Source organism: Erinaceus europaeus, chromosome 19 (genome assembly GCF_950295315.1).
Source record: "Erinaceus europaeus chromosome 19, mEriEur2.1, whole genome shotgun sequence".
NCBI lineage: Eukaryota > Metazoa > Chordata > Mammalia > Eulipotyphla > Erinaceidae > Erinaceus > Erinaceus europaeus.
Window position 1 is genome coordinate 4717030 of NC_080180.1, and position 142426 is coordinate 4859455.

Consider the following 142426-nt stretch of genomic DNA (forward strand, 5'->3'; position numbering starts at 1 on the left):
TATGCCAAGTTGGTAAGGAAAAATAACACCGTTGAATGGACCATAGTCAGCACATGTGCTGAAGTCAACAGAATGGTCCCGAGGTTATCTCACAGGAAAATCAACAAGTCAGAATATATTTATTGCCGCACTTGGAGGATTTCTGTAATAATTTCATTATGCCCACCCTCACGCAGTACAAGGCCTTTTCCATTAGTGAAAGAAGCAACAGAAGGTCACAGCTTCCCTGCAACTTTATCCACTAATTAGAGAGGCCCTTTACTGAAGGTGAGGCTGAACTTAATTGGGCCATTACTGACTCCCACTACGAAATGAAAACCAGACAATTCCATTCTTGTTGGTTTTCCTGTGAGTGAGAGAGATCATCAAGGGCTATTCCTAAAGTAGAAAAAAAAAAAAAAAAAAAGACGGATGAGTTTACAAAAGTGAGAGTCCAATGCCAGGGATTCTTTGCAAACCTGACTGGAATTTGGAGAGTCCTAATCCGCGCTGTCCTAGATACCTAGTTTTGTAGTTATGAACCATGGTTACTGGTAAACTCACAATTCTTTCCTTCAGTAAAGATATTGATAGTCTTTAAGTCAACAATGTCTCAGGAACTATTCAGTAAGGCACACTCAGAACAGATCTCTAGGCACATGTCACACAGGGTAATCACATCATTGATACCCATTTCAACGTGACTCTGTACCTGTCTATTCATCCACACAAGGACTCCTGCATCCAGCTCAGACCACTGCAAGAACCACCTGCTTGTACAGGAAAGTCTAGTGTTACCCACCCATTTCATTTTTATCCAGCACAATGGCAATGCACCAGCATGTGCACCAGCATAAGGAATTTGAGGACTTCAAAGCTCAATATTATTCAGGTTCCTTTTAAGACAATCACATTTTTGCAGCCCAGGAGGTAAAACCGTGTATAAAGCATTGGACTTTCCAGCACGGAGTCTTGAATTCGATTCCTAGGGTATTATTGTTAATCCTACCAGTTAAAACCCTCGAAACAGTTGCTAAGGAAGTTCCTACCTTTCCAGCCACTTCCATTTTTCTCCGCCCCTTTCCTAACCATGTATGGTATTGTCAAGCCGCTTCCATTTCTGTGTTGTCTCTTCCGTGTCCCGACCTGACCTGGAGGAGGGTGGGCGTGCAGACCGAGAGGCTGATGCCGGCCATTGCAGTTGGCGCCACGTGGCTTAACTAGGTGTGCTACCGCCCAACTCTGGGGCACTTGGATGAATAAAGATTTGTATTGCTTTGCTGCCACGAGCTTAGTTCCTGGGTCATCTCTCCCTCTCGTGACGCTAGCCCGACATAAGTGCATGTGGCGCAAAGCACAAGGACCTGCTTAAGGATCACAGTTAGAGCACCTGACTCCTCGCCTGCAGGGGAGTCGCTTCACAGGCGGTGAAGCAGGTCTGCAGGTGTCTGTCTTTTTCTTCCCCTCTCTGTCTTCCCCTCCTCTCTCCATTTGTCTCTGTCCTATCCAACAACAACAACAATAATAACTACAACAATAAAAACAACAAGGGCAACAAACGGGAATAAATAAATAAGTAAATGAAAAATTTAAAAAAAGAAATTACTCTAGTTTAAGTTGTGTCTTTGGAACTGAAATTGAACCCACATATTAATCTCTTTGGCCTGTCAGATCAAAGTCTATACATACACAGTGTTCAAATGTTTCCTCCAGGCTCTACTGCTATTCATTTGCTGCAAAAGGAGCTTGTGTAACAAAATCAGGCTAATAAAAAGATTGAAGGGTGGGGGGAGGTGCCTCAGTAACCCAGTTGTCTCAGGATAGAGCTGAATGGCCCTGCCTTAGTCTACAAAAGAAAGAATTGATGGTTCTCTGTCTTCGCGCCAGGAACCGTGTTCTCCTGGCAGAAATGAGCATCTGAGAGCCTGGGAGGACTGAGGCAGCCCACCTGTCTTTTCTGTTTGCAGGATCATTCAGCTAAGCTGGGCCAGTCTTGTCAATGCTGATGAATGCTGCCTAAGAGACAACGAGCTCCCGGCTTGAGGTGGGCTTTTAACGGAAAGGTTTTATGCAAGGTGGAATACGTCTCCTTGATGCATGAGAGGGCCCAGCTCACTAACGCAGACTGAGAGACCAGGAGTCCACGAGTAATTTGTTCAGATGAAATAATGCTGATTAGTCTCGCCAGTATTCACCTGCTCCGTTGTTTGACACTGATCAGATGATGTCATCTGTCCCTTTCTTGTTTACAGGGATTTCTTAAAGAGGCAAATCAAACACACTGCCTCTGTCTGGTCAGGAGTAATGAGAACACTGCCTGGTCTTAATTATATCACAGGCAGGAGTGCAAAGCTGGAGGAGGGCAGAGACCAAGAAGAAAGGTCCCCGGATTCAGAAGCCTGCATCCTCAGCATCAAGACGACTAGACTCAGAAACAATTAACAGAAGAGTCGTCCAGAACGCTGGAGGTAGCTGCTATTCTCTCTTCGAGAACAAAATGATGTCTAAGCAGTGGAGTATTAGTTACTTAGTCCTTACTGCATTTCAAAGCCTCGGGGTGGCTCACATGTGCGTGATGATGACGTGTATTCCTTCCTTACCCAGGGACAATTTCCAGAGTAGATGCACAATGTCACTCGCAGGAGCTGTTGGGCAGTAGCCAGCTCCCCCTGCTTAACGCTGTGCTCTATTTACATAATCACTGTTTTACCTGAGACCCGCCCTGCCTGCAGGACACTGGTTAAATCCCACTGGTTTGCACTCTCTTTTCACTCCGCCCCCTCTCCTAGTCACACCCTGTTTTCCACCTTTTAATCCCCATTGGTCTGCATTATCTTTTCCCTCCACCCTCTCTATGTCACATCCTGTTTTCCACCCTACTATTTCCTTCTTGGCAAGTATAAATACAGATTCTTTTCTGATTAAACACATTGGATTACCTTCTGGCTCAAGAGTCCCAGAGTCTCTCTCCTGCGATGCTAGCCCGGCATGAGTTCCTGATCCCTCTCCCGTGAAGCAGCCTAGATTGGCTCCAGTCGAGTTCCCTCCAACTCAGAGAGCACATTCTCGCGAAGAAGCCCCCTCAGGCTCTCCGGCAAGGGGCATCAAGGTTCTAGGAGCCCTCTTTCTGCACAAAAAGAGGTGAACATCTCGGCTGGGTTTAGAGCGCTTCTCTGCTAGAGAATGAACTGGTGCACCTTGGTGTTCTTGGCACCCTGTCACTACTTTAAGATGACCACAGACTTCAAACCAAATGCACCATCCTCATTCATTGTCGATGACTGTTACTCAGCTCAGTCAGTGTTCATTTCAACCAGCCACTTTGAGACGGTATTTAGTGAAGGGAACCTCGTGTGTGTGTGTGTGTGTGTGTGTGTGTGTGTGTGTGTGTGTGTGTGTGTGTGATTTAGGATAGATACAGAAAAAAATTGAGAAGGATGAGGGAGATAGAGAAATTGGAAGACAGACATCTGTAGCCCTACTTCACCTCTTATGAGGCTTCTCCCTGCAGCTGGGGACCAGGGACTTGAACCCAGGCTCTTGTGAACTGTAATGTGTGCACTTATTAATATATAGTTCTACAGGACTAAAGGTGCTTTCCATCTTATCTTGCCTTCCTGAAAGGTTCCAAGAGATCTTTCTGGAAAGTGATGCCGTGTTGAGGAGCCAGACTGTTGTTTGTGGGGCAGCAGTTCTGTCATGGAACCCGGCTTGGGGGCTGCCTTCCTGTGGGCATGGCAGGAGCCAGAGCTGGGCAGCTGCCCTGAGACCAAGTCCAGGTCGGGGGAGCCTGTGGGAGCCGCACAGGCGCCAGGAAGCTTTCCCTGAAGGCGTCACTCTTCTGCCCTCTGCTGACAAAGCTGAGCAGCCCCCCTCTGGGAGGAGAAAGAAAACACCTGGAGGAACTGCAGCATTTCCAGGAGCAGCCGAGAAGGGAGGCTTCCTGGCTGAGAGGCTGGGAGCAGTGCATGTTCCAAGGTGACGCCTGGCACTGGACATGCCATCTGCATCGTCTGTCTCCATTGCAAGGACAGAGCATTCTGCCCCACCACCGTGGGTGAACTGAAGAAATTCCCACTGTCATCTACAGAACCAAACAGGAAAAAGCAAAAGTACAGAAGCAAACACAGTCAGACCCTGAGAGCTGTGGTATCTGGCAGGTGGGAGGGTAGGGATACAGTTTTGGAGGTGGGTGTGGTTTGGAATTATACCCTGTAATCTTTTTTTTAATACTTTAAATTTTTTTTAAATTATTACATTTTTACCAGAGCACTGTTCAACTCTGGTTTATGGTGGTGCAGGGGATTGAACCTAGGACTTTGGGGCCTCAGGCATGAGAGTCTCTTTGAATAACTATTATGCTATCTACTCCCTTATACCCTGTAATCTTACAATCTTGTAGCCCACTATTAGTCAAATAAAAAAAAGGGGGGGGGAATAATGTTTTCCAAGAAAAAAAAAATCAAGAGAATGTGGAAAACTGAACAATGTTACACATGTACAGACTACTATATTTTACTGTTGACTGTAAACCATTAATCCCCCAATAAAGAAATTTTTAAAAAGCAAGAGAGACGAGAGTCGGGCGGTGGCGCAGTGGGTGAAGCGCACATGGCGCAGAGCGCAAGGACCGGCGTGAGGATCCCGGTTCGAACCCCCCAGCTCCCCACCTGCAGGGGAGTCGCTTCACAGGCGGTGAAGCAGGTCTGCAGGTGTCTGTCTTTCTCTCCTCCTCTCTGTCTTCCCCTCCTCTCTCCATTTCTCTCTGTCCTGTCCAACAACGATGACATCAGTGACAACCACAATAATAACTCAACAATTTTAAAAAAGGGGGCAACAAAAGGAAATAAATATTAATAAAATTTTTTTTTTTAAAAAGCAAAAGAGAGAGAGAGAGAGGGAGGAGGAGAGGGAGGGAGGGAGGGAGAACCGCATGCTAACTATTCTCAGGACTGCCATAGGCCTTAGGGGTTGAAGCCCCTGCTGCTGACTCACCATATCTGAGGTGAATGTCATTCAATCTCACCTCCTCTCTGGCGCTTTGTCTGTACAACTCAAATGACAGCACTTAACTACTGTGAAGATCAAATGAGTTAACACTAACACTTTTCCACTAGCCCCTTTCTGAAAACCAAATTTCTGCAGCAAAACCTGGAGCCCATTTGCTGGTGTTTTATAATTTTTTTTCCCTCCGAGGATATTGCTGGGGCTCAGTGCCTGCACTATGAATCCACTGCTCCTGGAGGCCATTTCCCCTTTTTGTTGCTCTTGTTGTTTACTGTTGTTGTTGCTGTTGTTATGTCATTGTTGGATAGGACAGAGAAAAATCGAGAGAGGAGGGGAAGACAGAGAGGGGGAGAGAAAGACAGACACCTGCAGACCTGCTTCACCGCCTGTGAGGAGACCCCCCTGAAGGTGGGGAGCTGGGGGTTCAAACTGGGATCCCTACAATGGTCCTTGCACCAAGTGCGCTTAACCCACAGTGTTATTGTTCGGCCCCCAAGGTGTTTTGGGTTTTTTTAAATGTGGATGTGTAACTCTTCCACCAGGGCCCAGGAGGCAGACTAGGGCTGGAGCATGGGATCTGTAAACTCTGGACACATCTGATTCTCTGCAATGTAAATGCTAGAACTGAATGGTTCTCTGTACTCTGTTTCCCTTAAAAACAAAATAAAGTAACGGGTGGGTAAGGCAGCATAATGGTTATGCAAAAAGACTTGTGCGCCTGAGGCTTTGAGGTCCCAGGCTTAATTACCTACACCATCACAGTTTTCAGTGCTGACTGAAAAAACAAAGAAACAAAAAAATGTGGAAAATCTTTTGTGTGTTTGTCAGAATACTACTCTTCAAGGTGCTTTAAATCATTGAAAGAATCTTTTCTTGGTAGAGGAAGGAAATGTAAGGGAGAGGAAAAAAAAGTTACCTTTCCGGGAGGGGAGATAACAATCTTTTTTTAAAACATGTATTATTATAATTTTTTTTTTTACTTAATGGATAGAGACATCCAGAAATTGAGAGGAAGGGGAAGATAGAGAGGAAAAGCTTCACCATTTGATAAGGGGCTTGAACCCAGGTCCTTGTACATTGTAACATATACACTCAACCGGGTGCACTAGTATGCAGGCCCAGGGGAGTTAACAATCTTTATGTAAAAGTTTTTCACACCTGAACCTTCAAGATCCCAGGTTCAAACCCCCTGCACCACCATAAGGCAGAGCTGAGCAGTGCTTAGGTAAAGTAATAAATAATGAAAAATGACCATTAAAAAACCACTAGCCTGAGGGTGAGGGAGATAGCATAATGATTATGCAAAGAGACTCTCATGCCTGAGGCTTCAAAGTCTCAGGTTCAATCCTTCCCATAAACTAGAGTTGAGCAGTGATCTGGTAGAAACAAAAGCAAAAACAAGCAAAACTAAGCTAACACAATACACAACTCCTCTCTTTCTCTCTAAAGTGGGGCCTCATGCACACGTGATCTCACCCCCACCCTTTCATTGATTCTATTTAGAGAGAGACAGGGAGAGACAACAGAGCTCCCCCCAGTCCTGGGGAGTACTATGTGTTTGGCAGGGCTGGGAACTGCGCTGCTCACGTCTCCTCCCGGTATCCATGAGCTATCTCAAAGCCCCAGAAACTCCTTAGACTGCAACCAGACAGAGCATCTTTCTATACATGATGGACCCAGCCCATAAGAAGCCAAGTGTTGACAGCCCCTGCTATGCTCTGCCTAGGCTCAAGAACAGGGCCCCATAGAGGCCAGGGAGCTCTTATTCCAGCAGGACAGGGGCCTGGGGATCCCCGTGAATGCCCCTCCCTGGTTTCCAACATCAAGGTTTCTGCAGGATCCCCAACACCACCACCACCACGTTGCAATACTGCTCTGGCCCTGGCATACTTTGAGCTGTACAGGTCTGGAGCGGTTGAACAGAATTTCCCCAACCACTTGAAGGTGTAAGAGTGAGAGGCTCTCTCTTCTTAAAATTGGGGAATTTCACAGGGGGTAAGCAGCTAAGCCTTGAGACCACCCTGCCCCAGAAGGTGGCCTTCATGAACCTTGTCCTCAGCTTCACCCACTCCCTATTCTGGGGTCTCCTAGAAGCGTAGAATGATGAATGAGTTATGGTCTCACTTTTTTTTTTTTAACTTGAACAGTTTCAGTTTTAATAATTGAAGCGAAGATAGAATATCAGGTGGAATTTAACATCTTTAGCGTCTCATTTTGTGACGTGCTAAGCACCTTAACAATGCAAAGCAGTCACAACGCTATTTTTTTTTTATTTAAGTGTAAATCAAAGTTTTAATGGAGACTTTTTTGTTTTTAGTAATTTAATATTGGGTTCACAAAATGACAAGATCCACATCGTTCCCAGCACCAGACTTCTGTGTCTGGAAACTGTAGTTCTCCCAATGTCACTGATATGGGTTGTCTATTATTTCTATATCTATCTATCTATCTTCTTTGCCCATTTTAATTAGTGGTCCTGTCTTCTCTTCCTAAGTCACAACTACCCTGAATGTCTTTCTTTTTTTTAATTTTTTTTTATTTAAGAAAGGATTAATTAACAAAATCATAGGGTAGGAGGGGTACAACTCCACACAATTCCCACCGCCCAATCTCCATATCCCACCCCTCCCCTGATAGCTTTCCCATTCTCTATCCCTCTGGGAGCATGGACCCAGGGTCATTGAGGGTTGCAGAAGGTAGAAGGTCTAGCTTCTGTAATTGCTTCCTCGCTGAACATGGGCGTTGACTGGTCGGTCCATACTCCCAGTCTGCCTCTCTCTTTCCCTAGTAGGATGGGTCTCTGGGGAAGCTGAGCTCCAGGACACATTGCTGGGGTCTTCAATCCAGGGAAGCCTGGCCAGCATCCTGATGACACCTGGAACCTGGTGACTGAAAAGAGAGTTAACATACAAAGCCAAACAAATTGTTGAGCAATCATGGACCCAAAGCTTGGAAAAGTGGAGAGGAAGTATTAGGGAGGTACTCACTGCAAACTCTAGTATACTTCTGCTTTCTTACTTTGGTGCCATACTCCAAACTCAGTCAATTTCTGCTTTGCGTTTCTACTTCTTCTTTTTTTTTTTTTTTACATGCATAACATTCCCCAGATTCCCATTTAGCAATACAACCCCCACTATTTCATTCATCATTTTTCATGGACCTGTATTCTCCCCACCCACCCACCCACCCCAGAGTCTTTTACTTTGGTGTAATACTCCAATTCCATTTCAGGTTCGACTTGTGTTTTCTTTTCTAATCTTGTTTTTCAACTTCGGCCTGAGAGTGAGATCATCCCGTATTCATCCTTCTGTTTCTGACTTATTTCACTCAACATGATTTTTTCAAGGTCCATCCAAGATCGGCTGAAAACGGTGAAGTCACCATTTTTTACAGCTGAGTAGTATTCCATTGTGTATATAGACCACAACTTGCTCAGCCACTCATCTGTTGTTGGACACCTGGGTTGCTTCCAGGTTTTGGCTATTACAAATTGTGCCGCCAAGAACATATGTGTACACAGATCTTTCTGGATGGATGTGTTGGGTTCCTTAGGATATATCCCCAGGAGGGGAATTGCAGGGTCACAGGGTAGGTCCATTTCTAGCCTTCTGAGAGTTCTCCAGACTGTTCTCCCTGAATGTCTTTCTACTACTACTAGTCACAACTACTTCTGAATGTCTTTCCTTTTTTTCCCTCTTGTCTCTCCTGGCCCTGATGGAATTGGGTTTCAGAGCCCTCTAGTCATTGTCCCCTAAGATTTCTCCCCCTCTGGGCCCCACTTGTAAGAAATCAACAATCTAGGGTTCATGAAAGGGGCCATCCATGGCTGCCAGTTCTCAGCAACATCGCCCCGCCAGATATTCGTCGGGATGCGGCATCATCTAAGTTCATTTCCCACGTCTGCGCTCGACCGGACCTGCCAATATACGCGGATATCTTCGCCCACCCTGTCCAACGCTTGACGTCTCGTCACCCAATCTGGTCCCCTACGCCTACACTGAACTTCTCTGCTCCAGACTCTTGGAAACAGAGCTGGCAGTCAGCTGAGGTCAAGAACAAACACCTCATCACAGACCCCTGCGAGCGTCAACCCGGCTTTGACCTGGCACGTTATGATCGGGCCCTCCTCAATCGCTATGGAACAGGCCATGGCCGGTGCGCCGCTATGTTCCATCGCTGGGGAGCCAGAGACGACCCGAACTGCCCCTGCGGCTCCAGACAGACTATGACCCACATAGTCAACGACTGCCACCTCTCCAGATTCAAAGGAGGTCTCGAAACTTGACATCAGGCTCAACCTGACGCTGTTGACTGGCTGCGGAAGAAGGGCAAACGCTAGAAGAAGAAGCGGCCCGGGACAGGATCCCGGCGCAGTCGGGCGCGGAAACCAGATGCGGGCGCCTTGTGGGCAATGCCGGCGCGGGCGGGCGGGCGGGCGGAGACCGGGAAGAAGGGCCTCCACCACACTTGGTCAGAAGCCACTGCAGGGAGGGACTGGAAGGGAGCGAGTCCGACCAGGCTCCGGACAGCCCTCGACCCCGCGGCTGGACGTGGCGGTGGCGGCCGCACTCCGAGCGCGCTCTGCAGCCACCCCGCCGCCCCTGCAGCCCCGCGCCGGGACACTTCCTGCTGCCGCCGGAAGTGAAGCCGGCCGGACCCGCGCACCCACCCGGCAGGCCTTGCCGAGGCCACGCGGCCTCCCACGGACCTCCTGACGCGGCCTGCGAGCCCCGACTCCGGCCGTAGCTCTCCTCGCTTTAGCTCACATGCAGAGGCTGCGACTCCGAGCCCCGAGCCAGCGGCTTCGTTCTGGAACCATGTTCGCGCGGAACTGCGTGTGGCCCCGCCGCTCGTGATGGCCGGAACCGGTGCTCCAGAGAGCACTTCCGGCGGAGCAGCATGGCGGCCGCCGGCGGAGACTCACGTGTGCGCGCGGGGAAGAAGCTGAAAGGCGCACAGAAGAAGCAGCGGTCGCGGAAGAAGGCTGCCAGCCCCGACACGGCAGAACCGGAAGGTCCGGGCCGCCGGGGGGACGGGGAGGCCGCGCAGGACTGGGGGCCAGGCGGGCAGTGATCAGCCTTTCTCCCGGCCCCTCTTCCCTCCCTCCCGCTCTCCCTTTCCCCCCTTCCCAGGCCTCTGCTCATCCCCGGGTTATGGCAGGGTTAGGGCTTGAACCTGGGACCCTGACGCCTCAGCAGCTTCTTCTCTCTTTCTTTCTAATCCTTCATTCCTTTTTCTTGATTTTATTTTATTCATATGTTTGATCCTTTAACTTGGTGCTGGATAGAGGCAGAGAAATTGGGAGGGGAGAGGGAGGGAGACAGACACCCGTAGCCCTGCTTCACCACTTGTAAAGCTCCCAGTCCCCCCCCCCATCCCCCGCAGGTGGGGGACCAGGGACTTGAACCCAGGCCCTTGTGCACTGTAACATGCGTGCCCAACCAGGTGCGCCGCCGGCTGGACCTGGTGTGTCCCTGCCTGTCATTGGCTCCGGTCCTCATGGCCGGCCCCTGCTCCTCGTCTCTGACCACAGCCTCCACTCCGGTGCCCTTTGGTGTAAGACACGAAGATGGGTACCCCCACCTGCTTGCTGCCTTGCCTGCCTTCACTGCCCCTCATCTCTGATCCAGGGCCATGTCTTTTGTCACTAAGGCTGGTCCCTGACCCCTGTGTCTCATGTCTGTCTCTGTACCGTTCCCTGCCTCCCACTCTCCACTTCCAGCTTCCTACTTTGCTTTATCTGTCTGTTTATTCCAGCATTTCCTAAACCATCTTACCTGCATTTGCTGTGTGTGTCATCTCTCAGTAGAGGAGAGTTGGCAGTGTGAAATGCTGTTGTTTAGCTTTGCAGGCATTCACCCTGTGGCCAGGTTGGGTCAGCACTGCAGGGAAGGAGGGCGGCCTGGGCGGAGCAGGGGGTTGGAGCGGCTGCAGGAGCCATAGACAAGTGGCTGGGCCGACCTCACAGCAGCTGCAGCCTGTGCACCGGCTCCGTGTGCGGGAATTCTGCGGGAGGTGTCGGTGTTGAGTGCTGAGCGTCGACCAGGAGCTGGCGGAGATGCTGCATTGACTCAGACTTTGAAATCATCTTAATGTTTCGATCCACGCTTACTAGAAGTCTCTTCACGAGGCTGTAGAGACATCATTATGGTTCCTGTAAAGGACTTTGATTCCTGAGGCTTAGGGATCTCAGGTTCAATCCCAGCACCATCAAAATCCAGTCCTGAGCAGTGCCGTCGCTTTTTCTCTGTGTATTTCTGCCATTAAACTTAAATATGTATATTTAATTTGATATACTGAATATATATACTATTAAAATATATATTAAATACAAATATACACTGTTAGGGATTTATACACACACGTCATATATTCTTCAAGTAGGATAAGGACACGGCTAGGATAAGTGCATGTGAACACCTCTGCTGTGGTGCTCACTCACCCTGTCACCATCAGAAATAGGGCTGGAGGTGAGATGCTGCACTTGTTTCTGACTTTTTTTTTTTTTTTTTTTTTTTTACCAGAAAACTGCTCAGTTCTGGCTTGGTGGTGTGGGGGATTGAACCTGGGACCTTGGATATGAGAGTCTGTTTGCATAACCATTATACTATCTACCCTCGGCCCCCTGCATTTGTTTCTGTTGCCTGGATTTTTGGTGCTGAAGGCACTGCAGCCTCGCCTGCCACCACAGTTGAGCCAGTGCTTCTGAGGCGACGGCAGGAGGGTGGGGAACCCCCATCGCTGCAGCTCCGGGAGCTGAGAACATTCCTTCCTGCAGCACAGAGGCCGGGTGGAGAGTAGTTAACTGGGTGAAGGGCCCTGGACTTCTGGCCCAGCTTATGGTATTAAATTTTAATCTCTTTCTACTCAGGTGTGATGGAAGACTCCAGATCAAAAAAGGACCTCTTTTCTGACGACGAAGCAATAGAAGCTGACCACGAAGATGAGGTTGGACCCAGCGACAGCGACAATGATGCTGAATCTACTCCTGGAACCAATGCGGGCTGGGCAGATGCCATGGCTAAAATCCTAAACAAAAAGATCCCCAAAAGCAAACCCACGATCTTGGTCAAGAACAAAGAGCTGGAAAAAGAAAAAGAGAAGTTACAGCAAGAAAGACTAGAGAAGAGAAAACAGGTGTGTCCTCCCTGCCCCCCTCTTTTTAAGACTGGACTGTTTGTCTAGTCCTTGTCTGTGCTACAGTGTTCCTTGCAGTGTGTCCTCAGACATTCCCATTCTTAACTTGCTTTTTGTGGGGGGGTGGGTGACCAAGGTTGGCTTCAGACACCCAAGTCTAAAGCTCCCCTTGGAGCATGATCGCTATATGAACATCTAGACAAAGCTGTAGTAAAAGGATCTCCAAGGAAATCAGTGCTTTTCCCAAATCAAGTAGTTACACATGTGGAGGCGACTCCCAGATTTCATCTTAGCTGTCCACGTGATAACTTTATTAAGTTCTGCAAGAATGGGATTATACTTGTTACTTTTTCACTAAAACCCCACATTATAATATGAGTCTTTGTTATTGCCAGGGGTAGATTATGTTCCTGAAACCAGCTATTTCTCTTGTTAGGTAAACTGGAATTACTATGCCTTTGGTTAAACTGTTCAAGGTGGAAAACAGTAGTATAATCTGGTAACTAAAAGTTAAAAGTTGGACTCCAGGTTGCTGTTTTACATTAAATAAACCACAGCAAGGTTTCTGTGTCCCTTTGACTTGATAAAGTATTTCTCTTCCTGAAGTATTTTGTTACTGAGGTGGGGGAGTATCATTTTTAAATGAAAGAAAAACAACTTTCCACAACTGTACTAACTTCCAAGAGCTGCTTTGTGGGGAATAGTGATAGAACAGTAGATGTGAAATTGCCTGCGTTTCCTTTTAAGTTCATCATCCTCCTACCTTTTTTTTTAAATCTGTGTTTTCTTTGTCTTTGATACTGGTTACTCTGCAAAAGGCTGAATGAAGATGGGACTTTGCAGACATTACTTTTAGAAACAAAATGTACTTTGATCTTCATCAGCTATGCCTACTGTCCTTGAAGGTACTTTTTTTTTGTCTCTAAATCTGATAGGTTTTCACCTGAAAAAATGGAATCTATTTATTATCTGGCAGAAGTTAGAGGCTGAATAAAAGCCCTAATCTTTCTTCCTCTTGTGTCAACATCCCAGTGAGGGCGAGAACAGCGTGTGAAGCTGCGGCCCAGAGAGCTGGCTGTCCGGGACAGAGCAGCCGCAGGCTGCTCCCCGTGGGCATAGGAGCGAGGCCGTGCGGGCGTGCATGGCTTCTGACTGCCGACTGCCGTGCAGTGTCTGTTTCTAGAGTATGAAATTGTGCCTCAGGGTTTGGGAGTTAGGCATGCCAACTACCCCTGTAGGTAATTACGGCTCTGCTTTTAAATTTAACAGTAGGGGATTTTTTTTAATTATTATCTTTTTCCATTATAACCTGATAATGAACCTCTTGACAGTTAAGCTGAGTTCTTTGATTTGGTAAAGAGCCTAGTCTTTTTTTTTTTTTTTCATTTAATTTTTTTTTGTTTTTATTCACTTTTGTTGCCCTTTTTTTTTTTTTTTTACTGTTGTAGTCATTATTGTTGTTATTGATGCCGCTGTTGGATAGGACAGAGAGAACTGAGAGAGGAAGGGAAGACGGGGAGAGAAAGACAGACACCTGCAGACCTGCTTCACTGCATGCGAAGTGACTCCCCTGCAGGTGGGGAGCAGGGGGCTCGAACCGGGATCGTTATGCTGGTCCCTGCACTTTGCGCCACCTGCGCTTAACCCGCTGCACTACCGCCCAACTCCCAGAGCCTAGTCCTTTAGAAAGCAATCGGCGCACTCTTTACTAAGAGCAGGGACATGATTTTACTGTGATGAGATGTTTTCATTAATAGAAAATGAGTGATAGATGAAGGGGGGAAGGAAGCAGTAAGAGGACACTTATTTTTCTTATTTCTTATTATTTTTTCACTCCAGTGGTTTTGAAGCCTAGCAGTTCCTTAGGGCACTGACCGATCGTGTTCAGTGTATCTGCCACTTGATGAAATGCTGCCCTTTGCAAGGGCCCTGGAGAGGCAGTGTGTCAAACTGGAGGCCTGAGACCAAGATTCTGGTCTCAGCCAAGCCCTTCTAAGTGAGATAACACTGTCTGTGGGACTTGCCTGTCTCCTGGTGCCCCTTCCCCCTCTGCCTTTTAGCAGAGAGCAGACTTGCTCTCGTTTGTGATTGGTCCATGGCAAAGGGAGAAGTGAATTTCATACAGTGATTTGCATGAGAGGAAAAAGTCCCAGTAGAAATAGGTTGCATCTGTAATGATAACTTTTCTTCTTGTTGTCATTTTTCCCCCCGAAAAGGGGGGCGGGCCGGGGGGGGGCAGGGAGAGATGCACCACAGCACCAAGTCTTCAGTGTGGTGGGGGCCGGACTCAAACGTGGCAGGCAGCGCGCTACCCAAGTGAGCTATGCCCCCGGCCCCCGCTGCACTTTCAAGACAGATACAAGTTCCTGATTCTGGCCACCGAGGAAGCCAGTTTCTGAGAAGAAAGAGCAGCCGTGTTTGTGGTTACCAGAAGGGGCGGCTTGGAGGCTGCCCAGGCTCCCTTGGGCATGTGGGCTCCCTCTCCTTCCTCGTCCGCTCTGGGAAGGTGCTGGCAGCCCTCCAGACCCCACCTGGGGGCCCTCACAGCTGACCACAGGCTCCCCGAGCAGAACCCCTGAGCGGTGGGTTTTATGACATGACTAAGCCGGAGTGATTTATTACCTTGCTCCTTTCACTGAGTATCATATCAAAGTCTGTTGCTCTTTCAAACATGCCTAATACTCTCTCACATAACAATATTTATAACACAGCTTGATAAGAAGCGGGAATGGGAAATGATGTGCAGAGTCAAACCAGATGTCGTCAAAGACAAAGAGACAGAGAGGAACCTTCAGAGAATCGCAACAAGGTAAGTCGCTGCCTCTGCCCCGTGAACCGTGAGTATGGGGAAGGCAGCTGTGCGGCCTCTGCTCCTGGCTGACTGGTTCGGAAGCGCTGTCTTTTCAGGCAGAGCCCAGTGGCTTCTATCTAGACCTGCCTCTCGAGAGCTGAGCTCAGCCGAGTCTCCTGAGACGAGCCTGTGCTGTGCCGAAGGCGGGTTTGGGTGTGGACCCCTTTGGCTCCATCCTTTTTAAGGTGGTCCGGCCCCCCTGCTGCGGCTCTCTGGTGCCGGCCACCCAAACGTGCAGACCAGGTCTCTGTGTCTGCATCCAGGCTTCCCTCTCGCCCTGCGTTTTTACTGGTCAGCTCTCGGGTGGGTCTGGGGAATGAACCCAGGATCTCGTGTGTGTGTGTGTGTGTGTGTGTGTGTGTGTGTGTGTGTGTGGCCACTGCCTCAGCCCAGCTTCCTTCCATTTTGTACTTTAAGAGAGAGAGAGAGAGCCCACAGCCCAGCTCCACTACCTGTGTTCCCTCCCGGTGCTACCCTTCCCCCCGGGATTAAACCCAGGGCTGGCGAGGAGGGTGCTCAACCTGCCTAGGACCCTGCTGGCCCCCAGCCCTGTGAGTCTCGGGATTAGTAGGAGCCGATGACAGCTGGGTGGTCTTTGCTCACTTCCTGTAGAAGTTTCCGTCTCTGAGACCGGTGGTGTGTGTGTTGTGTGCTGTGTGGTAGGAATGTATAGTAGGAGATGGGGGAAGTCAGAGAAGACTTCTCAGAGGAAGCAGCTTTCAGTCTGCTATCGAAAGAGCAGCAGCACCTCCTCTGAGTGGAGTTTCTGGTAAGTTCCCAGTTGTCTGGGGTTCTGTTCAGAAACCCCGGGGTGGTGCACAGTGAGCTGTGGTGACAGGGTGACAGAGCCCGACCGCCAGGTTCAGATCCCGGCACTGAGCCCCGCAGGTGTGTCCTGAGCCTCCTGGCTGACTGTGTCTGCTAATCTAGCTGTAAGAGCAGGACACCAGTGCACCTGCTGTGTGGGACTTCTGAGAACCGGGTGACCGAGTTCATCGAAAGGGCTCTGGCAGGTTCAGAGCTGGCGTCGGAGGGCGAGCGCCTCCTTGTGTATTATGTGGAGCATCCTGCTGTGAAGGGCCTGGAGTTGCTCCCTCACTGCAGATTAAGACGCTGGCCTGTGCAAGTGAGAGCTGAGGGGCTTCTGTCCTCCAGGGCCCGGGGGCCCCCCACGCTCGCCTGTGTGCAGGCTGGTGTAGGGGGAGAGGAGCCTGGTGCTCGGGAGTCTGTCTCTCTTCTGGGGAATGATCACGAGCCTGCCCTTTGTCTGGGGGAGACGTCACCTCATCCCTCAGGGCTGCGGCTACAGACAGCCTGAGAAACAGCCCAGGTGGAGAGCGGTGGGGCCTTCTGCTCTTAAAAACCCCGTCACCCCATCAGGGACGTGCAGGGTGCTCAGGCCCCTGGGAGGACCCCCCAGAGGAGTTCAGCGAGAGCGTGGCTTGTGTGCGGAGTTCTAGAGGTGGGACAGGTGTTGATGGCCCAGGCCAGCACCGGCCAGTAGAAAGAGATGGTGATGTCAGTCAGAATTCTCTCGGAGACATATAGAAGCCAGTCAGGAAAAAGTGGCAAAACTAGTTCCAGTGATATACCCAAACTATTATATCCGTCTGTAATCTGTATAAAACTCTAAAAATAAAAAGATTCCTTTAACTTTATGACAGAGACCGAGACCAGAATGCCATATAGCACTGAGCCGAGGCCTCTGAAGCCTCAGGCATGCAGGTCCGGTACCCTCACCCCGATCTGCCTCCCTCGCCCTCTGACAGTTACGGAGAGGACACTGCGGTGCCCTTAGTCATTGTCTGATTGCATGTGGAAGCCCAGTGTTTGTGCACAGACCTGATTCTAAGTTCCACAGAAGTTGACTCGGGAAGACCCAGAGCTGTGACCTGTGAGGGGCTGCCACCTGGAGCACAGGACTGGCCAGTGTGAGGGCCCAGCCTGGCTGCTCGGCACCACATTAGCCAGAGCCATGCTGTGAGCAAACAAAATAATCAAAGGTGATGACAGGACGAGCAAAACTAAGTATCTATATTGTTCCTGGAAAATTCACAACAGGTTTTCAAAAAGAAAAAGCACGCCATGTTATAATACAGTATATAAGTAAATAACAAAATATATGTACCCGCTTTGCTGCTAGTGCCCAGTGAGTGCCTGCCTTTTTTGTAAGCTGTGGAAATGTAACACTCTGACCCTCAGGGTTCGTCTCCTGGCGCAGCTGTAATCCCACTGCACTGTCCCGGTCATTTTCTGTTCCACAGGGGTGTGGTGCAGTTATTTAATGCTGTTCAGAAGCATCAGAAGAACGTTGATGAGAAGGTAAAGGAAGCTGGAGGCTCTGGCAGGAAGCGGGCTAAGTTGATGTCATCTGTTTCCAAGAAAGATTTCATCAGTGTTCTGAGAGGGATGGATGGAAACACAAAAGAGAAGAGCTCCGCTGGGAAGAACCTGCAGGCGAAGCAGGTAAGGCTCGTGGGCCGATCGGTGCATCCAGCCTTGAGCCCTTCAGCTAAAGGGTTTGGGTGAGGTGTGTGTGTGTGTGTCTGGGGGTGTTTGTGTGTGTGCACTCGCGCGCGCGCAGTTTCAGATTTCATTCTGATTTGCATGTGCTCATGAACCGATGCCCACATTTGAGTCCTTGAGTTTCATGACGACTCAGGATCCTCAGGAGGGAAACTGCCAGTTAATAATGTCTTCCCTTTGCTGTCAGAGCTCAGAAACCAATAGATCGAAGTAGGTTTTCGTGGTAGGGAAGCTCGGAACTGCCCTCTCAGAAACGTCCTGCCCTTTCTAATGTTTGAGGAATAAAAGCCTGTGTGAGGGGTAGAGCTTCGGCCTGAGACTTTTGCCCCAGAGGCCATTGTGCTGTTGGGTAACTGCTGAAACAAGGGAAGCCAGAGCTCTGAATATAGGGTGGAAGCCTCCCCCGGCACCGAGACAGCCCTGGCGGCACTTGGCTTACACTGTCCATGAATGATCTCTGACAGAAACACTGCTTTCTCTAGCCCTCATGTGAGCCAAGAACCCCAAGAGATTCCTTTCTAGATGTACTAGGTAGACAGTTGTGAAATGTGTTCAAGTCTCAGAAGGGCTGCTTTTCATAAATTCAAGCAAAGTCCCTAATTGTATCTGATGACTTGGGTTTCTGTTGGCAACCAGAAATACTTCAATCAGAGTCTCTCGTGAGCTTTCTGTTTGTGTTTTGGGGAAACGATTGAGACCCTGGCAAGAAGCACATTGAAGAATTTCATGCTTGCCTAAGGTTGAGATATTTTTTAAGTTCCTTGATTAAGTTGCCATTTAACCTCATTTTGACAAATGTTTTCTAAGCTATTTAACTTTGTCTCTCTTTTGAATATCAAAGGACCCGGACTATGTATTTATAAAAACAGCAATGCTGTTTTCAGGTGTTTGTGAGAAGTAATTGTAAACGCGTGGTAAACGCGTGCACGCTACGTTTCAGGATGCATGTTTTAGTCATAAAACCTAGCAGGCCAAGTTGTCGTTGGGGAGATGTTGCTTTCCAGGTTCAGAAGACTCCAGCAGTGTTGAGTGAAAAGGCATGGAAAAGGAATGACTTCTTCTGGGTTGGTTTTGGAAGAACATTTAATAGAAGCATTTGTCTTTGCTTTGGAATTCTTTCTGTTTAAACTCTGTTTTTTATAGACAGAGACACACACAGAGAGAGGTAACAACACTGATGCTTGCTTGCTTCAGTGCTATAGTGGGGACTGGGCTCAAGCCTGGCTTGTGTACATGACAGAGCAGCACAGTACAGTTCTGCAAGCGCGTGGAGCTGCTTCTCTTGTGAATTAGGAGAATCCACAGAGGTTCTTGAGTTTTCATGAGAGCAAGATTGGACCAGAGCATCACTGTAGCAGCATATGTGCTGCTGGCAAGCAAGCCTCCTGTGCAGCCTCCCAGACCATGCAGGTGCCTGCGTGCCCTAGTCTTTCTTTCCTGTCCTTCAGTCTCCTGTTCCATTTAGGTTAGAGTAACTTTTGAGTATGCGTTCTAGAGGTACCTTTAGCATAGTTTGGTATTTATCAGGATACTTTCTTCGCCTCTGGTCTTCCTTACTTGGATAATAGAATAGTGTCTCCATTAGAAGTTTTTTTTTTTAATCTTTACTAATTTTATTGTATGCTATTATTACTTCTGGTAAAGTACTTGGGAACAGATGTTAGAAAACTTCTTAGACAGAAAAGGGGCGTTGCCTTTTTAAAACATCTCTTAGAAGTATTCTAAAAGATGTCGTACTCTTCAGTCACAGCTGAGTCGCCGATCCCTGCCTTTTCTTCCTTAGAGCAGGACCTGAGTACTACCAAGTAAAACAAACAGGCTCTTGATAGATTCGGTCCAGGCAAAAGAACTGTTAAAGTAGCGCGAATCAGAAAGCCTTCAGCAGAACTTAGGAGTAAGTATTTTTCATCATTTTCATTAAAAAAATAAATACATAAAGCTATTTCTTCAGTTACATTATTATACACACTGGTTTTTTAAATTTTTTTTATGTCTAGGCATTTGTATAGAGGACGTACATTTTAATAAAAGTTGCACATATTGCAAAGCCTGTATGGAGAATTAAGTGGCTTAATAAGCTCGCTCTCCACTATCTTCTCCTCTATAATATTTGTTCCCTTCTCTGTTCACTATCGTGTCACAGTGATCTAAAAATGAGCTAACCTGTGCTAGGGATTTAGTTTATTTTATCTTTATATATTTGTCAGATGGGACTGTGAAAAAGCAACCGCCCCTCCTCCCACTTTTTTAAGCAAAACTATTAGAAGTGCTAAGACCACTTTTTCAAATAAAAAGAATGATACTTAGCAAAAAGGAAAAAAAAATGCAAATGGTTGAGAAAGTGTTGAATGCCAGGTTAAGTGGACATTTAGGGCTAATCAGTGCACCAAATATTGGCTTATTGAAAAAGTCAAGATGCATTTTTCAAAGAAAAATTTTCCAACAGCCAGTTTTGTATGGAAAAAGAAGAGTTGCCGTCTGCCAAGATATTTTTCATAAGTGTCCCAGATAGTATCGGTGTTGTTCGTGCAGTTAGAGAATCTTCAAGTTGGGTGAGTTCTGATGCAAGGAGGTTCATACTTGACTGTCACAGGCGTTCTTTAGAGTAATATAAGAAGCCTATCTTTGGGAGTCGGGCTGTGGCTCAGCAGGTTAAGCGCAGGTGACGCAAAGCACAAGGACTGGCAGAAGGATCCCAGTTCGAGCCCCCGGCTCCCCACCTGCAGGGGAGTCGCTTCACAGGCGGTGAAGCAGGTCTGCAGGTGTCTATCTTTCTCTCCCCCTCTCTGTCTTCCCCTCCTCTCTCCATTTCTCTCTGTCCTATCCAACAACAACGATATCAATAACTATAACAATAAAACAAGGGCAACAAAAGGAAATAAATAAATAGTTTTTAAAAATCAAAAAAAAGAAGCTTATCTTTGATCTCATGAGACTGTTTGGACATTAATTCATTGCAAAATCAACAGTTGGTAATAGTAAAATAAAAAATGCCGTGAAACATGCTTAGTGAGGGCCCTAGTCCACCTGTTGGACTCACCTGGTGATACTTTGCAGTTAAAGATGCTTTGAGTAAAAATTCTTTGGGCTGGCTTTTTTTTTTTTTTTTCTCCCTTTACAATGAAAACTCAAATAACAAGAGGAAGCACCAATGAGCCATATTTCAGTTGCAGTGTTTGGCTTCTGGCTAAAGAACGTGAAAGAAAGTCATACGTGAGAACATACTCAGCACTGTTGAAATGAAAGTATATTGAAGCAAAACTCTTGGAAAAGATTTAAAGGAAGTTAAATAAGCATCAGAGACTGAGTGGTGAATAGACATTCGCTGGTGAGAACGGTGGTCAGAGGTATCCAGCAGATTTCACGTGCACTTCTGGGGCTGTTGCTGCTGCGGTGCATGTGAGGGTGGGGGTGCCTGCCAGCTCTCTGCTCGCTCCAGCTCCTTAGAATTTTCCTCTCCCATAGAGGTTGGAGTCGTGGGTGTTTGCTGATGGATGGAGAGACTGGGTTGGGATGAGGCTTGAAGTCATTTGTGTGGAAATTGGAGCTTTATACCAAGGCATTTGGTGAGCCGGCTGTGAGTTTTCACCAGGTGAAGGGTCTTTGTCAGATTTGGGTATTGAAGGAACATGAGGTCTAGGAAAGCCACAGAAACGTTTATTTGGTGTAAGAAAGGTTTCCATTAGGAACATTTGAAGCCATAACCTTAAAGGAATCGTACCTACCCCCTTTTCAGAAAACATACCTGAGTGATCCACCCCCCCCACACACACACACCCAATATATTGAATAACCAAGCTTTAGCGACATGGATGGAGGCACTGGTGTTTCCTTCCCTTAGACTTCAGTCATAATTATCCTTTCGGCCCTTTTCTTGAGCAGTTAACTAAAATTGAGTCCAAATACCCTCCGTGTTAAGTGTCTGCTGCCCCAGAGGGGAACTCTGGACAAACAGGCGACATTTTCAGCCCAGGTCTCCGAGGAGATGAAGCAAGCGCCAGCCGCGGGGAAGCCTTGACTCTGACACCTGCCATCTTGAGCTACAGGCTCTCCGCCCGCGAGGTTTGCATTTATTTGGAATAGTCAGCATATCAGTGTCAGCTTTGGCTGTAATGAAACCACAGTCATAATTTGGTAGAAAGAGAAAGTGGCTCGCCAGTCACTGCCGGAAAGTAATTTCCTTCGTGATCACAGGGAAGCCCATCTCGGGAAAAATCCCCTAGGGAAAACGGCTGCTGGAAGGAACTAGGTTGTTTTATCATCATCATCATTTTCCCTCCTGGTTTTATGATATAGGTGCTTCAGACAGCAGGCGGGGAGAGTTTAGGGCTGTTTCTGATGCCTGTCTCAAGCCCCAGCCTCACAGCTCAGCGCTCCTGGGAGGTGGACTCCGCCGAGGCCAGAGCTGTGGCTCCCCTCTGCTCTCGGGCTCACTGAGTTCCTGCTCCCAGAGGAGGCCCCCAGCCCGCTGGTCTCCAGTGAGCCTGGGTGGGCGGGGTGAGAGGCTGCCACAGCCTTTCTGTCACATAAAGCCGCTCTGGCCGGAATGTGCGGAATCCGAAGTTTGTAAATAACTCCGCTTAATGTTTGTTTACTGCAGATGCCTAAATAGATTAGAGTTTAGACAAGAGAGAGGCTCGGCCATGCCGCTGACTGGGATCCCTCTCAAGCCACGTTCTCAGCGAGCTGCTGCCTTGAAGGTGCTGTCTGGCTTCACTGCGGTCGTGGTGGGGTGAACTTAGGTTTGGTGTCGAGGTGCACGGAGCTTTTTGTCACGGGGATAAATAAAAGGCTGAGAGCCAGTCATGGAGCCGCTCCAGAAATGTCTAGGTAACAGTCAAATCAGATGTCATCCATCTGTCCCTGCCTGAAGAAGTGTCTTCACTGTGTGAAGTCGCCTATGTGCTGCCCTGTCTGAGGGATGCAGTAGGAGGGCCCAGGCTTTAAAAGAAGAGAGAAAAAACCACACTCAGAAAACTGAGTTTGTTTCATAGCTTTGTACCCGTAAGGCATTTTAAAAAGCCAACAGTACTTTCCGGTTACAAGTCATTACAACCGAGTTGTAGGTGGCGGAGACTGTTGATGGGGTGGGGTGTGTGGTGTGTCCACAAGGGGGCTGAGCACGGGCCTGGGCACAAGACACCAGCCCTGCCCTGCCCTGCCCAGGCCTCCTTGCCCACACTGCCTCAGGCTTCTTGCCTGTTTGAGATCATCACAACAGTAATAAGCAGCCACCTCACAGAGGACCTAGACACGTGCCCACTCTCTCCTACCCCTCTGAACTAGTCAGACCACACCCAAGATTGTCCTTAGCAAGGGGAGTGTTGTTTCAAAGTGGGTATTGCCATTACTGGTTTGGGTGTTACCTTGTCTCTGGCCATACCACCCGCATGTGCCCGGTCTCACCCCAGTGTCCCTGTCCTGAACATCACGGCGTGCGCATGAAGCTTCCTCCCTGCAGCGGGCAGCAGGGACTGGAGCCCTGGTCCTTGGCGTGTGCTGGTGATGTGTGCGCTCTACCAGATATGCCACTGCCTGGCCCCTGCTCCTTTATTTTTACCAGAGCACTGCTCAGCTCCGGCTTATGGTGGTGCTGGGAACTGAACCTGGGGCCTTAAAAGACGCAGGCATGAAAGCCTTCGTGTAATCAACCTGCTGTCTTCCCAGCCTTCATCGTGTTTTTTTTTTTTTTTTCTTTAATCTCTTATTATCTTTATTTATTCATTGGACAGGGACAGCCAGAAATCAAGAGGGAAGAGGCAATAGAGAGGGAGAAAGACACCTGCAACACTGCTTTACCACTTGCAAAGCTTTCCATCTGGGGAGGACTGGTGGCTTGAACCCGGGTCCCTGCACACTGGAACATGTGCGCTCAACCAGGTGCACCACCACCCAGCTCCCTTCATCATGTTTTTTTAACTTGGTGCCTCTGTCCCCTTTTCTGTAAACGACATACTAGGACTTAATGCCAATTAGGATTGCCATTAAGTCTTTCTCCCAGAACTACTCTGCTAATTTATTTGTTCGGGACTCTGAATTCTTAGTTATATACAAGATAATATAGCAGATAAAAAAACGAGGGTATGATTTGAGTGTTAACTGGTAGATTATATTCTAAAATGCTCAAGTTCTTGATTGAATGCAAAGAACATTTACCGAGAGGGTCCCTTTTGGCTATTGTTTATCTTTTTAGGTAGTTTTAGTCAGCTTTAAATTACTGACAGTTTTTTTTTTTTGAAGATAATTCCTTAGACTCTGACAATAGCAACAGAGGTTGGCAAAGTATAGAACTTAGACTCTATTTATTTATTTATTTATTTAAAGAAAGGATTAATTAACAAAACCATAGGGTAGGAGGGGTACAACTCCACACAATTCCCACCGCCCAATCTCCATATCCAACCCCCTCCCCAGTAGCTTTCCCATTCTCTATCCCTCTGGGAGCATGGACCCAGGGTCATTGAGGGTTGCAGAAGGTAGAAGGTCTGGCTTCTGTAATTGCTTCCCCGCTGAACGTGGGCGTTGACTGGTCGGTCCATACTCCCAGTCTGCCTCTCTCTTTCCCTAGTAGGGTGGGTCTCTGGGGAAGCGGAGCTCCAGGACACATTGCTGGGGTCTTCAATCCAGGGAAGTCTGGCCGGCATCCTGATGACACCTGGAACCTGGTGACTGAAAAGAGAGTTAACATACGAAGCCAAACAAATTGTTGAGCAATCATGGACCCAAAGCTTGCAAAAGTGGAGAGGAAGTGTTAGGGAGGTACTCACTGCAAACTCTAGTGTACTTCTGCTTTCTTACTTTGGTGCCATACTCCAAAGAATACAGGTCCATGAAAAATGGGGAGAATACAGGTCCATGAAAAATGATGAATGAAATAGTGGGGGTTGTATTGTTAAATGGGAATCTGGGGAATGTTAGGCATGTAAAAAAAAAAGAAGTAGAAACGCAAAGCAGAAATTGACTGAGTTTGGAGTATTGACAGTTCTTAAGAAAATATGAACAGTGGGGGAATCAGCATTGTGTGAATGTCCCTGACAAATTCAGTTCTCTGGTACTGAATGTACACAGATAGGAATGGAATAGAAGCCACCAAACAGAGCCACTTTGGGCAAGGACATATGTGCTGAGGACATAATACATGCAAGGTAGTAAAGACAAAGTGAAACAGAAAGACCACATACAAACACAGATAAAGAAGTGAAAGTATGTTTTCAAGAATAGTTCAGGCCTGAATTCTTAGAAGGCTAGGCAAAATCAGATTTTTCTGTTCTTTTTTTATATTTATTTTTCCTTTTGTTGCTCTCATTTTTCATTGTTGTAGTTATTATTATTGATGTCTTCACTGTTGGATAAGACAGAGAGAAATGGAGAGAGGAAGGGAAGACATAGAGGGGGAGAGAAGGATAGACACCGGCAGACCTGCTTTACTGCCTGTGAAGCGACTCCCCTGCAGGAGGGAAGCCGGGGGCTCGAACCGGGATCCTTAACACCGGTCCTTGTGCTTCGCGCCACCTGCGCTTAACCCGCTGCGCTACTCCCTGTAGAATCAGATTTTCTTACTATATATCTGGACTGTAATTTATAGTGACATGACTTCTTCCCTGGGAAATCTTATCTAGCACGTTCCTAGTCTTCTCCGCTCTCACACATTTCCCATCTGTATCTGGAAGCTGTACAAATAACTAACAACTGTAAAACCTGAAGTGAGTTTGTTGCTTGGAATCTCCTGCCTCATGCAGTACAGCAGTGAAAATGCACTCCAACAGCTTGCTGGAGGGATAAAGGAGGCAAAAGTTGGTCAGGGTAATTGGTAATTATCTGAGAAGCATTCTTTGAGAATCAGAGAGGCTGGACTTGATACATTGATAGATGGTCCATATTACCTTGAGTCTGGAGCATTTGGGGAACGCTTAGGATTAGACTGGGAATTTTTTGGTTTTATGTTAGTGGCGTATTATCTTGCATGGCCAGAAAATCATTGGTGCCCTCACCCAGACTGTAAGGGTTTTTGGTTCTGTTGCACTTGAGTTCATCTCTGCCGAGATCCGTGTTCTCTATGAAAGGATTTCTCCTATAGTCTTCGCCTGATAATACGCAGCACTTGCAGACACACTTTAATCAGTTTCAGAAAGGTGGCCAATCTCAACCGTAAATAGCAAACTAAAAGATTGGAAAAACAAAGTTTTCTAGATGAAGATAGCCAGAGTTAAGAACCTTTTAAAATTTAGGTGAAGCTGAATTAAAATGAAAGGGAATCAACTTGGTGAAAGCCAGGGACTCAACTGTTGTTCATTAGCAAACGTAGATGAAATCACCGTGGATTTATTTATTATTTATTTACTTATTTTATTTGGCTTTACTTTTCTCCCTCTGAGACTGGCATTTGGTTACGCTCTTTGATTATTTGGTGTTAATCTATTGAAGAATTCCAAACCTCTGTTTTCAGTTTCCTCTTCAGTGGCTGCCAGTGTGTCTGTTTGAATCCGGAAATGGAGGCTGATTGACCTCTTTTAGAGTTGATGTTCTCTTGGACATTGGCATGACCTGCTTCTGTATGACCTTAATCGAAGATCTGCATAGAGCTGGGCCGCTGAGGGTGGGGCGCTGTGGTTTCTCATAGGGTTTGCATCTGATCCGTTGGGGGAGTGGTGGGGCGCTGTGGTTTCTCACAGGGTTTGCATCTGATCCATTGGGGGAGTGGAGGGTGCTGTGGTTTCTCACAGGGTTTGCATCTGATCCGTTGGGGCAGGGGAGGGCGCTGTGGTTTCTCACAGGGTTTGCATCTGATCCGTTGGGGGAGGGGAGGGCGCTGTGGTTTCTCATAGGGTTTGCATCTGATCCGTTGGGGCAGGGGAGGGCGCTGTGGTTTCTCACAGGGTCTGCATCTGATCCGTTGGGGGAGGGTGCTGCATTGCAGCAGCCCTGGCAGGCAGGCATGCAGGCAGGCAGGCAGGCTTCAAAAGCTACTCAGTTTTGACCTACCCAGTCTGTCCTTTTCTGTGAAAATGATTTACAGGCTGCAACAGGTGTCCTATGGTGCATTCTTAAAGTTTTAGATCTGTGTAGTATTAGGAAAGAAGTTAGGCATTGGAATCAAGTGGATCCAGGTTTGAGTAATGCCTCAATCAGATATGAATTCTGAATGTGAGTTGCTTTATTTTATTTTACTTTATTGAGCCTTGCTTTCCTTGTATAAAATGAGTATGAATGCTACCTGGCCAGGAATCTTAAGAATACCTGTAAACTGGGGGCTAGGTGGTGGCACACCTGGTTAAGCGCATGTGTTAGAGTGCACAAGGACCCGGGTTCAAGCCCCCGGTCCCCACCTGCAGGGGAGAAGCTTCACAAGTGGTGAAGCTCTCTCCCTTTCTGTCACCCTCTTCCCTCAATTTCTGGCTGTCTCTATCTAATAAATAAATAAATAAATAAATATAATTAAAAATTTTTTAAAAAAAGAATTCCTGTAAACCAGGCAATCTTTGGTGAAGTGTCTGGCACTTAGTGTTTCCATCATTCCAGAATCTCCCGTCACCTTCACGCTGGAGGTTCCCATCTGTTGTCCTGGGCCCCGTCTTCTTCGTCCTGTGTTTTTCTTTCCTGTGGGCACCGTTTTGTGGAGCGTCCTATTAAGTGGAGACTCAGCCCAGTCGCCATGGCGCGCGCGCGCGCGCCCACACACACACACACACACACACACACACACTCGTTTCACTCCCATTGGCACATCTCTGCTGACACGGATTTTCACTTGTTAGTTTGTGGCTTTGTTTTTGGCTACCTGGTAGCAATTTCTTCGGCATTTTGAAAGTATTCATGTATTGCTTTCTTTTTTTAATTAAAATATTTATTTTAGTGGAAGAGAGACAGACAGACAGACCATGCTCAGCAGTGGCTTATGGTGGTGCTGGGGATTGAACCTGAGGCCTCAGACTCAGGCTTTTGGGTTCAAACCGTCATGCTGTCTCCCCAGCCCAGCTCTCTCACATCTAGGGTTGTTAGAATCGAAATCTGTTGTCTGCATGCTTGTGACATGACTATTTTCTTTCTGGAAGAAAGAATCATGCAGAATAGTCCTTCAGACCTCACTATTCTGACAGTTTACAGTGCTGTCCTGGATGTAACCCTTGTTTCTTATTTATGTTTTGTACATTTAAGAGGAATCTTTTAATTTGGAGATTTGTATCACTTTGGGGCAACTTTTCTTCAGTGACATTTCCTCTCCTCCACTTTTGTGCTTTTCTGTCTGTACCCCTATTTGAATGTTAATCTGGTGGGTGGGGGAGGGGAATGGAGTGCTCTGTGTGGCAGGATGGGCAGTGTCTTATGGTCAGTCTCTAACAAGCACAGGTGCGTTTTGTTGTCTTTATGCTGTTTAAAAAAGAGATATACGTATATATTTCTGTGCATATTTGACGTCCCGAGTCTGCTGAAATCTTTGCACAGGCCTGTGAATAGCCTTTGGCACAAGCCCGCAGACACAGGAGTGAGCCAATAGGGCGTGATCTTACTTGTGGAATGACTGCTTCAGGATTTTTTTTTTCCTTTAACCAAAAAAAAAAAAATGGCTTTGATAGAATTAGATCAATAATTTTTGTAACCCAGCATTTTCTCTTAAAAGACATTGTCTCTCAGATAGTGAGTAGCTGCTGTAGATATCGCTCCTTGTGCGTCTAGAGAGGTTTTTCCAGCTTCATGTTTCCCCACACCGGTGTCGGAAGCCACGGGCTGCTTGCTGTGCCTGACAGGAGCTTTATTCAGTTGTGTATCCCTCCCTCCCTCTCCAGATCTTAGACCATGCTTGACCCACAGGTCTCCGTGTCTGCAGAATGAAGGGAAAATCAGAGCTTAAGGTCCTGCCTGCGTTGTGCTACTCCGTGCATGCCACAAGGTGGCGGTGGTGTACCGCGAGAGGAGAGGCAGGCTGGCCGGCTTGGACTCTCACTTGGTTCTGCTCAAATTCTAGGAGTAAACAAAATGCCTCCCTCTTATGTTTACTGGCCGCCCCAGTTATTTACAGGCATGTGCTTGGTCCTTTGATTACATAGCCGGGACAGGCAGTGAGAGCATAGCGTACTCAAAGAACATTAGGCTCCAGTTTTTGTCGAAATGTCCATCTGTACAAGCACAGCGTAGTGCCAGGTCACTTTTCTTTCCTCTCGCTTCTGGTACCTTCAATTCCTTTGCTAGACTTCCATTTATGTGAACATAACTGGTCAAAGAAGTTTCCGGCAGATTATCACTGGACATTCCATAATACCCTGGGTCTGTTTTGATTGTCGGATTTAAACTGAGACCAAACCCTAAGTTTTACAGTAGTGTCCCCACCACCACCACCACAAGGGTGAGACATGTACTTCTAATCTTTATGGAATTAAAATCTGTTTCCATATGGTTCCTTTGCATATTTGAGCCTGTGTAATTTGTCTGTAAATAAAGTCAGTCTCTAACTTACCAATGTAACTGTATTCTTGGCATGAAATTAAATACTGACGAGGTTTGGGACTTGCCCTTTTTTATGTGCTTGTGATTGGACTGGCATGTGAGTGCACGTCTCTGTCATTTCCCCAGGGTGACGTGAAGTCAGCCGAAGGCCCGGGATGGACAATCCTGCGAGATGACTTCATGCTGGGCGCCTCCATGAAGGACTGGGACAAGGAGAGCGAGGGCCATGACAGCGACCCAGCGCACTAGTCTCTCGCTCCTGGATGGAGGGGTCCACCTTCCCACTCAGAGAGCTGGAAATCAAAAGGACGCCTCTCACAAGAAAGACAGACGGTTTCTCAGCGTGGGCTTTATACAGACTTTTTTTTTTTCTTTTAATTTTATTTTGTTTTCAAATTCCCTTGGCCATAAATTTTGTGATAACTGCATCTCTAGCTGGTGTGTGATTCTAAGCACTCCTCAGAACATTTGTAAGAAGCAAAGTGAGATGGCGCGTTGCCAGGCCATTACAGGTTGGCGTGCTGGGCACGCACAGTGCTGTTTTGTCTCAGTATCACCTATGCTTCTGGAAATCCAATACCAATTCATAATGAAAATGAACGTGAAGTTAATATTTTTCAGCCCTTCCACTTACGTTGGGAGGGGTTGGGGGCTGGGGGAGGCCAGGCGTTGGAGATTGTTTTGGTGAACTATTGAGGAGACTTGTGTAGTCAAAGTCCCTGATGTTGGATGATAGATTGGATATCCTGGCAAACAGGATTTTTTAAAAAAAAAATCGAGTGTTTCCTTCCTTTACTTGCCAGTGTATGTATTGGGATGTCAGGGAAGTCATGATGCGTTTTTGCATAGACAATCCATCATGACTTTTCCAAAAACCCAATTAGAATAACAGCTAGATGTATTTCAGGTGTTAGGTTATTTTTGTATGACAGATTTATTGACATGGAAACTCTTGTGTTTAACTTATGCCAGGAGGTATGATCTTATATAAAACATACTGGGGGTGGGGGCTAAAGCATATTTGACATGTTTCTGTCTTTCGCCTGCTCCTCCCCCTTGCATATTTAAGTTAAATTCTTTTATCTGCCGCCTGGCCCATGAAACGATGGAACATCCTGGAAAGCGACGGACTGTTTTGCATCTGAATACTGCATTGATTCCTTTACTGCTGTTAAAGAGTAATTTTTTAGTATATAACTGTAAACAAAAAGAGAGTGGAGGAAGTAGTGGAATACTCCTCCAAAATTAAAAAAGAGAAGAGAAAGTAGTTGAGAACTGTCCCAGCATTTCTGTGAAACTGGGCCTATAGTCTCTCGTTCGTAGGGGAATTATCAAAGGTGATGGCTGCTTTTCTCTGTCTTTCCATAGCGAGAATGATTCCCTCTTCCTTTTTACTTGTGCACAACCGAGTCTATATGGATGGAAGGATAACTCTCCCAACACAGAACTAAGGAGATAAGTGAAACATTTCAAACCCATTTGATTGTTAAAAGTGTCACCTATCGACAAATCAGCTGCCGCGCCCGGCTACACAGTAAAGGCGGTAAAGTCACCAGCCCAGAAAAGCTGCAGGTGCCGTTTTGCTTTCATCTCAGTGTTTGTATCTTCTTGCCATTTTATCCATGTAACATAAATGTGAATACATATTTCTCAGTACTAATTCACTAAGTATCCCAGTATAACCAGCCACAGATAAATATTTTAATAGAACTTCACACACAGATCATTTTGAAAACATACATCGGCAGCGTCTAAAAATTTCCTTCCTGGAATTAAAGGTTATCATTATTCTTCTTATTATTATTGCTGTGAAACCTTCTGAATTATACTAGAGAACTAGAGCTTTGTAAAAGCACTTTCAAATAATATATCTGGGCGATAGATACTGGCAAATGACTTCTAAAATGTTTTGAGACATACACTGTATCATTTTTGTTTTAGTTTAGAAAAACTGAGAGAGACTTTTCAAACTGAAAGAGACCATCCTCAGATTTTCTTCTTTCAGAACTCATCCCAAAATAAAGTCCTAATAAAGAGAATTCCCAAGGTTGAGCTGCGAACTGGAGTAGGAGCCAGTTCTCTTGCTGAGGCGCTAAAGAACCAGGTCTGAGGGGTGGATGCCTGTGAAAGCCTGAGCCTTCCTCATGTAGGTGGGGACCTGGGACTTGAACCCGGGTCCTTTCGCACTGTGGTGTGTGCCCTCAACCAGGTGCACCACCACCCAACCCTTTAAGTGAGATACTTCTAGCAGCAATTGAGCACCCAGTCCAGAAACTGCAATATTTTTTGAGTGGTAATATCCGTTATGATGAAATAATACAATTTAATTTCCATAGAGACCGAGAAATTGAAGCTCCTGTTTTTAAAATCTCCACGTTTCTGTATGATTCAAATAGTGTGACGACTTGTGTTTACAATGGTGATGTGAAACAGATTGGTTAGCTATCAGAATCATAAAACATTTATCCAAGTAAAGCCTGTGGAAGAACACTACAGTGGAATCTGAGCTGTATATCAATAGGCCTCCCAGAGTAATGAAAATTGCCTTGCCTCGAGCAGCAAGCACAGTAATTCGTTGTCCTCTACCATCATGTTAACTCTGCTTTTTTTTATTGGGCAACAGTTTTCATTTGAAGGATGCAGAATTCATTCTGCTCTTTGTTGAATTCATCTGCCCAGACCAATAAGACCGATACTTGTCCCTGCTTGGAATTTCAGTGATAGGTAGGGTCACTTTAGCCCTGCAGATATTATGAGTATGAAGACCATTTGAGGTGAATTGGCAATATGAGCACATTTTGGAAGCAGGAGAGAGTACAACTGACTTCATGCCTACAAAAAGCTCTCTCATTCCTTCCCCAAGAAAACAGGAGTCTGAACTTAGGCCAGCTGGATGGATGAGTCTTACTGACTTGCAGCAAAGGTAGGCTCGGTGGATCTTTTCACTAGGTCAGCTTTTCTGAAACTTCATTTATTATTAATGTAAAGGATCTGTGAGCAGATTTGGAAGTAGAAAGGGAGGGACTTGAGGTTGGTGATAAAGCATTGAGAAGAGTTTGATGTTCGCCAAATGCTGAGGCATTGAATCTGTTGAATTGGTTTGGATTTTAGAGATCGAAAGTGTCATGGTCCAGGAGGTGGCACAGTAGATAAAGCGTTAGACTCTCAAGCATGAGGTCCCGAGTTCAGTCCCCAGCAGCCCTTATATCAGAGTGATGTCTGGTTCTCTCTCCCTATCTTTTAAAAAGAGAGAGAGATTCAAAGTATCCTCTAACAATTCTTCAGTATTCTTAGATTATCTGAAGAGTACTCCCTTAGCTAATGAAATAACAGGGATATTTATCATCTGATCCACTAATTGTAACTTCAGGGAGTTACAGTTTAGGGCTTTTTATCTGGATGTGTGAAAGTCCTTCAGTTCTCACAGGAAGGAGGGGAGGGGGAAGAGGAGGTGTGGGGTGTAGAGGGCGTCTTTCTCACATTGCTGGTCTTTGACACCCTCCAGTTGGCCTTCTCAATTCAAGAGCAGAACATGTTGAGCTTTCAAGTAAATGCTTACAGGCTTCTGTCTACACAGGTAAGCAAGCATCCACCTTAGAAGAGTGAATATGATTCCTTATAATTTGAGTCAGTACTGTTGCCTGAGATTTTCTTTAAAAAAAAAAACTTTTAAAATTATCTTTATTTATTGAATAGAGACAGCCAGAAATCAAGGGGGAAAGGGGTGATAAAGAGGGAGAGAGAGAGACGCCTGCAGCACTGCTTCACCACTTGCAAAGCTTTCCCCTGCAGGTGGAGACTAGGGACTCGAACCTGGGTCCTTGAGCACTGTAACGTGTGCTCAACCAGGTGTGCCACCACCTGGCTCCCACGCATGAGATTTTCTGTGCTTATGAGGATAATTTATACCTCCACCCAGTACTAGCAGAGATGGCTCTTGAAGCTTTTGATGGCTGGTAGTACACTGACTGTGTGTGTTCATGATTTAATAGTAACTCAACAGGATTATAAGAAAGTGGGGATATAATTCTGCACCACTCCTACCACCAAAATTCAGTGTCTCTCCCCACCTCTACAACGTACCCACCAGAAGTTTTAACTTTGTCGTAAGATTAGAGAACCGCGCATGGCTGACGGTGGCAGAGCCAGCTGTGAAGAGGGTGATGTCACAGAGCATGTACTTAGCCCAGCACAGCACAAGTAAAATTCACAAACAGAAGTCTATCTTGGACTTCTCCCGTGATGTCTACAAATGCAGTCTAGCCACACACAAATGCTGGTGTGATTGCATTGAGTAAATTACTGATGACTTCTTTCACTCTGCCCCTCACAAGGTGTGTTAGGCCCTCTATATAGTTCTTCCCGGAGGTCAAATACTATCCTCAAATGTTAAGCCACCGATCGTGACAGAAACACTTGGTTCTTCAGGTTTATCACCTGCGGCTTTTAGAATTCACAGAGCAAAAGTGAAGCCTCACTGCTGAACTGGAGAACAGCTTGTGCTGCTTCGAGGAGAACGGAGGGAGCGCTGTCAGCAGCCGGGAACGCGGAGCTCGGGGCTTCCTGTGCTCGGGGACCCGGAGAAGGCCCTTCAGGACCTTTCAGTCGCAGCAATTGTCCAGCAGTGTCAGTCTGTCCCCCACACAGTGGACGTCCTGCCAGAGCAAATGCAGGTTTCAGACTTGGGGTGGAGAGCAGGGGAACCCAGAAGACAGAACACATTGAAGATTATTAGCACGGCCAGTTGAAAATGATGAGGTGTTAACCACATTTGTGTAAATAACGGTCTCTCTAGCCCCTGAGGCATCATCCTGCATCCTGAGTGCAGCGGGTTCAGAAACATCAAAGCCGGAACAGCAGATTTAACAGGGTGGGGACCAACTGGCCTGGGAGTGGAGAGACAGCTGGGGGCTGTGTCCTTTTGCCTACTACATAGCCTTGCAGCTGCTAGGCAGTTCCCTTGCAGAGCCTGGCCTCAGCCTTAGGTGTAAACGTATCCCTCACAGCCACGCTGAAAACACCAGGCAGGCCAGCGGGCACTGCCGGGGCCCAGAAACGTGTTCCGACCAGACAGCATCAGAGCTGTCTACATGGCGGAAACTCAGGGACCTCTTAGCTAAGTGTAGCGTAAGAAAAACCGTCTCGAGAGCCATAAGCACTTCTCTTCAACCAGCAGGGTTACCTGGATCGCATGCCTCACAACTGCCACCTTTCGGGCCGAGTGAGATCCCACCACGTCCCTTACTAGTTTGTGGGCTTTTATTTACATGGAACAGCTCAAGGAGCATCTGTCATTGCCAGATGACAGGTGACGCTTTGGAATCAGTGGACTTGCGGCCTGAGTCTGAACTAGTCGCTGTGTGCGCTCGTACCAAACCTGTAACTTCGGAGACTCACTTGTAAGTCAGGCGTCGTCCGCATAAGGCTCCATGTCTTGTCTGCAGTGTTGTAGCACAGTTCTCTGCTTGTGTGCTGTAGGCCTCGGGAACTGGCCTCTACTTGCAACTGGAGGATGAGGTGCTGTGTGTCTTGGTCCGTCATTCCTCTCTGATCTGATTGCAGCTGGCTGTCTTCCGGTCACGTTTCCCCTACAAATGTCAGACACCTAACAGATGCTATATACTTACTGAGACCCAGTAATCCTACTGCCCTCAGAATCAGAAAAGGCCCTCTTCACAAAACCGTGCTTTGCGAATAATAGGATGGCTTTGTATTTTAAGGGTGAGGCATTTTAGCCGACCTCCAAGTTCAGTGGTAGGACATTAGATTAAACTGGTTCTTCGACCCGCTGCCTTTTAGAGCACCAGCCGTGTCTGAAGGTGGATGAAAAAACACATCGACAATCATGCCGTTAAGTGGACTCGTAAGGTGGGAAACATGGATTATAAAAGCAATCATTGGTAGGATAATGTCAGTAAGTAATTGGATGAAAATAAGGATAGAATTCTTGAGCTGGGAAGATAGCATCATGATCATAGAAGACCTTCATGCCTGAAGCCCCTTAGGTCCCTGGTCCAACCCCGAACACCACCACAAGCCAGAGTTGAGTCATTAAAAGAAAATTAAGAAAATAGAATTCTTTTAAAAAATATTGTAAGGTTTTTTTTTTCTTTCTTTTTTTTTTTTAATCAACTTGAAACTAGACATCTCACACTGAGTAAATCGACCCTGGCATTAATGAGATGGTAAAGCAGACTGTTTGGGGCTATGTGACTGTTCCAGCACCCAGATTCAGTACTGAATAATAAAGCTTCAGGGCTGACAGAGAAGTGGTTGACTGGACAAATTCCCTGTTTGCTAACATCCAATTTTTTCCTTTAAGAGTTTGAACATTTAACTTGGACAAAATATTTTGACTCCTTTTCATGAATTACCAGTGTTTGTCTGTCCCTCTCAGAAAATGAAAATGCATTTTTAAAATGAGCCTTGTTTTCCTGGTTTAAGAAATAACTGCCATTCTGCTTCAAAGAAACATCTTGGTTTGGTGGATCCATTGATTCAAGCCAGTTGGAACCAAGCAAGTCATAACGGGAAACCTTTTCACAGTGTTGATTACAGGCAGGATACTATTTAAGGACTTTATAAGACCCCAGCCCACAGTCCTCTTCAAAACCCTGTGATGTGGTTGTCCTCAGGATATAAATATAATAGTTCAAATAACTTGTCCAAGGACACAGAGCTGCTAGGCACTAAAGTAATCCCTTATAGCTTAGATGATCGCAGTATCTCATAGGAATTGAATTCCACTCAGGACAAATACATGGGCATGTTCTTGCTTTTAGTCTCATTTTCCTGTGAGACAAACCAGTGGAAACTAAAGCAGACAGTGCAGGTCAGAGTCTATCTTCCCCTCCCCCCCCACGCACATCATTTTGATAACCGACATCAGTTTCTTACACAGTATGCCACTGGAGAATTCATTATAGGGCTTACAGTTTTTTAAAAAAGATTTTATTTGTTTATTTATTAATGAGAAACATAGGAGAGAGAAAGAGCCAGACATCACTCTGGTACATGTGCTGCCGGGGATTGAATTCAGGACCTCATGCTTGAGAGTCCGATGCTTTATCCACTGTTCCACTTCCCGGACTCCGGTCTTAAATGTTCTAATTGTCTGGATGCTGTTGCATCTCGGGAACTAGGAGCATAACTGTGTCTGTCAGGCATGACTAAGATACCATATGGGGCCCATAACTGCTGTTTGTTACTTAGTGCCACTAGGTTACTTTTAAGAGTAGATACTGACTTTTTTTTTTCTATTTGCAATTCACATTTTACTTGTTAAGAAGAAGATAGGCTCAGTTTTACCTTTACTGCAGGGTATTTAGGAAATACCTGGCAATTTGAAAGTTTTATAATTAAGCTAGTCCTATTGTCAATGATCTTTTCTTTAAAAATGCATGTTTTCCAGTGTGTAGAATTGTCTTTCTGTGCAGTAATTTTACTCTGTCATGTTTTTCCTTCAGAAAAACAAAACAAAACAAAAAAACCAGTGGAAAACATCCTTGAGGGTCAGGTGGTGGCACACCTGGTTGAGCTCCCATGTTACAGTGCACAAGGATCCAGGTTCAAGCCCCTGGTCCCCACCTGCAGGGAGAAAGCTTTGCGAGCAGTGAAGCAGTGCTGCAGGTGTCTGCCTCTCTCCCTCTCTGTCTCTTCCTACCCTCTCAGTTTCTGTCTCTAGCCAATAAATAAAGATAAATATATATATGAAAATATCCTTGAGTTGAAACTGTGAAATACATTGCAGCTTAGAAAATATTTGAGGGAGTCGGGCTGTAGCGCAGCGGGTTAAGCACAGGTGGCACAAAGCACAAGGACCGGCATAAGGATCCCGGTTCGAGCCCCTGGCTCCCCACCTGCAGGGGAGTCGCTTCACAGGCGGTGAAGCAGGTCTGCAGGTGTCTGTCTTTCTCTCCCCCTCTCTGTCTTCCCCTCCTCTCTCCATTTCTCTCTATCCTATCCAACAATGACAACAACAATAATAATGACAACAATAAAACAACAAAGGCAACAAAAGGGAATAAATAAAATAAATATTTTTTTAAAAAAAATATTTGATAGCACAAGATGGTACTGTGTCTTACGACGAGAGCTTCAGAGAAAACCTAGCATGTTTCTCCAAATAGGAAGTTGAGAAACATGCAGCTTCTCTCCGCTAGGTGGCATGGTTTACATTATCTTAGAAATAACTGATAAACTTTTTCCCACAGCCAGCAGAGTTTGGCTTCTGAACAAATCAGTCCTATAGCAGCACTGATTAAACTTCATTGTTACAACTGTTAAAATAACCTGACTGACCTTGTCTTCTTTCTTAATGATGTTAATTAACATTGAAAGATAAAGGCCTCTGAAAAGAAATAACAACCCCCCCCCCCCAAAAAAAAAAGCCTTATCTCTTAATTACCAGGCAGTTCAAATCATTTTGTGTTGTCATAGCAACACCCAGCTCTGGATTTACTTATTTGGCTTATAGTACATAGCTTGCCATTCGATAGGAACTGCAATGGTACCATCTTTGTACTTAGAAGGACATATAAACTATAACTGCTGTGATCTAAAGAGTGACCGGATATTGTAGGAATCTTGATAACAAACACTTTTTAAATATATTTTAATTTATATAATATTAGAGGCAGAGAAGTGAGAGGGGAGAGGAGATAGAGAGGGATAGAGACAGAGAAACCAGCAGCCCTGCTTCACTTGTGAAGCTTTCCCCCTGCAGATGGGGACCAGGGGCCTGAACCCAGGTCCTTGCACACTGTAACGTGTGTGCTTAGCCAGGTGCGCCACCGCCTAGCCCCAATAGCAAAGATTTTCAAGTGACTAGAAAGCAGACTTGTCAGCTAGATGGCTGGTGATGTGAAGCATTAACTGCTCATTAAAGGAGTAATATCAGTTGTGAGGAAGCAGTTTTGGTGGCTTATAAACACAGAAGCAGATAAGACGGAGATGGGGGTGGGGGCAAGTTTCATTCTTCCTTTTCAGATTCATTACTATTGATGTTCCAGAAATACAAGGTAATTTGGCACTACGCGGACCACCGGAATTGCTGGCAAGTCTCCTGTCATCTTCACTGTCTTCTTCCAAATTGGAGATTAGCTTTCACAGCGCTCAAAAGAATCTTGCCCACGTTACATCCTGGAGTCTTCAGTTTTGGGATGGTGAACATTAATATAAATTACAAAGTAAGAATTTTGAAATAATAACTGATAGCAGTTATTCTATATTAGATACTGTCTAATATACTTTTCTATATTAGCGTACTATCTAAATGAGCTACTCTCACCAGCTCTAAAGTGACGATGAGGGTCTGTAGCTTAGACAGAGAAAAACTAGTTTTTTTTTTTTTTTTAATTTACAAAATTGGCCATCAGTGTTTTCTTAGTGATTCAGATTTTCAAATGGCATTTATATGGTAACCCTTAGTTAAAAGACTTCATCTTGCCAAGAGTGGAAAGCAACATTAGTAAAAGTGCATGGTCACTAATCTCCAGTCATACAGGTGACAACAACCCATTTAGCTTTGTTATTAAATGTCAGGGCCGGGTGGTGGCGCACCTGGTTGAGCACACGTCACAGTGTACAAAGACCTGGGTTCAAGCCCCTGGTTCCCGCCTGCAGGGGGAAAGTTATGCGAGTGATGAAATAGTGCTGTAGGTGTCTCTCCTCTATCTCCACATGTCCTCTCAATTTCTGGCTGTCTCTGTGCAATAAATAAGGATAACTTAAAAATTAATAAATGTTAATTAACAGAAACTTTGACTTTGAAAAATGCTTACTAGATGTATATGATTGGTTCCTAAATACTTATGAGGTTTCCATGCCAGTGAATGCCACCTCCAGGTTTTCTGTTTATGGCCATTTACAACTCCCCACTTGTTTCCTCTGATAAATCGCAGGGTAGTTGGGGGATACTTGAGATGGAAATGGAAATGGGTAACATGGCTAGTGAGAAATCACACTGAGTTTTGCCCAGTCTATATATGAAGCCCACTAAAAGGATGATACTCACTTAGAAAGTCTTTGTCTCAAAAGGAACAATGATATTCAGGTAGGGCAGGAGGGGAGGGAACATAGCATAATGGTTCTACAAAGAGACTCTCATTCCTGGGGCTCCAAAGTCCCAGGTTCAATCCCCCCCCCCCCCCACACACACACACATATACCACCATAAGCCAGGTCAAGCTGTGAACTGGTAAAAAAGAAAAAGGAAAATTACTGGAATTGGCATATCACACCAAAGTAAAAGACTGGGGTGGGTGGGGGGAGAATACAGGTCCAAAAAGGATTCAGAGGACCTAGTGGGGGGTGTATTGTTATGTGGAAAACTGGGAAATGTGATGCATGTGCCAACCATTGTATTTACTGTCGAATGTAAAGCATTAATTCCCCAATAAAGAAAGACAAGGAAAAATTATACTCCATGCTGTCACGTCCGTTTAAAATAGAGACCACACCCCTGTTTTTCTCTGTCACTTGTCTCAGCTCCTCTTGATCGTCACCTTTAATTTTGCCATGTTAATGCCCCTGCCTTGCTGCCTGCAAGCTCTTGGCTAGCCTTCTTGCTTTGTGAAGTGTGTTTGCACCGCTGGGGTAGTGACGTAGAGGTGGGAGCGTGACGTCAAACACTGCTCTAAAAGCCAAGGAGAACGCCCCTGTGGCTGTCTCTTTATCGCCAGCACTTCACTGAACACACAGCCCAATTTTACCGTATCACAACTGTCCCCATATGTCACTTATTTATATCAGTCCCTAAGTGCTATTTCTATCAGTCACTCCATACTATTTTAGTGGATGGATTTCCCCGGGGGCAAGAGGGCAGAGGCTGCAGCTGATTTCAGCAGATGCCGGCTGGGACAAAGCCCAGACCCCAGAAAGACTCTCTTCTCTCAAGAACTCACGGTGCTGAAGATGAAGATACCAGAGCCCCAAGGCCACAAGCAAGTCCTTCAGCCAACCATAATCCCAGGGGCTCTTGAAGGTGCCCGTGTTCCCAGTGTCCTACAAAGTAGCAGGAGTTAATCTCTTAAGCCTCTCAGCCCTCTGATAGGTTCTGCTTCCTCTGGTGCCCCCACTCTAGAGTTTATCCCTTTGTCTTGGACCACTTCTGGCCTCTTGTGTCTTCCTCCCTCCTTCCATTCTACCCTCCCTTATCGCATTTCTTCTTAAGCTGTAGATACAAAATGGGCCTGACATTTGAACTGTGTTTCCTGGGGAAGATTGCCAGGCTGTCCGTTTCCATTTAACCACTCTAAGAGCAGAAACCTGTTGTTGGCATGTGAACAGCATCCAGGGACCTTGGAGAAATTATCTCGGATCAGACATTGCTTCTGAGTTGAGCTAACAAAGACAAACTTAGAACGACTAAAAATACCTGGTATATTTCCATGCTAATGAGTGATTTCTCATTCATCAAATGCCACAATTTAAAATGTACTTGGTGACCATAACCCCATGCATGTTTATCCCTGCCTCCTGGTTTGGAGTGCTGAGGATCAAGACAAATGCAGTAGCTCTCCCATCAGAGTTAGGGGATACTAACCCATCAGCTCTTGCCTGTGAACCTTACAAAGGAAGTTCCAGGTCAGGCATGAATAGCTGGTTGGATGTCATGCATTTGTCTAGCCTCTTGGAAGAATTCCACATTAATCGATAGACCCATTTAGTGAGTAGAGGCTAGACTACCTCTCTGACATGGAAATCTAACAATTGCATTTTAGGGTGTCAGTACGAGATCTTAATACTGACTTTGTACTTACCTGGACATTTAGCCATGTCGCATTCTACTAACCATAAGTTTTTTCTTGTCTTTCCTACAGTTCCTGGAGGCCAAGTACCACTCCGTTTAAAAATCCCTTAATTAACAGCTACCCACAGAAAGTACTAGAAGGTACCACTATGAAGCAAAGTCTCACTCACTGTGTTTCCATTTTTCCCCCCACTGTAGCTACTCTTAAAAAAAAAAAAAGTGTGAGGGGGTCAGGTGGTAGTGCATTGGGTTAAATGTACATGGCACAAGGCTCAAGGACTGGTGAAAGGATCTCAGTTCAAGCCCCCGGCTTCCCACCTGCAGGGGGGCCGCTTCACAGGTGGTGAAGCAGGTCTGCAGATGTTTATCTTTCTCTCCTCTCTGTCTTCCCCTTGTCTCTCAATTTCTCTCTTTGCCCTATCCAACAACAGCAGCAATGTCAACAACAACAATAAGGGCAACAAAATGGAAAAAAATTGGTCTCCAGGAGCAGTGGGTCCATAGTGTAGGCACTGAGCCCCAGCGATAACCCTGCAGGGAAAAAGAAAACAAAATGAAGTGTGAAGCCAGATGTGTTTTATTATGCACTCCCTTACAGAAGGGAGATGTGAGAGTAAGATAACAGCTCACATCATTAAAGAGCAGCTACTGAGAGCCAGGCTGGGGAGTGCAATTGAATCCTCACGTGATGTCATCGGGGCTACGTGCGATCCCCGTTCTATAGAGGAAGAAACCGCATCTTATGAACCTCGCCAGGATCACAAAGCCAGAACACCACAGAAATGTAAACCCAAGACATTGGACCCCTGCAACTTCAGCTGTTAGAGGCTCTGGCCTCCTCAAGATGGCTTATGTAGGTGAAATACCCTTGGCCCGGGCATACACCGTGTGAGCCCCAGCACATTCTAAGGTCTCAGCAAGCTCCATGAATGTTTTACTCTGTGAATGTAGAGACTAAGCGATCCCACAAGTTTATCTGTAGCAGAAAGGTGGTCACGAGGAGAAAGTCTCAAGTCTTAGGCCAAGGCTGTTCTCCTGTACCTCAGCCTCACACATGCAGAGCCCATCTCACTCCTGGGCTTTGGGGGCAAATAAAGGTGCCCTTTTAGGGGTAGGTCAGGGGCATTCAACAGGCAGGGTGCACAGCAAACTTAAGTATCAAGGGAGGTGATGGTTAGGCTACTTGGCTCACACCGTTTTCCTAGAAGCCAGGGCCGTGCACTTCCGCTGCCCTGGCCAGTGCTCTTCTGGTCTGTATTAGGAAGGTAGACAGGCCCTATTGGAGGGGGCTGGACCTGTGCCCTGAGCCTAGTGTGGGGACTGCTAACCTAGGTCTCAGCTGTGTTCCAGTGGGTGCCTTTGCTCTGCCCTGGGTTACAGCTCCTGCCCTGTGTTCTAGAATTCCCCCCCCACAAGTACACACACACACACACACACACACACACACACACACACACACACATTTGCGTCTAGCTGGGCTCCTGCTCTCAGAAACTTCTAGCCTCATAGTGGCTCTTCCTGGGTGCATTTTGCTCCGGCTCCTGGAACCATGACTGGTTATCTAACTCCTTTCAAGTTGCTTCAGTTCGAAATGGGCCTCCAGGAAAAGAAACTGCTGCTACTGATTCATCTGTGATCTCAAGAATTATTCAGAGAGGCTGGAACAGTTCCTTTATCCTAGAGTTTCCCAGTGAAAGGCATTCAGTACACGCCGGGTTAAAGAGCTGAGTTGTCAGCAAGATTCTCACAGTTTTAATTCAATGTAGGGCTGGAGAATCCTCAGCGTGGCCACAGATGCCTTCACCACATGCTTCCTGCTGCTTGAGTTTATTCATTCTGGGACCAGCGAGTCTTAGAGTGTGGTGTGGATGGGGACGGGCACAGTGGGTTGGACCTCAGAATCCAGCTCTGTCACAGGCACAACCACAGAACAGAGATCATCACAATGCTGCCCACTTTGTAGGGCTGTCTGGAAGGTGAGCCGACCCCTCCTGCGCGTCAATCTGTCTTCGGTGGTGGTAGCCATCGTCACCATCACCATTTTACTACTGACACAAGCCCCCATGCACATAGAAGGTGTCGGTCAGAAACCTCCCAAGGACATCTCTGTAGTGAATGGAACAGGAACTAGGGAATAATGCAGAGGCTGTGAGTTGGGGGAAAACATGACTGTTTAAATCCCCCATCTAGTCAGTAAGGCCCATCAGAAGGGATGGACATGTTGACTGAGTAAAGGTAAAGAAGCAAAAAGTAAAAGGACAGTGGCAAGACTTTTCCTTGTAATCACTGAATTTGGACCAGGCTGAAACGGGACAACGTGAGGTTAGGTGTACGCTAACCTGTGGACATTAAGCATTCCTGGGTCTAAAAGGCTTTGGGAAGCATGAGGCTTGGTGGTCAAGGAAGTGAAAGCCCCCCAAACAAGTGAGCGCCAGCAGCCTGGAAGGTGGCTCAGCGGGTAGGTGGAAAGAATCTGAACCAAATGCCCCTGGATTCCATCCCTGTCTCTCGTGCCAGGGGCAGTGTGCTGCCCTCCCATGCAATAAACGCTTTAAAGAGAAATAAATAAAAACAAGTGAAGATGCCCTCTGGCTCTTTCGCACAGTCCAGCAAGCGCTCCTGTCTTCCTTGGAGGGGTGGAGGAGCAGCCTGCAGAGGGCAGGGAGGTAAGTAAGCTCTGGGGAGAGGGGCAGGCGTAGCCCAGGCTGTCCCGGGCTGGCAGTCTTGGGTCCCTGGGTGTGCCTGGGGCCCCGCATCGGAGGGGGCACCGGAGGGAGCACTGGAGGGGGCCCCGCTCTCCGTCGCGGGCGGCCCGGCCGGGGCGCTCGTGGGCCCGCCGGGAGCGGGACCTGGGAGAGCGGCCCGTGCACGTCACGGCGCGGCGGGCTGCCACGTGGTTCCGAGCGAGCTTATAAGCCCGTCCGCCGCGGCCGCGGTGCTATCTGCTGGCTGCGCGGGGCCGGCGCGGCGGGAGCAGCCGGGCGGGCGGGCGGGCGGGCGGAGCGCGGAGCCGGGCGGGAGAGCGCGCCCTAGCGGGCCGGCGGGGGCCACTCCGGGGCCGGGCGAGCGGGCGAGGGAGCGAGCGAGGGAACGAGAGAGGGAGAGAGCGAGAGTTGGAGAGAGAGAGAAAGTTGGAGAGAGAGAGAAGGAGAGAGTTGGAGAGAGAGAAAGTTGGAGAGAGAGAAAGTTGGAGAGAGAGAAAGTTGGAGAGAGAGAAAGTTGGAGAGAGAGAGGAGAGTTGGAGAGAGAGAGAGAGAGTTGGAGAGAGAGAGAGAGAGAGAGAGAGAGAGGATAGAGAGGGCGCCGCCTCCAGCGCCCAGGCCGCCGGCGAGCGAGCGAGCGAGCGCGGGCAGGTGGCCCAGAGCCTCGCGGAGCCGCCGCGGGCGCGGGGCGCGTCCTGGAGGCCGGTCGCTAGGCCCCGCGGGGCCGGGCCGGGCAGGGCCGGGAGAGGCGCCCTCTGCAGCCTGGCCGCTCCCACGTGCGCCTGCCCGCCCGCCCGCCCGCAGGGTGCACCACGCCCCGCACCCGCACCCGTACCCGCACCCGCACCCTGCACCGGGGAGCCCCGCCGGCTGGGCAGAGGCGGGCGCGCCACATGCGCTCCGCTAGGGGATCTCGAACGACTCTCCCCTGTTTGCAAAAGCGCCGCACCCGCATCGCCAGGAAGCAACACCACCTACCTTGACCCGCCCTTTGTGCACTGCCGTGGGCGTCTTGTTCTTTTTATTATTATTTTTTCTTGGGGGGGTGTCTTACTTTAATTTTCATTTTTGCACTTTTTTTTGTTCCTCTTTTTTTTTTTTTCGTGTATGCTTTTGCACACTTTTCTCGCCCTCCTCCCCGCGCGCGGCCGCCCGAGGATGCGGGGGGCGCGCGTGCTGGGCGCCGCGCTGGGGCTGCTGCTGCTGCACCTGGGCGCCGTGGCGCTTGCCCTGTCGACCTGCAGCACCCTGGACATGGACCAGTTCACGCGCAAGCGGATCGAGGCCATCCGCGGGCAGATCCTGAGCAAACTGAAGCTCACCAGCCCCCCGGAGGACTTTCCGGAGCCTGAGGACGTGCCCCCCGAGGTCATCGCCATCTACAACAGCACCCGGGACCTGCTGCAGGAGCGGGCTGGCCGCCGAGCCGCCGCCTGCGAGCGGGAGCGCAGCGACGAGGAGTACTACGCCAAGGAGGTGTACAAGGTGGACACGTCCTTCCTGTCCTCCGAGAGTAAGTGAATCCTCCCTTCCTCGGGGCCCCCCCAACACACACACACACACACACACACACACACACACACACACACACACACACACACACACACACACACACACACACACACACACACACACACACACACACCTGGGGTTCTTCTCTATCGGCCCCGGAAACCTTGCCTGGCCCAGCCTGAATCTGCCCTCCGCTGACCCGGGCTAGTTTGCTTGCTTTGCTCTGGTTGGCTTGGAATTTACCCAGCTGGTGCAAGAAGGGTTAAAAAAAAATCACTCCAAACTCCGGAGCTGATGGGCTGCCTGAGCTCTCTCTAGTGAATCACCCCCCCCACACACACACACACCCCAAAAAGTCAGCATCATCACACATGAAACCCTATCTGCTTGTTACACCCCTTGGAAAATACTGTCCCCAGATCCTTGGGCTCTGGAATCTGTTGCTAGGTGTTTACACTGACCTCCTCCCCCAAAGTGAGACCCTGTCAGCAGGCAGTCTTTTGGGGTTCACCTGGGTGGCAGGACTGGCAGCTTTGGCCCCTGAAGACTTTGCTTCTGTTTTTTGTTTGTTTATTTTTACAGAATTTATCCAAACCTGCTTTCCTTAGATTCCCCCTGTGACCAGTGCCACCATCTCTCTTCCTCCCTCCCTCCCTCCCTCCCTCCCTCCCTCCCTCCCTCCGGCTCTCTGCCCTTTTCTTGGGATTCCTGCAATTACTTCCATGGATTGCTGAACTTCAGGCAGAAAAGGGGACGGGGAGAGCTTCTTTCTTTCTTCCCCCCGCCTTCAAACTGGCTTCTCTGAGGGCTGTGTCCTCATACCAGCTGGCACACAGTAGCCAGAACGGAGTGATTTATCGTGCAGTGCCTTGGGGGAAGGGAGTGGGGCTTGTGCTGAGAATTTTCTCCAGGGCTGAAAGAAAGAGAGCGAGAAGGAGAGAAAGGGGCTTGCATGGATACCTGAGAGGGTTAAATACCGAGGAGGAGGAGGAGGAGGAGGAGGAGAGGAAAAAATAAAAAACGAAGCACTTCAACCTCTGCGTAGTCCAAATCCCCAGTCGTAAACTTTTCATTGGCCGCTGGTGTCTCTCCTCCCCTTCCCAAGCCCTCTATACTGGCTGGCTGTCTTCACACAGTCTCTGTCTGTGTCTCCTCTAAATAGATAATCTGGCCATCTGGGTAATTTTATCCCAGGGGTTCTAATTGCAGGGTGGTGCTTTTCTCTTTTAATATTTATTTTTAGTTTGACAAGTTTGGAGCTGTGGGGCATGCCAAGTCTTGTACCCACCGGTGTCAGGATCTCCAGCCCCCGTTTTCAGGGCCACCTTCCTCGGGGCTACCCTGTCCCCTCCTGCTCTCTCACAGGCTGACCCACTGCAGGGAATCTGGCAGGGCAGGAGGATGGTACTGTCTTGGGACTCTTCTCACAGCACTGGAGAGAAAGATGTTCTGTCCTGGTTTATTCTGCCTTGGAAAGGGAAGCCTAAGAGAAAGTTGCCCTGAACCTAGTCTCAAACCTTCCAGACTGGGGTAGGGGGGTGAGTCCCTTTGCTTTTGCAAGCAGGGTCTGGTGTCTGTTGAGACAGGAGTGGGTGTTCTATTGTACAGAGCCTAGCACAGGTCACCCAAGAAAGTGCCAGCTCTTTGTTCTTCCAGGCTAAGCACTGACAGCCGGCCGGGTCCCTTCCCTCCATCCCTTCTCTCTACCAGGAACGTTCTCATGCTCTGTGTTTCAGAAGCCAACCTCTCTGCACAGTGTACAGATGCTCTTCTCTCTAGCCCCCAGCCTCCCCAAAGGGATCCCAGCATCTTCCCAAGCCCAGCATCCCCAGCATCTAGAAGACAGATTGCTCTCCAAGTGCAGATGGAGGGGCGGGCGGAAAGCCTCTCTGAGCAGAGCAGAGTCCCTGCCACCGGGCAGGGGCTGGGAATCATTTGAGAGAAAGTAGGTTAACTGATTTTCCAGCACTTATGCTGGAATACAGTGAGTCCTTACCAGAACAAAAGAAAAAAAAAAAAAAAAAAAAGGAGGGAGAGGGATGAAACGAAGAAAGTACTCTACCACACTCTTAAAGAACAGATTGAAAGTACAGCTTTCACAGCCGTGCTCTCCTTTTATGACTTTTTCCGCTTTCGAGTTGGCAGGCTCTCTCTCTGGCATGAGCCTGGGGAGGGGTGTGCCTGTTGTTTCTTGCCATGAATGTGGTGAGGGTCAGAAGCCCCTGAGATGAAGGCCTGGGAAAGAGCCCTGGTTCTTTTTTGTCTTCCCTTTCAAACACCAGCTTATTATTGTTCGGGGAATAGCTTCAGCTCAAATATTACAAATATGCCCTAATTATACTCATTGCGCTATATATTATTACAGACTGCTGATAGCTCTTTGCAGGGCATGTTATACAGTTCAGGCTAAATATTTTTAGCAGTGTGGAGATATCAAAGTAAAAATATAAGATATTGTATATGCCTTCAGGCCTATTTTGTCTTAAATATTATCCTTGGCCAAGGGTGCTGCATAAATTTAGTAAATATGAATAGAACTGGCCAGATGCCAAGCTCTAAGGATGAATTCTAGTCCAGAAGGTATTTATGGAATAGAAGTGATACTGTGTCAACATTTAAAGAAGGGGTCTGATTAGTTTTGAATCTATTCATATTGATCTTTTCAGAGGCTGTTAGCTAAAGGCTCAAAGGGGAGTTATGCTAAAGTTTACTAAAGGTTTCCCAGTAGCTATTAATGGACTGCTAGCCTTTTTGACAATGCATGGGGAGCTCAGAACCCAGCTGCCGGGGAAACATGGTACAGGGTGTTTTAGGAGTGTAGAGGGATTCAGATTAAGTAGGGTAAGAAAACAAGTGATGAATGATTCTAGCCAGTAGAGGTCTGGAAGACAGGAAGTCGCTCCCACCTCCATTTCTTTGCTCTCCCTTTTTTATTGTAAGAAGTTGTAAACTGTGGTTTTCTGTGGAGATCCCATCCCACCCCGCCCCACCCTCAGGGAATATTTGGCACTGTCTGCAGAGAGGGTTTTGCTTGTTTGACCGGAAGTAGAGGAGAGCTGCTGGCACACAGTGGGTGGAGCTCAAGGCTGCTACCAGCTAGTTTAGAAGAACCAGGACAGCCTCCCCCCACCTCAGCACCCACTCAACCTCCCACCCACAAATGCATCCACGAATCACACAGCCCCAAATGTCAGCAATGTCTTCCTTGAGAAGCCCAGCTCACTCTGGTATTTACTCGAGAGTAACTGAATTCTGCTAGGAATACCATTAAAAACGGCAACAACAACAATTATGGACCAGGTGGTAACGCACCTGGCTAAGCGCACACATAACAGTGAGTAAGGACCTGGGTTCAAGCCCCCGATCCCCACCTTCAGGGGGGAAAACTTCACAAGTGGTGAAGCAGGGCTGCAGGTATCATTTTGTCTCTTTCCTTCTCTATCTCCCCCTCCTCTCTCAATTTCTCTGTCTCTATCTAATAATAATAATAATTATTATTATTATAATAAATTTAAAAATAGCTGTGTCCCCTTCCATGCATCATGTACCCTAAGGTTCAATCCCCTGCACCACCATAAGCCATACTCTGGTAAAAAACAAATAAACTTAAAAAAAAAAACTTAAATAAAACAAAGAAATACGCACGTTAGCTATTTTGCTAGTCTACACACGTTTATGCATTTTATCAAACAGAGTTTTTATATCCAGGGGCCAGGTGGTGGCACACCTGGTTAAGCATACACATTACAGTGCACAAGGACTGGGGTTCAAGCCCCTGGTCCTCACCTGCAGGGGGAAAGCTTCATGAGTGGTGAAGCAGGGCTGCAGATGTCTCTCTCCCTCACTATCTCCTTCTCTGCTCTCACTTTCTCTCTGTCTCTATCCAATAGTAAGTTTTAAAAAGAAAAGCATAAATAATAAAAGCAAGCAGAAAACACATAACTTGTCCACTAATTATACAAGCAGAGAGAGGAGCAGAACATCATTCTGGTACTCATGACGCCGGGCATCATTCCTTCAGGCAAGGAGCCGACATTGACACACACTGGATTAAGCTCACATTTAATCCATTGCTCCACCTCCCAGGCTGCAAATAGAGCCATTTAAAAGGCAGTCCCCTGAAAATAAAAGCCCCTTTCCTATCCAAAGGACATGGAGCTGAGGTCATTCAAAACTGCTTTGTAGGCACAGAGTGTGGCTACACCTTCTGTGCCTTTTGTCAGCCTAGCAGCCCTGTACTGGGGACCTCAGGTCTCAGCATTCATTTAGCCCAAGTGATGAAATGGCTCCAGGAGGCAGCCGTGTGACATGAGGCAGAAGTGGGGGGCGGGGGGAGGTAATCTTGGATTTTTCTATATAAGACAAAGCAGCAGTCCACAAAAAGTGGAGTCTCCATGTGAGACCACTGAAGAAAATAAATACTCCTGCTGATTTATTCCATCATGTTGAATCTAGTAAACTAAAAATGTCCAGCCTGAACAATCATAGTGAAGTCTTTGTCACCGACACACATGTGAATATTGAACACCTGCGGCCAAGCTGTCTCTACTTACAGCCCCCTGGAACATTCCAGTCAAAACCCTGGAGCGCAGAAGGAATACTAGTAACTCTTCAGGGGAAGTTGGCTTCTTGCTCTTTTGTACACGGCTGTGTCCATCTGAATACACGCTTGCTAGGTTATTGGCCAAGTGCCCAAGGAAGAAAAATATTAGTGGTTGCTGGTGCATGGGGCTGTTTTTGCTCTGTGCTTGGGGATTTTATTTTGTAGGATAGTCAGTGTGTGTGTGTGTGGGGGGGGGGGATGGTTTGGGGGGGGAGAGATATCACAGTTAAGCATCCTTGACTTCCACAATAATTGAGCTCTTAATTCACAACAGACCAAATTCAGTCCCCCCCCCCTTTTTTTTTCTTTTGGTTGCATCATTGCTTGTCCCCACTCTAGTGTCTCACTGTGGTTCCATTTAACATAGGCCACATTCTCTTGCAGGACCTCCTCTTTATACTTTTCTTTTCAAAGACTAGGAGAAACTCTCCAAGAAGTGCACTGTTTATAACTGAAGCGGTTGGACAGACTTCGTTGCCAAGTGAGGCCAGCTTGCTTGAAGCCTGGCAGAGGCCTTCCTGTCCCTGGAAGCTGGGCTGGCGGGAGGGTGTGTGTGTGTGTGAGTGTGTCAGTGCAGATGAGGACCTCTTGACTTCTGGTGGGACACCATCCACTTACCCCTCCATCTGCACAGCGACCCCTAGAGTTCCTTGGAAGGAGTTGCAGTGTGTAATTAAGCCTTGTCTGGGGTTGAGCTGCTGATGTAACCCCATCCCAAATATCTTTCCTAGGAAGATATGAAAGAATGACAGATCATTTTTCCTAGAGGAAACTGAAATGTAAAAATAAAAAAAAAAAAAAAAAAGAGGCCCAATGACTCACTGTGGACCGCACATCCAATCTGGGTTAGAACCAGCGAGGTCACTTCCTCCTCAGCTTCTGCCCAGAAATTACAACACTTCAGGCTGCATTTTTAGGAGATTAGAGAAAATTAAGACAGCACATGCCCTGGGCTCAGGGAGAGGTGTGCAGGCCCAGCCCTGTGAGTGGGGCCCTTCCCTGCCCACTGACCCTCCAGGTCAGCCCTTTCCTGCCCACCACTGTCCGCCCTCAGCCCTCACTGGTGAGTAGGAAGGTGAACTGAGAGCCCAGAACCTGCCTGGGAACTGTCTCTCGGCAGCATTTCGGTCCTGGTGGGTCCTGGATCCTGACTATGTCTTGCATCTGTAGCATGGGCTCTTCCTTTAAACCACCCTTGGCTGGAGGGTGGATTCCAACTGCAGATTCCCAGAGCTTGATAAAAGGGCCTCTGGCCCAGATTAGCAAATGTCCCCAATGCCATTTTGAAATCTGGTGGCCTGCTGCTGTTTTCTTCCTAGGCTTCCCGAAACAAAGATGATTTCTGATGGGGGCATCCCAGGTTCTCCAGGAGTTTCTGTTGACTGTCCTCCCAGGGATTCTGGCTGGGTCCGTGTAGGGTGCAGCGCTGGCTGGCTGCTTCCACATTCACTCGGGGAGAAGTTTGCTTCGTGACATAGCCTCAGGCTTTCCCCTCTTCCTCCTCCTCCCCTTTCTCCTTTTAAATTATTTTTATTATCTTTATTTATTTATTGGATAGAGACAGTCAAAAATTGAGAGGGAAGGGAGAGAGACAGAGAGACACCTGCAGCCCTGCTTCATCACTCACAAAGCTTTTCCTCTGCAGTTGGGGACCCGGGGCTTGAACCTGGGTCCTTGTGCATTGTCACAGGTACGCCACCACCTGGCCCCTCTTCTAACTCTTCTTTTTGTGGTAATTCAAAAGCTTAGCTTTAATTTTTCTGTATCTTTTTTTTCTTTATTGTGGGGATTAATGGTTTACTGTGGACAGTAAAATACGGTAGTTGGTCCACGTGTAACATTTCTCAATTTTCCACATGACACTCTAACCCCCCAACTAGGTCCTCCTCCACCATCATGTTTCAGGACCTGGACACTCCCCCCATACCCCAGAGTCCTTGACTTTGGTGCAATACACCAAACTCCAGTCCAAGTTCTGCTTTGTGTTTCCCTTCCTGTTCTTATTTTTCAGCTTCTATTTGTGAGTGAGATCATCCCATATTTATCCTTTTGTTTCTGACTTATCTCACCTCACATGATTCCTTCAAGCTCACTCAAGCTATCTGCTTCCTCCCCTCAACTTCCTTCTCTCTCTCTCTTTCTTCTTGTAAAGACTTATTTATTCATTTATTTTATTAATGAGAGAGAGAGAACACATATATACCAGAGCATCACTCTGGCATAGACTATGCTGAGAATTGAACTTGGGAACCTCGTGCTGAGAGGCCAGCGCTTTACCCACTGGGCCACCTTCTGGGTTGCCCTTTTGTCTCTTTTCTAAGCAGAGAGCTGCAGGTGCTTGCTGAGAGTCCCCATGTCCACCACCTTGCATGCCGGGCGGCTCTGCTGCCCTTGACTCTGCACTGAGGCCCCTGCTCTTGAGGCCCTGCCCACAGGGTCTGAGCCCTCTTTGTTCAGTGCTCTTTTGAAATGCCTGTGCTTGGAGAGGGTGGCTGGCTGCCCCTCGTGCACTGGTCTAGGTGTCCTCTCTTGGAGTGGTGAAGAAGGGCTTGCAATGACTAGCGACTTAGAAGCTCCTGGCTTTGCTGCCAGCACTCTGTGGCCCGAGCTGCAGGGCGACACCATGCTTGTTGGCTCCCAGACACCACTGGCTTTAGTAGAGGCCCCTGATGTCCCATGTGCCGCTGAGAAGCAGAGATCCCTGCCCGTAGCAGATGCTGGTGACGTAAGAGCTGTCCAAGAGGGATATTTGAGAGAGGTTGCATTGTGATTGAAAAGGGTGCTCTGGGAAGTGGGGTGCCTGGCGGCCTCTTCCACCTGACTCACCCACCTAAGTGCCACTGTGTATATTGATTTGCCTTCTTGTTGTTGTGCACGAGCTGCGGAGAAGAGAGAGAGGGGGTCCGGAGCGAAGAGGAAACACAAATCTTTATTTGCGCTGGCACCTCAGAGTTGGGTGCTAGAGAGGCAGGTTGGGCCACGTGGAGGTAGCGAAAATGGCCGCCTCACGCAGTAAACTTTCCTGCTTCTGAACACCGGAGTGAAGCGCTGGCAAGAGAGCGAGGTGCAGAAGAAGAAGGGCTTTTATAGGAGTAGATTTTGCGAGAATGGGAAGGGGGAGGAGTAACCATAGCACTCCAGGATAGGATAATAATTCTCATGAGAATGGGAGGGGGGAGGAATAAACAAAGCACTCCAAATATCGCGGGGATATAGACAATGCCCTGAGGGCACAACATGGCTGAACAGGCACTCCGAGAATGTCCCAACTCTCGCGGGAACTAGCAGTAGCCTGAGGGGACAACATGGCAGATGTGACTGCATTGGCACAATTTCCCAGCATCTCCCCCTTTCCTTTTATCTAATGCCCAGGGCAACAGTGTGTAAAGTCTATGAACTACTCAGGGTCAGTCTATGAAAAACCAGCAACGTGAAGGGAAGGAAGCTGCTGTAAAATTGTCTAAAGTGTCCAAAGGGTATGCCAGCAAGTCCGATAGAAGTCTCAGTCCAAAGTAGGCGACTAGGGGGAGAAATGGCAGGGGATGAAATGCTGCATGAGGAAGGTCAGCCTCTGGAATTCTGCTTTTCTGTAGATTGTGAGCTGGAACCGCCAAAACGTGACAGGCAAAGCAGAAGCAGGAAAGGCAGACAGACAGTAAAAAAGTTCTGTCCTTGGAGTCTGTGAATCAGGTTCTTCAGATCATGTCAGATGACATCTAGGGTTTCGGGGGGGGGTGTCACTGAAGTCGTGCCATCTAGTGGGTGATGTCAGGGTGTGCAGTGGTCCAGATGGTTTTTTCCAGGATTCCTGTGGAAGAAACACAAACAATCTGCTTCTCGTGGTTAGCAGGGCATCTGATTTGAATGCTTTATAGAAAAAGAGGTTTGGTGCCTTAGCCAACTGAGTATTGGGGGATGTATCTTTCCTATTCATTTATTATTATATATTCATGGGGAAAAAGAACTTATCTTTTAACAAAGACTCTAAGGTGTAGGGAAGCGGGAACTATCTTATTCCTCTGTTTTTTTTTTTTTTGGTATCTTGCCTTTTGTTGCCCTAGTTGTTTTATTGTTGTAATTATATTGTTGTTATTGCTGATATTGTGGTTGTTGGATAGAACAGAGAGAAATGGAGAGAGGAGGGGAAGACAGGGGGAGAGAAAGACACCTGTAGACCTGCTTCACCACCTGTGAAGTGATTCCCTTGCAGGTGAGGAGCCGGGGGCTCAATCTGGGATCCTCAAGCCAGTTCTTGCACTTAGCGCCACCTGTGCTAAACCTGCTGCGCCACCGTCCGATTCCCAGGAACTATCTTTTAACATAAACTCTATGGCCATGCCAATAGCAACCTTGAGGGCACATGTGGCTCCCCACATGTCCCCCTGTCTTATTTCATGTTTTGATGTTTGGCGGGCTTTGTTTTGTGGCAGGGTGGACTGTGCCTGTCTTAGGTTGGGGATCAGCCTTCCGTCTTACCCGTCATTGGAACACCTGGTCATTTTTGCCCATTAGTACCAGGTGGCCTGTGTTAGGTTGACTGGATAGCGCTAGTTTCCTCTTACCCATCATTGGCTAGCCAGCCCTCTACATGGTGGATGTTCTGATGGAGGGGGGAAAATCCTCCACAGCAACTGAATATTCTGCCATGTCCAGCCTATGATAGTGAGTTTGTATAGGTTGCATCTTTATGGCATCAATCTGTTGCCGCAAAAAGGCCATGAGCTTGTTAAGAATTATAGGACCGTGGTCTGGGAGGTGTTGCAGTGGATAAGGCGTTAGACTCTCAAGCGTGAGGTCTCAAGTTCAATCCCTGGCAGCACATGTACTAGAAAGATACCTGGTTCTTTCTCTTTCCTCCTCTCTTTCTCATTAATAAATAAATTAAAATGTTGAAAAAAAAAAGAATTATAGGACCTATTGTGAGCAGAAGAAGTAAAACAAGCTAGGGTCCCACAACTAAGGGTAGACAGGTAAGGAAGGGGGGATGTATCCATTGGTATGAAGAGGTGGGATCATATCTTAAGTCTAAGGGAAGAGGTCAGTGGATGTGATGTCCAGGGGAACAGCCATTTGTCTTTGGGGGTAGTAAAGGATGTCCATGGCATGGGTGATGTTATAAAGGGAAATATCTTTAAATTGTTGGCTGACAAAGGCAGGCCTATGGTGGCAAGACAAGATACACCAGTTAAGTGTACAAGAATATGTGAATGTTGTTAATTCACATAGGTTGGATATGGAGGAACTTCTTACAGTTTAATACCTTACCATGTGAACAGATGATTCCTCATATGAAGGCTTGATAGCTGTAATCACTTACTTGTGAAAAAAAATAAAACTTGTAACAAGTTAGAGGTTTACTATAATTGACTTTGGACTATAAACAGACTCAGGTTACTTAGAGAGTTAACACATGTTAGTGACAATGGTTTTAACATTTAGAGTACTCTGAGCAGATGGGTCATACAAAAATTTTTGGTCATTTAACACACTCACTCACAAAACACCACTGGCCAGTCATAACATAAGACATTCAGGGGACGGGGTAGGAGAGAGGGCTCTGTGAGCCAACTTTTGTAGGTTCTGCCATGTCATATTATGGATCCTGGGATGTATCCTGCAGCTAGTCCTCTTGTATTTCTTGTTCTTGAGGGATAACAGTGCCATCATGAGGGTATTATCGTACATGGCGGGCAGGAACCCAGACAGGTTTAGAGTAATTATGTGGGAAAATGCATGCAAAACCTCTTCCCATGGTCAATAGAGTGTCAGAACCTTTCCAAATTTTATCAAGTGGGTCTTTCCATTTGACCTTAATAGATGGGAGAGTAGATGGTGTTTGTCAGTGAAGAATAATAGGAGGTAAGTCCGAGTTATTGTAAATATAAAGAGATTTAACGTATTTAAGGCTTTTGCTAGCTGGATACTGGGGGGGTAAATTCCTCCTTTATCTTTATTTAATTGAGCCTTAAGGGTTTGATGGGCCCTCTCGACAATGCCTTGTCCCTGTGGATTATAGGGAATACCTGTGGTATGAGTGATGTTCCAGAGGGAACAAAAATCTTTAAATTGTTTGCTGGTGAACACATGTCCATTGTCAGTTTTCAGTTGAAGAGGTAAGCCCATCACAGCAAAACAGGAGAGCATATGGCTTATAAGATTTTTAGAGCTTTCTCCTGTCTGAGCTGTTGCCCACATAAATTTAGAAAAGGTATCAATTGAGACAAACACATATTTTTGTTTGCCAAAGTTTGGTATGTGGGTGACATCAATTTGCCAAATAGCATTAGCTTTTAAACCTCGGGGGTTAACATCAAGAGTCTGAATAGCAGGTGTTTTTATGAGACTTGCACAGGAAGAGCATGTAGCTAGGATATGTTTTAACTGTGGTAAAGGAACATCAGGAAATCGAGCTTGAAGGCCTTTAAGATTAACATGGGTTAGAGAATGGAAATCAGCAGGATCAGAGACTAGGAGAGCTCCTGTGGAGGCAAGGCGGTCAGCTGCAGCATTCCCTTCGGACAGGGAACCAGGAAGAGGGCTGTGGGAACGAAGGTGCTGAATATGTAGTGGTTGGGTTCGAGAAGAGAGCATAGAGGCGATTTGAATCAAGAGAGGGGAAAGTGGGTTGTCATCAATTTTCACATAAGAACGAGCAAGCTATGGAAGTAAGTTAACAGTATACACACTGTCATAAAAAAGGTTGAAGGATTCTGGTACAGCTTTTAATGCAAGGAAAACAGCATAAAGTTCTTTGTACTGAGGGGAATTCTCAGGAAGCTCAGTAAAGAGAGGTTTAGGGGGTTGTTTGTCCAGGTAATATATAAGGGCAGCAGCTCCCTTTTTTCCACCATCAGTGAAGACTGTAGGAGCAGAAGGAATGGGATCTCGAGAGAAAAGTTTAGGTACTAGTAGAGGCAAAAGAGGTAAAGAAGCTATCAATTTATTAGAAGGAAAATGGTTATCTATTTGTCCTGGAAACCCCACGAAGCTTATGGAAAAGCGGGAATGATGGCGTATAAGCTACTCTGTATCTGTGAGAGAAAAGGGCAGAATGATTAAATCCGGTTCTTTCACTAAGACCTGCACAGACCTATTTCTTCCTTGGCGAACCATGAATGCTAATGCGTCTATCTCAGTGAGGAGTCTTGGAGCTCTGCCTACTGGTGTGTGAAGCCACTGGAGAACCCCATGGTTCTGCCACAATGCCCCTACTACTGTGGGGGTGGAGTTAAAGATTAGAAGGTTTACCAGAGAGGAGGGGGAGAATCGAACAAGGTGCATGTCCTGGAGGGCCTGGTTAACCCTTTCCAGTGCCGAGGAAGCCTCGGGAGTTAACCTACGTTTTGAAGAGGGCTGTTTGTTTCCTTTTAACAGGTCAAACAGTGGTTGGAGGATGCTTGTAGGCAGATAAAGATACTGCCTAAGCCAATTTAAATTTCCAAGAAAACTTTGTAAAGAAGCAAGAGTGAGGTTAGAAGGAAAAGTAACACTAGGTTTTAAGGGATGAATTTGCTTTAGAGAAATCTCTGAACCTAAAAAAAATATTGCAGGAATTAGCTGTATCTTCTCAGGAGCCACATTAAGGCCGCTTTTCTTTAATGCAGTAATGAGAAAATCACGTAAGGCATAGAGATCTGTATCTGATTTTCCCCATATTAATACGTCATCCATGTAATGAAAAAACATTAAGGCCCTTATGGATATATGGAAAAAGGGCAGATTTAACAGCCTCTTGACAAATTGTATGACTATTGGCCATGCCCTGGGGCGGCACCACCCATTCAAATCTGTCAGCAGGGATGGCGTTATTAATAGAAGGAACAGAGAAGGCAAAATGTTTACAATCTTGCGGATGCAAGGGAATAGAGAAAAAACAATCTTGTATATCAATAGCTATGATTGGAATTCCTGTGGGAATTGCAGAAGCAAGCAGCAAACCCCTTTGGGGGGAGCCCAGACCTGCATGGTTTTATTTACCACACGGAGATCTTGAAGGAGGCGCCATTTTCCCGAGCGCTTTTTAATCACAAAGACAGGAGTATTCCATGGGCTTCAAGAATGACGAATGTGTCCCAAGGACAACTGCTCTCAGACGAGCTCTTCTAAAATTTCTAGTTTATCCCTAGGTAAAGGCCACTGTTCCACCCAGACAGGCTCATTAGAATGCCAGCTTAAGTGGGGTGTTTGGCTACGAACAGTGGCATTTAGTATTGGGGGTGCTGATTAGATCTGGTCTCGCGGGAGCGGGTGTTACGCTCTGCAGAGGCATCTGTGAATATCCTAACATCAAGACATTCTAGAAGATCCCTGCCCAATAGGTTGGTGCTAATATCAGCTACCAATGGGTGGAAGTGTCCAGTAGAACCTTCCGGATCTTCCCACATGAGCAAATCTCGTGTGAGAAAGGATTGGGTCACCCCTCCAACGCCATGTATATGAGGTCCCGGGAGGAGTTCCCAATTTTGGGGAACCTCTGCTTGCCTTAAAATCGTCTTTTCTGCCCCTGTGTCAATCAAAAATTTAAAAGGAATATTGTCAATCTTTACTGTCATAGTAGGCTGACCGCGTTCTAAAACAGGGGTGGTCCACAAAATCTCAGGCCCCGAATTTGTACCATTCATGGGCGTGCCATATTTATGAAATTTGGACCAACAATCTCTCTTCCAGTGAAACCCTTTACGGCATTTGGGACACACCGTATGTGGCTTCTGGCTCCCTAACTGAAAGCAGGGTTGCCCTGACTGGAGGCAGGGTTGCCCTGACAGGAGGCGTGATAGCTCTAACTGGAGGCGGGGTTGCCCTGACTGGAGGCGTGGTCACAGCTTATCAGGACATTGGTTATGCCAATGTCCTTGGCGACCGCACTGAAAGCAGGCCCTGTTTTGATTACATGGGGTAACTGCATAAACCTGTGTCATAGTGCATGCCCCATAATTGCCTGATGTAAGTTCCTGTGTCGCTAAAATCCAATTATCTGGGTGTAGGTGTTTAAGACTGAGACATGCCTAACAGAATTGTGGTATCATGCCATCCCAGACAATAGAACGCAGGAGGAAAGAGAGGATTTCAGGACTATAAACCTTTCTCTCTAAGGTTTGCCTCACCCTTGAGATGAAATTTGTTAAGGTTTCATCAGTGTTTTGGTGAAGAGAGTTAATAGGGACTGTGGAATCTACATTGGTTGGGGTCACCCTTTCCCATGCTTGTGTTGCGCAGATGCATACCTGTTCAAAATAACCAGTTGGAAACTTAGCTTCTGCCTGCTGAGTTTCAGATTCAAATGCTCCTGCTCCAAACAAAGCATCAAAATTTCATTCTACCTGTTTATTACTATTTTACTGAGATTGTCTAGAGCATTCATCACAGAAGCATGCCTTCCATTGTAGGTAGAGGGGGTCTTCTTCTCACCGAGGGTTTCCTGGTTCTGGGAACAGGACTGAGATCTGAGATGTGTAGGCCTCCGTAGCCCTTTAATAAAGTGGTCTTGAGAATTGAGGCTTCTTGAGGGAGAAGGGTGTTGGATTTTATCTAAGAAATTGGAATTCTGGGCAGGGGTAGATACCACAGTGGTTATACAAAGAGACTCTCATGCCTGAGGCTCCAAAAAGTTGCAGGTTCAATCCCCCACACCATCATTAAGAGAGGAAGAAGAGATAGAGAGGGGGAGAGAGACAGAGAAACACCTGCATCCCTGCTTCACCACCTTGTTTGAAGAACAAGGACTGGCTCAAGGATCCCAGTTTGAGCCCCTAGTGCCCCACCTGCAGGGTTTCACTTCAGAAGCAGTGAAGCAGGTCTGCAGGTGTCTCTTTCTCTCCCCCTCTGTCTTTCTCTCCTCTCTCGATTTCTCTCTGTCCTATCCACAATAACAGCAATGACGACAACAACAACAAGCGCAACAAAATGGGAAAAATTACCTCCAGGAGCAGTGCAGGCACTAAGTCCCAGCAATAACACTGAAGGAAAAAAAAAAAAAAGAAAGAAAGAAAGGAAAGGAAAGGAAAGGAAAGAAAAGAATGAAGAAGAAATTTGGAATTCTTAGCCAAGCAGCCTGAATTCTCAGGGCCTCTTTCGAGGAGGGCATGTCACTTTAGACCCCAAGGAGCAGGGCGGGGCTGGGGAGGTGCACACAGTTGCACACAGCTCTGATTGGCTACAATAGCAAAGTCCATTTCCCTTCTGAGAATAGGACCGGACCTCCAGGAGGTGGATGATGGGGTTCAAAACATCAGGGAAGCTCTCGGGAGAGGACAGTGACCATCAGGGAAGATGTGCCTGATGTCACAGTGTCTTCCCATCACCGTGTTGAAGGACCAGGGCCAGCCTTGGGGCTGCACACTTCCTGTCCTGTCTCGCAGATGCTGATGACATTGATGGTGACGGTAGGAGGAGGAAAGCTGACCTTTCTATCTCTGGGCCAAGTGTGTTTTCTTTCTTTCTTTTTTAAATATTTATTTATTTATTCATTCCCTTTTGTTGCTCTTGTTTTATTGTTGTAGTTATTATTGTTATTGATGCCATCGTTGTTGGATAGGACAGAGAGAAATGGAGAGAGGAGGGGAAGACAGAGAGGGGAGAGAAAGACAGACACCTGCAGACCTGCTTCACCGCCTGTGAAGTGACTCCCCTGCAGGTGGGGAGCCGGGGGCTTGAACCAGGGTCCTTATGCTTTGCACCACCTGTGCTTAACCCGCTGTGCTACTACCTGACTCCCCCCAAGTGTGTTTTAAATATTTCACAGAGCTGGACTGTGGCACATGTTACCTACCATGTGCAAGGACCTGGGTGCAAGCCCCCACTCGCCACCTGCGGGGGGGGCGCCTCTCAAGAGGTGAAGCAGTGCTGCAGGTGTCTCTTTTCCTCTCCCCTTGCCTCTCAATTACTTAAAAATTTTAAAAATTCTATCTGCTTATTTTTATTATTAGATAAAGACAAAGAGAAATTAAGAGCAGAGGAGGAGATAGAGAGGGAAAGAAACAGAGATACTGGCAGACCTGCTTCATCACTTGTGGAGTCTCTCTGCTGCAGGTGGAGACCAGGGGCTTGAACTTGGGTCCTCGCACTGTAACCTGTGCACATAACCAGGTGCACCACCACCTGGCCCCCTTCAGTTTAACACACACACATATATATTACTGGGGGGCAGTTAATAGTCTATGGTAAATACAGTTGTTGACACGTGTGTAAAATTTCTCAGTTTGCTGCAAAACGTTCTCACCCCTGGCTAGGTCCTCCTCCACTGTCATGAACCGTCACTTGCAATTCCCCTCACCCCTCCGATTTCTTTATTTTGATGCAATACGCCTAACCTAGTCCAAGTTCTGCTTTGTTTCATTTTTTTTGTTGTTGTTCTTATTTCTCAACTTCTGTTCATGAGTGAGATCATCACACATTCATCTTTCTCTTTCTGGTTGTTCTTACTTCATTTGATTCCTTCAAGCTCCATCCAAGAGGAGGTGAAGAAGATGAATTCACCATTTTTAATAGCTGAGTCATATTCCATTGTGTATATGTACCACAGCTTTCTCATCCACTCATCTGTTGTTGGGCATGTGGGTTGCTTCCAGGTTTTGGCTATTACAAATTGTGCTGCTATGAACATAGGTGCACACAGATCTTTTTGGATGGGTGTGTTTGGTTCCTTAGGCTCTCTCCCCAGGAGAGGAATTACAGGATCATAGGGCAGGTCCACTTCTAGCCTTCTGAGAGTTAGTTCCCCAGACTGCTCTCCACAGGAGTTAGACCAATTGACCTTCCCACCAGCAGTGCAGGAAGATTCCTTTGCCCCCACAACCTCTTCAGCATCTGCTGTTATTATTCCCCCTCAAGATTTGTGTCTGTCTGTGTAAAAACTAACCCCACAAGTCTGTTTTCCTGCCCTTCTCACAGGCACCTCAGCTGGTGCCAGCCAGTGGCCCCGGAGGGCAGCTCCAGCCATTTCAGTCAGTTGCAGGCAAGGCTTCCGGTGATCACCGAGAACAGAGAGCAGACAGTTTCCTGCCCTCTTGCAAAATGACGCAGAGCACCCACACGAGAGGGCTGCCTCCCCACTGCAGGCAGGACTGCACCTGTGTCTCTGCATCCCTCTGCCGCTCCAGTCCACCTCTGGACCTTTTGTTCTCACCCCTAGCGCATTCAGCACTTAGCTCTGTCCTTGGCTGATGTGAAACTTGTGATTCAGCCAGTCTCTTGGCAACATCGAAAGGCAACATCTTCACAAAAGCTTTGATCAGTCTGACCTTAAAAGGGGGAACTACGGGGGCTGGGTGGTGGCGCAGCGGGTTAGGCACACGTGGAGCCAACCGAGCGCAAGGACCGGCATAAGGATCCTGGTTCGAGCACCTGTCTCCGCACCTGCAGGGGGGTCGCTTCACAAGCGGTGAAGCAGGTCTGCAGGTGTCTATCTTTCTCTCCCCCTCTCTGTCTTCCCTTCCTCTCTCCATTTTTCTCTGTCCTATCCAACAACAGTAACTACAAACAACAACAGTGATAAACGACAAGGGCAACAAAAGAGGAAAACAAATTTAAAAAATAGAAAAAAATTTTTAAAAGGGGGTTTACATCTGATCTCTTTCAGAGGAGAGACCTACTGGGCAGGCAGCACGGTAGCTTGCCGAGAGCAGAGGGTTTGGAACAAGTCAGCCAAAAAGGAGAATAACAGGAGTCGGGTGGTGGCACAGCGGATTAAGCGCACGTAGTGCAAAGTGCAAGGACCGGCCCAAGGATCCCGGTTTGAGCCCCCAGCTCCCCACCTGGAGGGAAGTCGCTTCACAAGCGGTGAAGCAGGTCTGCAGGTGTCTGTCTTTCTCTCCCCCTCTGTCTTCCCCTCCTCTCTCCATTTCTCTCTGTCCTATCCAACAACAATGACATCAATAACCACAACAATGTTAAACAACAAGGGCAACAAAAGGGAAAATAAAAAATTAATTAATTAATTTTTAAAAAGTGAGAATAACTGAAAGGGGGCTGTACTGGAGACCCTGAGAGGGTGAGACACCCTGAGCTGGGGCAGCTGCTCTGGAGTCTTGATAAGGCCAGGCTATGGCACACCTGGTAGAGCCCACACATCATAGAGTGCAAGGACCTGGGTTCAAGCCCCTGGCTCCCACCTTGGGGAAGCTTCCCAAGTGGTGAAGCAGGGCTGCAGCTGTCTCTCTGCCTCTCTCCCTTTCTATCTCATCTCTTCCCCCTCTCAATTTTTCTCTGCCTCTGTCCAGACCCAACGCAGTGACCCACTTCTTCTTCTAGTGTTTGCCCTTCTTCCGTAGCCAGTTAACAGCGTCAGGTTGAGCCTGATGTAAAGTTTCGAGACCTCCTTTGAATCTGGAGAGGTGGCAGTCGTTGACTGTCAGAAGCCATCACCATCCAGAAAGGGCTGTGTGCAGGCTCTGCTGTCATCTGGTCCACTGCCCGGTGCCACTCCCCATCCCCCCACCCCCACATGGTAGAAGGAGTTTGCGTGTCACGATCGCTGGGGATCCTCTGAGCTGAAATCTCCTGTGGTTCTTTGCTGGAGGGTGGGGGGAGCTAGATGATAGTTGTGACCCTCTCGGGGCAGATGCTGTGTGTCTATGTGGCTGGGCTGGGTGCAGCCCGAGCGGAAGTTCAGTTGAGAATCGGCGATGACAGTGAATTCAGCTCGAGAGGTTGCCACAGCCAGCCTGGATTTATCTCGGCAGGCGCTTCCACACACAGAAAGCTCCTGCTTACACACAACAGATAAGCCTTAGGCAGGGAGAATCACCCCCTGGTCTCCTTGACTGGACTATTTTCTAAGAGGTCTTTGCTAATGTGTATGTCGCGGAAGTCTATACTAGCGGTTCTCAAAAAAACCCTTTTAAAAATTTTTTTGTTTATTCATTTACTAGACAGAAATATAGAGAAACTGAGATGGTAGGGGGAGAGCGAGAGAGACATCTGCAGCCCGACTTCACCGCTCTTGAAGCTTTCCCCCTGCAGATGGGGACCAGGGGCTTGAACCTGGGTCTTTTGCATTTGCTGACATGTGGGCTCAACTAGCTGTGCCACCGCCGGGCCCTGGTTCTCAGATTTTGTCTTGCTCATTGTGTAGCCAGGCTCCTGAAGCTTTGCCCTCTAGTCTCTGTCAAGAGTATTTCTCAGCAGTGCTTGGCAGGGAGGAGGGGAGGAGGTGCTTCTTGACAGGCTAGCAGGTGATTCTCAGACAGTACTCAGAAACCTAGACTCTGGGGTGGGGGTGAGCCTCATCCCGGGCAAAGGCAATCCCTCACCACTCTGGTAGCTAAAGTCACAGACTCTGTTAGCTCCAAGTTACTTCTAGGACGCTGCCTTGTGAACTCAAACCTCTCATTATCACTTGGGGATTAACCCAGTACTTTTTTTTTTTTTTGCCTCCAAGGTTATTGCTGGGGCTCAGTGCCTGCACCATGAATCCACTGCTCCTGGAGACTCCCCCCCCTTTTTTGTTGCCCTTGTTGTTTTATGGTTGTGGTTATTGTTGTCATTGTTGGATAGGACAGAGAGAAATGGAGAGAGGAGGGGAAGACAGAGAAGGGGAGAGAAAGATAGACACCTGCAGACCTGCTTCACCGCCTGTGAAGCGACTCCCCTGCAGGGGGGGAGCCGGGGCTCGAACCGGGATCCTTACTCTGGCCCTTGCACTTTGCACCACCTGTGCTTAACCCACTGTGCTACCGCCTGAATCCCTGCTTTTTAAATTTTTTTTATTTGTTTTAACTACGAGCTGTTTCTCTTGGTCGTAGCAGTCATTCTTGGAATCACTTATATCTTCTTTCCAGTTCGCTGTCTGAACTTCTGAGGAGCAGGGTCAACACTAGCACACCTCCTGCCCCTGTTTAAAGACCAACCAACCAACCAACCAGCCACGGGCCAGAGAAATATCTCATGTAGACCACACACTGTTTTGCCATATGTGCCCCGCCTACCCAGGTTCCAGACCCACTCCCAACACATCGAAGGAAGCTCCCGTGCTATGATTTCTCTCTCTAAAAACACGCAACGAAATAACAACAACAGCAACAATGAAACTATTTTAAGAAAAGAAAAAGAAAAAAAATCAAATTTAATTAAAATTTTTTGTATGTATTTATTTTCCCTTTTGTTGCCCTTGTTTTTTATTGTTGTTGTAGTTATTATTGTTGTTATTTATGTCGTTATTGGATAGGACAGAGAGAAATGGAGAGAGGAGGGGAAGACAGAGAGGGAGAGAGAAAGACAGACACCTGCAGACCTGCTTCACTGCCTATAAAGCTACTCTCCTGCAGGTAGATCCAGGTGGGGATCCAGGGGCTCAAACAGGGATCCTTGATCTTTGTGCCACATGCGCTTAACCCACTGCGCTACTGCCCCACTCCCCAAATTTAATTTTTAAAAAACATCTTATATTTATTTATTGGATAGAGAGAACCAAAGATGAAGAGGGTAGGGAGAGATAGATAGCGGGGGGAGAGAGAGACACCTGCAGACCTGCAGACCTGCTTCACGGCTTGTGAGGCAACCCCACCCCCACCCCGCAGGTGGAGAGTCAGAGTCTTGAACCGGGATCCTTACGCAGGTCCTTGCACTTCGTCATGTGTGCTTAACCTGCTGTGCTACCGCCCGGCCCCCAGGACTTTAATTTTAAAATTGCGTCTTCACAGCTGAGTGATAGGAGACCCAGGGTGTGTTCTTATCGACTTGTCTGGGAATTGCAAATGCCACTCCCGGGTTACTTGCCTCACCCGAACCCAGGGCAGCTTCCAGAGTGCTGAGTGCCCTGTAGTAGAATGGTCCTTCTGAGCCCCACTGGCCTGGAGAAGGGGCTCTCTCCCTGTAAGTGGAGTTCCATCCTGCCCACCCCCCATGCCCACTCCCTCCCTCAAGACACACAGGGCCATGGTTTAGAGGCAGAGGGACTCACCACACAGCCTGTCTGCCTATCTCTGAGTCTTTGAGATTGCTATTGAAGGAGACCAGATAGCAGGAGGAGCTTTTGTGAGCCCTGCTAAGCTTATGACAAGCCGTGTGGGCCCAGGGCTCTCTTGGCTTTTGCTTTCCCTGTGAGAGAGTGGGGACACTCCTCAGATAAACAGCATGGCTGCTGCTTCCTGGCAAAAACTTGTGAGCAGAGACTGCGGGGAGCCACATGGGGCAGCAGTGTGACAGCAGAGAAACTGGGGCCTTCAGGCCACATAGGCATTGCTGCTTCTGATGTGTGTGAGTGACGGGCGGCTGGAAGTGGTGGCCTCCACTCAGCTGTGGACTTCCTTCCTGGGCCCTTGTGCGTGGGGCTGGGTGCTGGAGGCCACAAGTTACAGGGTTTTGAACAGGCCTTTAGCACCCAGTTTCTTTTGTGATTTTAAAATGCATTTCTATTTTTTTCTTATTTATTTTTTTATTAGTAGTTTAATATTGATTCACAAAATTATAAGATAATAGGGGTATAATTCCACACTGCTCCCACCACCAGAATTCTGTGTCCCATTCCCTCCATTGGAAGCTGCAGGGAGTTGGGCGGTAGCACAGTGGGTTAAGCGCAGGTGGTGCAAAGTGCAAGGACTGGCTTAAGAATCCTGGTTCTAGCCCCCGGCTCCCCACCTGCAGGGGAGTCGATTCACAGGTGGTGAAGCAGGTCTGCAGGTGTCTGTCTTTCTCTCCCCTTCTCTGTCTTCCCCTCCTCTCTCCATTTCTCTCTGTCCTATCCAATAACAATGATGTCAACAATAATTACAACAATAAAACAAGGGCAACAAAAAAGGGACGCTGCAGTGGTTCTCTCAAGGTCATGGATATTGGCTGACTTTATAAATGTCTATCTTTTTTTTTTTTTTGCTTATTTTTTTCTATGGTCCTGTCTTCTCTTTCCAAATCACACCTACACCTATTATTACTTCCCAGTGACCTTCCTTTTATCCTCTATTTTTTCTCAGATAAGAAAAACATAGCCTAGAGTCTTCTGGTGTTTTCCAGATTCGCCTCCCTTTCAGTGATGATATAAGAACAAGATTCCTGGTGACCAGTGCTTCAGGTCCTAGTGGAATTGGGGTTCACAGTCCCCTGGTCATCTTCCCCTATATGTTATCACTCTGGGAATTTGGACCAAAGTTCTTTTTGGAGTGCAGAAGGAGGAAGGTCTGGCTTCTATAGTTGCTTCTCTGCTGGACATGGACGTTGGCAGGTGGATCCGTTCCCCTAGACTGTTTCTGTCTTTCCCTAGTGGGGCAGGGCTCTGGAGAGGTGAAGTTCCAGGACACATTGGTGAGGTCATCTGCCCAGGGAAGTCAGGATGGCATCATGGTAGCATCTGCAACTTGGTAGCAGAAAGGTGGTAAGATATAAAGCAGGACAAAATGGAAAATGTGTTTCTATTGACTTAACATTGGCTTCTAGGGCTTTCTAAATCTGGTTTCATATAAGCTATGTCTGTATATACACCTCACCATATCTGTCACGGGAGCTCCAGAGCCCCCACACCAGACAGCAGCCCTCTGCCAGTGACCCCACACCCTCTCCCCATCACTCCAGTGCCATTCCAGTTTCAGGAGAGCCCAGGAGGCAGCGACTACAGTCTCTCTGTAAATTCTCTTGGTTTAGTCATTTATAATCCACACCTGCTGGCGGCTTTCTCCTGTGGCTGTGTGTCATTTCTTGGTGGCGCTGTTGACAGGGTGTTAGGCTAGGCTCAGGGTGCTGGCACACTGCAAGAGGTTCTGAGACATCTAGCTACCACCTGTCACACGTATAGATGTGCCATTTCTTTCCTTGGGACTTTCATTTTATTGCATTGCCACCAGGGTTATCTCTGGGGCTCTATATCAGCACTACAAGTCCACCCCTCCTAGAGGCCATTTCCCCTTCCTTCCTTCCTTCCTGCCTGCCTGCCTGCCTGCCTTTTCTCTTTTATTTGATAGTACAGAGAGAAATTGGAAAGGGAAGGTGTGATAGAGAAGGAAAGAGAAAGAGAGACATCTTTGAGCTTGGTAGAGTATGAGCTCAACTGGGTGCACCACCTCTGCCCCCCTCCTTGTGACCTTTTAAGACCCTCTTTTAAGACCCCTTTTAAGATCTTTTAAGACCTGCTCTCCTAAAAACTTTCAAATAGGCTCTGTGATATTCATTTCTTCTTTTTCAAAATGAGGGATAAAAGGCACAAATCTGGCAAAAAAAAAAAAAAAGGAAGGAAGGAAAGAAAAAAAGAAAGAAAGAAAGAAAAGGGACACAAGGAGGAGTTGATGAGGCCTTTGTCTTTTGTCAGAGAAACTGGCAGTCGGGTCTGAAGGGTGGATGTGCTCTGACGAGTGGTAGATTAGTGTCTTTAGAAAAGATGTGTGTGTGTGTGTGTGTGTGTGTGTGTGTGTGTGTGTGTGGGTGTGTGTATGTCGGGCAGTAGCGCAGCGGGTTAAGCACACATGGCACAAAGCGCAAGGATCCTGGTTCGAGCCTCCGGCTCCCCCACCTGCAGGGGAGTCGCTTCACAGGCGGTGAAGCAGGTCTGCAGGTGTCTGTCTTTCTCTCCCCCTCTGTCTTCCCCTCCTCTCTCCATTTCTTTCTATCCTATCCAACAACGACAATAACAATAATAACTATAATAACAAAACAACAAGGGCAACAAAAGGGAATAAATAAATATAAAAAAAATTAAAAAAAAAAGATCTGGGGACTAGAGAGACAACAGAATGGTTATGCAGACTCTCATGGCTGAAACTCTGAGGTCCCAGGTTCAGTTCCTACACCACCATAAGCCAAAGCTGGTCAGAGCTTTGTCAACAACAACAACGACGATGACAATGATGAAAATAATAAAAATAATATTAATAGAAGGGAACCAGAGACAAAAATTATCTGGATCAGGCAGTCATCTTCCAGATAGATTGGGGTGTCTCATGTCTGCTATCACTGCATCCCTGGCCCACCTTTCCTCCATCAGTCTCTTAGTACTTGCCCCTCCTTTCAATGTTCTAAAGAGCCTTCAGAATGTAACTGTCATCAGATTCCTCTTACGGAAGCAGAAAGGGTCTTGTCCAAAGACCTGTGGGTCAGTTCCCAACCAGGGGTAGCGACCTCGCTGGACACAAGCAAGACAGCCTTGACCCCCCCAGTCTCCTTCCAGTCAGGGGAGAGCTGAGCATGTTCTCTGCTGGGAGGAGACGGTGGCCGGTGAATTAGTCTTACTTGCTGTTTCCTTCAAGAAAGTGAAGCCCGCACTTTTTGGCTGCGGTAACTATTAGGAAAGAGACACGGGACCGATTCCATTGAGCTCTGGCCTTAAAAACAATTTTTAAAAAAATTATCTTCATTTATTTATTTTTGGATAGAGACAGCCAGAAATCAAGAAGGAAGGGGGTGACAGAGAAGGAGAGAGACACTGGCAGCCCTGCTTCACCACTTGCAAAACCTTCCCCCTGCAGGTGGGGACCGGGGGCTCAAACCCGGGTCCTTGTGCATTGTAACACGTGTGCTCAGCCAGGTGCGCCACCACCCGCCCCACCCCTTTTACAGGTGTATTTATATTCATGAAAGAGAAAGCAGAGCACCTCTTGGCCTTGGCATGGGGCAGTGGCGGGCATCACATCTGGTACCTCTGGGGCCCCAGGCTTGCAAGGCCAGTGCTGAGCCCAAGCTTTGAAATCTCAGCCTGGCAGCCCTTCCCATGATGCACCTGCATTGCTGACCATTCAGGAGAGAGAGAGAGTCACTGTGTGGGTGACCAGGCCAGCAGCTGGCCTGAGGAAGCTGGAGGGCCAGGCCCTCACATAGGAAGCAGACCTGTCTGCTTGCTGGGGGGCTGCCCTTTCCCCCCCACTCACCTCTCATGGAGACACAGGTGCTCGCCTGACCTCCTCAGCACCTGCTGAAGGGAAGCGGGCCTCCGGTGGCTGGCTGTTGTTAGTCAAGGGGTACTGAGGGATCTAGAACCTTCTGGGTAGTGCCTAACCTCTGACCCTGAGAAGCAGGGACCTTCCATTTCTGGGCGGGTGGATTGGGGGAGGGGTGATGAGAAGGTTCCCTGACCCCCTCTTCTCTTTGAATCTGTGTATAGCTCTATGCAGACCTTTATTTATTTATTTTTAATTTTTTTTCCCCTTCTGCCAAATAGCTAATGACTGTGCTTTTTAAAACTCCTAGCTGTCTGCCCAGTTGTTACAACACCCTCTGGCTCAGTGAGCAGCTTCTGCTCCAGAAAGACCCAGGTGCTCTGTGGGTACCTTGGTGAGTACACCTGCGCTTTCTACCTCCTCTGTAGTGCTAGCTCCTGTCCCTTTCGGCCTTTCCTCTCGGGGGGGCTCCTCTCAGTCCCAGGCACAAGAGAATTCGGGAAGGCAGCCTTGCAGCTGCCCAGCCAGAGGCCCGGGCTTCCTGGCCAGAGCCTGTGTGAGAACATGGGCAGTAGCTCTGTGCTCACTGGCTGACTTGCTTGCAGCAGAGGAATAACTAAGAGAATTGCGGGTGGGTGAGGTATCTCCCCCGGAGCTGGGGTTCTAGAAGAGATGTATGTTCAGGGCTGCCCCGGGGAACCAGAAATGGTCCTATCATGACCCCTCACCTCCACCCCCCCACGCTCTGGAGGCTTCTCTCTGGAGGATAGAATGACACAGCCTCACAGCTTAAGGGTCGTCTGGCCGTGACTTATTTTCCTGGTGTTTCTCTTCCTGGCCTCACGGTACCTGCTCAGGAATGGCTGGAGGAGGCTCCCTCTCCCTGAGGCTGACGTCTGTGACCTTTCTGTTGCTGTCTTGGGGCTGCAGGGGGAAATGGGTTGTCGTGGTTTGGGCCTGCCCCCGTCTGGACCTGAGCCCGTGCTGGTTTGAGGCCCTGCAGAGCCGGCGCCCTGGGCTAGGCTGGGGCGGGGCGGGCAGACCAGAACCAGAGTCTTGCTCCTTTCTGACCCAGAACAGTGATCAACTCAACCTCCTTTTATTCCCCTGCATTTTATTTATTCACTCTATTTGAAAATATCTTTATCGGGGGATTAATGGTCTACAGTCCACAGTAAAACACAATAGTTTGTACATGCAGAACATTTCCCGGTTTTCCACATAACAATTCAACTCCCACTAGGTCCTCCTCTGCCTGTGTTCCAGGACCTGAACCCCCCCCCCCCCCCGAATCTTTTTTACTTTGGTGCAGTACAAATCTATTCACTTTTTTCTGTTTCATTTTTTAAAAATATATTATTAGTGATCTAACATGATTTACAAAACTGCAAGATAACAGAGGTATAGTTTTTTTTATAACTCTCTATTTTTATATTTTTGCCCTTTTTTTTTTCCCTATGACCTTGTCTTTCCTTCCTTTCTAAGTCACACCTACACCTATTATTACTTCCGAATGTCCTTGCTTTTTTCTTCTCTCTCTGGGACCTAATGGAACTAGGGCTCAGAGCCCTCTGGGCATCTTCCCCTGACATTTCTCCCCCTATGGGAGTCTGGACCAGGATTCTTTTTGGGGAGCAGAAGGTGGGGGTTGTGGGCTTCTGTTACTGCTTCTCTGATGGACATGGGCGTTGGCAGGAATTTGACCACTTTCTATGGAGCAGCCAAAGCAAAGAACGAGACTTGGCTACCCTCAAACTCAGGAACTGGGTAGCTGGAGAAACCACTCACACAGCAGTGCCTGTACCTTGCCAGGGATCAGCCCGGGATTTGAGCCCCAGCACCAACTGGGAGGAACTGTGGCGCCAGAGGAATCTCCTCGAGCTACTGCTCTATCTTGCACTGGCACTCTCCTTCTTGTCCCACCTCTCTCTCTCTCTTCTTGTTCCTCCTCTTCTCTCTCTCTCTCTCTCCCTCTCTCTCTCTCTTCTTGTTCCTCCTCTTCTCTCTCTCTCTCCCTCCCTCTCTCTCTTCTTGTTTCTCCTCTTCTCTCTCTCTCTCTCTCCCTCTCTCTCTTTCTCTCTCTCTCTCTCTCTCCTTGTTGCACCTCTCTCTCTCTCCTTGTTCCACCTCTCTTTCTCTCTCTCCTTGTTCCACCTCTCTCTCTCCTCATTCCATCCCTCTCTCCTCATTCCATCTCTCTCTCTCTCCTTCTCATTCCATCTCTCTCTCTCCTCATTCCATCCCTCTCTCCTCGTTCCATCTCTCTCTCTCCTTCTCATTCCATCTCTCTCTCTCCTTCTTATTCCATCTCTCTCTCTCCTTCTTGTTCCATCCCTCTCTCTCCTTCTTGTTCCATCCCTCTCTCTCTCCCTCTCAATGAACAAGTGGGTTGGGACAGTGAAATCACACATGCCTGAGGTACTGGCTCTGCAAAGAAAAAAAGAAAGAGAGATAAAGGAAGAAAGAAAGAGAGAAAGGGAGAAAGAGAGGAATGAAGAAGGAAAGAGTGAAAGAAAGGGAGAAAGGAAGAAAGAGAAAGGGAGAAAGAGAGAAAGAGAAAGGAGAAAGAAAGAGAAAGAGAGAATGAAAGAGAGGAAGAAAGAAAGAGAAAGGAAGAAAGAAAGAGAGAAAGAGAAAGGAGAAAGAGAGGAAGAAAGAAAGGAAGGAAGGAAGAAAGGAAAAGAGAAAAAGAAAGAGAAAGAGAGAGAGAAAGTAAGGTAGATGACAGGGATGTGCCTGGTGGTGTCATGGTTGTGGGGATGCCATGTGTTTGCACTGCCCTGGAGGGCACGGCCTGGCACACACCCTGACTGCCAGGGGCCCTGCAGCCTGTGGGCACGGCTGCCATGCTGGTAAGTGCCCTGAATGCTGACTGACTCTAAGTGTGGGCGTGGCCTCTGCAGGATGGACAATGACCTTAGGGTCCTAGTGGAAGCCGCGTTCCAGGTGCTAGCCTGCTCTGCAGTTGACGATACTAACTGCTTAGGAATCAGCCTGTTTGGGCTGGGGAGACAGCACAGTGGTTCTGCAGAGAGACTCTCATGCTTGAGGCTCGGAGGTCTCAGGTTCAGTCCTCTGCATCACCATCAGCCAGAGCCGAGCAGGGCTCTGGAAACGAAAGGAAAGGAAATGAGAGGAAAAAAAGGACAATTTGTGGGGGAGGAAGGGGGAGAGAAAAGGACTCAGTAGATCGCTTTTTTCTTTTCTCTTTTTTTTAAATTTTCTGCCACAGTGTCTTCACCAGGGCTTTGCACCTGCATTATTCTATAACTCCCTGCTGGAAACAGAGAGGAAGGGAGAAAGAGAAGAAACACCACAGTAGCACTCCACTTGTGAAGAAGCTTCCCCTTTGCGTGGTGGTGCTGGGCCTCCAATCCCCATCCTCACGCACATGTCAAGTTATGTACTCTACTGGGTGGGCTATCTCAGGAATCAGGATAGTTTTCTTGTTTGTTTGTTTGTTTGTTTGTTTACAGTGACCTAATCTGGGGCTTCTTCAGAAGGGACGGATTCTATGGAAAATACCCATTCTCATGAGTAAAGGCTCAGAGTGGCTCCCAGCATCCCCTCTGTGAGTGAGGCTTTATTCACCTTCACAACTGTAAACCGAGGAGCTCAGGGTCTGTCTGCTTCCTCCTTCTGTTCAGCTGCTTCTGGCAAAGAGGAGGGAAGCGTTTGCGGACATACCCTGGGCCCCTGGGACCTGAGACATGACACCCCGAGTCTCTGAGCGGCCTGGGTCAGGGGAAAGAGCCCCCTCCCTCCTCCAGGGAGCTATGACTCCGAGAAATAAAGACTTTGTCTTCCATTATGGGGTTAGGGGGTTAGCATCTGCCCTCCACACTCCCCAGCAACCTCCCGGCCCCCGTGCTTCTGTCTCTCATTGGAAAGAGCGGGGGCTCCTCTCAAACTTCCCATCTCCCGCTCTTCTGTAATTGCTACCAGCATCAGTGCCGAGACCTTGGAAACCCACCCACTCCTCTGTGCTCAGGGGAGGTTGGGGTGTTCCTGAGGGCCTTCCGGGGGAGATCCCCGTCTCCTGGCCTCTTGCAGCTGCCAGGCCTGTGAGAAAACTCCTCGGACATGTCAGACCTTCCGGGCGAGACAGCTGAGCAGTGGAGCCCTGTCTTTTTTAGTCTCGTCTTAGAAGCAGGGGTTGGGTGAGATGCCGTTGGGGTGGGAAGGGGCACGTTGGACTTCCCTCATGAGGCAAGTCTGAACATTCCTTCAGTGCAGGCCAGCCTGCCAGGCCCTTGTCCCCTTGGGTGACCTCTCATCCTCTGTCCTGGGTTGTCATACCCCATGACAACTCTGGGGCCTCCTGGTGGTGGGCCTTGTTCCCACAGCCCCAGTGGCAGCTGTGTCATTTCCCTCCTTGTAAATTCATGCTCGGGGTTGGACGGTGGCACACCGGGTTAAGCGCACATAGTATGAAGTGCAAGAACCCTCCCGGAAGGATCCCAACTCGAGCCCCTGGCTCCCCACCTGTGGGGGGGGGGTGTCGCTTCACAAGTGGCGAAGCAGGTTTGCAGGTGGCTCTCTTTCTTTCTCCCTCTCTCTGTCTTCCCCTCTCCTCTCTCAATTTCTCTCTGTCCTATCCAATAAAAATGGAAAAAAATAAATAAAAGGCTGCCAGGAGCAGTGAATTTGTAGTGCAAGCACCAAGCCCTAGCAATAACTCCAGAGGCAAAATAATAATTAATAATAATAATATAAATTCATGCTCCACCCTGGTTTCTCAAATATGGTGAAGACAAACTGAGGGGGCCTGGGAAATAAACCACGTGGGTAGTGTGCTGCTTCACCACGTGTACAGCTTGGGTTTGAGCCTCCCCCCATCAAAGGAAGCTTCAGTGCCAACGGTCACTTTCTCTCTGTCTCTCTTTATCTGTTAAAAAAGACAAAGTGAGCTTTCTGGGAGGCTTTGCTAAGACAAAAGAGTGCAGTTCTTCTGAAGAATACTGCTCATGAAGCTCCCCCCCACACACAGGTAGGGACCTGGGACTTGAACCCGGGTCCTTGCACATTGTAACATGTACGCTCTGCTGGGTGCACTACTACCCAGTCCCCCAGTGGAAAGGGAACAGCATGACTGACTCGCCTGTGAGGACGTCTGTGCTGATGGCGAGCTCTGGGGTCCTCCTTGTGTTTACAGGTGGAAGAGGCTGAGGTGTCTCTCCCTCTCTGATTTCTATCTCTCCCCCTCTCCCTCAAATAGCAGGGGGAAAAAAAACTCAGCCAAAGGAGGTTGCTTAGCTGTTATATGAGGCCTCAGGTTATTCCATGATGCTGCAAAACATTAACTAATAAAGTAAAATTTAAAAAATAGTGGCTGGTGGGGGTTGGGAGATAGTGTGCCCTGTATAGACTTGGTCTTGCATAAGGAAGGATCTGGTTACGGCTTGGGCTAGGGCTCGGGCTAGGGCTACGGCTAGGGCTACGGCTAGGGCTAGGGTTAGGGCTAGGGTTAGGGCTACGGCTAGGGTTAGGGCTAGGGTTAAGGTTAGGGCTAGGGCTAGGGCTAGGGCTAGGGCTAGGGTTAGGGCTAGGACTAGGGTTAGGGCTAGGGTTAAGGTTAGGGCTAGGGTTAGTGCTAAGGTTAGGGCTAGGGCTAGGGTTAGGGCTAGAGCTAGGGCTAGGGATAGGGCTACGGCTAGGTCTAGGGTTAGGGCTAGAGCTAGGGCTAGGGCTAGGGCTTCGGCTAGGTATAGGCCTTGGGCTCGGGCTCGGGCTCGGTCTCGGTGTCGGGCTATGAGTTCTGTAAAATCTTGGCCTATGTCTAATATCAGGGCTAGGGATAGTGCTTGGTCTTCTGCTAGTTCTAGACCTTGGGGCTATTGTCTATCTAGCACAATGGTTTTGGCTTTGCCTATGGTTCTGACTAGTGCTATGGTTCCGGGCTGGTATAGTTTACGGATCGGGCCTGGCCTTGGATTTGTGCTAGGTTTTTGATTTGGGCTAGTTTTATTGCTAGGACTTTGTTTTGGACAGGGGCTAGGTTTAGTTCTTGGAATAAGGCTGGGTTAGTGGACGGGCTTGGGCTGGCCTTGGCATTTGGGTAGGCCTAGCACTTGCAGTAGGGCTTGGCCTATGGCTATGGTTAGGGCAAGGGCTTGGCCCTGTGCTTGGTCTAGGGTTGGGATGGGGCTTGGGCCAGAGAGAGAGAGACGACCTGCAGAACTGATTCACAGGTGGGGACTCGGTATTTGAACCCTGGTCCTTGCACACTGTAATGTGCACTCTTCCAGGTGTTTCACCACCGGGCCCCTGCATTTGGATCTCTTTGCTTGACCATTATGCTACTTCCTCTACCCTTTTAAAACGTTTTATTTTTCTTTTTTTTTTCCCCAGAGGACAGAACAGCTCTGGTTAAGTTGGGGCCTGGGCTCGAACCTGGAACATTTGGTGTCTCTCACAAGAAAGCCTCTTTGCATAACCATTAAGCTATCTCTCCATCCCAAAACACATCTTGAAAGAAAAGGCACAGGGCTAAGGAGAGAACACAGCAGAATCCCATGCCTGAGGCTCTGAAGGTAGAAGGTTCAGTCTCTCACTCTCGCTCTCTCTTTCGTGAGAGGGATAAATAGAAATGTCTGTTCATAAATGAGTAAGCTGTAAGCACACACCTTTGCGGTTCCCTAATCTCCCTGCTGGGCAGCGGGTGGGAGCCCCCGGGTCAGGCCCCTGGATGCACTGTGACTGGGCTCCCTCATCTAGAGTCCTCCGCACACCTGGCCTTCCTCAGAGCACATGCTGACCCTTTTGCCTCCTGCTCTCAGGTCAGCGGTGGGAAAGAGCCAGGCGGGAGAAAAGCTAGCATTGTCCTGCACGTGGCTGGCCATGGGGCTGTGAATTGCCCTGCTGTGTGGGAGATACAGCGGGGAGCCTCACTGAATGTGAACTCTGTGTGGACGATGTCTGGCTCAGCTGGTTTTGGAGCCTCCGCCAGAGGCCTGGTGGGGTGTGTTTTACTAATCTTTGGCTGCGTTGGCTGTGGACGGCACGGGGTGCTGCTCAATCTGTGGTCCACTCTGCCCGTGATCCCTGCCCACTGCCCTCTTGAGGGGGGCTGCCTGTGGGCACTGTCCACTCCAGTGCTGTGTTAGGGACGACACAAACTGTTTTTCAGAAAAGCCACCCAGAACAGCTCACCTTCTGGAATAGGCCAGGTGTGTGGGAGGCACACCAGGACCCCAGCTCTTGAAGCACAGGGGTCTTTTACCTAGACCGATGGCTCCCAGGCAGAGGAGCTCAAGCTCACCATCTCCCAGAGTCAACTGAGGGCCATCTAGCATCAACTGCAGGGCAGCTCACCTGGGAAGGCCTCTGCTCAGCTGTGCATGTGATCCAGGTTCGAGTCCGGCCTGGCCCACTTCCTGTGCTGAAGTGAAGTGCTGTTCTCTCTCTCTCTCTCTTTTCTTTTATTTTCTTTTTCTTTTTTATTTAAGAAAGGATTAATTAACAAAACCATAGGGTAGAAGGGGTACAACTCCACACAATTCCCACCACCCAGTCTCCATATCCCACCCGCTCCCCTGATAGCTTTCCCATTCTCTATCCCTCTGGGAGCATGGACCCAGGGTCATTGTGGGTTGCAGAAGGTGGAAGGTCTGGCTGCTGTAATTGCTTCCCCGCTGAACATGGGCGTTGACTGGTCGGTCCATACTCCCAGTCTGCCTCTCTCTTTCCCTAGTGGGGTGGGTCTCTGGGGAAGCGGAGCTCCAGGACATATTGGTGGGGTCTTCAGTTCAGGGAAGCCTGGCCGGCATCCTGATGACATCTGGAACCTGGTGACTGAAAAGAGAGTTAACATAAGAAGCCAAACAAATTGTTGAGCAATCATGGACCCAAAGCTTGGAATAGTGGAGAGGAAGTGTTAGGGGGGTACTCACTGCAAACTCTAGTGTGCTTCTGCTTTCAGGTATATATTTTGCAGTAGTTTACAGATACATGTGAACATATGCTCTCTCTCACAGAAACTGGTGTATATCTAGGTTTTGGGACTTTGTTAGAAAGTGAACCACCTGAGATGGAATTAGAGTATACTATGAAAGGAAAGGTCTCACCCGAGTAATGAAGCTGAAGGGTTGTCATTCCACACATGAAGTCTTTGGACACAGTCTGAAGTGAAGCATGTTGAGGTGGCAATTGTTGTGTTGGTTAGGTTGTGATTGGCAGATGCAATATTATTTGATATGGATTGGTAGAGGCATACAGGAAAGTGGGTCCATCTGTCTCTCTTTTCTATTTGAAAAAGTTAGCCCAGGGGTTGGGCGGTAGCTCAGTGGGTTAAGCACACTTGGCGCAAAGTGCAAGGACTGGCATAAGGATCCCGGTTCGAGCCCCCGCCTCCCCACTTGCAGAGAGGCTGCTTCACAGGCAGTGAAGCAGGTCTGCAGGTGTCTATCTTTCTCTCCCACTCTCTGTCTTCCCCTCCTCTCTCAATTTGTCTCTGTCCTATCCAACAACAGTGACATCAATAAGAATAATAGTAACCACAATAGCGATAAAACAACAAGGGCAACAAAAGGGAATATATATATATATATATATATATATGTCAGGAAAAAAAAGTTAACCCATTACAGCAAAGCCCCAGAAAAGATCAACATTAAAAAAAAGAAACCTACATATACTTATCCTAGGGTTCATCTCCAGAAATTCAGACTCAGTTGGGCTGGGCTGAGACCAACACCTTTAGTTCCAGAAGCTTCCCAGCTGCTGCTGCTGGTGGTGGTGGTGGTGGTGGTGGTGGTGGTGGTGGTGGTGGTGGTGGTGGTGGTGGTGGTGGTGGTGGTGGTGGTGGTGTGTGTGTGTGTGTGTGTGTGTGTGTGTGTGTGTGTGTGTGCGCGCGCACAGCAAAGCTTGGACACCTGTTGAGGTGGGGGCAGGGCAGGGGCCTTGCTGAGCTTCTGTTGAAACCCTTGCGTTCTCTCTCACTCCTCCCCCCACCCACCCCCATCATAAAAGGGGCAGATTTCAGTACGGAGAACTAGGCAGATATTTGAGTGAGAGTGTTGGCAGGTGAAGAGGATGGATTCTGTCCTGCATAATATTAAAAAGAGCAGTGAGGATAAGACCCATCAGCTATTGAATAATGGTTATTGGATACTGCCACCAGGCCATCAGCTATTGAATAATGGCTATTGATACTGCTACCAGGCCATCAGCTATTGAATAATGGCTATTGATACTGCCACCAGGCCATCAGCTATTGAATAATGGCTATTGATACTGCCACCAGGCCACCAGCTATTGAATAATGGCTATTGATACTGCCACCAGGCCATTAGATATTGAATAATGGCTATTGGATACTGCCACCAGGCCCCGGGGTGACTCCACGTTGCCCCTGGCAGAGAGGCCCTGCTGCTGCTCTCCTGGTTAGAGCTCAGGATGCCCCTTGGTGGCCCCCCAGCTTGTGAGTGGCAGAGTAGAGTTAGACCTGGGTTTGTGTGACTCCTCTAAGGTCAGAGATACACTGGGCTGTAAGACTTTGAGTGAAGAATCAACACAGAAGGGGACCAGGTACTGGTGCCCCCGGCTAAGTACACACACAGATTACCAAGCACGGGAACCCAGGTTCCAGCCCCCTCCCCCCTCTGCTCCCCACCTGCAGGGGGTCTGCTTTATGAGCCCTAAAGCAGGTCTGCAGGTATCTATCTTTCTCCCCCCTCTTTTTGGCAGTAAATATATATATATATATATATTTATTTATTTATTTATTTTTATTAGTGATTTAATATTGATTTACAAAATTACATGTCAACAGGGGTATAATTCTACACCATCCCCACCGCCAGAGTTCTGAATCCCCAACCTCTCTACTGGAAGCTACAGCAGTTCTCTCAAGGTTGCAGACAGGGGTCATGCTACACATAACCCTGTTACTTCATCCAAATGTCCCTCTTTCTTTCCTTCTCTCTCTCCAGCTCCTGATGGAGTTGGAGTTCAGAGTCCTCTGTTCATCTTCCTCCTATCAGTACTCCCTCACTGGAAGTATGGATTGAAAAAATTTGTGAGTGCGGAAGGTGGAAGTTCCGGCTTCTGTAATTGCTTCTCTGCTGGACATGGCATTGACAGGTGGATTCACACCCCCGGCCTGTTTCTATCTTTCCTCAGTGGGGCAGGGCTCTGGGGAGGTGGGGTTCCAGGACACATTGGTGAGGTCGTCTGCTCAGAGAAGTCAGGATGGAATCATGGTAGTGTCTGGAACTTGGTGGCCGAAAGACAGCAAGATATAAAGTGGGGCAAAATGAACAGGAACCAAAACGTAGGGACAGAGCAGATGAGATTACGGATCTGAGGGTGGGAGGAAGCTAGGAAGTCCATGCTAGGCATGTTCCTAGGGGCCCATGACTATTGTAGTTTTGCTTGAATTTGATAGTTACTACAGAGTTGGACAGAAATGTAGTCTGACATGATAGAGACAATGTAGTCTGACAGGATAGAGAGAAACTGAGAGAGGATGGGGAGACAGAGAGAACTCTCTCAGTTTCTCTCTATCCTATCTAATAAAAATTAGAAAGAATCAACACAGGAGAGTCCACTGAAGTGTGAATCAGATGTATCTCTATTGATGAGGTTCTCATTCCTGAAAAAGGACAAAAAGATGAGCAATTTTGGGTCTCTCTCTCTCTCTCTCTTTGCATTTAAATCCAGCGTTTCTCCCCAAAGTGCTTGCAGGCAGCTCAGCTCTGGGCTTGAGTGCTAGGCAGTGGCTGTGGATCAGGGCTCTGAGCTTTGCTCAGCTCTGGTCTCTGGCTGAGGAAGAGAAGTGATCCGTTTCTTCTCGAGTGAGTTCCTGAGCGGCGTGGTACATCCTGAGCTAGTCTCATCCTTTCAGCGTGTGTTCTAAAGTCCTGGTGGGTTTTTGTCCTGTTCCCCTGGATAGGACAGCTTATGTGCTTTTTTTTTTTTTTTCTCTCTTTGCAGACTAGTATATCTGAGTACTTACTTAGACCCCTGCATTAATCCTTTAATGTCTGTTAAAAGATCTGAATGGGACTAGCCCAGCGCTCTAGAAACTCCACAGTCTGGCAGCTTCCCGCCTCATCCCAGTGAAAATGCAACAGGTTGAGCCCCCAGTGACTATCTGCCAGAGGAAGGAGAGAGTGAATGCTGCAGGGGGCCTCCAGGGAGGAAACAGAGCTCTGCGTTTTGCTCCAGAGGTCAGCAGGCACATTTCTGGTTTGCCATAGGTTCATGAGGTCTCTTGGCTGACTTCAGAATTGCCTGGGGGCAAGGGGGCATTTTTGCATCCACTTAGCATCCTTAAAAAAAAAAAGAATCTTAACATCACCTGCGTCTGACTAGATCTGTTAGTCTGGAAGAAAAGATACTGAATTCTTTGCATTTTTTTTTTTTTTTACTCTTGTCAGTAGCAGTTTTCAAATTATAAGGGAGTGGGAGAGTCCAGGGATCCGAGGCCCAGATGGAACGGGAGAGAGAGCAGAATGAGAGGGCAGAGCAGAGCAGAGCCGACCATGGCTGCACCCTGGCCAGGCTTTGGGGACACCTGGACTAGACCCCTCTCATGCAGCTGTCACCGGACCTATAAAAGGGGCAGACAGGCCTTGTGCCGGGGTCCTGAGCCAAACAACATGAGTATTTTTAGGACTCGTCTTATTTCAGTCTCACTTCTTGCTCAAAACTTGAACACTACAGGCTGTGCCCAAATGGCTTTGAAACTGTGCTTCAAAAAAAAAAAAAAAGCCTTCACTCGGGCTTTTTCTTCTTTTCTTTTTTTTTCTCCCTCTCTCTTTTATTGCTAAAAATTCAACAGACTGAATGGAAGAAATTCAAGCCTACCCCTGGAGGGACCCTGTTTAGTCATCCGTCTAGACAGAGGAGGTCCTATAATGGGCCTCGGGCCTCTGTGTTTCTCTGGCTTTGTTGTAGCAGATGGCGGTCCCTTCCTTTAAACCAGGCATGATGGCAGCCTCGAGTGTTTGGTCCCTGCCCTCGGCTGCTCAGCCAGGAGAGTGACCCACACTCACACGGGAGCCCATGATGCGTCTCCAGTGTGACTCTGCCCAGGACACAGTGGAAGCAGATGCAGGCTTTGCGTGCTTATGACCTGGGAGAATCCTTGCTCTGGTGCTGGGAGTCCCAGCTCTTTCTCTGCACCTCCTCCTCATTTCTCTAAATGCGCTAGCTCTGTCTGTCTGTCTGTCTGTCTACTATTATTAGGTTTAGTTAGTTTTTTTTTTTAATAAGATATGTCTTTTTAAGATTTTTATTTATTTATTAATGAGAAAGAGGAGAGAGAGAACGAACTGAACATCACTCTGGTACATGTGCTGCTGGGGATTAAACTCAGGACTTCATGCTTGGGAGTCCAGTGCTTTATCCACTGTGCCATCTCCGGGACCATAGGTTTCAGTGTGTGTTTTTTTAAATATTTATTTATTTATTCCCTTTTTGTTGCCCTTGTTGTTTTATTGTTGTAGTTGTTACTGATGTTGTTATTGATGTCATTGTTGTTGGATAGGACAGAGAGAAATGGAGAGAGGAGGGGAAGACAGAGAGGGGGAGAGAGAGACAGACACCTACAGACCTGCTTCACCACCTGTGAAGCGACTCCCCTGCAGGTGGGGAGCCGGGGCCTCGAACTGGGATCCTTACACCGGTCCTTGCGCTTTTGCGCCACCCACACTTAACCCGCTGTGCTACTGCCAAGTTTCAGTTTTTTAATTCACTTTTTTAAGTGAATTAAATTTGTTTATCTTGGGGGCCAGGCGGTAGCACAGTGGGTTAAGCACACATGGTGTGAAGCATAAGGACCGGCGTAAGGATCCCCGTTCGAGCCCCCGGCTCCCCACCTGCAGGGGAGTCGCTTCACAGGCGGTGAAGCAGGTCTGCAGGTGTCTGTCTTTCTCTCCCCCTCTCTGTCTTCCCCTCCTCTCTTGACTTTTCTCTGTCCTATCCAACAACAACAACAGTAACAACAGCAAAGAAAGACTGCTATTCTGTGGACTATATTTAAAAAAACTAATTGTTGATCTTTTTTTATTTTTGAGAAAGAGAAGCAGAGTTCAAAGCACTGCTCAGCCCTGCACATGGTATCAATGAGTGTCGAGCCTGAGCTCCTTGGGCACCCAACCCCTGTGCTCTCCTCAGTCCCAAAAGAGTCTGCTTTTTTGTTTGTTTGTTTTCCCATTCTTTCTCTTTTATTTGATAAGGCATACAGAAATGGAGACATATAGGGAGAAAGACAGTGAGAGACACCTGCTGCACTGCTTCACCACTTGTGAAGTCTGCCCCCTGCAGGTGACATGGCGCATAAAGATGCCTGCCTTGCACCCTTGAACATGGGCTGCTCACCTGTGCATTCAGTGATTTGGCTATTGCAGAGTAGTGGTTTTTCTACGAGGAAAAAAACCATTGGAGATATGTGTAAGCTTCGGGGGAAACAAGACAAGAAAGGCCAAATATTTTGTTTGGTTTTGTTGGCTTAGTACATGACACAGGAACCCTCAGAACTTGCCCACACTGGCTCTGAGTGTCACCACGGACTTCTGCAGCCAAAGGACGCAGCACACTTACCTGCTTCTTCATTGAAACCTCCCTGGATTGACCCTGAAAACAGTCATGTGAAATCTTACTGTTGATTGGGTTATAATTAAGATATGAAATCAATTTTTAATTTTTTTTTCAAAAAATACCACAAAGATATCACTGTATATTTATTCCTTTGTACTATTTATTTATTTGTATATGTTTCTTTTTTATTCCTTTACTGGGGGATTAATGTTTTACAGTCCACAGTAAATATAATAGTTTGTACATACATAACATTTCTCAGTTCTCCACATAACAATACAACCCCCATCCTGTTCCAGGACCTGAACACTCCCCCCACCACTCACCCTTTGTACTAGTTATTTTTAAATGGTTTTAAGTTGTCCGTTTATTCTTACTTGCTGGAATGTTTATTATTGGAGTCTGTATGCCCCACCGTAGTGTTGGATCAGAAACTGCATGCATGTTTAATTTTATTAGAGTAGATTACTTTCTGACATGACCACATTAATCAATAATCCCATCCATCATATATGAAAAGTTTTTTCTCTAATTCCTCAGTCATGAATTTCATAAATCCTGCTGACTTCTGTTATAAGTTATATTTCATAGTTTATTCTATTTACATTTCCCTGGCTTAAAAGGTTGAGCATAAAGTTACTTTTTCTTTTGCAGCCAGGGCATTTTTTAAAATTTTAACTAAAAACTTAGCTAATGTGGTGCTGGCATATGGAGCCAAGACCTCACCCAGACAAGAGAGAGAATGAGAGAGAGGTGGAGAGAGAGAGAAGAGAGAGAGAAGAGAGAGAAAGGGAAAACAACAGCAATCTACCATCCATAGAGCTTCCCCTGTGCATTTGTAGTGCTCCCATGTGGTGCCAGGGATCAAACCCAGGGCCCAGTAAGGCATGTGGTCTATTCTAGCAGCTACCTCCCAGCCTCTTATATTAGTTTTGGGTGTAAGAAAATTAAGTTTGAGTTCAGTATCATAAACATGTGCTGGGCTCTGATTTTAGGTGGGTGAGAGTTTGAGCTGGGCAGGACTGGCCTCCGGTGTGGTGGATGGGCAGTGCAGGTGCCAGATGCCACTGTTTCCCGGTCCCGCCATTGGAGTCAGCATGGGCCCTCCACCATGCTGTTTCTCATCTCCCAGCCTACTGGGAGAACCCACGGGCCCGTGACCCAGGGCAGGATCAATGCTGAGTTGGCTCTTGTTGTTTTCCTGTCACAAGTCCGCAGCGTGTTTGTGGAGACAGACTTCTTGAGGCAGCAAGCAGAGGCACGGACAGTTTCTGGGTGATGGGGTCAAGTCCAATGAGCCCCGAGGCTAGGGTGCTGGTTTAGGATACCAGCTTTAAGAAAAAATATCCCTCTTTTAGTCACAGAGCCGTATTACATGGAGTATCGAGCCATAAGATCTTCTTCCACTTGTCTGTGGATGGGCGTGTAGGCTGCGTCCACTCCTTGGCTATTGAGAATAATGCAGCTGTGAACATAGGGGTGCAGGTGTCCCCAAGAATCAGCGTTTGCTTGTCCTCTGGGTCTGTGTCTAGGAGAGCTACTGCTGGGTCGTCAGGCAATTCTACTTTTGTCTACTAAGGGCTCTCTAGACTTGTTGAAGGTTGGGGCTGCCTCCTTTGGGACCAAAGGGATGGTGCAGGAGGTGATGCTGTGGAGCGAACTGGGTGTAGAGCTGAAAGACAGTACCGGGAGTTTTATTCATAAGTAGAGTGCAGATGATTAGATCATGCAAACTGGCAAACATAAAACAAACATAAAAAGCAACCCAGCTGTCTCCTAGACTTTCTGAGAACCATGGTGGCTGGGGGCGGGGGCAGTGGTGGGTTCTGGGGGTGGTGGGGTCTCCAGATCTTTGGCAGTGGGTGCACGTGGAACTCTACCCCCGAGATTCTCTGATTTGGGACACTTACCAAAACACGTATACAAAAATTAAAAATCACAAGGAAGGATCCCTCACACCCAGAGAGCAAGAGGGGTACTTGACCCAGTAACTCACTGGACAGCTTGCTGCTTTGAGGGCATGTCTGGTGCTGTTCTCTCTCTCTCTCTCTCTCTCTGTCTCTCCCTCTCTCCCTCTCTTCCCATTCTTTTTCCTTCTTCTCTCTCTCCTTTCCTTTTTCCTTCCCTCCCTCCCTTCTCTCTCTCTCTCTTTCCATTGTTTTTGCTGTCACTGCTGTTGTTGGATAGGACAGAGAGAAATAAGGGGAGAACAGAGAGGGGGAGAGAAAGACAGACACCAGCAGACCTGCTTCACCTCTTGTGAAGTGACCCCCTTGCAGGTGGGAAGCCGAACTGGGATCCTTATGCCGGTCCTTGTGCTTCGCACCACATGCGCTTAACCCACTGTGCCACCGCCCGACTCCCTTCCTCCCTCTGTCTCTATCCCTACCTAAAATAAAATACAGTCAAGGAACTGGACTGCCGTCTCTCAGGCCAATGCAGTGGGGCAGAGGCAGGTGAGGCCTCTTGTCTCTCTCGCGTCAAGTGGAGTGAAGAGCCATGAAGTCCACTGACTCTGCGCTGGGCCCCAGCACTTCCAGTGGCTTTGGATGCGGCCAGTCTGAGTCAGGTCTCTTTCAAGACAGCTGCAGCCAGAGACACAAAGAACAGAAAATCCCAGTGAGATGTGGTTAACCACAGGGCATCCCTGGCCTCCAGCCCCACCCTGCCCTGCCCGATTCACCCCTGGGTGCTCCTGCCTCTCCCGCAGGGTCTGGAAGGTCCTCACTAGCTACTGGGTGCGGTGGGACAGGGGCGGGCCTTTCCCCGGGCTGCCCCAGCTCTGCACCCGGCTCTCTGCCATGGCCTTTGGGAGAAGCTCCTTCAGAGGCTTGCAGGAAGCTGTCTCCAGGGGTGTGGACAGAGGATGCAGGGGCTTCCTCCAGCCTCTGACCCAGCAGGGACTGAAGACTGCCAGGCTTGGGGACCCCAAGAGGGCTGGGGACAGCCGGACAGAGGAGGAGGGACAGCAGAGGACAGGAAGGCCCACCAGATGGGGTCCCCCGCTTGATGAGTGGACACGCTGGGGCCATTCCCCATCTTTCTGCCACTCAAGTTGGAAGGGTGTCAGTTGGTGGCTTCCTCTGTGGCCTTTGAAATATGTCACCCGTGAGGGAGGTGGGGGAGATGGCTTCTGTCACCTCTGCAGATGCAGAGGGGGACGGAGGGAGGGAGGAGGGGCTCCTCAGTCCACAGCTCTGCCTTTCCATGGCTTCCCCACCCCCACCCAGGCTGCAGCTCCCCTCTCCTGGCTTTCCCCAGCTCTGCCACTTGGGTGAAGATTTATTTTGTTCTGTTTTTGCCACCAGGCTTGGTTATTGCTGGGGCTTGGTGTCAGCCCTACAAACCCACTGCTTCTAGTGCCAAATAAGTAGTGACTTATTTGACAGGAAAGAGAGAAATTGAGAAGAGAAGGGGAGACAGAGAGGGAGGGAGGGTGGGAGGGAGAGAGAGAGAGAGAGAGAGAGAGAGAAGGAGAGAGAGAGACCTGCAGTATCTGCCTCAGCATTTATGAAGCTTCCCCCCTGCAGGTGGGGGAACAAAGGCTCAAACCTAGGCCCTAGACACTGCAGAGGGCTCTTCCCTCAGGTGCCCTGGCTGAGAGTCCAGCCTGCACTTGTCTCAGAAGAGGTTGATGTGGAAGGCTTATCTGACCCCCACATTCCTCCAGCTAATGCTGACAGGTGGCTCTGAGGAAGCCCCGGTGCATTTAACTGCTGAGACAGAGGAACCAGCACCCTGATGCGGTACTGGGGGTCCCCTCCCAGTGACTCCTCTTAAGATGGCTTAAGCACCGCAGGGTGCTCTTATCTGTGGGTTCTGGGCTTTGCTGTGGTGGGGAGTGATGTGAATTCAGAAGAAAGCAGACTTGCTTCTTCCCCCAGGCTGCCGATGGGTCGCTCAGTCCTTCCATCTGCAAGTGGGGAGGCAGAGCTTGGCTGGGCTGTGATTTCACAGACTGAATTCCAAAAAGTGACTCCATCAACCTGATATCTCCCAGCAGCAGTGGTGGGGAGGGTGGAGAAGGGGCCGGGACCACAAAAGGTGGGGTGGGGGTGAGGAGCTAGGCTCTGGGGAAAGGAGCTGTCGCCCCAGGATCTGGGCTGGCATTGGGCTGTGCCTTGCAAGGCTTTCAGAGAAGGCTGGCACTGCTTGTAAGGGCTCTCTCTGCTGGCTTTGTTTATCTCATTATCACTTTTAATTGCAACTGGGGCTTCCCACCTGTGTGATTCCACTGCTTCCTTTGGAGTGGTCTCCCCTTTCAGTCTCAAATAGAAAGCAACAGAGTGGGGCTGGGATTTTGTGCACCTGTTACCATGTGCAGGGACCCTGGTTTGAGACCCCACTTACCACCTACAAGGAAGATACTTCACAGGTGGTGAAGCAGGTCTGCAGGTGTCTTTCCTTATCTCTCTCTCTCTCTCTCTCTATATATATATATATATATATATATATATCCTCCCCTCTCAATTTCTCTCTATCCTATCAAGTAAAATGGAAAGAAAGAAAGGAAGGAAAAAAATGGCTTATGGGAACAGTGTATTCATAATGCTGGCAATGGGCCCCAGTGATAACCCTGGTGCCAACGGGGAAAAGAGAGAGAGAGAGAGAGACAGGGAGATGGGGAGACAGCATAATGGTTATACAAAAAAGGCTTTCATTCCTGAGTCACCAAAATACCAGGTTAAATCCCCAGCACCACCATAAGCCTGGACTGAGCAGTACTCTTATCTTTGTCTTTCTCTCTAAAATAATAAAAATTAAAATGTATTTTTAAAAAGAAAGAAAGTGACAGAGAGAGACACCACCATAGATAAAGCTTCCCCAGGCGCTGTGTGTGGGACTCCCAACTTGAATTCTGCCCAGTGAGCCATCACCCTCTCCCTCCCTCCAGTGACTCTCACTGAAGAATTTCTGAGGGGGCTGGGCGGTAGCGAAGTGGGTTAAGTGCACATGGCGCAAAGCGCTAGGACCGGCACAAGGACTCTGGTTCGAGCCCCCGGCTTCCCGCCTGCAGGGGAGTCACTTCACAGGCGGTGAAGCAGGTCTGCAGGTGTCTGTCTTTTTCTCCTCCTCTCTGTCTTCCCCTCCTCTCTCCATTTCTTTCTGTCCTATCCAACAACAATGGTAGCAATAACAACAATAACAATAACAACAACAAGGGCAACAAAAATGGGAAAAAATGGCCTCCAGGAGTAATGGATTGATAATGCAGGCACTGAGCACCCCCCTCCCTCTCTCTCTCTCTCTCCCTCTCTCTTTCTCTTTCTCCCTCTCCCTCTCTCTTCCTCTCTCTCTCTTCCTCTCCCTCCCTCTCTCTCTCCCTCTCTCTTTCTCTTTCTCCCTCTCCCTCTCTCTTCCTCTCTCTCTCTTTCTCCCTCTCTGTTCCTCTCCCTCTCTCTCTCCCTCTCTCTTTCTCCCTCTCTCCCTCTCTCTTCCTCTCTCTCTCTCTCTCTCTCTCTCTTTCTCTCTCTCACCTTGAGGCCACATCCCAGCAGTCCCAGGGAAGGGCCAGCCTACCATGGTCCCCCAGAGCTGCCTGCAGAAGTCACTTTTTCCTCCTGCTCCCCTGGGTCACTGTCACTGCCGGGCATCTGTGCCTCAGAGCAGCTTCTGCCCTTGGCTCTGGAACTGGCTGTTCAGTGATGAGGTGGGTGGAGAGGTGGGGGGCAGTTGGTCTCCCAGGCCAGAGGCCACTGGAAGGACAGTGGGCATGTCCCTGGGGCTTCACACATGCTGTAACCTCACTGTCTGCATAGACAGAGACACGGAGATGGAGAGAGGGAGAGATGGCACAGTACCAAAGCTGCCACAGTGTCCTGGCTTGTCCCATGTGCAGGCCCTGCCCCTGAGCCAGGAGCCCCACTGTGCCAGCTCCCTGGAGGGCCTGCCACGCACCTAGCTCAGCACTGGCCCAACACCACATGGAGAGGGTCCCGGGACCTTTCCACACAGCCGTGGGCCCCTGAGCTTGGCTTCCTCTGCAGATTCAGGGCACCCTGTGAAGTGGGAAGGGAGAGTACTCAGAGGCCAGTGCTTCAGAGAAAAAGCACAGGGCTCAGACCTGGGAAGCTCACTCTCTGCACATCTGGTGAAAGCAACCCTCCTCCCCACACACAACCCAGCTTCTAGGGTCTCCATTCAGCAGCTTCTAGAGCAAAGGGCTCACATGCGCTCTGTGGAGCTGGAAGTGGTTAGTTAATCTCCGTCCATCCGCTGCTCCTGTAACCAGAGGCACACACTTCTTTCTCCCTGTTTGGAAATGGAATTGTGCTGTAGATCCCTTTCCATCAACTGCGAGTCCCGTTCCCTCCACCCCTCCTTGCCCCTTGGCAGTGGCTTCCTGATTGTCACGTCCATCCGCCCTGCTCTTTGCAGATGCCATCCCGCCCACGTTCTACAGACCCTACTTCAGGATCGTGCGTTTTGACGTTTCGGCAATGGAGAAGAACGCTTCCAACCTGGTGAAGGCCGAGTTCAGAGTCTTCCGCCTCCAGAACTCCAGAGCCAAGGTTTCTGAGCAGCGGATCGAGCTGTACCAGGTATCTCACCTGCTGCGGTGAGCTGCTGGGACCCTCATGCTCAGGAGGAGGCAGTTGAACTTGCCTCTGCCATGAGCTGCTGGGAACCGCTCCCGTGCGTCCGCAGACTCCTTATTGTTTTTCTCAGGCAACTTGAATATCTTTATCATCTCCTTAAGTATAGTTGGTGGGTAGCTGTGTCAAAGATGAGGATGGTGGTTGTGGTGATATTGGTGGTGGTGGTGGTGATGATGGTGGTAGTGATGGCAGTGTTGGCATTGATGGTGATAATAGAGGTGGTGATGATGTTGGTTATCATGGTGGTGGTGGTGATGGTGGTGATGATGGTGATGTTGATGGTTGTGGTGATATTGGTGGTGGTGATGATGTTAATGGTTGTGGTGATGGTGGTATTGATGGTGGTGATGATAGAGGTAGTGATGTTGGTGATGGTGGTGGTGATGGTGATGACTGATGATTGATGGCAATAGTACAGGGATTTTAGGTGGCTGAACACCACTCTTTAGAGCAGGACTTCAGCTCTTTGGAGAACTCTGATTTTCACAAGAAGGAGCCTCTGGTTTCTAGCTGCTATCTGGTCACCGTAGTACTTGGCACACAGTTGGCAGTTTGCATTATGGAGGAGGGGGAATGACGTCCTCATCCAGCTTCTCAGGGGGTGAAGTTGCTTATTAGGGCTTTCCAGAGCAGTGGTTTAAGCTGGGGAAGAGAGAGGGTGGTGGGAGAGAGAGAGGGGGGGGGAACTCATGTATGGGTATGCATACACAAGTGGAGATGTGCAGGCCAACTCTCATGTGTCTTCTCCAAGTGTGAGAGTCCCAGAGGGGCTCCAAGAAGGAGCACCTATGGTCCCCCTCATGGGGATTCTGATTCTCTCTGGAGACAGGGCAGCTGTCCTCCAGACAGATGAGGTTCACAGAGTTTCTCAGGCGATGCCCTGGTGATGATTCTCATTTAGGAATCACTCAGCTAGTTAAGACATAACCCAAGCTTTTGGGGTCATCTGGCCTATGAAATATCTTGACAGGCTCCTAGGGTGGGGACACCAGGTCGTAAAGACCTCGCTAGCATTTTGGTGGGCTCGGCCTTAGTTCTGTGGGGCAGGGCCTCTGCTCATCCTGCCTGCCAGGGTAGGAAGGTCTCTGGAGCATCGGTGGAAGTCATATTTCACTGGGCAGAGGGCATGGACCTCACTTCTCTCCTGCCTCTGCAGAGCAGTCTGATAGAGCTGTGGCAGGGTCTGAGAAGACACGGCTTGCTGTCCTGGCTGTCTCAGGCTTCTGTTATATAAATAGCTCGAAGCAGCCTATGCCACTGGGAATGGCACAGTGATAGAATTCTGGGCTGATAAGCAGGACGGCCTGAGACTGACCATCAGCATCTCGTGTGCCAGAATGATGCTCTTGTTCACTCTTACAAGGGTGGGACTGAGTTGATAAATAGCATTATTTCCAGGCCTGGCTTCAGGAACACCAGCACTGCGGGGATAGGAGAAGGGAAGGCCCTCTGACAAAGACAAAGAGAAATAGGAAGGGGAAATGGGACATTCCCCAAACAGGGCTGGGTGTCACTGTGCTTTTATTTATTTATTTATTCATTTATTTCCTTTTGTTGCCCTTGTTGTTTTTATTGTTGTAGTTATTGTTGTTGTTATTGATGTCATCATTGTTGGATAGGACAGAGAGAAATGGAGAGAGGAGGGGAAGACAGAGAGGGGGAGAGAAAGAGAGACACTGCCTGTGAAGCGACTCCCCTGCAGGTGGGGAGCTGGGGGCTTGAACCCGGGATCCTTATGCCGGTCCTTGTGCTTTGCGCCACCTGCGCTTAACCCGCTGTGCCACTGCCTGACTCCCCATCACTGTGCTTTTATAGCCCCGTGTGGGTAGCGTCCCTCACTGGGACAGTTCTGAGGCTGTGCTGTCCAACCCACACTGTCACTGCTGCTCTCCTCACATGAGGAAACTCGCCTGCATCTTTCTTTGATGAGATTGGTCCTTTACTTAGGATGAAAATAATGCCTGATGTTGGGGGTTGGAAAAGGAGACAATAAGGAAGGAGAATCTTCTCTCAGATGAATGTCAGGGGCAGGGAGAGGAATGGCTGCCCGGCCACTTCCATGGCACTGTTTAGGGTGTGTGCATGGGTGTGTGTGTGTAATCGCAGCAAAAGACCTTATTCCTTAGTATCTTATTTTGTTTATTGTGGACCGGTATGTGTGCAGTCAACTCACCATTCCTGGTTTACTTTTACATCCAGAGAGAGAGACAGACAGAGAAAGAGAGAGACAGAGAGAACACAGCATTGGGGCTTTCCCCCCTGGAGCCACTCCACCCCTCACACAGTGCCTGGGCTCAAACCTGGCAAGTCAGGCACCCTAACCCTAGCTGGCTAGTTTTCTCTCCAGCCCTCCACATGCGATTTTAAACTCAAAAATTCTGGCTGAGCACCAGAAGTTCAAGGTGGATGGAAAAAAGTTGCTTCTGAAGGGAATCTAGCACTACGAGATGGAGGTGTGGCTCCTAATCTCAAATCTACTCACAAGTATGCCTGCAAATGCTTGAGTGCACACACACACACACACACACACACACACTCACACATTCATACACACACACACTCACACACACACACACACACACTCACACATTCATACACACACACACTCACACACACACACACACACACTCACACACACACACACTCACACTCACACACACACACACTCACACACACACTCATACACACACTCACACACACACACTCACACACATACTCATACACACACTCACACACACACACTCACACACACACTCACACACATACTCACACACATTCACACACACACACACACTCACACATACACACACACATACACTCACACACACACTCACACATACACACTCACACGCACACAAACTCACACATACATACTCACACACACACACAAACTCACACACGCACACACACACACTCACACACACACTCACACATTCATACACACACACACTCACACACTCACACACACACTCACACATTCATACACACACACACTCACACACACACACACTCACACATTCATACACACACACACTCACACACACACACACTCACACACACACTCACACATTCATACACACACACACACTCACACACACACACACTCACACACACACTCACACATTCATAAACACACACACTCACACACACACTCACACATTCATAAACACACACACACACACACACACTCACACACACACTCACACATTCATACACACACACACTCACACACACACACACTCACACACACACACTCACACACACACACTCACACACACTCATACACACACTCACACACACACACTCACACACACACTCACACACATACTCACACACATTCACACACACACTCACACACACACTCACACATACACACACACATACACTCACACACACACTCACACATACACACTCACACGCACACAAACTCACACATACATACTCACACACACACAAACTCACACACGCACACACACACTCACACACACACTCACACATTCATACACACACATACTCACACACACACACACACACACTCACACACACACACACACACACTCACACATTCATACACACACACACACACACATTCATACACACACACTCACACACACACACACACACACTCACACACACACACTCACACACACACTCACACATTCATACACACACACACTCACACACACACACACTCACACACACACTCACACATTCATACACACACACTCACACACACACACACACACACACACTCACACATTCATAAACACACACACTCACACACACACTCACACACACACTCACACATTCATACACACACACACTCACACACACACACACACACACACACACACTCACACACACACTCACACATTCATACACACACACACACACACACTCACACACCTTTCATGTCTCCATTGCCCAAGGCTAGACAAGACAGAGGAGGTCAGCCAAGAATGTGCTCAGCCCTGGGGTGGCAGTGGGGCCCTAAAGCCACAGCCAGAGCATGTCAGCACAAGGCTGTTCAGAGCTCGGGTTTTCTCAGACCCGAATGGAATGGCTTGCTGGCCTGGGAGAACTCATATCCTTATCATTTACCATGGGTCCTGAGGTGACCCTTGGAGCATGTACAGGACCCCCGGACAAGTGGTGTAGACATGCTGGGTTCAGATAACCCTTTCATCTCATGCAGCAGAAGATAATGACTCTGAGCTTTGCTTTCTTTCTTCTTGTTTTTTTTTTTTTTTTAACTTTTAAAAAAGATAGATTTAATAATGATCAACAAGACTATAGGATAAGAGGGAGTTCCACACAATTCCCACCACCAGAGTTCTGCATCCCCTCCTCTCCTTTGGAAGCTTCCCTATTCTTTATCCCTCTGGGAGCATGGACCCAGGGTCATTATGGGGAGCAGAAGGTGGGAATTCTGGCTTCTGTAATTGCTTCTCCACCGGACATGGCATTGGCAGGTCAGTTCATGCTCCCAGCCTGTTTCTGTCTTTCCCTAGTGGGGCAGGGGTTGAGGGGAGTGGGGTTCCAGGGCATATCTGTGAGGTCGTCTGTCCAGTGAAGTCAGGTTGGCATCATGGTAGCCTCTGCAACTTGGTGGAACTCCTGAGAGAGACTGAGAGGGCCAGAGCACTGCTCTAGTTTATGAGAGTGCCTGGAATTGAACTTGGACTCCTATGGCCTTAGGGCTTAGTGTTTCCACTGGCTATTGCTATCTTGTCAGCCTGTCAGAAGCCTTATTTATAAATAATTTTAAGACACAGCAGTCCGTACTTCCTGCTTTGATTTTCCTGAGGTTCTTATCCCCCACTCCGTTCTCAGTAAAAGCCATCGCTTCAGTAACAACTTCACCTGGACGAAAATGGCTCCCAAGATGAGCCTTAGAACCTATTACTTTCCGATACCAACAGAGATCAGGATTTTTTTTTTTGGGGGGGATGGGAGTCAGAGTTTGGGGGGGAGGTGGTGCAGGGCACTTTTGTGCTAGACATTTCCCCAGAGTCTTAAACACACACACACACACACACACACACACACACACACACACACACACACACAATCGGGGCCGGGTGATGACACACCTGGTTGAGCACACATGTTACGATGCACAAGGACCCAGGTTCAAGCCCCCAGTCCCCACCTGTAGGGGAAAGCTTTTGCAAGTGGTGAAGCAGGGCTGCAGGTATCTCTCCCTCTCTGTCTCCCCCTACCCTCTTGATTTCTAGCTGTATTGATGCAATAAATAAAAAATAATAATAATAAAATACACCATTAGGAATTTTGTCAATGGAGACAGATCTGGACTTTGGAAAGGCAATGGTGGTGAAATGTGACAGAGCTGATTTCCTTCTGTGACAGTAGTTTTTGAAGAGCCAGCTCTGAAATCAAGCCCCTCTCTGTCTCTAGTGCTCCTCCCACCTGTCTAGTCCTCCTTCCTCCCTCTGGCCTCCTGGGGTCACCCCAGGGCCACCTGGCTGTTCCTCTCTACCTCCGGAGCGGCTGCTGGAACCATAAGTGACCCAGTGAGGATGCAGGTTGGACCAGTCTCCTGCATTGGCCTCTTGCCTCTCTCAAAGAATGCCAGCATCCGTTCTGTCTGGGGAGGCTGTCCCTGGCCTGCTCCCCACCAGCTCCCAGCACTGGGGTGCTCTCCCAGTAGAGGATTCCCTATTCTGACTTGAGACTCCACCATCTCTGCTCTGTCCCCTCACAGTCCTGTGGACACTGTCCACTCCTCCCCGTGACCAGGCTCTCTTCATCCTCGAAGGCTGGCCTAGCCTCCCAGATCCCTCTTCCTGGTGCTTCCTGCCTCTATTTTTCTCTGTCTGGTTCTCTTCTTGCTCAGCTCTCTCATTTTTTTCTCTCTCTTTAAGATTTACTCCATGGGAGAGAGAGAGGGGGGGGGGGCAGAGCAGTGCTTTTAGTCTTGGCATGTGCCGAAGCTGGGGATTGAACCTGGGGCCTGGTGTGTGTGACTCCTGTGTGCTCCACTGCTGAGCCTGCTGCCACCCAGGCTTCCTTCCTCCCTGCCCCTCATGGTTTGCTGTGCCAGTCTTCTGCTCCATTCTGATCTGTATGTGTTTTCTTTTTAAATCAATTTTGTTTTTATTTATTATTGGACAGAGACAGAGAGAAATTGAGAAAGGAGGGGGAGATAGAGAGAGAGAAAAAGAGATAGACACCTGCAGCCCTGCTTCACCATTTGTGAAGTTTTCACCTCGCAGGTGGGCACCAGGGGTTTGAACCTGGGTCCTTGCACACTGTAATGTGTGTGCTTAACCAGGTGCACCACTGCCTCATGCCTGGCCCTGTGTATGTGTTTTCTTGCCTTCCCTCTGGAGATAAATTTTTGGGACAATATCTGGTGTTGAGGCAATGCTCCTCACATCTCTGAGTGAATCTGAGGAAAATTCCAAAGTGGGATTTAAATATGCAAGGGCTGAATTGGACCGAAGTGTCTGACATAAGCAGATGGCTCTTTTGAGGAGCATTATTTATGTGGGTTTGGAAATCCTGCTGTTTGTTTCACGAGTATGTTTACATGAAGAGAGAAACACACAGGTGTACACACACACACACACACACACACACACAAACACACGTGTTGTTGTTCATTCAGCTCCAGTGTCCATTAGGTGAGTCGTAGCCCTGTGGTAGTGAAGTCACATAGAGCCTGACAACTAACTCACCAGGTGGGGTGTCTGCCTGACTATGCACACAGTCCAGATGGGAACCCCGGCCCTACGTGGGGGTGCCAGGGCACTGGAGGGCACCCCGGAGCTGTAGCCTTTCTCTTTCTCTCTCTGCGTAAAAATGACTAAGGAGCAACACAGTCGTGTATGTGAAAGGCCCTGGCTCCTCAGAAAAATCCTATGTAATATGTTACAGAAACTGACACTTAGGGGGCTGGGCAGTGGTGTAGTGCGTTAAGCGCACATAGTACGAAGCACAAGGACCCTCGCAAGGATCCCAGTTTGAGTCCTGGCTCGCCACCTGTGGGGGTGGGTGGACGCTTCACAAACGATGAAGCAGGTCTGCAGGTGTCTGTCTTTCTCTCTCCCTCTCTATCTTCCCCATCTCTCTCAATGTCTCTCTGTCCTATCCAATAAAATAGAAAAATGCCCACAGGAGCTGTGGATCCATAGTGCCAGCCCCGAGCCCCAGCAATAATCCTAGAGGCAAAATAGACAAATAAATAAATAGAAATAAAAAGAAACTGATACTTAGGCTGACCCATAAACTTCATGTGTCTGGAAAGAAAGAAGGAAGGAAGCAAGAAAGGGATAAAGGAAGGAAGGAAGGAAGGAAGGAAGGAAGGAAGGAAGGAAGGAAGAGGGGAGGAAAGAAGAGGAACTGGCCCATTCCTTTCTCCAGCCTGTGCTTCTTGGGTTCATGATGTCAGCTGAATTGGACGGGGCTGGGGTAGGGGACACAGGAGTGGCCCACATTGTGGAAAGTAAGGCAAAGACACAGCTGCATGTCCCCCACAGGCATGTTTCCCTGTGGGTGTGTGTCAGGCCCAGTCAGTGGACCTGGGGTGAGGGTCAGGTGAGCTGAAGAAGCAGTGGTAGGGGGCAGATGGGCTCAGGACAGGGTCATCTCAGCTTCTGACCTAGTTTCCCTGTGACTCCTGGAGCTGAGGGGGAAGGCACACCAACCTTCCGCCATCTCAGCTGAGACTTCAGTCCAGCTGGGTCATCCCTGAGGAGGGGGGTTCTGTAGGATGACCATGAAAGACAACCCTTCGTAAAACCCCAGTCTCTGGGGCTTTCCATCCACACAGAAAATGCGCCCCTCCCCGAACCCGAGCCCTTGAGCTTTGTCTGAAGAGAAAGAGCAAAGCAGTGATGGAAACAATGGGGAATTGTCAGATGTTTTCATCAGCCACAGAAGAATGTGTGTGTGTGTGTGTGTGTGTGTGTGTGTGTGTATGTGTGTGTGTGTGTGTGTTTAAGGCCTGGCTGGTGGCATTCCCTTGGAGGTCACGCAAGCTCCCTGCTTGCCTGGCTTCGTCCTAACTGCTCCTGGGCACATGCCACTCAGAGACCACTCAGCATGTGCCACTGGTGTTAGAGAGGGGTGCTAGTGCAGTGACTGAGGTCCAGACAGACTGCGTGTGTCCATGCATCTGTCTTTGGAAGCTGCCGTGTGTTCCATGGGAATCAACTCTGCGGACTCTCGAGGCTTCTGCAGCAAATGTGACTTCAGGTCTGCAAAGGAGCCATGGAGGTGTTGGCAGTGGACGTGGGGCAAGGTGGGGGTACTATGGGGGTCTGGAAGTCACCCCGAAAGGCCTTGCTGGAACCCCGTCCAGCGAGCCATAGCAGGGGCTCAGTGGCACAGGCAGGGTGTGACGTCTGCATGCTCCCATTCTTCTCTGCTTTCACAGATTTCTGCGGGGTGCTGCATGGAGAGCCTGTACAGTGAGACAGAAAGCCTGGCAGGCCCCCAATGGGCTGCAGGCTTGGTCTGTGCAGCCTTCTCCTGGCATCAGGGTGTGAAGTCATGGCTTACAGGGAGATTGGTACTCTGTGACTAGGAGGGATGGCTTATCTGCTGGACAGCACATCCCAAGAGAGACTCTAAATGGTGACAAAGCCAAGTTCAGACAGGCAGTTCTCAGTGACCAGAGGTCTGCAGATACCAGAGCAGCGTCTCTCAGACAGGTCTCTGTACCCACAGCCTAGACATCACATGGATGAATGTGGATTCTTGGACCCCAACATTATTCCTATGAAGCCAGGGATTCAGAGACAGGACCAAACTCTCCAGATGTTTGTCATGCAGGCTGGAATTCAAGCCACTGGCTACAAGAGCCAAAATTCCTCCCTCTTCCCCCCTTTCTCTCACTCTCTGTCTCTCTATCCCATGCCATTCCAGAAAGGATCTGGGGTGGAAAACCTGACCTCACAGTTTGTGTAAGAAGAAAAGAGTTTTTGTTTTGTTTTACCAAAAGTTTACTGTAAGTCAGTGGTCCTTGCCAAAAGTAAATAGTTGCATTAAAAATAGTGACCAGAACAAAGGCAACACTAGCTGCTCCCCTCACACTTGGCAGAGTCCGAGTATTCTCCATAATCTGCTAAACCGTGTCTGGAATTTGGTGAGAAACTGACTTTGAGAATGAGCTTGACGAAGACAAGGGGGCACGGTCCTGAAAGAGGCAGCCGAGAAGGAACTACTTGCTGGGATTGTGGTCTGACATCCAGAAAAAAGGGAACTTGGGGACCAGGTGGCGGTGCTCCAGATTAAGTGCACAGAGTACTAAGCGCAAGGACCAGCTCAAGGATCCAGGTTCAATCCTCTGGCTCCCCACCTGCAGGGGGGATGCTTCACAAGCAATAAGCAGGTCTTTAAGTGTCTTTTTCTCTCTCCCTCTCTATCTCTCCCTCCTCTCTCAATTTCTCTCTGTCCTAGCCAATAAAATGGAACAAAAATGGCTACCGGGAGCAGTGGGCTCGCAGTGCCAGCGCTGAGCCCCAGTGATAAGCCCGGAGCTACAGAGAGAGGGGAGGCGGGGATAGGGAATTTCACATTTTCCAGATAAAGTACAGCACTGTACCAGATAAAGTACAGTCCTCTCTACTGGCACTGGGAGGTGCTGGGGCATGGGGGTGTGGGGGAAAAATTTCCCTACTGGTGTCTTCAGGCCTGTCAGTCTTCACCTGTAGCAGGTAGATAGAGAGGGCCACAAGGCCCCCCCTTACTGGGTTTTAGAGAAAGACTGAAAAAGGTCCCATCATCGAAAAATGCAAAACTGAATACACATGCAATGGCACTGCTGCCTACTGAGGTAAGCTGATGGGGATCTGAAATCCGAGATCAAGAAGAACTCGCACCCTTTTTCCAAAAAGTGAATGAGTTGTCTCAAAAAGTAGTGAGCTCCCTGTCCACGGCCGTTCTTCAAAGACAGAGATGTCAGGGATTGAGTTGTCATGGGAAGACTTAGGTTCTCGCCTCATGCAAGTGTTTTTGACCTTAAAGTCCAGGACTCAAGGCCAGGCTGAACTAAGGAGGGTGGTGCTTACAACCTCCGGAATGGCTGTGCACAGGTAGTCGCGAGGAGGGGAGATCTGGACCAGCCGGACCCCCCTTCTGGGGCTGAGCGGGAGGGAGAGTGTCGGCGACTTGAGAAAAGAAAATACACCAAGTCTGGAGTTCTGTCAAGGCAGTGACTCGCTTTATTGAGGAAAAGGCCATTCTTAATAGGCAGGAGGTGGAGGCAGGGATGGAAAGGTAGGGTGAGATGACGTCAGAGGGGGTGTGAGGTGGCGTCACCATCGGTGGGGGGCCTATGCTCTTTACGCATCATCAGCTGGAGGGCAGAGGTGAATTCAGGCATGGCCTACAGGAAATGTTGTGTCACTCTGAGGAAGTTAGTGACCGTCAGCGAAATTCGAGCCAGGCTTACGGAGTGTCAGCTGGGCCTAGATCAGGACCAAGCAGGCCCCAACACTTAACGTTTGCGAGTCACTGCGAACATTAAAAGCAGGCGGCCATGGGAGTAGCGCATGTGCTGCTAACACTCAAGACAGTAAGAATAAGATGGCCAACTGACCCACAGCAGGTCTTTTTGGCAGCCATGGGGTCAGATCCCTTTTCATCAGCAGCATGGTGGGGTTGGCCCTTGGTTCCCCTAGCTCTCTGTTTATGTCAGAATAAGACAACTGATACAGACTTCTCAGCGCTTTCTTACTTGTTAATCTGCAGTGTCTCAGAGGGGACTTGGTGTCCAGGTTGACTCTTGAGATGGCTTAACAGCATTATCCATGTAGGGGGTAAAACATGCCCTGGCCTACTTTTTACATCTTGACTTTCAATTTTGCTCCCAAACTGTTGGAGAACCCCAGTGATCTCTGCCTCTCTGTACTCTCTCCACTGGCTGTTTTCCAGTGACAGGGATGAATGCACCCTTTTGTGGAGGGTGATTTTGCAATTCGGTGAAGAGCCTTGAGCTTTGCCAGTGCTGATCTGTGGGTATATTGCTCGTCTTGTAGATACTGTGTGTGTGTGTGTGTGTGTGTGTGTGTGTATACTGTGAGGAGAATAGCAAGGAAACATCACTGTCGGTGATAGCTGAAGCAGGCTCAGCCTAATCTTATTTCAGCGTCTTACACGTTCTCTTTTGCAACTCACTCGGAAATTGTTGTTGTTGGTTATCTAAAGAATTCAGTTTAGGGAAGAGCTCTTTTGTATTTCTTATATTTTAGCTTCATGTGTGTGTATGCGTGTGCATGTATGCATGCAGTTTACACACGAAAGTCCTTATAGGAGGCTAAGAATGTTCATCTGCCTGAGGCTCTGCCTGGTGTCCATTGGCGTTTAATGCTTTGCTTTTCCAGAGCGTCATCGACGACTTCCAGTTTTCAGTTTCCCTTCTTCTTCTTCTTCTTCTAGCGTTTGCCCTTCTTCCGTAGCCAGTCAACAGCGTCAGGTTGAGCCTGATGTCAAGTTTCGAGACCTCCTTTGAATCTGGAGAGGTGGCAGTCGTTGACTATGTGGGTCACAGTCTGTCTGGAGCCGCAGGGGCAGTTCGGGTCGTCTCTGGCTCCCCAGCGATGGAACATAGCGGCGCACCGGCCATGGCCTGTTCCATAGCGATTGAGGAGGGCCCAATCATAACGTGCCAGGTCAAAGCCGGGTTGACGCTTGCAGGGGTCTGTGATGAGGTGTTTGTTCTTGACCTCAGCTGACTGCCAACTCTGTTTCCAAGAGACTGGAACAGAGAAGTTCAGTTTCCCTGAAGCCTCAGGACAGCTGCTGAGCCAACTAGATGCAGGCTTCTGGGTCTTTTTTTTTTTTTTTTTTGGTCATATTATGCCTTTTGTTATTGATTTCACAACTGTCATTCTCATATCGAAAATGAGAAAAAAAACAGTGGTAGAGTCTACACAGTAGAACATCTGCCTTTCATCCATATTTAGGCTTACACTTTAGTGACATTATTGGCTAGCTGCCACCCCTGTCCGGTTCCAGAATGCTTTCATCACCTGTTTCTGTTAAGTCACAATTAAATTAATTAATTAATTAATTATTTTACTAGAGCACTGGTCAGCTCTGGCTGGTGGTGGTGCAGGGGATTGAACCTGGCACTTCAGAGCCTCAGGCACAAGAGTGTGCATAACCATTATACTATTTACCCCCTCCCAAATCTTGACTTCTCTCTATTTCCCCTCTACCCCTGGAAATCTCTATTCTACTTCCTGCAAAACTGCTTTTACTGGGTACCTCCTGAAAGTGGGTTGGTTATGATATTTGCCCTTTAAAAAATGTTATCTTTACTGATTTATTGGATAGAGATAGAAATTGAGAGAAAGGGGGATAGAAAGAGAGAGGGACAGAGAAGTACCTGAAGCCCTGCTTCACCATTTGTGAAGCTTTCCCCCTGCAGGTGGGGATGTGGGGCTTGAAGCCAGGTCCTTGCACATTGTCACATGTACGCTTAACTAGGTGCACCACCACCTGGTCCCCAATACTTGCCTATTTGAATCTGGCTTCTTTCACCCAGCATAACATCTTCACCATTCACCCAGAATAACGTCTTCACTCTTCACCCAGCTTGCAGTGTGTGTCAGAATTTTATTCTTGGCCAATGCTGGGCTGTAGATATATGCTTCCTTTTGTCTCTGTGTGTATCTGTTTGTGCTATTTTACATTCTTTTACTTCGGGCTCTTTTTGATAAATTCTTCTATGAGCATTGGGTTTCTGCTTTCAGATCTCTGAGGGTATTTACCTAAGGTGGGACTTCAGGGCCATGTCATAATTCTAAATGGACCTTGTTGAAGCAGCACCTGTTTTCCAAAACAACAATTAACTTTTCTGAAATAATCTGTCTTGTAAAGATTTTCTAAGGCATTGGACTTGGTCTTTACAGAAGCAGCAGCTCTCTCTCTGGTCCTGTATTTCATCAGTTTTTAAAATTTTTGTTTATTATTGGATAGAGCCAAAGAGAAATTGAGAGGGATGGGGAGATAGAGAAAGAGAGAGTCCAGAGATATTTATTTATTATTGGATAGAGCCAAAGAGAGATTGAGAGGGAGGGAGAGATAGAGAAAGAGAGAGTCCAGACATGCCTGCAGCCCTATATCTCCACTCGTGAAGCTTTCCCCCTGCAGATGGGGACCAGAGGCTTGAACCTGGGTCCTTGCACACTGTGATCTGTGTGCTTAACCAGGGGCACCACCACCTGGCCCCTTTCATCAATTTCTACACCACTTGTAAGGTTGTAATGTTAAATCTATCATAAACAGGGTTAGAAACATATATAACTGAGATTTGCCAGCCATACATTTCAGCTGGTCAGTCCAGCTATGCTTAGAACATACTAGAAAATATTGTACAGCCAATGGTGTTTGCAAAGTAGTGGGACGGCTTCGTGTGTGTGTGTGTGTGTGTGTGTGTGTGTGTGTGTGTTTCAAAACAGATGGAGAATGTTGGCTTAATCTGGCCAGTTAAATGGAGCATAGCTAAGAGAGCTTTTTTACTCAGCTAAATTATCGTTGCCATAATAAGATATGTAAAAGAATTTTGAAGCGACTGCGGCCCTAGAAAAAACAGTAACAGCTGCATCTCCATGATAGTACACTCGCTGTTGGCAGATTGCAGAGGCAAACAGCAAAGATTAAAAAATAGAACAGGAAGTTGGCCGATTGGGCTGGTTTTAAAATAAACCCTTGAATTTAGGAAAGAACAAAGTGATAATAACAGTCGGTTGATTTTCTTGCCTCACAGTTTCATTTATCATGGGTAATAAGCACAAGATCAACAGAGAATAAGGAGGTCGTAGAGGAAAGAAGATACCCTTAGAAAGAAGATACCCTTCAGGTTGAGACTTAAGCCATGGCCATTTGATTAGAAGGTGTCTGAGCCATTTTTGGAAAGAAAGCGCAACACTGTAGGAGGAAGGCGTACTTTCATAGAGCATCATCCATCCTTGTTAGTGACCTGAGTGATTAAAGGTTTGAGAAATTGCCCCTCTAAATATGGGCCAAGGCAACTGGGTTTATTTAGCTGAGAGAGAGAGAGAGAGAGAGAGAGAGAGAGAGGCAGAGGCAGAGGGAGAGGCAGAGGGAGATGGAGAAGGAGAGGGAGAGGGAGAGGGAGAGGGAGAGAGAATGCTAAGAGGGACTTAATAATAGCCTCCAAGAACATGAGCAAGATTCTCTGAGTGACAGAAAGCAGCTGTTTCTTGTTACTGCAGAAAGCTGGATAAGACAGAACGAAGAGAAATTACAGCAAGTGGGCTGGGGACTCCTTGTCCATAAAATTCAAGACAACAAGCCCACAAGCCCAGAGCCATGTCTTCATTTCAAGGTGATATAACTAGTTGGTTGTCTTTCTTCGGTGACCTCTTCTTTCTAAGTTGACCTCTTCTTGACCCATGAAGGGATATAGAGGACCCTTTGCCTGAGTGAGAAGAACAAGTTGCTCTCTGTCAAAGCCTACCAGTGTTCTGAAGGAAGGCCTTATCTTGTAATAAGAGTTAAAAAGAAAAGTGTTTCAGAATCACTTTTCTCCCCTTTGGTCTGTTTTCAAAGCAAAGGCATCTAGACTGACCCCTTCTTCTAAGAGGCAAAGAGTTTCCATAAATTTGCCAGCATGTGTTTTCTCTGTCGATCTGTTCAATACGATTCTAAAAAAAATATGTGTTTTAAGACATATAACTTTAATTTTTTATTATCTTGATTTATTTATTGGATAGGGACAGTCAGAAATCGAGAGGGAAGGGGGTGATAGAGAGAGACAGAGAGACACCTGAAGCACTGCTTCACCACTCGCAAAGCTTTCCCCCTGCAGGTGGGGACCAGGGGCTCAAACCTAGGTCCTTAAGCATTTATAACATATGTGCTTAATCATGTGGGTTGCCTCCCGGCTTCAAAACATAGAAGTCATAGATAGATGTGCACCACAGACATTGACTATATAGTATCTATCAAATCTACAGGGAAAACTCCCTTTTGTTGTGGGCAATGTATTTGGGCTGTGAAAATGAATAGCATACACTATGCCAAGCAGACAGAGTTATGAAATAATGAGTCTTTCTGAGAAGTCAACTAGGGGAAGGAATTCAAGCCTGTAAAACACATTCTATGGCTACTAGCTTTCAGACCTTAAGCAGACTTACCTGAAAGTGTCTTCTCCGCTGACATTTTTGTCATTGTCCTTCTAAGTCAGATTGCTAAAGGCATTTATTCTGAATTGCAGAAATGGTGCCTTATTTGCCTAACTCGGAATGACTTGAGTCAACAAGAGTTGGCCTCTAGAGTGTTGGCTGTTGTTGAGTTGTATATTTATGCCAGCAGTAATCTTTATTTTCTTAAGATTTTTAATTTACTTATTAGTGAGAGAGAGAGAGAAGAAAAAGAGAGAAAGAGAACCAGGTATTACTCTGGTACACACACTGCCAGGGAATGAACTCAGGACCTCATGCTTGGGAGTCCAGCACCTTATCCAATGCACCACCTTCCAGACCATGGCATTACTCCTGGGCTCATTCCACATGGTATAGTTGTCTTCGTCTTCTTTCAAAAGCAGCCTGGCTTATAAAGACTTTCCAAAGAATTGTACTTGGAAGCAATAACTCTCTTTCCTGGGTTTCATCAATTTCTAGAACACTTAACTTGTATGGTTATAGTATCAGATTTACCCTAAACAGATTTAGAAACATATGCAGTTGATTCTTGGTATGCATACAGCTCAACTGTTAAGAGAAGAAATGCTGTGGTCCAGGAGTTGGCACAGTGGATAAAGCATTGGACTTTCAAGCAAGAGGTCCTGAGTTCGATCCCTGGCATCACATGTACCAGAGTGATGTCTGGTTCTTTCTCTCTCCTCCTCTTATCTTTCTCATAAATAAATAAATAAAACCTTTAAAAAATTAAATTTGCCATAATTTTAAAAAAAAAAAAGAGAGCAGAACTGCTTAGAACATGAATAGAGTATGCTACCAATGGGCCAGCATCTGTTATCACCATATTCAAGACCTTTGCCTCTATCTCAGAGTGCTCTTTGCCTTCTGAAAAGCCTGGGGGGGTGTAGTCATGATCCAGCCCTGACTTCCCCAATTCTTTTGACCTTCCAGTCTCCAGCACTGAAGTGGGAAGATGAGCTGGCATTGCTGTGAGTTCTCTCTCCACACTTGTTCATTGTGTTCTTTTGGGTGAATGACTTAACCTCCTAAACTTCAGTTTCCTGAATCTGCCTCTCAGGAATGATTGTGGATTAAACTAAAGGAAATCATGTGTGCTAAGCCCATAGGCCTGTATGCCCTGTGCTCAAATCATGTTTCTGTACTTCTCTTGAATTTCCAAAGAGACTTTCTTGCCAGTGGAAGAATTGTGACTACCCTAGACTGACTCTCCTCTCTCTCTCTCTGACTTAATATTGATTTACAAAATTACAAGATAACAGGGGAACAATTGCACACCGTTCCCACCACCACCTTTCTGTATGCCCATACCCTCCAAAGTGAGCTACAGCAGTTCTCTTAAGGCTGTATTTCTGGGTTAACTATCACTCTACAACTACCTGTCTATATTTGCAGACACTAGCCCATTTATTCTGATGGTCCCAGCTTCTCTTCCTTTTCAAGTCACACATACACCTATGACTACATCCAAATGTCCCTCTGTTTTTCCTCTTCTCTCTCTGGGTCCTGGTGGAGCTGGACTTCAGGGCCCTCTGGTCATCTTCCGCCTGTCATTTCTCCCCCACTGAGGGTACGGACCAAAATTCTTTTTGGGGTGCAGAAGGTGGGAGTTCTGGCTTCTTTAATTGCTTCTCTGCTGGACATGAGTCTTGGCGGGTGGATTCACACCCCCAGCCTGTTTCTATCTTCCCCTCGTGGGGCAGAGCTCTGGGGAGGGGTGACTTTAGGACACATTGGTGAGGTTGTCTGTCCAGGGAAGTCATGCCCTAGACTCTCTTCATTAGGGAGGACTTGTTGCATAAGAGTGGCAGTTCAGTATAGTAGATTCTGCCTAAAATCCACTCCAGATTTCAATGACATGACTCTCTTTCCTTTTCTAAACATATCTTCCCTCCAATAAAATGAAGTTCAATAGAATGCCAAATATTCTTCTTTTTAAAATATTTATTTATTCCCTTTTGGTGGCCTTTTTTTATTGTTACAGTTATTATTGATGTCATCATTGTTGGATAGGACAGAGAGAAATGGAGAGAGGAGGGGAAGACAGAGAGAGGGAAAGACAGATACCTGTAGACCTGCGTCACTGCCTGTGACATGACCCCCCTGCAGGTGGGGAGCCTGGGGCTTAAACCGGGATCCTTAACATCGGTCCTTGCACTCTGCTCCACCTGCGCTTAACCCACTGCACTACAGTGAGACTCCCGCCAAATATTCGTCTTAGAAGCATTTGTTACCAAAATTACCTGAATCACACTTGGAGGTCAAATGCATTTGAAACCAGGAAGAAGATTATGTGATTTTGTTTCAGAAGCTTTAAAAGAGAATAAATAAGTCTGGATATTCAAGCAGTGGTTTCGCAGACGTTGATTAAGCAGAGTTCTGCACTTTGAACTGACATAAAATAGAAGGCATGCTCCCTGCCCTGGGGAAGCTGGTGAGCACGTTGGGAACACAAGGCCTCGTCTGAAACAGTCGATCACAGACCGAGTGAGATGTGGCCTCAGGAGAGGCCTCACACAGGAGCACAGGACTGGAGCCCCACGTGTGGAGGAGGGGCAGGCTGTCAGTTTGGGCGGGTAGAGGCGCAACATAGTTCATAAAGACAAAGTTATGGGATGAGGGGTCAGGTAGTGGCGGACCTGGTTGAGTGCACACTTTACAGTGCTCAAGGACACAGGTTCAGGCCCCCAGCCTCCACCTTCAGGGGGAAAATTTTGCGAGCCATGGAGCAGGGCTGCACAGGTGTCTCTCCCTCTCTATATCTTCTCCCTTCCCTTCCTCTCTATTTCTGGCTGTCTCTATCCAATAAATAGACAAAAAAAAAAAAAGTTGTGGCAGAGGCTGGGTGGTAGCATAGCAGCTTAAGCACACATGGCTCAGAGCACAAGGACCAGCCTAAGGATCCCAGTTCGAGCCCGGCTCCCCACCTGCAGGGGGGTGGCTTCACAAGTGGCAAAGCAGGTCTGCAGGTGTCTATCTCTCTCTCCCGTTCTGACTTCCCCTCCATTCTTGGTTTCTCTCTGTCCTATGCAACAGCAATGATAGCAATAACAACGATAAACAACTGGGGCAACAAAAGGGAAAAAAATAGCCTCCAGGAGCAGTGGATTCATAGTGCAGGCACCGAGCCCCAGCGAAAATCCTGGAGGTAAAAAAAAAAAAAGTTGTGGGATTACTGGTTCATAAAGCACTGTCATTGAAAGGCAGACAGAAATTCTAACCACCACCAAAGCCGCTCAGTCCCTACAGAAATCCAAGAGTCTTGTGCAGGTGTTCTCACTTAACATCCATGCGTCCATCTAAAATCACTCCACACAGTTCTGCTTGCTCAAGTCTGAGGAGTATGGAGAGTCTCTGTAAGTCAGGACAAGCCACTGGTGAGAGTGAGAATCCCAGTGAGAGCCTTCCCTGCAAAGCTGAGGCAAGCCACCTATGTGCCTTTCCCAGTGGCTCAAGTCCCAGGTCATGACCTTTCTTGATGAAAGCAGATTTATGATTCTGAGCCTTCAGAGGGCAAGCATGAATCCTCTGACTGGTCGGCCCCCTTGCCTCCCATCCCTCCCAGACCCCCAGCTCCCCACCCAGATTGAGTCAGCAGAGAAGCAGAACAACACAGCCGTTCACTTTATCACATTGAATTTATGGCTGAGAGCTTGCAAAGCTCACTGTCAGCAAAGTAAAATAATGCCTGTCACTCTCTTTTAGACGCTTGACTTCACCTTTATCGTAACACGCCACTGATCTAGTAGCTCTGCTTGTCTGTTTGTCTCGTGGCACATGGCCTGGCGTCAGGCTCTCCCGTGCGTGTGTTCGCTGCTGAAATGACAGTGCAGACAGACCAGTGCCGGGAGCTAAATTTAGATGGTGATTTGAAGAGACCGCACGGCGCTCTGGCTGAGTCATGCTGTCAGCACGCCAGTCAACCTCTTCCCTCCGGCCCTTCCCTCCTGCAGATCCTTAAATCCAAGGACCTGACATCTCCCACCCAGCGCTACATCGACAGCAAAGTCGTGAAGACGAGGGCAGAGGGCGAATGGCTGTCCTTCGATGTCACGGACGTGGTGCAAGAGTGGCTCCATCACAAAGGTCACACTCACACTCTCTGTCCTCCGGGTGCTGGGGGTTGCTCAGTTGACATTAGGCCTGAGGGTTGTGCACGCCAGTCATCTCCCTGACTTCATGTTTTCCAGACAGGAACCTGGGATTCAAAATAAGTTTGCATTGCCCCTGCTGCACCTTTGTGCCATCTAATAATTACATCATCCCCAATAAGAGCGAAGAGCTGGAAGCAAGATTTGCAGGTAAATGGACTTGGTCTTCGGAGGTGGGGCGGGAACGTGGTTGGCCTCAGGGACTGTGGAGTCCGTTTCCCTGTGCAGATAGATGTCACTGTGGGCTTGGCCTGGGGAGTTGCATCTTTCTGGGCAAAGGTCTGGTTGGAGAAAGGAATAGGGAGGTAGGGAGGGATCGGGGGTAGGGGTTGAGGAATGGGTTCCCTAAGGGTGATGTTGGTTGGTCACCGCTAACTGATTCATTAACCTTCCAAACCAGCCAACAGCCACTTAATGCCTTCTGTCTGTCACTTAAGCAAAGCAGAATCAAATAGCTTCTGCCCCCCGATAATGCTGTCAGAGCTACATAGCTTCTGCCTCTGCCAACACTGTTGAAGACAGCACTGTACACATTCGCAGAAGCCCACTGCCAGTCCCTCAAACTCAGTGTCAGGGGCCTGGAGGCGTGTTTATAAGCAGCTCCCTCATGCCATGGCATCTGCTGTTCAGGAACATTCCTCCTTTCCAGGCAGCACCAGATGCTGCAGGTGGCTCCCTCACCAGGCTGGCAGTGGCTGATAAGCTCGTTCTTTGTTCATCCTTTTTTTTTTTTTTTTTTTTTTTGCTGGATGTTCAGTGAAGTAGCAGAAAGCCCTAGAGAACAAGATGCCCAAGGTTTGGGTGACTCTCTGCATCAGGCAGTGGGCTATTTATTGATTTATGAGGAAGAGAGCCAGCCAGAACCCCACTCTGGGCTGTTGAGTGGTGAGGAGTGCAGAAAGATGGGTCCCGATAATGCACTGCCAGGCCCCAGAGCAGGCTTCCCTCCCCCCAGCAGATATCCACCAGGTAGGGCCCACTTGCAGAAGGTCACAGAGTCCCCTGCTCCTGGAGAGAGTCTTCTCAAGGTCCAGAGACTGATGGCAGCCTAGCCCTTCTTCCCCAGTGCGCTTAAGCTGCAGGCCAGAGCATGCGCCAGGCTTTCTAGATGCCAGACAGCACCACAAAGGCCGTGAGATGTCACACAAGACACGAGAAAGCCCTGTCTTGGCAGCTTTCCCAAACAGAGTTAGGCAGGCGTGACCTCTGTGTCAGCAGAAGGTTCCAGCTCATTGGGGAAGTCTTGGGAGCTATGTAGTTTTGGGAGCAGATGACCTGACAGGGTCTGTGGCTGTGTGTTCAGTCACCGAGGGCTTCCACATAGCCTGAGTGGGGAGGGACTGAGATCAACGGCCTCGGTGGCCCTTATGAGATGGGTCAGAGGCTTCCCTGCCTGGGGACCCCCGCCGCTTCATCCAGAGCCCACCGTCACCCGTGCCATTTCAGTTTCTGTGGGAGAATGAATAAGTACTGCCAGCTGAGGCTCTGGTGGCCACCACTGCTGTTTGTGACAATGTACAAAGGGAAAAAAAGTTAATGGCTGATGATGTTTGCTGCAGGTAAAGCTAAATGTTTATCACCCAAATGCATTTTTTCAAGGTATTGATGGCACCTCCACATATACCAGTGGTGATCAGAAAACTATAAAGTCCACTAGGAAAAAAAACAGTGGGAAGACCCCACACCTCCTGCTAATGTTGTTGCCCTCCTACAGACTTGAGTCACAGCCTTCCAACCGGCGGAAGAAGCGTGCTCTGGACGCAGCCTATTGCTTTAGGTAAACACCCCACCCAGCCTTCACGCGGTCTCTCCCATAAGCTCCCTGTGTGGCCCATGCTGGTCCTTTTCTTACAAATCAGCCTCTACTGCCCTCGTTGCTGAAGGCAACACACAGCTCAGCAGAGCTCCCAAGAATGCTCTTTCTGTAAACTATTGACTGAGGAGATAAAGCTTTTGTCTCGGGTTAGGATTTCATACCCACCCCACCCCCCCAGTTGTGTGCTAGTGCACCTCACCCTCCTCCGCTCAGAGGACAGGGTCCCCTGGTGCTGACACCCTCCCGCCTCCTCCCCACTGAGTGAGGCCAGATCTGCAGACACAGAGCAAGGTGTTTTCTAAATCCCGTCGCATCGAGCAAGCGTCCGTGTTTCTTGGTCTCTGATTCGGTCCAAGAACAGAGTCCATGAAATGAGATAAGGACCTGGTGTTTTCTGTCTGCCACCTCTCTACTCCCGTTCCTCCATCATCTCAAGGCATGACTGGACTTCCCAGGCCGCAGACAAGGGAGTCAAGCCATAGAACCCAGAAGGGAAAGTCGCCCCCTGAATCACCCTAGCCTCCCATCTTGAAAGTCCTTTGAAGTGAAAAGAAAAGCCATTAAAACTTGGCACACGATGTTTTTCTCATTGGCTGCCTGCTTGCTTGTTAAATGAGTCACGGCGTTGGCTTGGGATGAGGGCAGGAGGACACCAGTGTGAACATCTCTGTTCCTCTCTCTCTCTCAACAGGAATGTGCAGGATAATTGCTGCCTCCGTCCTCTTTACATTGATTTCAAGAGGGATCTTGGGTGGAAATGGATACATGAACCCAAAGGGTACAATGCCAACTTCTGTGCGGGAGCCTGTCCATATCTGTGGAGCTCAGACACTCAGCACAGTCGGGTAAGTCTCTCCCGCTCTCGAGCCGCTGGTGTCACCTGCTGATGGTCCTTCCACTGAGTTCCAGTTAGCCTGGCATCACGATGCCTGAGTGAGGCCGCGACATCCCTCTGGATGAAGGGAGAACTTAGGCTGCAGGTAGTTCAAAAAGTACCACAGTTACCACATTACAAGTCTTACCTTTCCAACTAGGTGTGAAACAACTCCAGAGCTCTCTTAATATTTCCCCCCTTTGTGTTACATTTTATTTTATTTTATTTTATTTATTATTGGGTAGAGACAGAGAGAAATTGAGATGGGGAAGGGGAGATAGAGAGGGAACGAGACAGAGACACCTGGTGACTTGCTTCAGGACTCGCGAAGCAGGCAGTGGCCAGGGGCTTGAACCTTGGTCCTTGGGCACTGTGATGTGAGTGCTTAACCAGCGCAACACTGCCTGGTTACATTTTAAGTTTCTTTTTTTTTATATATATTTATTTTATTTATTTATTCCCTTTTGTTGCCCTTGTTGTTTTATTGTTGTAGTTATTATTGTTGTTGTCGTTGTTGGATAGGACAGAGAGAAATGGAGAGAGGAGGGGAAGACAGAGAGGAGGAGAGAAAGATAGACACCTGCAGACCTGCTTCACCACCTGTGAAGCGACTCCCCTGCAGGTGGGGAGCCGGGGTTCGAACCGGGATCCTTTTGCCGGTCCTTGTGCTTTGCACCACCTGCGCTTAACCCGCTGCGCTACAGCCCGACTCCCCCTGGTTACATTTTAAACAGCTGTGGATGTGAACAGGTAGCTAGAAAAAAATCTGAGGGGTGGGAGAGGCTGAGTTAAGGGCCTGAGTTCAAGCCCCTGATCTGCACCTGCAGGGGGGATGTTTCACCAGTGGTGAAGCAGTACTGCAGATCCCTCTCTCTCTCTCTCTCTCTCTCCTTTTTCTATGTCCTCCATACCTCTCAATTTCTCTTGTCTGTATCCATCATAAATAAAAGACAAATGTTTAAAAAAACAAACAAAGAAGTCGTCTGGAGGTGGCACAATGGTTAAGGAACTAGACTCTCAAGCATGAGGTCCTGAGTTCAATCCCCGGCAGCACATGTACCAGAGTGATGTCTGGCTCTCTCTCTCTCCTTCTATCTTTCTCATTAATAAAATAAATAAAATCTATAAAAAAACAAAGAAAACAGCCTTGGGAATAAATAGATTGCTTGTTGCCATACACAGCTAAGGTGTGAAGCAGACTGGCCCTTCCATCTCTAAAAGAAAAAGGGGCGGGTGAGGTCATGACACACCAGGTTAAGCACACACATTACGGCGTACAAGGACCGGGGTTCAAACCCCTGGTCCTCTCCCCTCTCAATTTGTCTATACAATAATAAAGAAATACAATATAAAAAATAAAATAACAACATTTAAAAAATAAAAAGGGGCCTATTGTCTCCATTCTGTGTGTGACTGATGGTGACTAGAAGGAGTGCTGGGGACTGCCCTTGCTGCTCTGGTACAGGGGTCACTGGTCAGCTAGACCCTCTCTGGACCTCAGTTTCTTATCAGTAAGAAGTAATGTCTGTATATATTTTAACAATTTATTTATTTATTCATTATAAAGATAGGAGACAGAGAAAGAACCAGACATCACTCTGGTACAGAGGGAAAGGGGTAATAGAGAGGAAGAAAGAGAAAAAAAAGAGAGGAAAAAGAGAGAGAGTCAGAGAGACCTGATCCCTGCTTTACCACTCATGGAGCTTTCTCCCTGTACGTGGGGGCAGGGGGCTCAAACCCGGGTCTTTGAGCATTGTAACATGTACGCTCAACCAGGTGCGCCCCACCTGCCCCCAAAGTAATGTCTATATTAAACCTTATCTCACGAGAGTGTCAGACTTGAGAGTTGTTAGGAAGAATGACAAAGAGGCATATGAAAATGTCTTGTGTCTCTCGCCCTGTGACCCAAAGTAAACACAGCTCTGAGGATTCCATCACTGACTTCTGAGGATAGATGGTTCCCTCACAGGGTGCTCTGGGCTTCCCAGCCCAGGTTAGCCAAGACTTTCTGCGTGTTAGTGTTTGTCTGGAAGCTTCCTCCTGTGTTCGAAGCACAGAGCGCCAGAGAGGAGGTGGCTTTCAGATGTTCTTTTCACTTTTCCTTTACTGGGGGGGGGGGGGGGTTAGTAGTTTACAGTCAACAATAAAATACAGTCATTGTTATGTATGTAACATCTCTCAGTTTTCCACAGAACACTCTAACCACCACCCCCCACCCCCACCCCCCGCCATCATGTTCCAGGACTTGAAGCCTCTCCCCGCCCCGAGAGTCCTTTACTTTGGTCCCGTACACCAAATCATATGTTCTCTTGTCCAGACTTGTCACTTGTCTGGAGAAATCGGGGTCTGTAGAGGTAGAACACAAACACCGCAATCCAAGCTGGTGAAACGCCAAGGGGTGGCATAGCAGCCCCCATCTTCTCTCTGGGCCTCTAGCTCTTTCTTAACACTGGGGTCAGCCCCCTCTGCCGGTCTCCTTAGTGTCGAGTGAGGCCTTAGGTAGGTCACCTTCCCAGAGGGTAGGCAAAATGAACCTGCCGCCCCAGGGTCACAGAATGTGCTTGGTATCCTTCAAGAGATTAGGGGCGTTCCTTATTTTAGACCATCCGGATCACAAACCCTTCTCTTCATCAGTGTGATGCTGGAATATGGCGATTTCTTTGTAGATGCCTCCAGATGGTGGAGGCTAAGCTGACCACTGAGTAGCTCCTCCGTCCGCCAGCCCCTCCCTCCAGCCTGGGACACGGGCAGTGGACGGGCAGTGGTTGTGACAGAGGCTGGCTCCCATGGCCCCTGTGTGCGACCGTAGGCTAGGCCCTCTCGTCAAGTGAACCCTTGACTTTTCTCCTGCCCCACAGAGAGAGTGTACAGGCTGAGTCTCTGCTCACGCTTCATAGAGAGAGGAAGGATGACTGTCATCACCAGCATGTGGTTTGGACAGTCCTCTGAGAAGCCAAGCATGTCTTTAAGGCAGCCCCTGCGCATACAACCCCGCTGTGTAAGCTACCCAGCCCACTGTCTCATTCTTTCTTCTTCTGTGTGTGAAACAGAGTAAGGAAAGAAAGACAGAAACAGAGAATGACTGGGAAGGGGGAAAGAGGAAAGAGAAAAGAGAAGCAGGCAGAGAGGAGGGAGAGACACTGCAGCACGGGCCCAGCTCCATGAGGCTCCCATGGTGCTTCCAGCTGGTGCCAGGCAGGGTTTGAATCCAGGGCACCACACACAGGAAGGTGTGTGCTCTCATGGGTGAGTGAGCCTTGCTGGCCTCACAGAACTTTCTCTGCATGTGACTTTTACTTGTTATTAAGAGTATAAGATTCTAAGACTTCAGTGGATAGTTCCACACTCCGCATGCAATTTCTAATCAGCTTGACACCACCACTCAGCTCACAGAAAGCCATCACTAAAGTCATTGCAGTGAGTGTTGCTGAAATTGTGGAGAAACAAGGTCAGACACAGGGGTGGGCTGGGCAGGGGGCCATCCTGAGGTCCTGAGGGCAGGGGAGGTACATGCAATAAAGCTGTGATCCAAGTTCAGACTTCCTGCAGAAACCTGATACGCGTGATTCCATCCAGTCTGTCACAGAACCATTTTTAAAGGGTTTTTTTTTGATACTTTTCTTTTGTTCTTTTTAATATTTATTCCCTTTTGGTGCCCTTGTTGTTTTTTATTGTTGTAGTTATTATTGTTGTTGATGTCGTTGTTGGATAGGACAGAGAGAAATGGAGAGAGGAAGGGAAGACAGAGAGGGGGAGAGAAAGACAGACACCTGCAGACCTGCTTCACCGCCTGTGAAGCGACTTCCCTGCAGGTGGGGAGCTAGGGGGCTCGAACCAGGATCCTTCGTGCCACGTGCGATTAACCCTCTGCGCTACCGCCTGAACCCCTATTTTTTAAAGGTTTACTTAGATGAGAGAAAGGGGTGTGTGTGTGTGTGTGTGTGTGTGTGTGTGTGTGCAAGAGAGAGAGAGAGAGAACCAGAGCATCATTCTGGCACGAGACCTAGAGGCCAAGCTTGAAACCACATCTAGTCACTGTGGTATCTCTCAGGCCACCACAAAAGCATTTATTTGTGAGGCATGAGGAGTCAGTGAGAGAAGTCAGGTGGTGGTGGTGGTGGTGGTGGTGCACCCAGTAGGGCAAACACATCACCATGTGCAAGGACCCAGGTTCAAGCTCCCCAGTCCCCACCTACAGGGGGGCAAGCTTCATGAGTGGTGAAGCCCCAATGATAACCCTGGTGGTGATAAAAAAAAAAAACGAGCCAGTGAATGAATGAATAAACGAATAAATGAATACATGAATAAACAAATGAATGAATAAATAAATGAATGAATAAATGAATGAATAAATAAATGATTCTGTGGGAAAATTCATGAATTCGCTGACTGCCAGGGACCCACACCAATGTGACCATCTTTTAGAGCTAAGGAAAGGAAATAATAGACCAAAACAAATTTGAATAGTCTGTCTGGTGTTAGGATAACAAGGTAGCAGTCTGGTTCTTTTAAAATTTTTTGCCTCGGGCCGGGCTAGATAGCATAATGGTTAAGCAAAGAGACTCTCGTGCGTAAGGCTCCAAGGTCCCAGGTTCAATCCCTTGCACTACTCACTATAAGCCAGAGCTGGTTAGTGTGCTGGTAAAACAAACAAACAAAACAAAACAAAAATACAGAGAGTGGTTCAGTCATCCAACAATCAGTAAATAAAACTGCCTTTTCTCTCTGTCCCCCATCTTTCTCTCATTTGTACATTCAGGTTCTCAGCTTATACAATAACGTGAATCCAGAAGCATCCGCTTCCCCTTGCTGTGTGTCCCAGGATCTGGAACCTCTAACTATCCTCTACTATATCGGCAAAACCCCCAAGATCGAACAGCTTTCCAACATGATCGTCAAATCCTGCAAATGCAGCTAAGGTCCTCAGAGGAGTGGCGAGACAGAAGTCACACCAGGGAGGACAGCAATGACAATACCAGTCACAGGAGAATATGAGTTATGAGAGCCTTGCTTCATCAGTGTTTTTTTTTTTTCTTTAAAAAAAACATTCTATTTGAAAAAAAACCAAAACGGTACCAGCTCCAACACTTTGGAAGTTTGCATTCTGTTTGTCAGAACTCACATCTGAAACCAAAACAAAAGTCAAAGGCCTGACACTATGTTTCACCTTCTCCAGAAGTGAGAGAGAGAGACAAGAAGCAAAAAAATTTTTTTTCTTTCTTTCTTTCTTTTTATTTTTTTTTTTTAAGAAAAAATAAGTAAACAAACACTGGAAGAATTTGTTAGTGTTAATTATGTGAAAGGAAACAAGCAAACAAAACAGGAAAACCCCACGAGTGAAGTTGCTGTGCGTACTGTTTCTGTCTCGTGCCTGACGCCATCTTTCTATGATTGCTTCTTCCTCCCATCCACCACCTAGCAGTGAATTATTTATTGCGTGTTACTCTAGAGTGAACATTTCATTACCCTTGGAAAAATAAAACAAGTGTACAAAGTGGAGAACAAGCGCTTTGCCAGAAACTCATGGATGGCTTAAGGAGCTTGAACTCAAACGAGCCAGGAGAAAAAAAAAAAAAAAAGGAGCTCGTATTCAGTGAGATGGAAACGCAGGTGATGGTGTGACCCCGCCCGCCGGTCTGTGCTCAGAGACCCAGAGAGTATCTGCTCTCCCCAGCACCTGAGGAAGCTTCTTGTAAGGTTCCCAAGTGAAAAACCTGCCAATAAAGAAAACTTTCAGTTCGAATAAGTCTATAAGGTTTTATTTTATTATGATGATGACGATGCTTCCTTTTGAATTGTAAATGGTTCTTTGTCCGTCTCGTAAAAACAGTGAAAATGCTGAAGCGTTTGGATCACACAGTGGTCAGACCCAAGCCTGAAAGTCTCGCTGTGTAACCAGGATGTGGGATTTTTCTTCCCCCCTCGCTCTGGCATCTGTAACTATCCCTGTATTATTGCCATGGATGAATCTAGAAGCCAGTCTAATTGGAAACACAGCAGCAGATCCCCTTGTTACAGACCATGAAATGGAAACATTAACTCGTTGATGTGTAACCTGTAAATCTCTACCATGTTTTGTACATTCGGTAATCATGTCAGGTGTGATCTGGACTGGACTTAAATTTGGCTTCTCTTTCAGGACTCCTCTGAACCAGGTGTTTCCTTTGTTTCTGCTACATGCAGCTTTTGTCCTCCGATGGGCACGTCAGCTTTGTGCAGCCTTTGTCTCCGTGACAGAAGCTACCTGAGCCCCCTTTTCCTTGTCTCCCCTCTGATAACAAGGAATGACTTGAGTTCAATAGGACCATCTTCTCCACGGCCTTAGACATTGATTCAGATGCTAAACTGCCTCCATGTTTTAGGAGAATTGGGAACCCACTACCGGTAGGTGAATCGCGAAGGTGAAATGTTTTAAGTTTTAGCAGCGGCGTTAAGGACAGACTGGAACCCAGAATCTCAGTGGTGGACACCTTTGGGAGGTTGTCTCCAGCTTGGTTCCATTGGCACTTTCACCGGATCCCACCATCATTAGAGCACAGACTTTTCCGGAGAGACACCTTTTTTTACTTTGATTGAGTTTTCCACATCGGAGGAGGGAACTGGAAAGATTTACATTTTAGGTGATGTTTTAAGTGTGTGTGTGGGGAGGTTGGAGTTCGAGTCTTGCATACATCATTTCATTTATTTCACTGAAGTTAAGGCTTTTCCAAATGTTCTTTGAAGGTTTTTGAAAAGGCACAACCTAGTTGTCCCCTGATTAACACACACACACACACACACACACACACACACACACACACACAATCGTCCTGACCATTCACGAGAATGACAAACTGGAACAGCCAGAGACGGAGAGGCACACCCCAGGCCCCTTTCTTCCCCCTGCTCTCCTGTTGATTCTGTGTACATCACTTTTATTCCTGCAGGCATTTTCCTCACTGATGGAATGATGTTTGTGTTGTATTATTTTGTCTTTCCTCATGAATGCACTGATAATATTTTAAATTCTCTATTTTAAGATCTCTTGAAACTTTTTTTTTTAATTTTTAGTTTTGGGGGGTTCCCTAAGGTCTTAATTTCCCATAAGTAAATATTGCCTGGGGAGGGGTGAGGGTGGGGGGGAATTTTTAGAAAGGGGGTGGGGTCTCAGTTCTGTGTTAAACAGCAGTACAATTTGATGGTTGGCCTGGTTTTTCTAAAAAAAAAAAAAAAGAAAAGAAAAGCAAAGAAAAGAAAAAAAGGAATTTGATAATAGCTGTTGTGTATTTTGATGACCGATGATGCTGTCCTTTAACACAAACGTATGTCTGGTTTTTTTTTTGTTTTGTTTTTGTGGTGCTCTAGTGGTAAATAAATTATTTCAATTTCATGTCAATGTGTTTCTTTCCTGCCACTGGGCTCATCATGGAGATTAGAAACCACCACAGACAGAGACTGTGTTCAGACGGAGAAGTCAGCCTCTCTCTCTGAGAGGGCAGCGTTTCCTTCAAGAGATTCACCTGAAGTGGGGCAGGCATAGAGTTCCCAGGCTGGGATGCATGTGAGGACACCCAGAGAGCCCTCTGCAGCCTCACTGCTCCCTCCTTTACTGCCCTTGGCTAATGGTTTGGGACTTTGCATCCAGCTTGACTGTCTACCAACAAGGGAAAAAAAAAAACAGAGAGATGTTTGGACCACGCTTTGGCTTTCTGGTTCTATGTTCTGCCAAGTTCTGGGCCAACAGAACTGGTCTAGACAGTATCCCCTGTGGTGCCATAACTCGGAGAGTGGCTGGGCTAGCCAGATGTAACAGCCACGTGCTTTGTGGAGTTGGTCTTGGGAAGCACTGGTCCACTTACTCCCCTCGATACCCTGACCCCCTCACGCTTCGTTGGCTGTTCCCTTCAAGACCAGGCTTTGCAGGACATACCCGCTTGCAGAGTAAACAGGATTAGTAAGAACTGCTGTGGTTGGAGACGGCTGTTTTGCTTTATCTCATGAAAGGACTTGATGCCAGGTGTTATCTTAGCATCATCTGGGAACAAGCCACTCTCTGGAGGGTTGGAGTGGAAAGTTGGGTTCACTTTTCTGTAATGGGTGCTTGATGGCTTCTCCTCAACTCCGAAAGGACCAGAAGTGTTTGACTTCAATGGAATTGGTTCTTGCTTCTCTGCTGAGGGCCAGCCCCAGGCCTGCCCCTTCTGTGTGTTGAAGGAGGATGGCAGGGAGGGTGTCATAGGGCCATGACACAAATCAGCTGGCTATGCCACTGTTGACCTGTTGGGTAATTGTGCAGATGTGGTCCAACATTGGCAGAGCCCACAAACCATTATATTTCCATGCAAGTTTTATTTACAGATATCCACCATATTACCCCCTCAGGGCATCGCCCATTCCCGCCAGAGCTGAAACCCTAGCCACCATGGCTACAGAAGCTGTCTACCTTCCCAGAGTGCCTTGTTTTCTCCGCCCCCTTTGCTAGCCAATCCTGTTTCTCTCGCCATTTTTGGATGGGGCTATTCGTTTTGATGTTGCTGCTGCTGGGTTTGGTGAACTCCTTATATATTTTGGCCTTTTTTCTGATGTTTGACATATGGAGCTCTTCTCCCATTCTGTAAGCTCCTCCCACTTTAAATGGCACCATTTCCCTTTATGACTCCAGCCAACTGGGCCATGGAAGCCTTCACTGTGGTAGTACCAGCCTCAGGGCTCTGTCAGTGCTGGAGGGTCAGAAGGGGTGTGGACTGCCTGAGGAGAGCTCTGGCCCCCCCTCCACCAGCTGCACAACCACATCTTAGGTGCTGAACAAAGGGACTAAGACCTGGTTTTGTGAGCACTGCAGGGCACAGGTTGTGGAGGAGCTGTTGTTTCAGACCGTGCTTCAAGCTCTGTGACTGGATCAATACGACTAGGGACGAGGTAGCAATTCTATTCATAGATTTGAATTTCCTTGAAATTGTAAAGGGCATGCTTCTCCGTCACCATTTTGTTGTAGATGAAGGGACTGACCCATGGTTTCTCCCTGGTGTGCCTGTCTTACTTTGCATCACACTGTAGTTGGTCTCCCGGCTTCACCAAGTAATGGCTGTTTGGAGAGGAGGAGTGTGTTCCTGAAATTGGGCAGAGACCTACGAAAAGGACCAGCATGTACTGAGGGAGCCGGTGCTGTGAGCACAACTAGCAAAATCCCCCAGCCTATAGGAACAGACAGAAGTTCACAGCAAGGCCAACACGAGTCGGGGCAAGGAACAGGTCCAGCCTTTCCCCAAAGGGGGAGACATTCTTTTCTCCAACGGATGCCAACCCAACTGAAAGAGCCCAGATGTGCTCCTGGGGCGACATCATAAAGCTCTGGTCAGCCAGAGATGAAAACCCATTCCCCAGGCTCACATATCCATCATGCATTGCGCAGGATAACGTGAACTGTAGGATGCTGGGAGAAGCAAGCTGAGCAGCTGTGCAGTCCAATATGGCTCTCAGGGCAGTGTGAAGTCATGCAGCTTGGCTTGGCCTCAGCGATGGGTGGGACGTTTGGTGTTTCATTGGGAACAGAATCGCACAGCACAGAAAACAGAGGAGACCCTGTTGCATTGTTCACTTGGGGCCATATCACAACTCCCCTCAGTGTGTGTGTGTGTGTGTGTGTGTGTGTGTGTGTGTGTGTGTGTGTGTGTATACCACTGGCTATGTTCTTATTCCTTCAGGAGAACGTGTAGATTAGAGAAGGTGCAGCAGACATAGAGCAGTTCCCCAAACATGTCTTTGACAGAAGGGTGATTTCATGGGAAGAGGTCTACCGGAAGAAGGCAGATTGCCCTCGACCATCTCCCAGGGAAGAGGTGCTTGATGAAGAAGGAAGAACGTAAGCATACATGCCTTTGTTTCACTGTGGCCTTTTTGGGTAAACTTACCACCTGATTCCCTTTCTTCTTCCTTGATGCTTTCTGCATTAACTAAACGACTTACAGCTGGCTCTGGGGCCAGGCGGTTGTACACCTGGTTAAGCATTACAATGCACAAGGATCCAGGTTCAAGATGCCGGTCCCCACCTGCAGGGGGAAAACTGTAAGGGGTGAAGCAGGGCTGCTATTAACATAGGTGTACATAGATCTTTTTGGATGGGTGTGTTGGGTTCCTTAGGATATATCCCCAGGAGAGGAATTGCAGGGTCATAGGGCTAGCCCACTTCTAGCCTTCTGAGAGTTCTCCAGACTGTTCTCCACAGGGTCTGGACCAATTGACATTCCCCCCAGTAGTGCAGGAGGGTTCCTTTGCCCCCACAACCTCTCCAGCATTTGATGTTACTGTCCTTTCTGATGCATGGCATTCTCACTGGAGTGAAGTGGTATCTCATTGTTGTCTTCATTTGCATTTCTCTCACAATCAGTGACTTGGAGCATTTTTTTATTCATATGTCTGTTGACCTTGTGGACCTCTTTTCCTTATCTCTTTGGGGTTCTTATAGGACTTTTTTTTTTTTAACTGAACACAGGAATAGAGGAAGTCCAAGTCCAAGCAGAGTTCCCAACTTCCTGAATACTGCTTCCGTGTCCAGACATGAGGAACTATCCACTAGGATTCCCCTTCTGGGGAGACAGGGAGACACCTCTTAGTTGAAACACCCTCAGTGCTGTAGCATGTGGAGGAATGTAGTCCAAAGCCACTAATTGAGATTCTGGTCCATTTAATTTTGCTCAGGGGTCTAGAATAGTGACACCAGAGCACACTAAATGGCACAGTGGAAATGGAAAGGATGAGGGGCCCCAAGGAGGGGACAGGGAAGGAAAGAAGGAAGGAAAGAAGGAAGAAAGGAAGGAAAGAAGAAAGGAAGGAAGGACCACTTTGTGTGCACTGCATGTTGAGTTAAAAATCTGATGCTGGGAGTCGGGCGGTAGTTCTTCTTCTAGCGTTTGCCCTTCTTCCGTAGCCAGTCAACAGGTCAGGTTGAAAGCTGTCAGGAGCTGCTTGTTGCTGGCTTTGAAAGTGACTGGGATCCATGTGGATTCAGTTGGCTAGGAAGGATTGTCAGTTTCCCCAATGAATGGGTACTCACGGGATGCACCACGAGAAGGTCAATCCAATGCATCCCGGGCGGTAGTAGTGCAGCAGGTTAAGCGCATGTGACGCGAATCACAGGGACTTGGGTTGGAATCCTGGTTTAAGCCCCCGGTTCCCCACCTGCAGGGGAGTCGCTTCAAAGGCAGTGAAGCAGGTCTGCAGGTGTCTATCTTTCTCTCCCCCCTCTTTCTTCCCCTCCCCTCTCCATTTCTCTCTGTCCTATCCAATGACAGCAATAACAACAATGATAAAACAACAAGGGCAACAAAAGGGGGAAAAGATGGTCTCCAGGAGCAGTGGATTCGTGGTACAGGCACTGAACCCTGGCAATAACCCTGGAGGCAAAAAAAAAAGTCTGATGTCTGATGCCTATGTAGGGCACCAAGCAACTACACAAATGTAGTGAAGAGCACAACAAATGGGTCCTCTGGGCTTAGCTTCAAGTCAGAGATTCAAAGAAGAGATCCTACTGAGCTTTGTCCTTCCAAGGGGGACTCAGGACAGGGAGCTGCTTGCATAAACAATGAGACAGGCAAAGTGACTCTTCGTGGCCATCTCTGCCCTGCTGGGCTGGGCTTGGGGAAGGGTCACACCCCACTGCCAGCCGGGGGTGTCTCACTTCAGTCTGTGAGCTGACTGGCCCTTCACAGTGCGTCCTGGGTCAGCCCTTTTTCGTCTCATGTCCTCAGCACCTAGCACACAATTTGGTTCAGGATAATTTTTCAAATCTTTGTGACCATGGAGAACGGCACAGGATGGGAGTACAGCTACAAGTCTATCAATTACAGTACTATCTGGTCCCAGAGAAAACATTTAGCATTCAATTAAGTGATGTAAAATGTCTATTGTTATTTTATTATTATCACTCTCGACTTATAGATTGCTCTCACATGTTTTTCCATTTGCACCAGGAATTGAGCAGAAAGTATCTACTTATTCATCAGCCAAGCACACTCAGTATACCAGATTTTGTTTGTGGTTTAAGGTTCTCATCTCACAATACCGGTCATGTCTTAGCTCCCAGTTATGTTTGAGAGAGATTTCACACCAGTAAACTCCAGATCAAATATGCCATTGTAGGTCTAGTCTCCCTGAAAAAGTCCCTGAGGTTGTTCTCAATATGCTCAGAGTAGCCTCTTCCAGTGTGGGTCACCTTGGTATGAGGGACTAAGGGCTGATCATGTCCTCATAGGCCTTGGAGAAACTGACTATGATTTAAGAAGGCAAATCATTCTAAGAGCAGTGAAGTTCCTTGAGGCTGAGAAGCAACTCTTATTCTTGCCTCTATTCTTTGCCTTTTACCTACTCAAAGAATCCATCACTGATCACCATTTTATGAGGTAAAACAATATAGTTGAGGGGTGGATATCACCAAGTGTATGTTTATCAGTGTCCTTCCTATCTTAGAAACTCATTTTTTTTTTTTTTGCTTTCAAAGTGAAGATGAGGTCATCTTTTGTTTGTATTATGTAATCAGGTCCCTTAAAGCAGGATAAGTATCCTAGGTCCTCCTTATTTTTATTTAGAAATTATAGTAAGTATGTCACTATGAATGTATGTATATATGCTATTAAATTGATTTTCTTTCCTCTTTCTTTCTTTTTGTCTTTCTTTCCTTCTCTTTCTCCTCCTCTCCCTCCTCCTCATCCTTTCTTTATCTTTGACTGAACTAAGAACATTGATCTACCATTTTATGTAACTGAACCCAAGACCTCAGGCATGTAAAATAGGAGCTCTACTAGCAAGTTGCCTCACCTGTTAGGATTTTTCCTTTGTCAAACTGTCTGATGCTGTTTTGATGATTTGTCCAGCTCAAGAAGAACTCAGAGAGATGAGGTTTCCTTCTGCACTTCAGCATCAACATGGCTCAGTCTGTACGACCTTGGAGGCACAGAAACTCTTGTTTATCACCTCTGGCTGAGACAGAATTGGCAAGCATTACTGCTGCAAATGCTTCCTTTATCAGAATCAATAAAAAGGCAAAGATTTCCATTTGACAGTCAGAAATTATCGTGGAATATAAAGACCTATGAGAGAGAGAGAGAGAGAGAGAGAGAGAGAGAGTAATTAAAGTCACACAGAAGGCCTGTTAAACTGCTTTCCACCAAGAAGGAAGGGTGAGTCATTGTGAACTCTGTGAACAGAGGACAAGTCAGGAGAACCTCTGATGCTCTTTCAGCTCATCTTGACAATCAATAGTAACTCCTTTGGATTCCCCAGGAGCTCAGAGTTTAAAGTGAACTGAGGGTGGGGGGAGACAGCATAATGGTTATGCAAAGAGACTTTCATGCCTAAGGCTCCACAGTCCCAGGTTCAATCTTCCACATGACCTTAAGAGCTGAACATTGGTCTGGTATAGTAATAATAATAATAATAATAATAATAATAATGTGAATTGAATTGAATTATCATTAGCTTTGTTGCCACAAATTCGTCCCTCCACCAACCAACAGTACAGCTTCCTAAGAATGCATCATTAGTTGAGAAGCACAGTGGATTATAACTATTCCTGAGCAAATTCAAGTGATAGTAAACTACATAAAATGGGTTATACCAATCTCTTAATAAGTAGATTTTTTTTTTTTGGTCAATAATGGAGAAAAATTCAGACCACCTAAAAGTCTGTTAGCTGGTCTCCTTTGTGAGATAGTTTGGAACATTTGCAATCACAGAGTAAACTAGTGGCCCTTCATACTCACAGATAGTTTGCAGCCCTGGCCGTGCTCAGTGGGTCCAAATATATAACCGAGTAACCTGAAGAACTTAAAAGAATTTTTTAAAAATGATAGATTCCTATGTCCATCCCAGACCAGTCAAACAAGAACATTTGAGGGAACAGAAGTGGATTTTTACAGTAGAAAAGATGTCTTCCAGGTGGAGCTAATGCAGTCCAGTGCCGGCATTCATCAATGGCTGCCTAACCAACTGGGGAAACAATTATGAGAAAAGGTTCATCAACACAGGGATCAATCTGATGAGAGATACTTTCCAGACACTGTCAAGTGTTTGAAAGACCATCAGTCCAGAGCCTGGTCTCAATAACATGAGTGTGTCTGGTAACATGAGTGTGTCTGGTAACAGACACACTCATGTGCCTCCAGGGATCTCGACCGTCTCCACTCATCTAGGAGATCCTTGTCAGTCTCCACTCATCTAGGAGATCCTTGTCAGTCTGTTTAGCTCTCCAGAGGCAATACTGACCATCACTAAAACAAGACGCGTCTTGTTCTCCATTCTGTGGCTCCATATGGGTAGGGCTGGGTCTCTTGGGAAACTGTCAAATATCAACCATGAAATGTTTAGAAGACCACAGTTTGTCATTTCCCAAAGAAGATGGATCCCAGTTTCTTCATGTGATGGCGACTGTTGGAGATCATAATGGAAGTTTGGCAAGTGGGCTGGCCTGGGAGCCATCATCTCAATGAGACATTTCCTGTGGGGCTGGGTTTTTCTATGGGAACTTTCTTTTTTTTTTAATTGTTTAATTCTTTTTAATATTTATTTATTTATTCGCTTTTGTTGCCCTTGTTTTTTTTTTTATTGTTGTAGTTATCATTGATGCCATTGTTATTGGATAGGACAGAGGGAAATGGAGAGAGGCGGGGAAGACAGAGAGGGGGAGAGAAAGATAGATACCTGTAGACCTGCTTCACCGCCTGTGAAGCGACTCCCCTGCAGGTGGGGTGCTGGGGGCTCGAACTGGGATCCTTAAGCCGTTCCTTACTTTGCACCACGTGCATTTAACTCGCTATGCTACCACCAGACTCCCCTCTATGGGAACATTCTTGAGCATTTCTCTTGTCAAGAGTTCTTCCCTGGTGGTTACTCTCCATGTTTTCTCTCAACAGTGGGTGCAGACTTCTAACATGACCACCAGTCTCCAATCAACTCCATCTCTCCTGGCAAAGAAAATAACTCAACCTCCCCTCCTCCAATACAATCACATCCATTAACTAGTTGATTAGTTTTTATGGGCTGGGGGAGACAGCATAATGGTTAAGTTAAAGACTTTCATGTTCAAGGTCCTGAGGTTCCAGGATGGTAAAAAAATATATATATTAAAAAACATCAAAAACTTACTGCATTGACAACCTCACCAATGTGTCCTGGAACCTCATGTCTCCAGAGCTCTACCTGACTAGGGAAAGATAGAAACAGGCTAGGAGTATGGATCCACCTGGCAATGCCCATATCTAGTGGAGAAGAAATTACAGAAGCCAGAATTCCCACCTTCTGTACCCAATAAAGAATTTTGGTCCATACTCCTAGCAGGGGAGAAATGTTAGGGGGAAGATGACCAGAGGGCTCTGAAACACAATTTCACCAGTATCTGGAGAGATAAAAGGAAAAAGGGAGGGACATTTGGAAGTAATAACAGGTGTATGTGTAACTTGGAAAGGAAGAGAGGGTAGGACCATAGGAAAAAATGGGCAAATATATACAAATACAGAGAGTTGTAGAAATAATAGTTGGCCCAAATCTTCAACCTTAGGAGAACTGCTGTAGCTTTCAATGGAGGAACTGGGGATGGTGTGGAGTTGTACCCCTGTTATCTTGTAATTTTGTAAATCAATATTAAATCATTAATAATAATTTTAAAAAACTTTCTGCTGAAAATCCCTGTTTATCAGAGTTTGAGGGGATCATGTCCCTTGAGAGGCCCTCACTCATAAGGTGCTGTCCCAGCTTCTGTGGGATTGCTGTTCAGTGAGGACTATTGCTGACTTTCTGGAGGTCTTTGGGGGCAGAGAGACAAGGCCTGGAAGCAGGATTTGGTGCTCACTCAGACAGCTATCAAGATGGCAGCTTGGCCAAAACTTCAGTGGCAATACCAGAGGAAAATGGGTGTTGGTTACTCAAAGAGGGCTGGCAGATTAGCTCCTCCAATACTGTACCTGCCTTGCCCTGTGCATGACCCTGCTTGGAGACTACCCCCTCCTCCCACATTGGAGGAAGCTTTGATGTGGTGGCATCTTTCCTTCTCTCTCTCCACCTCTCTCTATCAAAAACATCAGCTGAAACCAATGAAGCTCTGGTAACAACACAGAGGGTGTGTGTTTGTCTCTTTTTGTCTGTTGTTTGTCCTCTGAAAGGAGTCTTATTCTGGAATTGCTTAAGGCCTTCTCTTCCTTGACTGAAACCATGTCACCCAGGACTCTGAGTCTCCCTCTCTCTTCCTGGAAGTCCCCTGGGTGAGGTGGGAGGAAAGGCAGCCTTGTGAGACTCTGGCAGCAAAGGTGACCTTGTTCCTGCCATAGAACTGGGACTCTAAACCAGACCCAGAAAAAGCCAGTTGAGCTTCCCAGGCTCACAGTGGGGTTTTCAGCTGCACACATAGCTTTCAAATGACTCACAACCAAATGCTTCCTAAAAGAGAATCATTAAGTTACGGTAACATTTCAGAGTGGGGCTTAGTGTGCCAACACCAAGCAGGCGAGTAGTTAATTTGGACAGACCCGAGCTCTCCTCTCCTCTCTCTCTCTCTCTCTCTCTCTCTCTCTCTCTCTCCTCACTCCTCTCCCCACCAACCCTCCCTGGGGTCCTCAAGTTCAACCACTCCATCAGTCCTGTCTCTTCCAACAGTGCTGTTTTCTGTTTATAAATGATTCAGATGGACTGTCCTGGAGTGAGTTGAGATGCCAGAGGTTATTTGTTCTGGTTCCCTTTCACCAGGCAGGCTTCATTTCCTTGGCTATCCACTGGTTACCTAGGATATGGCCAGAGGAAGCCAGGGCTTGGCTACGAGCTTGGAAGGCTTCCCTGGGAGGCTGTGGATCAGGGCTTCATGGCCATCCTGACTCGTGACCTCCCCTGGGATGAGGTCACCATGCCTTCCAGCCCACAGGAGGTTTACAAAGCTATTCCTAGTTTAGCTTTTTCCCAACTGGTGGGATACAGTTCTATTTCTGCTTTTCAATCCACTGATCACTCTTGCCTGGATTGATTTGTGTCTAAGTAATGTACTTAAGAAAGAGTTCAGTTATGGAAATTAACAATTGTTTCAAGGTTATCTCAATCCCTGAGTTGAAGCACAGTAGCTGTTAAACCCTCTTATGTTCTTTTTCTTCCCTGTAGGCTATGGGAGCCTGAGGGCTTTTTCACTATAAAACAGCATGGGGGAGAGGTAGCACAGTGGTTATTCAAAAAGACATCCATGCCCTGAGGATCCAAAGCCCAACTTGGCTGCTCTTACAGCAACCAGAACAGAGTCAGGCAGCACTCCTTGGCCCTGTGAGTTTCTTTAAAAAAAAAAAAAAAAGAAAGAAAAATATCTTGTTTGTACTCTGTGGGTTCTGAGGCAACATGTCTCCCAATTCATCAGGAGAACAATGTGAAAAGGCCCCACTATGCAGCCCCACTTCCAGACCACCAGGCCAGGAGTGTATGTCTTTTCCTGAGTTGCCCAATCAGATCAGTTCTCTTCCCCCCATGTCAACACAGAGCCTCAGCTGTTGCTCCAACCTCCAAGGACAGTAGCAATGGAGACTCACAGTTCAATCTGGTGAGCCTTAAGGGATCCTCTCCTCCCTTCAGCAGTCTTTTTGTTAATAAAACTCAAAGTGGAGGTGGCACCTCAACTGGTAAACTACCGGACTGTTACCAGTCATTCCCGGGTAGATTTGGGCTTTTACCCCCAGGAATCTCTCCTTATGCCCCTCTTTGTCCATGAGCCACACGTGTTTGCACTCACCTATGACTTGGTGGGTTCCCAAAGTGGTCTTAGACTTGTTGCATTCTCAGGTGATCTTCTTTGCTATTCCTAGTTGCCTGGGGAGAGGAGAGGAGAGGAGAGGAGAGGAGAGGAGAGGAGAGGAGAGGAGAGGAGAGGAGAGGAGAGGAGAGGAGAGGAGAGAAACAAAGCTGCTGCTACTCTGTAGCCCTACCTCCATCTATTTCTGCTTAATGTCAGGTGTGGGGTCCCTTAGAGCAGTGGTTTATGCTGTGCTTAACATAGACCAAGTCACACAAAAGCATGCCTTGTTCACTTAGGTCAAACACATGCCTAGATGAACACTAGTTGTGTTTCTTCCTCTTTTGAGTTTGAAATAAACTCTGTGTTTTAAAGATTTCCTTTATAGGAGAGAAAGAAAGAGAGAGATCAGAATACTACTCTGCTCTGATATGTCGTGGAGCCGGGGATTGAACCTGGAACTTCTCAAGTCTTTCAAGTCTCAGGCAGGAAAGTCTGGTACTCTGAAACTAAGCTATCTTCCTTCTAACTTTGCATTTTTATATTCCATCAATGGTGTACTAAAAAATCAGACCAACACTTACTTTTGAATCTCCAACTTGGGTCGGGACCCTTTTAATGTTTTTTTTTTAATTTATTTATTTTGCCTTTTGTTGCCCTTGTTGTCTTTTTATTGTTGTTGTAGTTATTGTTGTTATTGATGTTGTCATTGTAATGACAGAGAGAGCACTATCTGAGGCTTACAGAGTCACTTGATAATTGATTAACAATGATTTTTAATCTTTCAACAAGGCCATGAAACAGAAAAGAAAGGAAGAGACATAATGAATGAGTTATATTGTATCAGCACTGAGATGGCTGCAGGGTGGGACACAGATTCTCTCTACCGACAATGGGAATCTCTTTGATCCTTATCTTTGCTTCCAGGGCAAGATAATTCAGACACATTTCATCCATTTGAGCTAACTCAACAGCATTCTGATGAACAAACCAGCTTCCCAGCTACTCAGTTTATGGAGGGGAGGGAATATCTTGAATGGGAGAGATCAACCTTGAGGACACTCAACCAAGATACATGACATCACACAATACATGAGCCACTGACCTTTCCGTCAACACTTTAATCTCCTGTGAACTCAGTGTGAGTCTCTCCCTGGGATTCTGACTGTATCTGGGATTATTGATAAGGTCCAGTCATGGGACTGTGAAGGCAACAGACCAGACTGGTCTGTGACTCAGTTCCCAGAGCAATGCCAGGCTGGTGAGGTCTCTGCCTATGGCTGGCTCCCCCTGGCTGCTACCCCAGCTTCCTCCTCCAAGGGCATTCCTGCTGTGTTCCATTCTGTGTTGACATCTCCTCAGTTTATAAGATTCCAAGCCTCACCTCTGATTCTGGAATGATGACTGTTTTCTTTTTTACCTCCAACATCCCCTGAAAATTCCATTTCTTTTTTGGAAACATTCTTATTGTAAAAAACCAAAAAAAAAAAATGCATGCAGCTCCTTTTTAATAAAGGAAAGAATGTGGGAAGACCACGTTGCTCTTCGAACTTATCAAAGCCTGGCACCTCGAGGTGCTGTCATCATCCGAGGAAGGATGACAAGTCCCTGGCCCAAGAATTTGGGCTTTCCTAAAACACTCCCTGATTGGACTGGAAGTTTCCTGAGAACAGCAAAGATTAATTAGAAGGAACTTGCAGCTTGTATTAGTTACATCTCAGCATTTGTTAACAAGCTCTCAGACACGAAAACAGAGGTTGATTTCAACGTGATTTCAGCAGCCCAGTCCTCTTTCCAAGTCTACTGCCATCTTTCCATGGGATGAGCAAAGAGAAGTTCCTTGTCAAATGTCATTCATTAGCAGAGGAAGTTGAGACCGGGGATTCTGCAGGCTCCACCGAATTGCCATCCCAATCATGAACACTGGAGCAATTGTGGCTCCTTAATAGGAAAGAAAACAACCTAGAACAATATTATGCAGTTTACAAATTCCACAGAACCGCTGTACAAATAAACAACGCTACTGAATCACACAACAAATCGTCTCGCAATTAGGCCACACAGGACCAGCTGCCACACAATGGTGTCCCAAGCCAGAGGCCAACTTTGAAGATAAATATTGCCATATGTGAAAAGGAAAGAGAATTCCCCACAAACCCTAATTGCACGGAGCGTGGTGCTCTAATGCGCTTTGCCGTGGGAATAGAGGGTTTAATGTCCTGAGTGAAGAGGAGCGCCCTTTCTCTGAGGAAGGGGGGGGGGTTAGCACGTCAGGCCATGGTGGAGACAGCATGAGACTGTGTGCATCTGGGACTGACCTCCTCCACCTCTTCACTTGAGCTGAACAATTCATTCTCCTCGAAGCTCTGTGGATCAGTCCACTTCATCCCCCAGCTGCAGAAGGGTGTGAAATGCAGGCTGTCCCCCCAGAACCAGGACTTGGTGGTGATCCCTTAGGCCTGGGCTCATTGCAGCACTGGTGAGAATTCAAAATAAGAGCATTCCCTAAGTTCCCAGAGTCCAGAAGTCCTGCTCGTCAGCCAAACTCTAGTTGATGACTTGGTCCAGCCTCTGACACCACCTTGGGTTATGGATTTCCCCTTGGTGCCCTATTACTATTATTATTGTTATTGTTATTATTATCATCACCAGAATTATTTATTTATTTATTTTACCACCAGAATTATTACAGGGGTTTTGGTGCCTGCGTTAGGAATCCACTGCTCCTGGCAGCTATTTTTTCCCCTTTTTTCTTTCCTTCTTTCTTTCTTTCTTTCTTTCTTTCTTTCTTTCTCCCTTCCTTCCTTTCTTCCTATCTTTTTTGATAGTCATAATTTGAGAAGGGAGGGAGAGATAGAGAGAGAGAGACAGTGAGACACCTGCAGCACTTGCTTCAGTGCTCATGAAGCTTCCTTCCCCACACAGGTGGGGAGCAGGAGGCTCGAATTCTGTGGTCCTTGTGTGTGGTAATGCATGCACTTAACTGAGTGCACTACTGCCTGGTCTTCCACCCCCCTTTTTTTTATTTTTAATTTTGACACCAAGTCCCTTTTCAAATCCATTTCTCTTTTATGTCAAACAGCTGCAGGGTGGGAAGTCACAGCAGGATAGTCAAAAATTCCCAGCTGCCAGAAGCTTCTGTGGCAGTGCCCCAGTGTGCAGACCTCTCCTGCAGAGCTAGACACCCCCAAATAGGGAGGGAAATCCCTGCTCAAATAGCTGTTGCTCTTGGGTCCTGCTTTCAGTTGTATAATCTCAGCAAATGTGTTTACAATACCCTGTGTGCTCTCTGCAAGAAAATCACCCATCTTCTCATCACTTGGGAAATACTAATGTCTTTTTTATTTAAAATTTTTTAAATTATATTTATTTATTTTCCCTTTTGTTGCCCTTGTTGTTTTTATTGTTGCTGTTGTTATTGATGTTGTCGCTGTTGGATAGGACAGAGAGAAATGGAGAGAGGAGGGGAAGACAGAGAGGGGGAAAGAAAGACAGACACCCGCAGACTTTATTCACTGCCTGTGAAGCGACTCCCCTGCAGGTGGGGAGCCGAGGGCTCAAACTTGGATCCTTATGCCTGTCCTTGTGCTTTGTGCCACCTGCACTTAACCTGCTGCACTACCGCCTGACTCCCCGCTAATGTCTTTTTATTCACATTTTGCGTATGTAGTCTATCTTTGGTCCTTGAGAGCTGAAGCGGTAACATTGACATCAGAGCCGTGCTTTTGAAATGTCACTGTTGTTGCCACACAAGCCCTTCCTCCCCACCAACCTCAGTACTTTACAAAGAGAATGCGTCTCTTGCTCACTGTCTTCTTCCTCTTCTTCATGGACCCAGGTATAAGATCTGCCTGAATCTAATTAGAATCTCCAGAACAGGAGTCCAAACTGACAGAACAGAGCTGGTGGCCCTGGTCAAAATATCTATAGATCATTTTCAGAGTGTTAATGGGAACATGCCACTGGGCAGCAAGTGGTTTATTATTTGCACAGTGGTTTATTTCAGACAATCTGAAAAGACATTTAAAGTGGGAGAGGCTGAGTGCTTTGCTCTTCTGCAAGGAGAGGCATCATCTGACAAAGGTCGGGAAGTGGCCATTTACTTAAGGAGATACTTAGAATGTAAATCATATGTACTTTGAGAACTCTATCCTCCCATGCAGCTACTGACCACAGGTCATTATCTCTGGGGGTAGAAATCCGGCATAATTCTGGGTCATCCTCTGGGGGGGTGGTTCTTGGAAGGTTTTTTTTTTTTTTTTAAGATTTTATTTATTTATTCATGAGAAATGTTAGGAACGAGAAAGAACCAGACACCACTCTGGTACATGTGCTGCCGGGGATTGAACTCGGGACCTCATGCTTGAGAGTCTAATGCCTTATCCACTATGCCACCTCCTGGACCAAGGAGGTTGCTTTTGCTTCAAGTCTTATTTGGAATTGTGGACCAGAGGTGTATCTGTGCTGAGGGTATGATGGTTCCCTGGTGCTTCCTTCTGTGCGTGATGTAGTGCCGCCACTGGCTCACAGCCTCCAACAGAGTCAGTGGCACATGGAGACGGTCTGACAGAGGCCCAGACTGTAGTCATGACTGCATGACCGCACTGGCACAGAAACACTCCAGCGTCAAGTGGAGGTAGGTGGCAGAGGTCAGGTGGAACCAGGTCCCGAAGGCAAACGCAGATTCCCGTGCTGGGACACACAGCTGCTACGGCCATCTAGATCCAGTTCAGTCAGGGGTTGGAGGAGCTCATTAACTGACTGGGGGAGGAGGGACCCTCCCCCCAGTCCTGGCTGACAGAACGTTCTCCAGAATCTGTCAGCCCTGCCCGAAGGGAAATAGCTGTCTTCCTGTCACGGGCATGTGCCAAGGAAGGCTGGCACTTGGTGTGTGCCCCAAACCAGATGGACAGAGTGAAGGAGTTCAAGTCCTGGGTCCAGCACTCACCAGCCATATTTCCAAAGTGATTCCACTTCATTCGAGCAAGATGTAGGAACTTCATTCTACTATACGGGGCAACATGTGCCTGTCTAAACTGGCAGAATGGTTTTGAGGCAAGAAAGAAGAGAGCAAATGTGAGAAAATCTTGCAGATGTGAAAGCACTGAAGGCAAGAGACTGGGGACCAAGTTTAAGCCACCTCCTAGTTGCCTTGGCACAAAGAGTGATTTCAGGGTGCACAGAGGGACATTTACAACCATTTGCTTGTAAGGAGCACTGACTCGGAACCCCAGCTATGAAGGATACCGCCGCCCACCACCTATAATAATTCATTTTTTCCTCATTAGTAGGTCTGCACCCCCAGCCCATCTCCCCCCCCCAAAAAAAAAAAAAACCCTTATGATTGCTTGGTCAATTAAAAATTATCTTCTCTCTTGTTATATAAGTACTTCTTTTTTTTCTAAGTTGGATTATTATTTTTTTTTCTAATTTAGGAATAGAGACAGAAAGAAATAGAGAAAGGAGGAGGAGAAAGAAAGGGAGAGACAGACCAAGAAAGCCTTGTAGCACTGTTTCATCATTTGTGAAGCTCCCCCACTACAGGTGGTCCTGGGGGCTTGAACCTGTGTACTTATGCACAGTTACATGTGTGCTCAATCAGGCATGCCACCAATTACCTCTCTTAAAAATATCTTTATTGGGGGCCGAGCGGTAACACAGTGCATTAAGCATACACGGCGCAAAGCACAAGGACCCGTGTAAGGATCCCGGTTCGAGCCCCCAGCTCCCTACCTGCAGGGGAGGCTGCTACACAAGCAGTGAAGCAGGTCTGCAGGTGTCTATCTTTCTCTCCCCCTTCTCTGTCTTCTGTCCTCTCTCAATTTCTCTCTGTACTATCCAACAATGACAGCAACAACAACAGTAGTAATAACAACAATAATGATAAACAACAAGGGCAACAAAAAGGGGAAAAAATCTTTATTCATTAGATAGAGACAGACAGAAATTGAGAGGGTAGGGGGGAGATAGAGAAGGAGAGAGACAGAGAGACACCTGCAGCCCTGCTTCACCCTCTCAAAGCTTTCTCCTACAGGTGGGGACTGGGGGCTCAAACTCTGGTCCCTGTGCTCTGTAACATGTGCACTCAACCAGGTCTGCCACCACCTGGTTCCCCCTCTCTTTTTGTTTTTAGTGAGAATATACAGAGAGGAAAAGAGAAACACAGGAGTACTGCTCAGCTCTGGCTTATGGTGGTGCTGGGCTTTGAACCCGGGACCTTGGAGCTTTAGGCACTAAAGTATTTTGCATAACCACTATGCTGTGTCTCGGGATCTTTTTTTGATTCATAGAAGAAACACAACACCTTCTTCCAGTTAGCAGAGAAGGGAAGGAACTCTTGCCTTGCTGACTTCTGATCCGATCAGCAACTTTCCAAATGTGTGAAAATTCGAAGAAATCAAGAGCAAAGAACAGTCTCTATAATCTATCTATGAAAAAGACTCAAAGAACCAGGCAGAGTGGCCAGGTGGTGGCGCACCTGGTTGACCACGTACATTACAGTGCATAAGGACCCAAGTTCAAGCCCCCAGTCCCCACCTGCAAGGGGAAAGCTTTGCAAGTAGTGAAGCAAGTTGTCAGGTATCTCTCCCTCTCTGTCTCCTCCATCCTCTTGTTTTTTGGCTGTCTCTATGCAATAAATAAAAATAATTAAAAAACATTTTTTTAAAGATCCCAGAAGAGAGTGTAGAGCTGGATTGTGCAGGCCCCAAGAGGCCATCAGACCCTTGGGGGCATCTTTGGGGGGACCCTCAGGTAGAGATGGGTGCTGAACTTGCCTTAGGGGCCTCCTGTGGGTGAGGGCTCAGTTCCCTGCTTGGCAGGAGGGCCCTGCTGTCTGCCCTGGGAAGAGCATACTCAACTGGGATCCAGGCCTGTATGTCATCACCAGACACACAGGAGGCTCCTGGCTCCCTCAGGGATGTCTGCCTGTTTCTCTACTGTAGCTTCAGGCCAGTGTCCTCACTGGGAATCTCAGGAGGGGAAGACAGAGCGAGGAAGCATGGGGAGGAGGGGCAGGAGGGCTGTCTGCAGCCCCGACTCTGACATTGCTCCCAGCTCTGCACACAATCTGCCTGGAGCCCCTGTTAGATGCTGATCAGGGAAAGGTGGTCTCTGGAATGATAGGAGCCAGGATGGCTGGGTGCAGGGGGAGGGTTCTCTCTTTTCCTAGAGGGTCTGGGGGAGACTGAGCAGAGATTAACCTTACCTCATACTTTCCCTTCCCCTCCTCTCAGAGCCTCGGTGCCATTAGTCTCTCAGTGAAGGTACTTGGAGAGACTTGCTAACATTTTCCCTCCTACTGGAGATTGACTGGCCCTGGGTGACAGGAAACCTGGAGCCTCAAGCTCTTACAGATTGTTAAACCATATGGCAGCCCCACTACCTCAGCCTCAGCCTCAGCCTCAGCCTCAGCCTCAGCCTCAGCCTCAGCCTCAGCCTCAGCCTCAGCCTCAGCCTCAGCCTCAGCCTCAGACTCAGCCTCAGACTCAGACTCAGACTCAGACTCAGACTCAGACTCAGACTCAGACTCAGCCTCAGACACAGACTCAGACTCAGCCTCAGACTCAGCCTCAGACTCAGCCTCAGACTCAGCCTCAGACTCAGCCTCAGCCTCAGCCTCAGCCTCAGACTCAGCCTCAGCCTCAGCCTCAGACTCAGCCTCAGCCTCAGCCTCAGCCTCAGACTCAGCCTCAGACTCAGACACAGACTCAGACTCAGCCTCAGCCTCAGACTCAGCCTCAGCCTCAGCCTCAGCCTCAGACTCAGCCTCAGCCTCAGCCTCAGCCTCAGACTCAGCCTCAGCCTCAGCCTCAGCCTCAGACTCAGCCTCAGACTCAGACACAGACTCAGCCTCAGCCTCAGACTCAGACTCAGCCTCAGACTCAGACACAGACTCAGACTCAGCCTCAGCCTCAGCCTCAGCCTCAGCCTCAGCCTCAGACTCAGACACAGACTCAGACTCAGCCTCAGCCTCAGACTCAGCCTCAGACTCAGTGTCAGCCTCAGACTCAGCCTCAGCCTCAGCCTCAGCCTCAGCCTCAGACTCAGACTCAGACTCAGCCTCAGACTCAGACTCAGACACAGACTCAGACTCAGACTCAGACTCAGCCTCAGCCTCAGCCTCAGCCTCAGACTCAGCCTCAGACTCAGACACAGACTCAGCCTCAGACTCAGACTCAGACTCAGCCTCAGACTCAGACTCAGACTCAGACTCAGCCTCAGACTCAGACTCAGCCTCAGCCTCAGCCTCAGCCTCAGACTCAGACACAGACTCAGACTCAGCCTCAGCCTCAGACTCAGACACAGACTCAGCCTCAGCCTCAGACTCAGACTCAGACTCAGCCTCAGACTCAGACTCAGACACAGACTCAGACTCAGACTCAGACACAGACTCAGCCTCAGCCTCAGACTCAGACTCAGACTCAGCCTCAGACTCAGACTCAGACACAGACTCAGACACAGACTCAGACTCAGACTCAGACTCAGACTCAGACTCAGACACAGACTCAGACTCAGACTCAGACTCAGACTCAGCCTCAGACTCAGACTCAGACACAGACTCAGACACAGACTCAGACTCAGACTCAGACTCAGACTCAGACTCAGACTCAGACTCAGACTCAGACTCAGACTCAGCCTCAGACTCAGACTCAGACTCAGCCTCAGCCTCAGCCTCAGACTCAGCCTCAGCCTCAGACTCAGCCTCAGCCTCAGACTCAGACTCAGCCTCAGCCTCAGACTCAGACTCAGACTCAGACTCAGACTCAGCCTCAGCCTCAGACTCAGCCTCAGCCTCAGACTCAGCCTCAGACTCAGCCTCAGACTCAGCCTCAGACTCAGACTCAGACTCAGACACAGACTCAGCCTCAGACTCAGACTCAGACTCAGCCTCAGCCTCAGACTCAGACTCAGACTCAGCCTCAGCCTCAGACTCAGACTCAGACTCAGACTCAGACTCAGCCTCAGCCTCAGACTCAGACTCAGACTCAGCCTCAGCCTCAGACTCAGCCTCAGACTCAGCCTCAGCCTCAGACTCAGACTCAGCCTCAGCCTCAGCCTCAGCCTCAGCCTCAGCCTCAGACTCAGACTCAGACTCAGCCTCAGCCTCAGCCTCAGCCTCAGACTCAGCCTCAGACTCAGCCTCAGCCTCAGCCTCAGACTCAGCCTCAGACACAGACTCAGACTCAGACTCAGACTCAGACTCAGCCTCAGACTCAGACTCAGCCTCAGCCTCAGACTCAGACTCAGCCTCAGCCTCAGACTCAGACTCAGACTCAGACTCAGACTCAGACTCAGACTCAGCCTCAGCCTCAGCCTCAGACTCAGACTCAGCCTCAGCCTCAGACTCAGACTCAGACTCAGACTCAGACTCAGACTCAGACTCAGACTCAGCCTCAGCCTCAGACTCAGACACAGACTCAGACTCAGCCTCAGCCTCAGACTCAGCCTCAGACTCAGCCTCAGACTCAGACTCAGACTCAGACTCAGCCTCAGCCTCAGCCTCAGACTCAGCCTCAGCCTCAGACTCAGACTCAGACTCAGCCTCAGCCTCAGCCTCAGACTCAGACTCAGCCTCAGCCTCAGACTCAGCCTCAGCCTCAGACTCAGCCTCAGACTCAGACTCAGACTCAGACTCAGACTCAGACTCAGACTCAGACTCAGACTCAGACTCAACCTCAGCCTCAGACTCAGCCTCAACCTCAGCCTCAGCCTCAGACTCAGTGTCATCCTCAGACTCAGCCTCAGCCTCAGCCTCAGCCTCAGACTCAGACTCAGACTCAACGTGGGTCATCAGCCCAGGACAGCCACCTGGAAGGCATCCTGGGGAGCACAGGTGGGCTCCAGGGCCCTGCTGGCCATCAGTAGTAGGGATGTGTATTGTAAAATTTATTTATTTATTTATTTATTTTAGGTTTCTCATATTTGATAGGACAGAGAGAAATGGAGAGGGGAAGGGAGATAAAGAGGGAGAGAGAGAGAGAGAGACCTGCAGACCTGCTTCATTGCTCTTGGGACTTCTCCCTGCAGGTGGAGACTAGGGGTTGAACTTGAGTCCTACTGCATGATGATGTGTACACTTAACCAAGAACTCCACCAGCCCCTTTTAAACATATCTTACCTTTTTTGGGGGGTAAGAAATACCAAAAGATAAAGCACAAGGACCAGCAGAAGGCTCCCCACCTACAGGGGAGTCGCTTCACAGGGAGTGAAGCAGGTCTGCAGGTGTCTGTCTTTCTCTCCCCCCTCTGTCGTCCCCTCCTCTCTCCATTTCTCTCTGTCCTATCCAACAATGACATCATCAAAAACAACAATAATAACTACAATAACAAGAAAAAACACAAGGTCAACAAAAGGGAAAATAAATAAATTAAATAAAATAACTTTAAAAAAAAGAAATACCGAAAGATAGAGAGAGAGAGAGAGAGAGAGAGAGAGAGAGAGAGAGAGAGGCCAGGTTATTGCTCAGCTTTGGCTTTAGGTGGTGCAGGGGACTGAACCTGGCACTTAGGAGCCTCAGGCTTGAGAGTCTTTTTGCACCAACTTTGAGCTGTCTCTCCTTGCACGGTCATCCTTGACTACTTTGCTTTCACTTTTTTCCATTCTGATAAGTGCCTATTCTTACTTGCACTGTGCCCTTCTGGGCCTGGGATTTGAATGAATGTCTCCAGCAGTGGATGAAAGGAAGTTTGAGGAGAATGGTTCACACCACTAGGGAAGTTCACCACACACACGGCTTTATGTTCATTGTAAGCTCCATCACCTAGTGGCTGTAAAGAAGCAAGAGTGTGTGTGTGTGTGTGTGTGTGTGTGTGTGTGTGAGAGAGAGAGAGAGAGAGAGAGAGAAAGAGAGAGACAGAGAGAGAGACAGAGAGATACAGAGAGACATAGGAGCCCTGGGTGTGTGTTGTCTAATTTGACTCTGGTGAGGAGACTGGTGAGAGGCTGATAAATGAACTTAGCTTTCTGACTCATGTGCTGAAGCCTGGGGACTGAAGGATGCCAGCCCCTCGGACTCACATCCCTACCCCTTCCTTGTGAGCTCACCCCTCTGTCACCCTGGCAGAGAATGGCTAGGACCCAATGAAATGATGGGCTTTGTTCTGGGGAAGTGGAAGTCCCAGAGGTGAGAGGAGCTGTGGGATCTGGGGACATGTGGCGGCCTCTCCCGCTTCCTGGACCCTGACTCTTCCCACCTCCTCCCAGTCCACCTCACACTGGCTCTCAGAGTAGCAGAATGTCATCATGTGCACTAGGCTACTTTCAGATTTTGTCTTAAGCCGCTCCGCTCCCTTCTTGCCCCATTGAAATAGGATGCTTCAGAATTAAAGATGTATTTTGCTATTCTTTTTTATTTAATTTCCTACCTTTTCTTAGTTTCTTGCTATCTACCTTGAATTCCTTCTGCTTGTAAAAACTGTAACTTAAGGGTTTTTTTCTTAATATTTATTTATATTTGTTTATTTTTTCACCAGTAGTTCTCCTATGGTCTTGGAAATATGCTGACTTTTTTTTTTCCACGTGTGTACACTCAATTCTCTATGTTCACCAGGAGTGAAACCATCCTGCTGTTGTCCTTCGCCTCCTGACGGGCTTCACTGAGCATCACCTTCTCCAATTCCATCCACTTTATTCCAAAGGACACAAAACCATCCCTTTTTATTGCTGCCTAGTATTCTGTTGAGTCTATGCCCCATAACATTTTTATCCAGTCTCATCTGTTGGAGGGCATTTTGGTTGTTTTACAGGTGTCAGCTATTGTGAGTAAAGGCGCTATGAAATGGGGGTACATGTGTCCCTTCGAATCAGTGTAACTGTATCTTTTGTGTGTATGCCTAGTAGTGGGCTTGCTGGGTCCTATGGCATCTCCATTTGTATTTGTTTAAGGATTCTCCACACTGTTCTCCAGAGTGGCCGCACCAGTCTGTGCTTCCACCAGCAGTGCAGTAGAGCTCCTCTCGCGCCACATCTTGTCCACACTGACCTTCTCTTGTTTTATTACCGGAGCCTCTTCTCACAGGTGTGAGGTGGAATCCCAGTGTGGCTTTGATTTGTATTTCTCTGGTGATGAATGAATTGGAGCATTTCTGAAGATTTCTCTTCTTTCTCCTGCTATTCTCTCACTCATGAGCTGAGAGAACTCTGCTCTTTATTTCTCTTCTTTCAAAGAGCAGAGTTCTCTCAGCTCATGAGTCAGGTGATCTGGTCAGCTTCACATGGTGGGGAAGCCACCAGCACCCTCACTTTGAGCACGGTGTATGGACTCCAGGGAGAGCCCTGGCTTGCTCCTCCCAATGCTCCCCGCAGTGGGCAAAGCCACTAATCCCTGGGCACCTCATTTTCCACATAAGGACACCCTGACTTGAGGAACTAAGGTCCCCCCAGGTTGGCTAGGTCCCCAGCTGTCACAACAGGAACTCAGTTGGGTATTTGTTGCTTCATTCAGTGAGCATGTGGTGGGGCTTGGGCCAGAGCCACATGTCTGTCCCTTCAGGCTCCTATCACTTCCAAGGTCCTCAGAGTTCCCTCAAACACTGACAGTGACTCAGTTCTTTTTTTGTTTTTTTTTAAAGATTATTATTTTTTCTTTTTAAAATTAATTTATTTATTCATGAGAAAGATAGGGGGAGAGAAAGAACCGATCATCACTCTGGTACATGTGCTGCTGGGGATCAAACTCAGGACCTCATGCTTGAGAGTCTAGTGTCTTAGCCACTGCGCCACCTCCTGAACCACAGTGACTCAGTTCTTATCCTGTGATTTCTTCATTGCAGGGATCTTAGGTAGAACAAGCCAGGTGGCTGAACGTCCTGCTTTCTTTGTCCGCATCAGTTCTTTCCTATTAATATTTGTTCTGTTACTTGGGTCTGGAAAACACTTTCACACATTTTGGCATAGTTTATGTAACATTTATTTATGTATTGCTTTCCGGGTTATCACGGGGACTCCTTGCCAGCACTGCAAATCCACTGCTCCTAGCGGCCATCTTTTTTCTGGTTTAATTTAATTATTTATTTATCATTGGATAGGACATAGAGAAATGGAGAGAGGAGGAGGAAGAGACAGAGAGGGGGAGAGAAAGAGAGACACCTGCAGACCTGCTTCACCGCTTGTGAAGTGACCCCCCTACAAGTGGGGAGCCGGGGGCTCGAATCTGGATGTTTGTGTAGGTCCTTGTGCTTTATGCTATGTGCTCTTAACCCAATGCACCAATGCCCGAACCCCATGTTGAATTTTTAAACATCTTTTGTT

At 47.8% G+C, this 142426-nt stretch overlaps 2 protein-coding genes and 1 long non-coding RNA gene across 8 annotated transcripts; 2 read left to right on the forward strand and 1 right to left on the reverse strand.

The window, feature by feature from the left end:
- Positions 1–9500: 9500 nt before the first annotated feature.
- On the forward strand, positions 9501–31221 carry RRP15 (ribosomal RNA processing 15 homolog). Of its 2 annotated transcripts, XR_009546297.1 has the most exons (6): positions 9501–10000; positions 11858–12123; positions 14835–14932; positions 17239–17440; positions 29069–29454; positions 30311–30740. XR_009546297.1 is itself a non-coding variant. In XM_016187352.2 (5 exons), exons 1-5 carry the CDS (start codon positions 9886–9888, stop codon positions 29189–29191), a joined length of 804 nt encoding a protein of 267 aa, XP_016042838.1. In that variant the 5' UTR covers positions 9501–9885; the 3' UTR covers positions 29192–31221. The 2 variants fall into 2 exon arrangements, 1 of the variants encoding a protein (XP_016042838.1); XM_016187352.2 differs by having other exon boundaries at positions 29069–31221.
- Positions 31222–43629: 12408 nt separating this feature from the next.
- TGFB2 (transforming growth factor beta 2) lies at positions 43630–118816 on the forward strand. 5 transcript variants are annotated; one of them, XM_060178452.1, is made up of 9 exons: positions 43630–43951; positions 43990–44909; positions 69615–69698; positions 89228–89391; positions 108560–108692; positions 108797–108907; positions 110357–110534; positions 111265–111418; positions 116207–118816. In XM_060178452.1, the coding sequence occupies exons 2-9, from the start codon at positions 44504–44506 to the stop codon at positions 116363–116365; spliced, it is 1389 nt and encodes a 462-aa protein (XP_060034435.1). In that variant the 5' UTR covers positions 43630–43951; positions 43990–44503; the 3' UTR covers positions 116366–118816. The 5 variants fall into 5 exon arrangements, with proteins under 5 accessions (XP_060034435.1, XP_060034433.1, XP_060034434.1 ...); XM_060178450.1 differs by having other exon boundaries at positions 43630–43912; positions 43961–44909; XM_060178451.1 differs by having other exon boundaries at positions 43630–43880; positions 43961–44909.
- On the reverse strand, positions 108861–110346 carry LOC132534592 (uncharacterized). The gene is made up of 2 exons (XR_009546298.1): positions 109724–110346; positions 108861–109038 (listed from the first exon to the last, which is right to left on the reverse strand). It is a non-coding gene; the product is annotated as an uncharacterized LOC132534592 (long non-coding RNA).
- Positions 118817–142426: the final 23610 nt, after the last annotated feature.

Bases quoted from the DNA above. Each gene is read 5' to 3' on its own strand.
- RRP15 (XM_016187352.2), top strand. From the start codon at position 9,886: ATGGCGGCCGCCGGCGGAGACTCACGTGTGCGCGCGGGGAAGAAGCTG. The intron at 14,933-17,238 runs GTAAGTCGCTGC...TCTGTTCCACAG, and splicing joins CTTCAGAGAATCGCAACAAG to GGGTGTGGTGCAGTTATTTA. The intron at 17,441-29,068 runs GTAAGGCTCGTG...TCATTTCCCCAG, and splicing joins AGAACCTGCAGGCGAAGCAG to GGTGACGTGAAGTCAGCCGA.
- TGFB2 (XM_060178452.1), top strand. From the start codon at position 44,504: ATGCTTTTGCACACTTTTCTCGCCCTCCTCCCCGCGCGCGGCCGCCCG. The intron at 69,699-89,227 runs GTGAGTACACCT...TGCTCTTTGCAG, and splicing joins GGTGCTCTGTGGGTACCTTG to ATGCCATCCCGCCCACGTTC. The intron at 108,693-108,796 runs GTCACACTCACA...CATGTTTTCCAG, and splicing joins AGAGTGGCTCCATCACAAAG to ACAGGAACCTGGGATTCAAA.